The sequence below is a fragment of the Hypanus sabinus genome, chromosome 8 (assembly GCF_030144855.1).
Source record: "Hypanus sabinus isolate sHypSab1 chromosome 8, sHypSab1.hap1, whole genome shotgun sequence".
Taxonomy (NCBI): domain Eukaryota; kingdom Metazoa; phylum Chordata; class Chondrichthyes; order Myliobatiformes; family Dasyatidae; genus Hypanus; species Hypanus sabinus.
Genome location: NC_082713.1, coordinates 81,867,088 through 82,011,266, shown reverse-complemented (window position 1 = coordinate 82,011,266; position 144,179 = coordinate 81,867,088). Strand labels below are relative to the sequence as shown.

The 144,179-nt window shown below is 46.0% G+C and overlaps 1 protein-coding gene across 3 annotated transcripts; it reads right to left on the bottom strand.

The window, feature by feature from the left end:
* Positions 1–36,869: 36,869 nt before the first annotated feature.
* Positions 36,870–129,421, bottom strand: LOC132398268 (sodium- and chloride-dependent neutral and basic amino acid transporter B(0+)-like). Of its 3 annotated transcripts, XM_059977423.1 has the most exons (14): positions 129,274–129,421; positions 127,862–128,015; positions 124,880–125,011; positions 122,766–122,933; positions 117,362–117,500; positions 115,355–115,487; positions 114,607–114,747; positions 111,900–112,128; positions 51,866–51,991; positions 45,115–45,233; positions 44,075–44,174; positions 43,615–43,724; positions 43,341–43,511; positions 36,870–37,777 (listed from the first exon to the last, which is right to left on the bottom strand). In XM_059977423.1, the coding sequence occupies exons 1-14, from the start codon at positions 129,274–129,276 to the stop codon at positions 37,640–37,642; spliced, it is 1,863 nt and encodes a 620-aa protein (XP_059833406.1). In that variant the 5' UTR covers positions 129,277–129,421; the 3' UTR covers positions 36,870–37,639. The 3 variants fall into 3 exon arrangements, with proteins under 3 accessions (XP_059833406.1, XP_059833407.1, XP_059833410.1); XM_059977424.1 differs by lacking the exons at positions 127,862–128,015; positions 129,274–129,421 and adding an exon at positions 126,473–127,635; XM_059977427.1 differs by lacking the exons at positions 44,075–44,174; positions 45,115–45,233.
* Positions 129,422–144,179: the final 14,758 nt, after the last annotated feature.

Genomic DNA, 144,179 nt, shown 5'->3' with positions numbered 1-144,179 from the left:
AGATTGGGAGGCTGCTTCACCGAACACTACATTCCATCCACCAGAATAAGCAGATCTCCCATTTTAATTCCACTTCCCATTCCCATTCCGATATGTCCATTCATGGTCCCCTGCATTGTTGTGATAAGGATCAACACCTTGTATTCCATTTGTATATGAACATAGATCTCTCAAACTTCCAGTAAGGCCCCCCAGCCCCACCCCACCACTTCTCAATTTCCCATCCTCTTTTCCCTCTCTCACCTTCTCTCCTTGCCCACCCATCGGCTCCCTCTGGTGCTCCTCCCCCTCTTTCTTTCTTCCATGGCCTTCTGTCTCTTTCACCAATCAACTTCCCAGCTCTTTACTTCATCCCTCTCCTTCACCTATCACCTGATAGTTCCTTTCACCCAGTTACAACCTATATACATGGTTTACCACATTCACCCCTCCTTTTAAAAAAAGAGTCCCGTGGGGTGAAGTGACTGACAAGTATATTTACAGGTTAAGTCTATCAGGCGGTCGAGTCCGTTGCTGCGATCTACGTAGCACCGGTGGTGATTGCACTGACGACGGTGGTTGTGCTGGCTCCAGCCTGACTTGAGGTGCCAGCACATTAGGCGTCGGTAATACCTCGTGTGTTTGTGTCGTGCCTAGTATCCGACTTGCTATCCTTGGGTGTGTTGTGGAGAATGTGTCATTGGCCCTGACCCTGACCGTATGCGCTCCCTGTTGGAACTCCCTCTTCCCAACGCCCTCAGAACCCTCAAAAGGTTCCTGGGCTTCTTTTCATATTGTGCCCAATGGGTCCCTCACTACACAGACAAGGGCCGCCCCCTGATCAAGTTTACCACTTTTCCTCTCTCAGCCGAGGCCTGCGCGGCCTTCAGCTGCATTAAAGGGGACATTGCCAAAGCAACGATGCATGCGGTGGACGAGACCATTCCCTTCCAAGTGGAGTGTGACGCCTCCGACTTCGCGCTGGCTGCTACCCTCAATCGGGCAGGCAGGCCAGTAGCATTCTTTTCTCGTACCCTTCAAGGCCCTGAAATTCGGCACTCCACGGTGGAGAAAGAAGCCCAGGCCATAGTGGAAGCTATTAGGTACTGGAGGCACTATCTCACTGGCAAAAAGTTCACCCTGCTGACCGACCAGCACTCAGTCACATTCATGTTTAGCAACCAACAGCGGGGCAAAATCAAAAATGCTAAGATTTTGAGGTGGTAAATCGAACTCTCCACCTACAACTATGACATCATGTACAGGTCTGGGAAGCTCCATGAGCCCCCTGATGCCCTATCCTGGGGAATGTGTGCCAGCGCACAGATTGACTGGCTATACGCCCTCCATGCAGATCTTTGCCACCCAGGGGTCACCTGGCTTTTCCACTTCGTGAAAGCCTGGAACCTGCCTTACTCCCTTGAGGAGATCAGGACGATGACCAGGGACTGCCAGATCTGCGCAGAGTGCAAACCGCACTCCTACTGACCCGAAAAGGCACAACTAATCAAGGCCACCTGCCCTATGAGCGACTGAGTATCAACTTTAAGGGCCCCCTTCCCTCCACTGTGTACTTTCCTAACATAATCGACGAGTACTTGCGGTTCCCCTTTGCCATTCCCTGCCCTGATACCACTGCCACGTCCGTCATAAAAGACCTGTGCAAGCTCTTCACTTTGTTCGGATATCCCTGCTATATCCACAGTGACAGAGGGTCCTCGTTTATGAGTGATGAGCTGCGCAAATACCTGCTGGCTAGGGGTATTGTAACTAGTGGGACCACGAGCTATAATCCCCGGGGGAATGGACAGGTGGAGAAGGAGAATGACACGGTGCGGAAGGCCACACTCTTAGACCTTAGGTCAAGGGGACTGCTGGTCCTGCCCGAGGCGCTCCACTCCATCCGCTCCCTGTTATGCACATCCACCAATTCCACCCCTCATGATCGACTCTTCTTTTCCCAGGAAGTCTGCCAATGGGACTACCCTACCAACTTGGCTGACATCCCCGGGACCAGTGCTGCTCCAGAAACATATGAGGAGCAATAAATACTCCCCACTGGTTGAGAGGGTTCACCTTCTACATGCAAACTCCCAGTATGCCTACATGGTCTTACCTGATGGGCGGGAGGACATGGTCTCCATCAGTGACCTGGCACCAGCAGGAGCACCAGGCCCCTACCCAAAACACTCCATGGTGACTATGAACCCTGTACCCACCGATATATATATCCACGAGACACCGTGCACTCCAAGCCCTACACAGACACCTCACGACACTCCCAAGGATAGCAAGTTGGGTGGTTCTGAACACACACTTTTCCTTGTTATAGGTAAGATTGAAAGCTTTGGCCGCTTGGAAAAATTTTCGGAGGTTGTTATGATCCTGCAGGTCATAACCGCAGCTGGTGATGTGATCCAGATATGGGAACATGACCTTCGGTTGGCACTGGTCCACCATCCATTCCAGTTCCCTCTAGAAGACAGATACACCATTTGTGCCACCAAAGGGGACGCGCAGGAAGTGATAAAGCCTGCCACCCGCCTCAAAGGCGGTGTAGGGGTGGTCCTCCAGGCGGATGGGGAGCTGATGAGAAGCGGATTTTAGGTCTATGGTCGAGTACACCTTGTGCTGAGCTATCTGATTGACCATATCCGCGATGCGGGGTAGGGGGTACGCATCAAGCTGCATGAACCTATTGATGGTCTGGCTATAGTCCACAACCATCTTATTTTACTCCCCGTTCTGAACAACGACCACCTGGGCCCTCCAAGGACTCGTGCTTGGCTCGATGATCCCCTCCCTGAGCAGCCGCTGCACCTCCGACTGAATGAAGGCCCTGTCCCCCGCGCTGTACCTCCTGCTTTTAGTTGCCACAGGTTAACAGTCGGGGGTCAGGTTGGTGAACAGCAGTGGGGGAGGGATTTTGAGGGTGTAGAGGCTGCAAGTGGTGTCTGTAGTGCAGCTGTTGGCATGGTGTTGGGTGAAATGCATGGGTCGGTGTGTAGGGGTGGTCAGTAGTGGGGTATGTGACGTATTCCCACAGAACTGGGGATTTCTGACAATGATTGGTGGGAGGGGCCCGTCATATTCCATCGCCATGTTTTTCAGGTGGCTCTGGAAGTCAAGCCCTAATAGCACAGGGGCACACAGTTGAGGCACGACTAGTAATGTAATACTTCGCAGACTCGTGACTGGCAGCAGCCATGGTCGATTCGCCGGTGGGTTGCAGGGTCTGCGGCGTCCCTGAGGCCGTCAGGAGAACACATGCCTGGAGAGTTTCAGAGTTGTGCAGAGCGGCCTCCAGCGTATTGGCCAGCTCAGTTGCCGAACGTAAGGTAAGAACAGTGTTTTCCAGCAACTGCTGATGCACATACACTGACCTGGTCCCCGTGACGAAGGCGTCTCTTACCAGGAGCTCCGCATGCTGTTTGGCCATCAGACCCCAGCAATCATAGGCCCGCACGAGTGCCTGTAGGGCTCGGACAAACTCAGCGCTCGACACTCCGGCCCGCTGCTGCCGTATTGCTAAGCGATTTCGTGCATAGACGGTGTTTACCGGCCGCAGATATTGTCTTCTGAGGGTGCTCATCGTGCCGTCATGACTCAGCTGGTCTCTAATCATCCAGTAGATCTGTGGACTGACCCTGGAGAGGAGAACTCTACACTTCGCGGCGGACTCAGTCACTTCAATCTCCTCCAGGTATGATTCGAAGCAGGCTAGCCAGAGTTCGAAAGTGTTTCCGGCCTCTGGTGTTGGTGGGTCGAGGTCTAACTTGTCAGGTCTCAGGACGTGTTCCATGCCTTAAAATTACTGTTAATAAAATTGATGCACTATCAATTACTCCAAAAGACTGGAAGTAGAATAAATACTGAAAGGCTTTTATAACAGTAAAATGGATCCACGTTCATGCTGTATGTCTGTCCTGGACTGTGGGAGGAGCAGTGACACAATTGCTTTTATTCAGGGGTCTGTGGGAGGAGCCACAGGAGCAGTCAGCAGGGGGGTGTATCCAGGCATTTCCAGACAGATAGCCCAGTTACAACCTATATACATGTTTTGCCACACCAAAAAAAACTCATCTTGTATACCATCCATATAGATTATTTAATTACAATAATGTATTGAGGTAATTCAATTTAAAAGTAATAACAGAATGAAGAAGAAAATGATACAGCTACAGTGAAAACACAATGGAGTTAGACAAAAATGTGCAAGTCCATAACGAGGTAGATAGTGAAATCAAGAGTCCATCTTACCATAAACATAGATGCAGTTACAGCCGAACCTGTCCACACAGTTGTGAGTATGGGGAATAAAACAAGGGGCTGAGGACATAGCCTCACAGGGTACCAGTGTTCCAGTGTTGCTGCCTATTTTGGAAGTATATCTATCACCCTGAAGTCTTTATGAATGTATAAATTTGTAAAATATAATGTGACAAAATGGAACCTGTGTGATCTCAGAATGCTTTGCTGTTTTATTTATTTAATTTGGATGGAAGGCTTGCAAAAGGAAATGTCATTTATCGCAGATGTATTTTATGGCGGGTAGTGTTTTGTTAACAAATTAAAACAGGACATAGCTGTTGGTGGGAGGGGGTGGGAAGCCTCAAAAGACAAATAGACAAATTAAAGCCAAATGGGGCTCATTTAAGATGGATCAGATAAGGAAGGAATGCAATTAAGGATGAACTACAGGACTCTGTAAATGTATAAATATGTTCTGTTTTATGCTGCAAGTCTGAAACTACCTATCAACAACTTAACATATGTACTTTCCTCCACGTAATAAATGCACTTCTGATTTGATCCACTCTGTGTAGTCTGTTACTGTATATTAGAAGACATGGCTGAATGGTACATGACAGAATTTGAAGGTCCCGCTGAGATTTACTTGTCTAGGCATGACAGCGACACGAGGAATTCCAAGGATATTGCTGTCTAGGGCAAACTCCTCGTGAGCAGCAATTGTCAAAGAGTAAATTTATTTTTCCTCTTGGCAGTCAGACTTCAGATTCCATCATGCTTTCACCCTATGCACTATGGTCAATGCTATAGTATTAAGCGGATCAGTTTCTCTCGTCATAATGACAGAAACTTTGAGTAATAAAAAACTTATACAGGTCGACCTAGTGTCTGGGATGCATGAAAGAGGAGACCAAATGTATTAGATGGCTCAGTGTTGGGGACATTTATACAGATCAACCTAGGGCCTGGGACTTGTGAAATTTTGCTGAAGAAATAGAAAAATTAGTCAAACATCCAATGATGAAAAGGTGTTAGAGACACCAGGCACTGAAACTAAATACTGAAGCATTTACCATTTAGAAAAGTTGTAAGATGATAAAAGAGAGATCAACATTAGTAGAAGAGAAAAAAGAGATGAAGTAAAAAATGGGGCAATGTGCATTTTTTCCATTAACCAGAAAGAGAACTTATTGATTTACAGTTGCAGAGAAGTTTCCTACATTAGGGAACTGGAGCTGCAGCTCGATGACCTTCATCTGGTCAGGGAGAGCGAGGAGGTGATAGAGAGGAGTTACAGGCAGGTGGTCACACTGGGGCCACGGGAGGCAGACAGGTGGGTCACAGTCAGGAGGTGGAAGGGGAAGAGTCGGGTACTAGAGTGTACCCCTCTGGCTGTTGCCCTTGACAATAAGTACTCCTGTTTGAGTATTGTTAGGGGGGGATAGCCTACTTGGGGGAAGTGACAGTGGCCATGCCTCTGGCACAGAGTCTGGCCCTGTGGCTCAGAAGGGAAGGGAAGAGGAAGGCAGTAGTGATAGGGGACTCTATAGTTAGGGGGTCAGACAGGTGATTCTGTGGACGCAGGAAAGAAACTCAGATGGTAGTTTGCCTCCCAGGTGCCAGGGTCTGGGATGTTTCAGATCGCGTCCAAGATATCCTGCAGTGGGAGAGAGAACAGCCAGAGTTTGTGGTACATATTAGTACCAGTGACATTGGTAGGAAAAGGGAAGAGGTCCTGAAAAAAAGAGTACAGGAAGTTAGGAAGGAAGTTCAGAAGCAGGACCGCAAAGGTAGTAATCTCGGAATCTGTGCCACGTGACAGTGAATATAGGAATAAAATGAGGTGGAGGATAAATGCGTAGCTGAGGGATTGGAGCAGGGGGCAGGGATTCAGATTCCTGGATCATTGGGATCTCTTTTGGGACAGGTGTGACCTATACAAATAGGATGGGTTGCACTTCAATCAGAGGGGGATCAATATCCTGGTGGGAAGGTTTGCTAAGGCTACTGGGGAGAGTTAAACGAGAATTGTTGGGAGTGCGAACTGAACTGAAGAGACTGTGGAAGAGGAGGTTGGCTCACAAATAGAGAAAGCTTGTAGGCAGTGCGAGAGGGAGGATAACACAATAGAAAGGAAGGACATTAGCCTGGAGGTTGTGGAATCGATATGGCTAGAGCTGCATAACACTAAGGGACAGAAAACGCTGGTGGGAGTTGTGTACAGGCCACCTAACAGTAGTAGTGAGGTTGGGGATGGCATTAAACAGGAAATTAGAAATGCGTGCAATAAAGGAACAGTAGTTATAATGGATGACTTCAATCTACATATAGATTGGGTGAAGCAAATTGGTAAGGGTGCTGAGGAAGAGGATTTCTTGGAATGTATACGGGATGGTATTCTGAATCAACATGTCAAGGAACCAACTAGAGAGCAGGCCGTTCTAGATTGGGTATTGAACAATGAGGAAGGGTTAGTTAGCAATCTTGTTGAGTGAGGCCCCTTGGGTAAGAATGACCATAATATGGTGGAATTCTTCATTAAGATGGAGAGTGACATAGTTAATTCAGAAAAAAAGGTTCTGAACTTAAAGAAGGGTAACTTTGAAGGTATGAGATGTGAATTAGCTAAGATAGACTGGCAAATAATACTTAAAGGGTTGATGGTGGATATGCAATAGCAAGCATTTAAAGATCGTATGGATGAACTACAACAATTGTTCATCCCAGTTTGGCAAAAGAATAAACCAGGGAAGGTAGTGCACCCGTGGCTGACGAGGGAAATTAGGGATAGTATCAAGTCCAAAGAAGAAACGTATAACTTAGCAAAAAAAAGCGGCACACCTGAGGACTGGGAGAAATTCAGAGACCAGCAGAGGAGGACAAAGGGCTTAGTTAGGAAAGGGAAAAAAGATTATGAGAGAAAGCTGGCAGGGAACATAAAAACTGACTGTAAGAGCATTTATAGATACATGAAAAGAAAAAGATTGGTCAAGACAAATGTAGGTCCTTTACAGTCAGAAACAGGTGAATTGATCATAGGGAACAAAGACATGGCAGACCAATTGAATAACTACTTTGGTTCTGTCTTCACTAAGGAGGACATAAATAATCTTCCGGAAATAGTAAGGGACCGAGGGTCTAGTGAGATGGAGGAACTGAGGGAAATACATGTTAGTAGGGAAGTGGTGTTAGGTAAATTGAAGGGATTAAAGGCAGATAAATCCTCAGGGACAGATGGTCTGCATTCCAGAGTGCTTAAGGAAGTAGCCCAAGAAGTAGTGAATGCATTTGTGATAATTTTTCAAAACTCTTTAGATTCTGGATTAGTTCCTGAGGATTGGAGGGTGGCTAATGTAACCCCACTTTTTAAAAAAGGAGGGAGAGAAACCGGGGAGTTATAGACCGGTTAGCCTGACATCGGTGGTGGGGAAAATGCTAGAGTCCATTATCAAAGATGTGATAACAGCACATTTGGAAAGAGGTGAAATCATCGGACAAAGTCAACATGGATTTGTGGAAGGAAAATCATGTCTGATGAATCTTATAGAATTTTTTGAAGATGTAACTAGTAGAGTGGATAGGGGAGAGCCAGTGGATGTGGTATATTTAGATTTTCAAAAGGCTTTTGACAAGGTCCCACACAGGCCATTAGTGTGCAAACTTAAAGAACACGGTATTGGGAGTATGGTATTGATGTGGATAGAGAATTGGTTGGCAGACAGGAAGCAAATACCTTTTCAGAATGGCAGGCAGTGACTAGTGGGGTACCGCAAGGCTCAGTGCTGGGACCCCAGTTGTTTACAACATACATTAATTATTTAGAGGAGGGAATTCAATGCAGCATCTCCAAGTTTGCGGATGACACAAAGCTGGGCGGCGGTATTAGCTGTGAGGAGGATGCTAAGAGGATGCAGGGTGACTTGGATAGGTTAGGTGAGTGGGCAAATTCATGGCAGATGCAATTTAATGTGGATAAATGTGAGGTTATCCACTTTGGTTGCAAGAACAGGAAAACAGATTATTATCTGAATGGTGGCCAATTAGGAAAAGGGGGGATGCAACGAGACCTGGGTGTCATTGTACATCAGTCATTGAAGGTGGGCATGCAGGTACAGCAGGCGGTGAAAAAGGCAAATGGTATGTTGGCATTCATAACAAAAGGATTTGAGTACAGGAGCAGGGAGGTTCTACTGCAGTTATACAAGGCCTTGGTGAGACCGCACCTAGAATATTTTGTGCAGTTTTGGTCCCCTAATCTGAGGAAAGACATTCTTGCCATAGAGGAAGTACAGAGAAGGTTCACCAGATTGATTCCTGGGATGTTAGGACTTTCATATGAAGAAAGACTGGATCGACTAGGCTTATACTCACAGGAATTTAGAAGATTGAGGGGTATCTTATTGAAACGCATAAAATTCTAAAGGGATTGGACAGGCTAGATGCAGGTAGATTGTTTCCAATATTGGGGAAATCCAGAATGAGGGGTCACAGTTTAAGGATAAAGGGGAAGACTTTTAGGACCGAAATGAGGAAAAACTTCTTCACACAGAGAGTGGTGAATCTGTGGAATTCTCTGCCACAGGAAACAGTTGAGGCTGGTTCATTGGCTATATTTAAGAGGAAGTTAGATATGGCCCTTGTGGCTAAAGGGATCGGGGGTTTGGAGAGAAAGCAGGTACAGGGTTCTGAGTTGGATGATCAGCCATGATCATACTGAATGGCGGTGCAGGCTCGAAGGGCTGAATGGCCTACTCCTGCACCTATTTTCTATGTTTCTATAAGCCGATGATAGAGAAGGGATGCGCTCAGACCAAAGGTTTGAGATGCTTCTATATTAATGCAAGGAGTGTTGTGAACGAAGCGGATAAGCTTAGAGCGTGGATCAGTACTTGGAGATATGATGTGGTGGCCATTACAGAGACTTGGATGGCTCAGGGACAGGCATGGTTACTTCAAGTGCCAGGTTTTAGATGTTTCAGAAAGGACAGGGATGGAGGCAAAAGAGGTGGGGGCATGGCACTGTTGATCAGAGATAGTGTCCGGGCTGCAACAAAGGTGGACACCATGGAGGTATTGTCTATGGAGTCTCTGTGGGTGGTGGTTAGGAACAGGATGGGTTTTAACTTTACAGGGTATTTTTTATAGGCTGCCCAATAGTAACAGGGATATCAGGGAGCAGATAGGGAAACAGATACTGGAAAGGTGTAATAACAACAGAGTTGTCATGATGGGAGATTTTAATTTCCCATTAGGAAATAGTGATCATAACATGATAAGTTTTTATCTACAATTTGAGAGGGATAGGGGCAGATCAGAGGTGTCAGTGTTGCAATTAAATAAAGGAGACTACGGAGCCATGAGGGAAGAGCTGGCCAAAGTTAAATGGGCGGATGCCCTGGCAGGAAAGACAGTGGATCAGCAGTGGCAGATATTCTTGGGCATAATACAAAAGATGCAAATGCAGTTCATTCCAATGAGAAGGAAGGATTCAAAGAGAGGGAAGGGGCCACAGTGGTTGACAAAGGAAGTCAGAGATTGTATAGCATTAAAGAAAAAGAAGTATGACAGGGCTAAGATGAGTGGGAATACAGGTGATTGGGAAAGTTTTAAGGAACAGCAGATCTTAACTAAAAAAGCAATACGGAGAGAAAAAATCAGGTATGAGCTCAGTCTAGCCAGGAATATAAAAGGGGATAGCAAAAGCTTTTTTAGCTATGTGAAGAGAAAGAAGATAGTTAAGAACAATGTTGGCCCCTTGAAGAATGAATTGGGAGAAATTGTTATGGGAAACAGGGAAATGGCAACAGAATTTAATGCATACTTTAGATCTGTCTTCACCAGGGAGGACACAAGCAATCTCCCAGATGTATGGATGGGCCAGGGTCATAAGATATCAGAGGAATTGAGACAGATTGACATTAGGAAAGAAACTGTGATGAGTAGACTGGTAGGACTGAAGGCTAATAAATCCCCGGGTCCAGATGGTCTGCATCCGAGGGTTCTAAAAGAGGTGGCTCAGGAAATTGCAGATGCATTGGTAATCATTTTCCAATGTTCCTTAGATTCAGGATCAGTTCCTGAAGATTGGAGAGTGGCTAATGTTGTCCCACTTTTCAAGAAGGGAGGGAAGGAGAAAATGGAGAACTATCGCCCTGTTGGCCTAACGTCAGTCGTGGGGAAGATGCTTGAGTCCATTACTAAGGACGAAATAGTGGCACATCTAGATGGCAGAAATAGGATTAGGCCGAACCAGCATGGATTTACCAAGGGCAAATCATGCTTGACTAATCTGTTGGAGTTTTTTGAGGGTGTAACAAGGATGTTAGACGAGGGTAAGCCAGTAGATGTTGTGTACCTAGATTTTCAGAAGGCATTCGATAAGGTGCCACATAGGAGATTGGTGAGTAAAATCAGAGCTCATGGCATTGGGGGCAGGGTTTCAACATGGATAGAAAACTGGTTGGCAGATAGAAAGCAAAGGGTAGCAGTGAATGGGTGTTTCTCGGACTGGCTGGAGGTGACTAGTGGGGTACCACAGGGCTCTGTATTGGGACCACAGCTCTTTACAATTTATGTCAATGATTTAGATGAGGGCATTGAAAACTATATCAACAAGTTTGCTGACGATACTAAACTGGGTGGCAGTGTGACATGCGAAGAGGACGTTAGGAGAATACAGGGAGACTTGGATAGGCTGAGTGAGTGGGCAGATACTTGGCAGATGTCATTCAATGTAAATAAATGTGAAGTTATCCACTTTGGAAGCTGGAACATGAGGGCAGAGTATTGTCTGAATGGTGTCGAGTTAGGTAAGGGAGAAATGCAAAGAGACCTAGGAGTCCTAGTTCACCAGTCAATGAAGGTGAATGAGCAAGTGCAACAGGCAGTGAAGAGGGCAAATGGAATGTTGGCCTTTGTTACAAGGGGAATTGAATACAAGAGCAAGGATGTTCTTTTGCATTTGTACAGGGCCCTGGTGAGACCACACCTGGAATATTGTGTACAGTTTTGGTCTCCAGGTTTAAGGAAGGACATTCTGGCAATTGAGGAAGTGCAGCGTAGATTCACTAGGTTGATTCCTCGGATGGCAGGGCTGTCTTACGCAGAGAGATTGGAGAGATTGGGCTTGTACACGCTGGAATTGAGGAGATTGAGAGCGGATCTGATTGAAACGTTTAAGATAATTAAAGGATTTGATAGGATTGAGGCAGGTAATATGTTCCAGATGTTGGGAGAGTCCAGTACCAGAGGGCATGGATTGAGAATAAGAGGTCAGTTATTTAAAACAGAGTTGAGGAAGAGCTTCTTCTCCCAGAGAGTTGTGGAGGTGTGGAATGCACTGCCTCGGAAAACGGTGGAGGCCAATTCTCTGGATGCTTTCAAGAAGGAGCTGGATAGATATCTGATGGATAGGGGAATCAAGGGATATGGGGCAAGGCAGGGACTGGGTATTGATAGTGAATGATCAGCCATGATCTCAGAATGGCGGTGCAGACTTGAGGGGCCGAATGGTCTACTTCTGCACCTATTGTCTATTGTCTAAATATAGATTGGCATCTTCCTAGAGCAAGGGGTTTAGGTGGGGTGGAGTTTGTTAGGTGAGTTCAGGAAGGTTTCTTGACACAGTATGTAGATAAGTGTACCAGAGGAGAGACTGTACTTGATTTGGTATTGGGAAATGATCCTGGTCAGGTGTCAGTTCTCTCAGTGGAAGAGCGTTTTGGAGCTAGTGATCATAATTCTATCTCCTTTACAATATCATTGGAGAGAGATAGGAACAGATAACTTAGAAAAGCATTTAATTCAAGTAAGGGGAATTATGAGGCTATCAGGAAGGAAATTGGAAGCTCAAATTAGAAACAGATGTTTTCAGGGAAAATTACGGAAGACATGTAGCAAATGTTCAGGGGATATTTGTGTGGAGATTTGCACAGGTACATTCCAATGAGACAGGGAAGTTATGGTAGGGTACAGGAACCATGCTGTACAAAGGCTGTAATAAATCTAGACACGAAGAAAAGAAAAGCTTACAAAAGGTTCAGACAGCTAGGTAATGTTAGAGATCTAGAAGATTATAAGGCTAATAGAAAGGAGTTTAAGAAGGAAATTAGGAGAGCCAGAAGGGGCCATGAAAAGGCCTTGGTGGGCAGGATTAAGGAAAACACCAAAGCATTCTAAAAGTATGTAAAGAGCAAGAGGATAAGACGAGAAAGAATAGGACCTATCAAGTGTGACAGTGGGAAAGTATGTATGGAACCCAAGGAAATAGCAGAGGTACTTAATGAATACTTTACTTCAGTACTCACTATGGAAAAGGATCTTGGTGATTGTAGTAGCAAACACGAGGAAATCTGCAGATGCTGGAAATTCAAGCAACATACACAAAATGCTGGTGGAACACAGCAGGCCAGGCAACACCTATAGGGAGAAGCACTGTCAACATTTCAGGCTGAGACCCTTCGTCAGGACTAACTGAAAGGAAAGATAGTAAGAGATTTGAAAGCAGGATGGGGAGGGGGAAATGCAAAATGATAAGGGAAGACTGGAGGGGTTGAGGTGAAGCTGAGAGCCAGAAAGGTGATTAGCAAAAGGGATACAGAGCTGGAGAAGGGAGAGGATCATGGGACAGGAGGCCTAGGGAGAAAGAAAGGGAAGGGGGGCACCAGAGGGAGATGGAGAGCAGGCAGCGTGATGGGCAGAGACAGAAAAAAAACAACTAAATATATCAGGGATGGGGTAAGAAGGGGAGGAGGGATATTAATGGATGTTAGAGAAGTCAATGTTCATGCCATCAGGTTGGAGGCTACCCAGCCGGTATATAAGGTGTTGTTCCTCCAACCTGAGTGTGGCTTCATCTTGACAGTAGAGGAGGCCATGGATAGTCATATCAGAATGGGAATGGGACGTGGAATTAAAATGTGTGACCACTGGGAGATCCTGCTTTCTCTGGCATTCAGCGAAATGGTCTCCCAGTCTGTGTCGGGTCTCACCAATATATAAAAGGCCACACCGGGAGCACTGGACACAGTATACCACACCAGCCGACTCACGGGTGAAGAGTCACCTCACCTGGAAGGACTGTCTGGGGACTGTCCCCCCTGGTACTTATCCTTGTAAGCGGATCAAGTGCTACACCTGCCCTTACACTTCCTCCCTCACTACCATTCAGGGCCCCAGACAGTCTTTCCAGGTGAGGCAACACTTCACCTGTGAGTTGGCTGGTGTGGTATACTGTGTCCGGTGCTCCCGGTGTGGCCTTTTATATATTGGTGAGACCCGACGCAGACTGGGAGACCGTTTCGCTGAACGCCAGAGAAAGCAGGTTCTCCCAGTGGCCACACATTTTAATTCCACATCCCGTTCCCATTCTGATATGTCTATCCATGGCCTCCTCTACTGTCAAGATGAATCCACGCTCAGGTTGGAGGAACAACACCTTATATACCGGTTGGGTAGCTTCCAACCTGATGGCATGAACATTGACTTCTCTAGCTTCCGTTAATGTCCCTCCTCCCCTTCTTACCCCATCCCTCATACATTTAGTTGTTTTTTTTCTCTCTCTGCCCATCACGCTGCCTGCTCTCCATCTCCCACTGGTGCCCCCCTTCCCTTTCTTTCTCCCTAGGCCTCCCGTCCCATGATCCTTTCCCTGCTCCAGCTCTGTATCCCTTTTGTCAATCACCTTTCCGGCTCTCAGCTTCACCCCATCCCCTCCGGTCTTCTCCTATCATTTCACATTTCCCCATCCCCCTCCTACTTTCAAATCTCTTACTATCTTTCCTTTCAGTTAGTCCTGATGAAGATTTTTGGCCCGAAACGTCGACAGTGCTTCTCCCTATAGATGCTGCCTGACCTGCTGCGTTCCACCAGCATTTTGTGTGTGTTGGTGATTGTAGTGATGATTTGCAGCATACTGAAAAGATTGAGGATGTAGATATCAAGAAAGAGGATGTGTTGGAGCTTTTGGAAAGCATCAAGTTGGATAAGTCACCGGGACTAGATAAGATGTACCCCAGGCTACTGTGGGAGGTGAGGGGGGAGATTGCTGAGCCTCTGGTGATGATCTTTGCATCATCAATGGGGACGGGAGAGGTTCTGGAGGATTGGAGGGTTGTGGGTGTTGTTTCTTTATTCAAGAAAGGGAGTAGAGATAGCCCAGGAAATTATATAGACCAGTGAGTCTTAGCTCAGTGGTTGGTAAGTTGATGGAGAACATCCTGAGAGGCAGGGTTTATGAACATTTGGAGAGACATAATATGATTAGGAATAGTCAGCATGGCTTCGTCAAAGGCAGGTCGTGCCTAACAAGCCTGATTGAATTTTTTGAGGATGTGACTAAACACATTGATGAAGGAAGTGCAGTAGATGTAGCGTATATGGATTTCAGCAAAGCATTTGACAAGGTACCCCATGCAAGGCTTATTGAGAAAGTAAGGAAGCTTGGAATCCAAGGGAACATTGCTTTGTGGATCGAGAACTGGCTTGTCCACAGAAGGCAAAGAGTGGTTGTAGATGGGTCATATTCTGCATGGAGGTCAGTGACCAGTGGTGTGCCTCGCAGATCTGTTCTGGGACTCCTACACTTTGTGATTTTTATAAATGACCTGGATGAGGAAGTGGAGGAATGGGTTAGCAAGTCTGCTGGTGATACAAAGGTTGGAGGTATTGTGAGGACAGATAGAGTGGAGGGCTGTCAGAGGTTACAGTGGGACATTGATAGGATGCAAAACTGGGCTGAGAAGTGGCAGATGGAATTCAACCCAGATAAGTGTAAGGTGGTTTATTTTGGTAGGTTAAATATGATGGCAGAATATAGTATTAATGGCAAGACTCTTGGTGGTGTGGAGGATCAGAGGGATCTTGGGGTCCGAGTTCATAGGACACTCAAAGCTGCTGCGCAGGTTGACTCTGTGGTTAAGAAGGCAGATGGTGTATTGGCCTTCACTAATTGTGGAATTGAAGTTAGGAGCTGAGAGGTAATGTTGCAGCTATATAGGACCCTGGTCAGACCCCACTTGGAGTACTGTGCTCAGTTCTGGTTGCCTCACTGCAGGAAGGATGGGGAAACCACAGAAAGGGTGCAGAGGAGATTTACAAGGATATTGCCTGGATTGGGGATCATGCCTTATGAGAATAAACTGAGTGAACTCGGCCTTTTCTCCTTGGAGCGACGGAGGATGAGAGGGGACCTGATAGAGGCGTATAAGATGATGAGAGGCATTGATCGTGTAAATAGTCAGAGGCTTTTTCCCAGGGCTGAAACGGTTGCCACAGGAGGACACAGGTTTACGGTGCTGGGGAGTAGGTACAGAGGAGATGTCAGGGGTAAGTTTTTTTCTCAGAGAGTGGTGAGTGCGTGGAATGGGCTGCCGGCAACGGTGGTGGAGGTAGATATGATAGGGTCTTTTAATAGTCTTTTGGATAGGTACATGGAGCTCAGTAAAATAGAGGGCTATGGGTGAGCTTAGTAATTTCTAAGGTAGGGACATGTTCCGCAAAGCTCTGTGGGCTGAAGGGCCTGTATTGTGCTGTAGATTTTCTATGTTTCTATGTTTCTAAGTCTGGGTTTGATACATATGTACCAGTTTCAGTCCCAATGTGAACAGTTGATTAAAGAAAAGAGTAAAGAGAAGGAAGAGGCCCAAGTAGCTAATATCGAGGTGGGAGGAGTGAAGAAATATTGCGGTGATTTAAAGGCAACTCTAAATATGAAAGAGAAATCAGTACATAAAAAGAAATGCAGCACTGGAGATCATACAAAGATACAAAAGCTGCAGGGTCAATGCTGCACAGGGAGGAATAATATGTGCTTCTGGTTCTTGAAGAGGAGATATGGATTGGAATGATAAGGTGACCAGATATGTTTATATGTTTGTGATGAGGAGCTGCCTCCCAAGGATCCCAGCCAACATGCAGCCTGTGTCACCACTGACACTATCGTGCCCCTCCCCCAAGTTACTACCAGAGAGGGTAGAGCCAGGGTAGGAAATCAAAACCAAAACGAAACATACACTACCCTGTTCAGTGTACAGCAGCTGAAGGATATTGCAAACCATATCAGGACACATAAGCCCAGAGATGATCTTAGGGAGCTGTTCCAGGCATCTAGTCATCAGAGAGTAGATGACACCAAGAAAAAGAGCTTGATTATAATGTGCTTGCATCCAAATATACACTACAGTTTGCCAGAAGCACAGTAACATGCAAGGGGAACAAATGATGAACTACAGACTGTAATATTGATTGTGGTAGATGTTAACGGAGGGGACCTGGTAGACGTACTAGCCAAATATTACCAGAGGAAAGGAGAACATCCCACTGTATCTGAGTCCCCTTTGTGGATGGTGTTTCAAGAGTTATATGGATTAACATTAGATCAGAGATTGGAGGTTCATAAGGGTCAGAATATATTGGAATTATTATATGCATCTAGAGTCAGGAAGCGAGCAAGCAGCATTATTGTAAACCCATCACCTGTTCCAACTCCTTCCTTCTGGTAGGCGCTTTAGATCACTGTGTGCCAGGACAAATAAGTACAAGAACAGTTTCTTTCCGTATGCCATCAGTCTTATGAACACTTGAATTTTAGTCTATTATAAATCGTCCACCTGTACATTCAATGAGGTGGACCTCATTGTATATAGTTTATGATTATTTGCACTATTGTTTTTGTTTGCTTTTAATTCTGTACAGAGAGAGCTCAGGGAAACCGGCATCAAATTCCTTGTATGTGTCCTCCTGCTTGGCAATAATAAAGGATTCGGATTCTGATTCTGAATTTTGGTTAACGTGGGGATGTTGTGCTTTAAACTTGCTAAATGTTTACTTGTGCAAGATTAATAACTTCCAACTTTCTTTAACTCATAAGAAAGAAAGAGAGAGAGAGAGAGAGAAAGTATTAATGTGTCAGGGCCCCCATGCAGCTTTTCTCCCCCTCCTTGTTCCTTTGTAAAATGTGTGACAGCTTTTCATGATGATAATTAACTGCTTAAATTTTGCAGTTACTTGTGAAGATTCAGAAGGAAGAAAAGTACAAGCATAGATTCTTGTTCTGTCTTGTCTGTGTTTTTTGGTTTGTGTTTCTTTATTTGTTTTCCATGTCATTGATTTTAGAAAGACCTGGATTCCACACTGGCCATATGGAGTCCAGGTAAGGAAATGGAAATCTGTGCATCTGTACTCTGAATATGAGATGCCTACATTCCAGAGGAAAGTAAGCATTTGTCAAATTGGCTCATTGGTATACAGTTAAATTGGGAATTTGAAATTTACAAGTTTGGAAGGATTGGAATATTTTGGTAAAAATTTGGCCCCAGCTTTGGGCCTCCTAGATTATAGTAAGGAGTTTCATCTTTTCATCACCATAGTACTGGTTTTTCTCAGGCTGCTTTTCAGTGGAAACGTTACTGAGTCACTGGGCCACACACCTTATCCTCGCTAGGCAAACTAAATATGAAATCGTGATATTAACAGATGTTAGAATCTGGCCCCACTTCTCCCCACAGAGAAAGAGTGATCATACTGCTGTGAAATTGTTATACAAGATGTAATAAAACCCAGTGTGGACCTTGCTGCTACTCCTATTGTTAATGCTAATTTAATTTTCTTTGTTGACTTCTTGGCTTTATAGCAAAATCATGCATGAGATATACAATTGTTTCACTCCCTCATTCTATGGAAGCAGCGGTATTTCCCGTGCCTGCCTCGGCACAAGCGAGCTAGCTAGCTCTTTGTGCACACTAGGAGGCCAGTCTACCAAGATTTATATTGAATTACCTTATGCCTCTGGGGAAGCACATGATTATGGACAGATCTGGAAATTACAGGGATTCTTTACCTCAGGAGTTGGTGGGGGGGGGGGGCGGGGGGAGTGGTTCCTCTATTAAAAATTCAGTGCACTTTTAAAACTTACTGGCAGCATTACAGGAGCCTAAACAGGTAGCGGTTATTAAGTGCGCAGTACATACTGGACAAATGGATGAGGTCTCTGAGAGCAATAAAGTGGCAGATTGTACTGTAAAAGAGGCAACAATTAGGTTCACCCTTGCTATGCCAGAAATAAGCACCCCCAAGCAAAACTGGCCCTGATGACACCTCCCACTTTGGAGGACATATGAGCACACCACTGGACAAGAGGGCAAAGTGGGAAAAGCTGGGTTGGAGCAGCACGGTGGTATGTGCATCACCCCATTTTACGCAGGTAAGTTGGTACCGTGGGTTGCCCGATGTTCACACAGGTGGGCAAAAGGGGAATGATTGATCAAATAAACCAGACTCGGTGTGCACCTGGAGAATCTCAAGTTGTAGAACAAATCTGTAGAGAATGTGCCTTGCAGAATCCGGGAAAACTGGAACAAGTAACAGTGGCTCACACCCCACCTTCAAGTGGCCTTTCTGTGCAGGTACAAATGGACTTTATCAAATTGCATCAATGTGAAGGGTTTAAGTATGTATTAGTCATTATTGATGTGTTCTCATGAACCCTTTCCTTGTATAAACAATGATGCAGTTTCAATATAAAAATGTTTGTTAAAGGAAATAATCCCGCAATTTGGGATCTCCTGAAAACTACCTAGTGGCAACAATACCCATTTTTCACTAGTAAAGTAATTAAGGAAGTACTCAAAGTCTTACAGGTGGACCAACATTTTTATTCTTAGTCAGTGGGCCTAGTGGAAAGGATGAACAGAACAATTTAAGAATAAAGTTAATAAAATGTGTGAGGAAACTGGTCTAAAGTGGAAACAGGTGCTGTCTTTGGTTCTGATAACTATTCGAGCCACTGCTGATAGAACCATTGGCTTGACCCCACATGAAATCATAATGGGACAGCCCTTGTGCCCGCCATCGGATGCACGACTGAGAGATAAGCAGATGGATGTACCCGGACAAGGCTATGTTGAACCTTTGTATTGCTCCAACGAAAAACATTACCAAATGCCACAAAACAGGTAAAGGAATCCCAACAGGCAGCAGCAGACGCTAAGTGCCAAGACATTGAGCCAGAGATTATGGGCTGATGTGGACAAGAAAGAATCATTTGGAACGTTGATTTGAAGGACCATTTTAAGTATTGCTGGTCACTAATATGGCCACCAAGGTAAGAGAAAAGCCACTGTGAATTCACACCTCTCATTGTAAGAAGGTGCCTAGCAACATACAAAGATAAAACTACTGGGAATCCTAATGACAGTGGTTGGATTAGCCTTCGTCCTTCCTCTGACAGATGTAAATGTCATGGACACTTTCCTACAAATGACTTACGAATGTGCAAACAGAACCGATGTCTCTATGGCTGTCTTGGAATGTGCAGAAATGGCTGTACCCCTTTTACCTGTGCCCTTCAATGAAACAGAGACGAACTGTAACTTTAGTTGGTTCAGGCACAACATTTAGTTCTGGTTCAACAACTATGGAACTCAGAATCATAGAACCCCTTCTTTCCCTAATCATTATAGCCAGAATGTTATTGGGGGAGGATGGGAATATAAATTTGGAAACAATTCGCACCAGAGTCTCCTGATGTTGGTCAGGCCTTCAGTTATTAACCAAATATTTGGCACCCCTGTCCAACAAAGAATTAAGCTTTTGGCTGTTTACACTTACCCCTCACAAAATAGTATTTATGTAAGGTCTCGGGTCCCTTTGATGGAGAGCTTCATTATTCTGACTGCTTGGGAACAGTAGCCCCACCCCAAGCAAAAGGTTGGGGGGTAGGATCGGGCCAGTCTGAATCAACTCCCATGGTCCTGATGTTCATCATTCCCTCTCTCTCTCATTCCCTGTACATCAGCGTGTGTGACAGATTCTGTCACAGAACTATTCCTGTTATCACAATATTATTTCCATAAGACATGCTTGGCTCCCACAGCTACCATCAATCCTCGTTTTATCCACTGCTGTCTTTAATTGGGCTTCAAACATCTCACTGCAGGCTAGCAGGGGACACTCCCTGCATTATTTTTAACACTTCCACAGCCTTCCTTTGACCTCAAAAGCATAACTTTAATTTTCAGCTCATCAGTGTAATTTAGCGCCTCCATCCTTTTCTTTGCTGTTGCCATTAACACTTTGCACCTGTGAAAGCTCAGCCACTTTCACTTCAAAATATTGTTTATCTGAAATCTCCTGCACTGGCTTTAAGTTATGCCATATCCCACAGCTATGTGTCATTGCCCAGACCCAAGCACAGCCAGTCTTGGAGAGTATGTAGTCAGTCTTTGAGGGCTTGTTGCTTCTCTCCATATTCTCATTTTTAGCCATCATTGGTAGCCTGGAGAGAGGCAAATGAAATCTGACTTTGTTAGACATGAACTCAGGCAAAGAGGATAGTTTACACACAGTCACACATTGAACTACTCACTATTTGGAAGCAATGGAAGAGAAATATGAAAATACTCAGATCTCAAATCTTGGCACCTCAGGAGTTGAAAACAAATAAATGGCAATTATTGGTTCTGACAGAAACTTCAAATCTGTGTACAAGTTCATACTAAAGACAGCCTAATGAAAATAGGAAATAGGTTATAGGAAAGGAAAAACTTAAAACAACTACTTTTACTATAGAAAAAGTACTTGGCAAACTAAGGAGACCAAAGGCTGACAAGTTCCCTAGAATACCCTGCAACTGAAGATCTCAGAAGAGGTGGCTGCATTGTTTATGATTTTCGAAATTCCCTTAGATTATAGAATAGTCCCAACAAAATGGAAAACTTCAGATCTAGCTACCTATTCAAAAAAGAAAGCAGATATGTAGTAAAGGATTTGTGAAAATGCCAGAATCCATCTCGTGTCAATTCTTACTGAACACTTCCAAGGAGTTGCACTTTGTTTATATGTACAGACCTGCTGGAATTGCAAACTTGCAGAAGCTGTGCAGGACATGTAATAAACCATAATGCAATCAAGTCAGCACTGTTTGTAAGGTTTCTGTACCTTCTCCCCATGATCCTGTGGGTTTCCTCTGACTGGGCCAGTCTCCTCCCACATTCCAAAGATGTACAAATTAGTTGGTTAATTGGTCACATGGATGTAATTGGGTGCTGAGGGTTCATAGGCCCAGAAGGGCCTGTTACCATGCTGTATCTCTAAATAAATGAACAAACAAACAGACAAATAAGTAAATAAAATCCATGGTTTTGTGAAAAATAATCATGTTTGAGAATCTCTTGAAGATCTTTATGGGGATGCAGTGAAGTCATTTTCATTTCCAGCCCAATTTATGTCTCTGGACCCAGTCTCTTCAACTACAGGCATCCAGTTCTACAGCTACCATTATTGTTCCTCAACTCAAACTTTTCACAATTTTAAAGTCTCTGTTTTATTATTTCTCAGTTTTCTCTGGAAGTGCAAGTGTGTGTGACGATGCCTGCGAGCTACTCTCAGCACATCCCTGTGTTGGTCATGGATGCAAACGATGCATTTCACTGGATGTTTTGATGTGCATGTGATAAATAAATCTGAACCTGAAACTGATCTGGACAGTGCACACCAGAACTCAACCACTGACAAAGAATTCTTTTTCCTCATGTAAATTTCAGAGTTATTAAGCAGAAACCGGTAACAGAAAATTGGGAATAGCTTTTATTGAGTAATTGGAAGCTGTAAGAAGACCAGTTGATGAGAATTTAAGGCAGCCATGTTCTCATTAGAAGGAAAAACAGAGATGGTAAGGTAAGGAAAATGTTGGTTTACACGAGAGTTTGCAAATTTAGTCAAAAAGAACAAGTAAGAAGCTGAAACTGGCCAGGACCTTTGAAGAATGTAAAAATAGCCAGAAAGAACTCAAGCAAGGAATTAGGAGAGCCAGAAGAGGATATAGAATGTCATTTGCAAATAGAATTAAACAGGCATTTTGTATACTAAAAACAAGAGAATAAGCAGTGAGGGGGTAGGACTGCTCAAGCATGAAAGAGGGAATTTACGCTTGAGATCAGAGGATGGTGACAAATTTCTACTTATGCATAAAGGAGAAAGGCATAGGGGTAGGAAGATCAACAAGGGGGTTAGAATATACATTTTAGACGGAGATGGTGATAGGCCTCTTGAAGAGCATTGAGGTGGATAGCTCCACAGGACCAGATGCGATATGTTTCAGGTTATTTAGAAAGTCAACAGAGGAGATTGCTGAGGCTTTGATAAAGATCGTAGTAACCATTTTAAACACAGGTGATGTATTGGAGGACTGGGAGTAACCAATGTTTTCCTTTGTTAAAAAGGGAATTAGGGATAATCCAGGAATTTATAGGCCAGGGAGTGTCACATCAGTGATAGGGAAGCTATTGGAAAGGATTCTTAGAGATATGATTTATTCATGTTTGGAAGAAGATGGGCTAATTAGGGATGGTTACCATGGATTTATGCAAAGCAGGTAATGACTTACACCTTGATTAAGTTGCTTATGGAGATAAGGGTAAGGCAGTGAATATTGGTGATGTGGACTTTAGTAAGGGGTTTAACAAGGTCCCTCAATGTAGATTGTTCAATTTTTTTAAAACTTTGCTTCTAACTTCCATCTGCCTTTAAATTCACTTGGTCCATTTCTGACACTTCCCTTCCTTTTCTTGATCTCCCTGTCTCTATCTCTGGAGACAAACTGTCAAACAATAACTTTTATAAATTTACCGATTTCCAAGGGTATCTTGACTATACCTCTTCCCACCCTGTCCCTGTAAAAATGCTTTTCCCTGTTCTTAGTTCCTCCATCTCCACTGCATCTGTTCCCAGGATGCAGTTTTCCTTTCCAGGACATCGGAGAGCGGCATTTCCTTTCCTCCAGTATTGATGTTGCCCTCACCAACATCTCAAACAAGAGAAAATCGGCAAATGCTGGAAATCCAAACAACACACTACAAAATACTGGAGGAGTTCAGCAGGCGAGTTGAAGGGTCTTGGCCCAAAATGTCGACTGGACTTTTTCCCATAGATGCTGCCTGACCTGCTGAGTTCTTCTGGCATTTTGTGTGTATTGCTCACCCACATCTCCTCCATTTCACAAACATCCACGGTCATCCCATCTTCCTGCTGCCTTAATGGTGATAGAGTTCCTCTTGTCTTCACCTACCACCCCATCAGCCTCTGCATCCAGCGCATCATCCTCCACAATTTCCACCATCTCCAAAGACACCCTATCACTCAACATATCTTTACCTCCCCCCCCCCCACAGGAATTGCTACTTCTGTGATTCCCTTGCCCATTCATCCCCCTGCACTAATCTTCCTCCTCGCACTTATCCCTGCAGGCAGCCAAAGTGCTACACCTGACCAGTGAACTCCTCCCTCACCGCTATTCAGAGCTCCAAACAATCCTTCTGTCATGGTCTGGTCCGGAGCCCCACACTCCGGGTCTTGATCCGGTCCGCGGACTCCGGACTCTGGGTCTTGTAGCCATCCCTCCTTTTGCCCTTGAGCCACATTAGTCACACCTGTGGATCATCGTGGCTTGTTGGGGCTCAAGGAGGCGCACCTGATGCCCATCGGCTGGCGGTGTATATAGGGGGCTTTGGGACTGAGTGGCGTTGTCCTGCTTATCCTGTTACTCTGGTTGCCCTGGCTTGGAGTTCTCCTTGTTAAAGATGAGTTCTTCAAGTAAGTCTGGCAGTCACCCTGGACCTAGTTCCCATCCTATCCCTTGTCTCCATTGGGCAAGCATGGCTGGACTGCCATTGCCCGGCGGGGGACGCTGCCCCTTTCCATCCCTCGCTGCCAACGGGTTGTGCCCTGCAATCTACCCAGGTTCCCCGCGACCTGCTCAGGCCCCCGTGTTCCTACCTGGGAGGCCTGGGCCTTGCCTAGGAGTTATGTGGCCTGCCCAGAGGTCTCTGCCCCTACCTATCTCTCGTTGTCGATGGCTTGTGCCCTGCTACCTACCCAGGTGTTCTGCGATCTGCCTAGGCCCCCGAATCCTGCCTGGGAGGTCCAGGCCCTGTCCAGGAGTTATGCGGCCCACCCAGTTAACTCCTAAACCCTGCCTGAGCTCTGGGATCCTCCTTCCCTGAACTCTAAGACTCCCAGAACCCCAGAATCACCTTGAACGTCACGTCCTTCATGCACACCACAGTCACCACATCTTGTCTATCATTTAGTTGTTCCCAAACTGCCCCTACTTCTTCGGAGCCTGTGTCCTGCACTTGGATCCAGCCTCCTGTCCCCTTATGACACCTTCCAGGTGAGGCAACACTTCACTTGTGAATCTACTTGGGTTGTCTATTGTGTCTGGTGCTCTAGATGAGACCTCCTCTACATTGGTGAGACCCATTGTAAGCTGGGAGACAGCTTTGTCGAGCACCTTTCCCTAAGAGTACACACCTGAGGATCAGTAAGAAGTTCCACAACGTTATTGCATCAGCAGAATAAAGCTGGTTTCTGTATCTTTCTCCACTGTGCTCTTATGAGAAATGGACCCCAATCAGGAGCTGATGAGCAAGCAGCAATCATGATCTAGTTTCCTGTGGTTTGCTCCAACACATGGCAGCTTATGTTTATTACATTGACCAGTTGATTATAGCTAGCATTTTTTTACTGGAATCATAGGATGATTATAGGGAAGAAAAGTCCATTCTGCCTTGGATTTCATATCGTTTCCCTGCAGCAACAATGGAATTGGTCATACTAAACTCAGTACAATTTGTTTTTTTCTGTTATTAACTGAATCCCCTTTGGAAAGCCATGATGGCATTTGTCTCCACAACTCCTCAATAACATGTGTTGTGTTGAGAAGATAATCTTCATCAGTCATCTAAAATCTCTGTCTCCTGGTTCTTGGCACTGTCATCAATGATAATTTCCTGGTGAATCTGTTCACACCATTTTTATTCTGAACCTTCTGGCATATCTACACACTGTCATAGAGCCATAGAAAAATACAGTACAGAAACAAGCCCTTCAGCCCATCTAGTTTGTGCTGAGCCATTTAAACTGCCTACTTCCATCGACCAGCACTGGGACCAGAGCCCTCCATCTCCCTAACACCAAGAACCGATCCAAACTTCTCTTAAACGCTAAAATCAAGCTTGCATGCATCATTTATGCTGGCAGCTCACTACACACCCTCACAGCCCTCTGAGTGAAGAGATTTTCCCCTTAAACTTTTCTCCTTTCACCCTTCACCCCAGTTGTAGTCCCACTCAACCTCCATGGAAAAAGCCTGCTGGCATTTACTCTTATCTATACCCCTCATAATTTACCTCTATTAAATCTCCCCTTAGTCTTCTTTGCTCCAAAGAATAAAGTGACTATTCAGTCTATACCTCTTCCATCCCTGTTACTTGTACAAATGCCATCCCCTTCTCTCAATTCCTCTGGCCCCATCTCATCTGCTCTCAGGATGAGTCTTTTCATTCTACAAGAAATGAGATAAAATAAAAAGATGTCCTCCTTTTTCAAAGAAAGGGACTTTCCTTCCTCCACCATCAATACTGCCCTCAACTGCATCCATTCCATTTTGCACATATTTGGTCTTACCCCATCCCCCCCCCCAATGATCTACCCCAATAGGGTTCATCTTGTCTTCACCTACCAGTCTCTGCATCCAGCCCATAATTCTCCAAAACTTCCACCATCTTCAATGGGATCCCACCACCAAGCACATCTTTCCCTCCGCCCCCCCCCTTCACTTCCTGCTTTCTGTAGGGATCACTCCCTACGGAGCATACATCCCTCACCACTGATCTCCCTCCTGGCACTTATCCTTGCAAGCGGAACAAGTGCTACACCTGCCCCTACACCTCCTCCCTCACTAACATTCAGCACCCTAAACAGTCCTTCCAGGCGAGGCAACACTTCACCTGTGAGTCTGTTGGGGTCATATACTGTGTCTGGTGCTCCCAGCGTGACTTCCTGTATATCGGTGAGACCTGACATCGATTGGAACATCACTTCGCCAAGTGAATGGCAGGGAACTCAATTGAATAGGCATCCGTTAGTCCCGTGAGACCATGGATTTGTGCCTTGGAAGGTTTCCAGGGTGCAGGCCTGGGCAGGGTTGTGTGGGAGACTGACAGTTGCCCAAGCTGCAAGCCTTCTCCTCTCCACACCACCGATGTTGTCCAAGAAAAGGGCACTGGGACCTAAGCAGTTTGGCACCGGTGACATCGCAGAGCAATGTGTTGTTAAGTACCTTGCTCAAGGACACAACATGCTTCCTCAACTGAGGCTCAAACTAGTGACCTTCTGATCACTGGACCTGATGCCTTATCCACTAGACCACACACCAACACGAGGCAGGGCACTGAGGAGTGTGGTAAAACAAAAGGGTCTGGGAATATAGCTCTATAATTCATTGAAAGTGGTGGCACAGGTAGATATGGTCATAAAAAAGCTTTTAGCACATTGGCCTTCATATATCAAAGTATTGAGTCCAGGAGAACAGATGTTATATTGAAGGTGTACAAGACGATGGTGAGGCCTAATTTGGAGTACTGTGTGCAGTTTTGGTCACCTATCTACAATAGAGCAAATTTACAAGAATTTGCCAGGATTGGTGAACCTGAGTTATAAGGAAAGATTGAATAGGTTAGTGCTTTATTCCTTGGAACATAAAAGACTGAGTGGAGATTTGATAGAAATTTTTATCAAATTTGATAAAATTACAATGGGTGACAGGGTGGAGATATGTCTCTGCCAATGGGGGTGTATGGCGTTCCTTTATCCCTTAGCAAGCAGGATACACTTAGGCAAGGAGCAGCACCTGCTTTTCTCTCTGATCAGGGTCATGTGAAGCCATGGGAGCAGATGATAGATGGCTGTAGGAGTAGCTGATCCTGGTTACGTGACCACTGATGCTAGGGAGACAATCTTTTAAGAGTATTGATAATGGCTGGTGTCACCCATCTTGTTAAGACACCACCCAAAAGAAGGCATTAGCAAATCACTTTGTAGAAAAACAAAATCATGGTCATGGAAAGACTATAATCGCATATGTCATACATCCATGGCTCATTACGAACAAGTACAAAATTATGAGGGGTATAGATGAAGTGAGCGCAAGAAGGCTTTCTTCACTAAGGTTGGGTGGGAGTGCAACTTGAGGCCATGGTTAAGGGTGAAAGGAAAAATGTTTAAAGGAGTCATGAGAGGAAACTTCTTCACTCAAAGGGTATTGAGAGTGTAGAATGAGCCATCAGTGCAAGTGGTACCTGCAAGCTGGATTTCAATGTTTAAGAGAAGTTGAGATGGGTACATGGATAGAAGATAGGAATGAAGCAGCTTAAATAGTTCGGTATGGACTAGTACTTTTCCATGACTCTCTGACCCAAACTCACTTGTTGTTAATCCACAAGACAGGGCTAAATAAGAGTTTATTTTTCTCTCTGGCTCCTCTTGTACTCCTACCGATATAGGTGGTGAAGGAGAAAATTAACGGGAGACTGAAGGGCTTCATCTGTTTAATAGGTTTCAAAATGGCATAGAGAATTTTAATAAGTTTCAAAGTTTTATTTGAAATACAGTTTCTGGAATTAATTTTGTTGATCCATTTTTATACAAGGAAGCTAAAGTTACTGCTGCATCATTAGTCATAGAGTCAACGTAATACAGCACAGAATAAAATCCTTTGGCCAACTCATCAAAGCTAATCAAAATTAATCAATTTTGCCTAGATTAGCCCACCGTTCCTACCCATGTACTTCTGCAAATGTCCTTTCAATGTTGTTATTGCACACATCTCAACCATTTCCTCTGGGAGTTTGTTCAATATGTACATCACCCTCTGAGTGAAGAAGTTACCTCTTTTAAATCTTTTTCTTCTCACCTTAAACATATATAGTCTAATTGTTCATTCCTTTTCCTTGGCAAAAATACTCTGCACATTTATCCTATCCACATCATCCATGGCTTTATACACCTCTAAAAGTCACTACCTGATCTATAATGGTCCAAGGGATAAAGTCCTAGGCATTGGAGTTCACAAACCAAACTCTAATGCTGCTATCCAGCACACTTTCCACCACACATCTATAGAGGTTTGCCAAGGTTTTTGATGACATGTCGAATCTCCACAGACTCCTGAGGCATCAAAAAAAAAGTTTTAAAAAAGAATAATAAGGTAGTTTTAATCAGTTTATGGATCTTTCTAATGATGGAGGGGAAAAACAGTAAGATCAAGAATGGTAGGTCAGTGTCAGAAGTGGACCAGGTAAATTTGAGGGCAGGGTGGAAGTTGGAGGCAAAGTGGATGAAGTTGATGAGTTCAGCATGGTTGCAGGAAGTAGATGTTAATGTAGCATAGGAAAAGTGCAAGATAGTCACCAGTGTAGGCTTGGTACATAGACTGCTTCATGTTGTCAACAAACAGGCAGGCATAGCTGGGATCTATGCAAGTGACCATGGCTACACTTCTGTTGAAAGGAAGTGTGAGGAGCCAAAAGAGAAATTATTTAGATTGAGGACAAGTTCCATTAGGTGGAGGAGAGTGTTGATTGAGGGGAACTGGTTGGGTCTGGTGCCCAGAAAAAAAATAGAGAGCTTTGACGCCTTCCTGGTGGGCGATGGAGGTGTATCGGGACCGGACATAGTAAAAATAAGATTATGGGTTCCAGGGAACCAGAAATCACTGAAAAGATCCAGATAAACAAATTTTGATTAAAGATGATCATTAGTTTTCTACTTGGGAAATTGTGTCTAAGAAGAGGTAACTAAGAGGGTAGATGAGGGCAGGATGGTGGACGTTATCTATATGTACTTTTGCAAGTCCTTTGACAAGGTCCCACAGTGAGTTTAGATTGGCTGGGATCCAAAGAGAGCTAGCTAACTGGAATCATAATCTACTCGATATTAGGAAACAGAAATGGAAGGCTATTTCTCAGAATGTTGGCACAAGATTTCTGGTGTGCCATAAGAATTGATGCAGGGACTTTTGGTTATTTATAGAAACAATTTGGATGAGTTTGTGGAGTACAGGGTAGGGGATAAAAAAGGTGAACTCATAGAGAAAAAGGAACACAGGTAGTGAGTTATCAGCAGTCATAACCAGGTGGGGGTGCATGTTGAGTCTCGGGATGGGATGGGAAAGGTGAACAAAGAGAAAGAGGCCCTGAGTGGACTAGTGCGTTGGGGAAGAAACACAGGAGGTGTGGATAATCGGGACTTGGTAATTTCAATATTTATACTCTGATCAACTTACAAAAATTTCTGTCTGATATGATTGAAACTATCCTTAGAACTATCTTTCTCCAAAACTATTTTAATGCCAATAACGTTATGGTCACTGGTTCCAAAGTACACAACAACTAATACTGTCCTGTCTTATTTTCCAAGAGGCAGTCCAATTTTGCTCTTTCATCTACATGTTGATTGAGAATCTTTCCCTGAACACACTTAACAATTATTGCCCCAGCTAAGCCCTTAATACCATGCCACCCACAGTCAATATTTGGAAAGTTGAATTCCCCTACTAGTAAAACCATATTTTTCTTGTAGATATCTGCGAGCTCCCTCCATATCTACTTTTCTAATTTCCATTGACTACTAGAGTAGTTACTGTATAATCCCTTCAAGGTGATTACCCCTCTTTATAACAAGTACAGGCAGAATTGCAAAAAGGGTTTTCTTGACCTGATGGTGCAATATTTAAAGTATTAAATCAAGTTAAATGGTAAGAATTGAAACATGCTGAACCGAGTTACCTTTTTTAATGCTGTGGTGCTCTTTGACCCTACAATGACTACAAATGATAATAATGACCTGAATGTAAAAAAAAACATTTAAATGCACTTCTACAAACTAAGCCACTTCCAAAAACTTCTCGGCTGTTCCATTGGCTAAATCTGAACATAGTAGCAGTGAAATAGAATTTATTATCATAAATTTTATGTGTTCAAAGAAAACACAATACTAAATGATCAACTGTTTCTAGTTCTCCCAGAGAATTAGGATGGACACTGAGATCACGGGTTACTAAATAGAAATAAGTGTTTGAGTGAAAAGAACTAGGATTGTAGAAACTAACCAATGCAGAAACAATCCTTTGGTTCATCACATTTGTTAGGTTGTAAATGCTTTCAGATTAATCCTGCCTCTCAGCCCTATCACTAAAGCCTTCAGCTCACAGCTGTTCCAGGATACCACTAAATAATGTTTAAATGCATTGAGAGCCTTATACTCCACACCCTTTCAGATAGTCAATTTCAGGTGGCCAACACCCTTGGATGATAACATTGTTCTTCATTTCTCCTCAAATGTTACAAATAACATTAAATTTATGATCATTACATTAAGTCTTGATCCCACTATTGAGGGATATCAGCACTTCAACAATATTCACCTCAATTATGATTGCTCTCATCTCAATCTGTTCTTAAGAAAACAGTCTAAACCTGCCACCTCTTTCTTTGAGGGTCAAATTTCACTATAGCTCCAAAATCCTCAGACCTGCTTTGCTCCCTCGCCAGTCCAATAAAATTTTTCCAATGATAAGATGGCTGGAATTATACACAGTACAAAGGTTGAGGTCAAATATGTGTTGGATATAGTTGTAGTTCTGATATTGTATATCTCAGATCATTAAGGAAAAATATTCCATCTATCTTGTAAGTACTTTATTAACATTCTTCTGAGTCTCTCAATGTCCTTTTGTAAATTATATATTCAACGGCCTTATTCCACCTCCCAAATGTATTCATTTAAACTTCTTAGAAATGGTTAGGATGATGAAGTGGAAGTTTGGTTATTAAGTTTGCATATGGCACAAAGAATGGTGATGGTGTGATACTTATGTATTGCAACAAAAAACAATTCATGACATATGGGATGACAGAGATACTAACATACTTGAACAGCAAATACTTGGAGTTTGGAGGTGAAAAATAAAGGTGTCTTTGCCCAGGCCTAGAAGAGAGCTTTAACAATCAGTGCTTTGTAACTATTTTTTCAGAGTTTGAACAGTGGCCATTTGGATTTCAGAGGTGAGAGGAAAGATGCCTTTACCAAGATCTAGGAGAAAGTTTTAAAATCAGACTTTGTAGCCATTTTTTAAAAATTTTGAACTTGAACAGTGGCCAATCAGGGTTTAGAATTCATTAGCAAGGTCAAATAGAAATAAAGCAGAGGCAAGCTGAGCAGTCATTGTTGAAATAGATCAGCATTAGAGTGGGGAGCCTTTCGACTCAACAGGCATAGGTGAAAAAGCGTGGGCAATGTTAACATTGGTAAATATTTTTCTTGCTCATTCTTCATCTGGAATCATATAGTTAGGGGAGTAAGAATGGCTGTGTTTTGGTCATTGTGTGGGATGTGGGAATTCTGGGAGACCCAGATCACCACATCTGCGCCAGGTGCATTAGAGTTGCAGTTCCTCAGAAAATGCGTTAAAGAACTCTAGCTGCAACTTGCTGACCTGGAGGGAAACTGAGGAAATGGTAGAAATCACTTTTAGATTACAGGAGGCAGGTGAATGTGTAACTGTCAGGAAAGGGAAGGAAATAGGCAGCTGGTATAGGGTACTCCTGTGGCCATTCCCCTCAATAATGACTATGCTGTTCTGGATACTGTTGGGGGGCAGACCTATTGAGAGAGCCACAGCAGCAGGTCTCTGGTGCTGAATATGATAGTGGTTCAGAAGGGGCAGGCGCTGAGGAGGAGTGCAGTGGTGACAGGAGATCCCATAGTTAGAGGAGTAGATAGGAGAGTCTGTGAACACGATAGAGAGACCCAAATAGTATGTTGCATCCCAGGTGTCAGGGTCAGGGATGCCTTGGATTATGTTTGCTGGGTTTGCCATCTTCTCCATCCTTGGACACATGGCTCACGTACAGAACAAGTCTGTTTCGGAGGTTGCTCAGTCAGGTACCTACAGTGTCAGCTTGATTGTGCTGAAGGTTGATGAAGCACGGATCCACGTGAGATTATTATGCTTTTGATTCTGAATCAGAAATCTTACTTCCTGAGTAGAAAAACCTGAAATTCTGACTACTCCCATAATGGCAGCTTCAATAGTTAGACTTCTTTCTGCATCTTCAGCTCAGCTTTATTCTGTTTTCAATTTTCAGAGATGGAATCTAATCATGGAAAAGTGAGGAAATCGGGGAAGTTAGAAAGTGATGGGCCCAGCAGTGTTTCTCCTCAACCACCTCCGATGTGGTCTCCTCCAAACTGGAGATACCAAATGTAGATTGGGTGACCAGTTTGTAGAACATCTCCATTAAGTCTACAGAGGTGACCGTATGATTCATTTACAAGTTTTGTATCCCAATCCCATGGTGACCAATATCTGTAAGTTGCTTCCTGTACTGTTGGAATGATTTTTGAGAGTAAGTTTGACAGATACAGCAGTCCATCTTCCTTTGGGCATAGTGTAGCCTTAGATCACAATATATTGAACAGTTTCATGTGATGTGCTTTCATTATGTTTGCATCAGAAGTGGTCACTTCTGCTGTTGAATTGTCTGTATGTAGTGTGACCTATGGTTGTGTTTTATTTCTGCAGACACAGCATGACAGTACAGGCATCACCAGCATTCTCATACATACTAAACAGAAATAGACCCTTTGACCCACCAAGCCCATGGCAACCATTGAACACCTATCCTAGTTCACTCTGCCCACAGTGGTTGTTCACACTCAGTCCTTTCAAGCCATGAAGATCACATTACAAAATCATTGAGTCCACTGTGACACAATCACCAACTTCGCTGTTAAGCGGTCCACCAGTGTATGAGCATAATAACACACAAATTGGGCCCCTCAAACATACTTCATTGTTTAATATTAGTTATGATTTTATGCTTTTAATCTTACCTCCTTATTCCCATATACCTGTAATAATATTTTATCCTTTTACTCAACAAGATTCTACCTACTTGACTTAAGAATATTCACAGACCCTGCTTCCATTGTTCTGTGAGAAAGAGAGCACCAAGACTCTTAATCCTCTGATGTGAGTTGCCCTTAATTTTAGATTTAAGCAGCTTCTCCAGATCCTGTCAAGACCTGCAGTTTCTTTTATGCTTTCATTAAGATGCCTCCTACTCTTCTAAACTCTTTCAACTGCAAACCCAGCCTACTCATCTTTCCAGGAAACATTTTTTATTCTTGTGCTTTGAAGTTGAAGCGGAGAACCATAAAATGGCTGCTTGTATTTCAGATCTGGCTATGTCTGCTCTAATAGAAAAACAGAAACTGCCCGGTCTGAAACAGAACAATCCATGAACAGGAAACATGACTGTGGGTCTATTGATCATGGTGGATTTAAAATTTGGAAGAAAACATTGAACTTGAATGGGTCAAGGACAGTGGAAGCAGACAGATCAGTTGTCTTTATTTGTGCTTGGAGATGGAGGCTACCATTTTGTGGAACTGTTTTACACCCTCCCTTTTGTGAGATGAATTTGCCTTGCTTTCTGTGTTTTAAAGTAAACACTGAAGTTGCTTTAGGCAATCTGCTATTCTAGAGATAATTTCCAAATAAGAAGTGATTTGTGAGGTGTTCTTTGATATAACATAATAATAATATGCAGCTTTGTGAATGTAGGTGTCAGTCGGCCTGCCTAGAGTGATTCGATCTGGTTACTGAAGAGAACAAGGAGCCATAAATTATTAACTGTCACTTGCTGGGAAGAGGGCAATAAATGGATGCTGGCTTGGAGCAGAGCCAATAAAAAGGTGTTAAAGGCCAGACACATGACCTACAGCTAATGACACTTGAATGCAATATTTGAATTGGTAAAGAATGAATATTAAAGAGGACACTTCAAGTGTGCTATCAGTAATAACTCTCTTAAGAGACCCATCATCACAAGGAAGAACCCCTATGCCAGGGACTGGGAGAAGAAAAGATGATTATCTGCTTAACGGAGAACCTCTACTTCGGTATTATAAATTGGAACAAAGGGAAGAGTAGAATTCGTTGTTGGCCTGGGGTCATCAGAGTTCCGTTGTTGTTTGTGCAGAGACAATACAGTGCGAGCTTCCAATAATTATGAGTTGTGTAGTGAATTTCCTAACCTAGTTCCGTTGACCAATGGTCAACAGGTCAGTGTGATGCTTCTGTATGAAATTAATGTGACCCAGAACTCATTGAAGACTCAACAGGCCAAGAGCTCCACCTGCTGAAAATAAAGAGTCATGGGTGATTGGAAAGGTGAGGAGCAACTTCACAGTATCTCACAGCTGCTTACCTAGATTTTGTCCTACTCTGCTGTTTAACAGAGCCAGTCATGGCTGCTGCTTGCTGTCATTTCATCTCAGAAGCTATCAATTCTAACAGTATCTAAAATTATATACTTGTTTAAAAGAGAATGGCCACAGGGGAATCCTTCATTGCCTGCATCTCCCTCTTGCCATTCACTGTTTTATTTGGCTAAAACTGTGATGTGACCACCTTGCTGAAACTCCCACCTATATCACTTTCTGCCTCCTGTAAGCTCCGCAGAGCCCAGCTGCACTCTCTGACCCACGTGGTATGAGAGGAGCTGCAATGACCACCCTACCTGTAATTAGTTGTAAGGGATATGACCGCTCTAAAATTGAATGAGGGGTACGCCACTCCACTGTCTGACATTGCCACCCTTTTAATAAACTGGTAGATTTATGTGAAAAAAAACTCCTTACCTTATAGCTGATCTTTTTTTTCTCACTGAAGGCCACATTTTAAACTACTAATAGCACCTTCATATAAAAGCAGCTTTTCTTTACAACTTCTAGTATGGGAATTACGGTGAAAAGTAGGAATCCTAGCAGCCAGACTAGTGGCAATAGCTACATGTACATAGATTCCAGCTTTATGTTACACCTACATTGAACTTTTTTTTAAGATGTTTTTTATTTTAATTTTATTTTCATAATTAAAATAAAAATTTAAGTCGCTGTGTTCTAGTAAGAACACTTGATCTTAGCCAAAAGGCCTTAATGCTTATGGTTTCTCCCCTGCCAGGTACATTGAGCTTCGAGTTATATTACATCCTGTATTATGTCCATAGTTTAGGAATACATAGATAACTCACAAAAATATTTTCTGCTCCTTAGCTCCACCAAAACTGAATTAATTTCTTTATTTCCAAAGGAAGATATTTTCTTTCCACTATTTTTAGTATCAAGCTTCTTTTTCCACTTCGCCAAACTCTTTGAAAAAGTAAGTATCCTGGAATATTTAATTTCCAATCTTGGTACCTGTGCAGCTTTGTGTCCATAATGACTTTTAAATTATACCCATTTACTTCTGTTTAATCCATGTCTGGGGCTAGAATTGTAGAAACATTTGCTGTGCTCCCAAAATCTGCTGACCTGCCTCCTCCCTCCCTAACCCTATGCTGTTCTGTCTGCACTCCCCAGTGGAAATCAAGTTGTTTAAAGCTGGCATTTTGATTGGTTTCCTGTGATATACTTTGACCTCTAGTGGATAAAGATGACAAACCGAAGTGGCACAGTAAGAAGAAAGTTGTGTTATTGAGGAGATCTGGACTTTTCTTTACTTTTAAGTGTTAGGCTGAGTGAGAAACCCTCCTGGGGCATAACCTTTCTCTCCAATCCTTTCTACCCCCTCTCCTGCTGTGCTGGAAGCCCAGAGGATCAATCAAGAAACAGTCACCTTTGGGATCAAACAGTGATTTTTGTCTTTGCCTCAGCTGCAGCAGCTAAGAGGAGATCTGATCGAGGTTTGTAAGATTATGAGAGGCATAGATAGAGTGGACAGAGAGTGTCTGTTTTCCAGGCTAGAAATGTCTAATACCAGAGGGTGTGCAATGAAGGTGAGAGGGGGTAGGTTCAAAGGGGGTATGAGGGGTAAGCTTTTTAACTCTGAGAGTGTGGGATGCTTGGAATGTGTTGCCTGGTATAGTGGTAGAGGCAAATACATTGGAGGTTTTTAAGAGAAACTGGATAGGCACGTGGATGTAAGAAAGATGGAGGGACATGGACGTTGTGTAGGTAGGAGGGATTAGTTTTGGGGGGGGTTTAATTTACTTTTTAGCTGGTTCAGCACAACATTGTGTTCCTGTGCTGTGCTGTCCGGTTCCATGCTCTCTGTTCTATTCCTTGACAATCCCACTGTTTCATAGTTCGGATGCAGGGAGAGTAGAGTTCAGCTCCAGCACCATCCCCAACCACTCTGCAGTGATTTAACACTGGTTTTTAATGGTGCAGGTGTGGAGGTCGTCCCAACATTCCCATCTGACTGCCTGGGTGTAGTCAGCCTTGTTTAAAAGAACAACATGAAATCAAAGTTACATGAAGTATGATGTCATATCTGTGTACTTTGTAAAAAGAATGGCCAGCCTGAAACAGTCTGTTGTAACCTAGTTCCTTAAATGGACGTCCCCTCTCCTCTCTCTCTGCCCTCGCACTCTCATGTCTTTCCCTCTCTCTCATGCACACTGCATACCTCTCCAAGTTGCACAACTCCCATTTCTGTGAGAGCCATTTGTTGGAAGTCACAGAACAGAGTGGTACACGGGGCTGATAAACCAAAGTACATCCCGAAGGGACACATCTGGTTCATGCCAGAGGACAGTGAGCACTGAAGTTACCCGGGAAACTCCAAGCGCTGCTGTAAATTAACATTAACAAGCACGAAACAAAAACCCTGGTGGACCTCAGTGGCTGTGACAGAGATAGTCAATTCAGAATTGCACATGGACTGACACCACATCAGTATGTTCTACAAAATAAAGAAGCATACAGAAGTATTCTAATGAGCACAATATCGATGGAAGTGAGTATGTTTATTCATTATCAGTGCCTGAAGTTAAATGGAACTGAAAATAAAACAGCTTGGATACTGTTGCTTATCACTGCAGTGAGTTGAGATGGAACTGCACACCTGGGATGACCATCCTGCTGTTGGAAGGGTAGATATTGGCCAGGAGAGGGTTCAGCTGGTCCCAGTGCATTGCTGGAATTGGCTCAATCAGCCTTAGTATCAAACAACATGTTGAAAATTGTCTTTGAATATTTTTCGTTGTGTCCTGTTCAGCCCTGCTGCTTTTGAGGTCAGTTTCAGCTTGGTTCATGGTTGATTAAAGCACATTAATTCTAATATTGTGATACTAATAAAAATATCTGATCAACGGGAATGGAGATTCATACTAGTTGTGTAATTATCACATGAAAGCTAGAAAAAGGGAAGTAATTATCCAAGAAGAGTTACCCAGTTCACTGTCAGCAGCCTGTTTCATTTATAAAGTCAAATCCAGCATTGATTCAGGCCCTTTAGAGAAGTCAGGTTGGAGCCTATCAGCAAACTCTGACCATCAGCATTGTCTATGGACGGTCAATGTTTGCAAGTGTGTCGGCATCTGGTGACAAACGTGAACTGCATCAGGTCCCTTTGGTCATTGTGCAGGATCTTTACAGCTGAATAACCTCTCCTGGATTCAGCCCACCCCATAATGATGTTCACGTGTGTTCCAAGGAATTCCTGGCTCTTCCACTGAAATTACAATGAAAGCATCAGAAAAGCTGCAGATCTTCTCTTGACAGCTCACACTTCAGAGTCAGTAAGAAGTTTCACTTGGTTAGGGGCAACCACAGAATCAGGCTTGCTTTGGTATCTTTCTCCTCTGTGTTGTTGCAAGTATGGACCCCAATCAGGAGCTGGTGCACAAGCAGCAGAAATTTTCTGTGGAAAGTAAAGTGCAAAGTTTAACACTTTGATATTTATTGATCATTGACTTCCATCAGAAGTCATCCTGATTCAGATCAGATTTTCCTGTGGATTTTTCCAACACATTGGCAGCTTAAGAATAGTATAGCTCAGAAGAAACCCTTGGTTCACAATGTTATGGCTATCTTTTTGCCTACTCCTAGATTACACTCCCATACCTGAACTCTGAATCACTTGGGAGCAAACAAGCAGCAGATGAATGAAATGTACTGTATTTGTGCAACAGTATTGAAATTTCTTCCCAGCAAACATCTTCTAAACAATTTTGCAACATACGCTTACTAAAAAATTGAGACACCAATTCATAACTCTCCAGTGTAGACTCTTCACCAGCTGATTATAAACAGCTTTTGTCAGTGCCCTTTTCCTGTAAGTGAAGTCTGACTGAGGCTCTGATGTTAGCAGCCCAGGCTGATGTGATTTTAGCTGAGCAGAGGATGGAACAATAAATTGGAGAAGGGTTCAAGTGCATGCATTTCCTCTGCAACAATGATGCAGTTTGTCTCACTAACAGTACTTGATATATTAATATACTAATAGTCTAATGGTCTAATTTCTGTTGCTGATCAAATCCCCCTTGGAAAGCCACAATTGAATCTCCCACTACTGCCCCATCAAGCAACATTAACGCTTGTTGTGTTGAGAAGATTTTCTTCACTCCATTGAAGGCAATGATCTTAAAGCTTCGTTTTTTGACTCTAGCACCAGTTCTAGAATATTCACCCTTTCCTCATCCATGGAATTATTTTAGTAAAACTTTCTTGGTCCTTCTCTATAGTCTTCACAACTTTCATGAAGATTGCTGTCAGATTTTGGTGTGGCCATATCATGAGCTGCTCTGTATACAATGCCCAGGAATCAGTTTGCCTTTTAACTGGATTGTCAATCTGTTCCGTCACTTTCAGTGAATTACACATCCGGGTTTCTGTTCTCACAGCTGCACTGAGCCTGCAGAGCAAAGAATAGTCTAACTGCCTTTGTTACCATGACACCTGACAGCTGCAACACGCTCCTGGCTCATCTTCCTCATTCTGAGCCCTCACCAGGTGAGCAGCCTTGAGTTCTGCCCAGGGCCCACGTTTCTCCCAGTGGTGTCCACGGCCCACGTTTCTCCCAGTGGTGCCCACGGCCCACGTTTCTCCCAGTGGTGTCCAAGGCCCACGTTTCTCCCAGTGGTGCCCAGGGCCCACATTTCTCCCAGTGGTGCCCACGGCCCACGTTTCTCCCAGTGGTGTCCAAGGCCCACGTTTCTCCCAGTGGTGTCCAAGGCCCACGTTTCTCCCAGTGGTGCCCACGGCCCACGTTTCTCCCAGTGGTGTCCACGGCCCACGTTTCTCCCAGTGGTGCCCACAGCCCACGTTTCTCCCAGTGGTGCTCAGGGCCCACGTTTCTCCCAGTGGTGTCCACGGCCCACGTTTCTCCCAGTGGTGCCCAGGGCCCACCTCTCCCAGTGGTGCCCACGCTTAAAGCCAGCTTCCTCGTAAGGGCTGCATAGAGAAACTCAAACTGAAGCTGAAATGAAATCAAACTGGCATCATTACATAGGGTGAATTCTATACCAGATGTCTCTCAATAGGCACTCTGAGCAATAGAATTAGAGTGGAAGATCAGTTTCATAATAAAAGCAGGAAATGGTTGATAAAATTGATGGTTTACACCAGTGGTTGGGGTCCACTGGTTTACAGGAACACACTGGAAATGACATCTAGAAAAGACCCTTTGGTCTCTCCCCCACAATTTTCAACCTTCTACACCTTAATACATTATCACCTAAGACTAAGAGATCTAGATGTGTGGGATACAAGGTGACAGACCAGATAAAATGCAAACTGTTTTGGGTACAGAAAAAATTGGGAATTCTGCCTAGCTAGCTCAGGAAAATATGGGCTCCTGTAACTTTATGTTACCCCTGCTTGTTGGGTGGGATCACTACTGGAGATGCAAACAGCTCCTGTAACTTTATGTTACTCCTGCTTGTTGGATGGGATCACTACTAGAGATGCAAACAGCTCCTGTAACTTTGTTACCCCTGCTTGTTGGGTGGGATCACTACTAGAGATGCAAACAGCTCCTGTAACTTTATGTTACTCCTGCTTGTTGGATGGGATCACTACTAGAGATGCAAACAGCTGGTCAAGTCAAGTCAAGTCAAGTCACTTTTATTGTCATTTCGACCATAACTGCTGGTACAGTACATAGGAAAAATGAGACAACTTTTTTTCAGGACCATGGGGTTACATGACACAGTTCAAAAACTAGACTGAGCTACGTAAAAAAACAACGCAGAAAAAAACTACACTAGACTACAGACCTACACTGGACTGCATAAAGCGCACAAAACAGTGCAAATAATGAACAAGCCAATAGGGCACGAAGGTGTCAGTCCAGGCTCTGGGTATTGAGGAGTCTGATGGCTTGGGGAAAGAAACTGTTACATAGTCTGGTCATGAGAGCCTGAATGCTTCAGTGCCTTCTCTGTCAGCTATTTGCAATGACTTGACTATCAAATCCTCCACTTCTTCTATTACCCCTCTATGCCAGAAGCAATTTATAGTGGGCAACTGATTGAACAATCAGAGGACATTGGATTATTGGACCATATTGTTGAAAGCTCTTTATAGACAGGGTCTAAGGTCTGGATTGAATACATGTCACTGGAATTGTGGGACAGCTGCACCATCTGAAGAGGCACTGTACCATGTGAGTGTACTATAGCGGTGTTATCAGAATTAATGCCACTCTTACCCATTTCAGATGCTAATACCGGAAACTTGTCTGATGAAGGATTAGTTCTTATTTCAGTAAAAAGCACAATCAACCATGAATCAACTAAAATCATGGGATTAGAATTAAAATAGCGCATATGAGAGGCAGTGCCCCGATGTCCCAGAGGGGTTGTAGGATCAATAACTGTAACATATGAGATGGATCCATATCAAGAGTGCAGCTGCCAATGGAAGAATACCACTAGTCACAGGGTTTGTTAGCTGCTTCCACTGTGGTCAATTATATCACAGGTTGGCTGGATGTCTCCCACTCTGACCGCTTGGTCTTGCTGGAAATGTGTAACATTGCATTCTCTGTCCTGATTTCTTGCAGATTTTGTTGTCTGTGTTATAAAGGGGTTCCCAGGAATCCCAACACAATCTGGCAGTGCTGGGATACCAGCTGGTTTTCCATATTGACTGAGGTAATGATCTGAGTGACACTGTAGACCAAAATTACAGAGGACCAACCAAGGGTCACACCAGAATCAGGTCCCTGAAGATGTTCTGGGTACTTTGTAGGCTAGTACCCAAGATGGAGCTGACTAAATTCACAACCCTCTGCAGCTTCATTCGCTCCTGTGCAATAACCCCTCTATACCAGACAATGATGCAGCCTGTCAGAATGCTCTCCATGTTACAACTATAGAAAATTTTGAGTGCATTTGTCGATATGCTACATCTCTTCAAACTCCTATAACCACTGATTTGCCTTCTTTATAACTGCATTGATATGTTGGGACCAGATTAGATCCTCAGAGATCTTGACACCCAGGAACTTGAAGCTGCTCACTCTCTCCACTTCTGAACCCCCTATGAGGATTGCTATTTGCTCCTTCATCTTACCCTTCCTGAAGTCCACAATCAACTCTTTCATCTTAGTGACATTGAGTGCCAGGTTGTTGCTGTGGCACCATTCCACTAGTTGGCATATTTCACTCCTGTACGCCCTCTCATCACCACCTGAGATTCTACCCACAATGGTTGTATCATCAGCAAATTTATAAATGATATTTGAGCTATACCTAGCCACACAGTCATTGTTATAGAGAGAAAAGAGTAGTGGGCTAAGAACACATTGCTGAGGTGTGCTGGTGTTGATCATCAGCGAGGAGGATATGTTATCACCAATCCGCACAGATTGTAGTCTTCTGGTTAGGAAGTCGAGGATCCAATTACAGAGGGAGGTACAGAGACCTAGGTTCTGCAACTTCTCAATCAGGATTGTGGGGATGATGGTATTAAATGCTGAGCTATAGTTGATGAACAGCATCCTGATGTAGGTGTTTATGTTGTCCAGGTGGTCTAAAGCCATGTGGAGATCCATTGAAATGGCGTCTGCCATTGACCTATTGTGGCGATAGGCAAATTGCAATGGGTCCAGGTCCTTGCTGAGGCAGGAGTTCAATATAGTCATGACCAACCTCTCAAAGCATTTCATCACTGTCGATGTGAGTGCTACCAGATGAAAGTCATTAAGGCAGCTCACATTATTCTTCTTAGGCACTGGTAAAATTGTAGCCTTTTTGAAGCAGGTGAGAACTTCCACCTATAGCAGTGAGAGGTTGAAAATGTCCTTGAATACTCCCGCTAGTTGGTTAGCACAGGTTTTCAGAGCCTGACCAGATACTTCATTGGGACCTTCTGCCTTGCGAGGGTCCATTCTCTTTAAAGACGCCTAACCTCAGAGATCACAGGATCATCAGGTGCAGCTGTAGTTGTGTTCTCCCTTTCAAAGCGTGCATGGAAGGCGGTGAGCTCATCTGCCATTCATGCTTTTGAGTTTCACTTTGTAGGAAGTAATGTCTTGCCAGAGTTTCAAACCCATGAAAGTATTCCATGAGATGGGATAACTAATCTTTCCAGAGTTGCTGTGCATCTGATATCACCTCCAACCTCATTAAAAATTGTCTCTTCAACCTTGAAATAACCCTCCACAAATCATACCTGGTTTTCTGGTACAGGCCTGGGTCGCCAGACTTGAATTCCACAGATCTAGCCTTCAGCAGACGATGTACCTCCTGGTTCATCCACAGCTTTTGGTTTGGTAATGTACGGTAAGGCTTTGTGGGCACACACTCATCCACAGGGCGAGTAAATCAAAGTGTTCACTTTACACTCTTTGCTTGTCAATTGCCACTGTTGCACTCCCTCAGATATTGTTCATTGTAAAGGAGACATGAATAGGTCATGGAAGAGTCTTATCAATAATTTTAACAGACTCTAAAACTGATTAGAGAATTTTAATAGGTTTCAAAGATATTTATTTTAAAAGATTATTATATCTTAAGTAATTGTTTTTTTTTGTTGACTACTTTCTGGATCCATTGCTGGGATCTTACTGCACAATTGGCAGGGAAATGGAATGCACCCATGAGTGGGTTGGCTTTATATAGTGCAATATCATGCTTGAATATTTGGGGAAATTGCAAATTCTACCTAGGGATAGGCATTTCATGTACATGAAAAGCTATAAGGCTCATAAATAGGCTCCTCAAAAAGCCTCCCAACCATCCATCCAACCATCTACTCACCATCTTACATCCTTCCCCTTCAAAATTTATCTCATTTCTTTGAAGTGTAGGCTTACTTTATCCCTAATTTACCACAAGCAGTGAAATATTTCATAGTACATTGACCAGAACTCTAGCAGCTTCCTCCTCACTGTCCTCTCGTTTGCATGACCCAAGGTGTCAGATAAATAGCCAATTATCTGAATTTACTCTTAGGAAGATTTCAAGGTGTTTCTTTACCTGAGACAATGTGGAGCCCTTAGCTTGGACAACTTTCACAATGGCAATGATAGGGACCCACATAATACAAAAAGTGATCATACACCAGCCGACTGCTGTTGCCCAGAGAGGGTACTCAACAGGTCCGTATGTTGGTGGGGGAACTGTCCTTAAGGACCAGACTAAGATTACCTGTTTGAAATAAGAGGACAGAAAAGTGTCAAACATGAAATGGGATAGATAATCTGCACCATGATATTTTTAGTTTAAGTCAATACAGGATATGATCTCTTACCACCAACAAGCATGGGACAATGAAAAGCCAGCACACTCTCCACCACAGCCAGAAAAGCCAGCTCTTTTTTCCAATCATCATCTCAATGTCCTTGATGTATCTGTTTGTCCCTGTGAACAGCAGGAATATTTTTAATCACCTGACCTTTTTCTTTCAAGGTGTGTAGGTCCAGTGACTGAGGGGAGGATGTTTGGACAACATCCCCCCCAGCAAATCGGCTGCAGCGAAGTCCATCCAACAACCAGCTGCTGTAACTCAGCAAGAGTAGAGGATCAAGGATGAAGAATATGGAAAGATCTCCCTGCCTCAGATTTGCTTCTGGGACCATTTGTAGAAAGGACTTAGACAACTAAAGAGAGCTTGTCATTACTCAATCGATTAAGTTGTTATACTTTGGCTGAATTTAATGTTTTGATTTGATTCTGTGCTTCCCCTGAGCTTATCATAAATCTGCACTTACCATAAATCCAGGTTCGACCAACAAGTTCTAACAGGGTGTTAGTAATAAAAATCCATCCAGTACAGAAATAATCAGTTAAGTTTATCCAGTAAATCCCAGCCTAAAATTAAATGGAAAAGTAGAAAAAGTTGCATAGGAGAACACTGGCACTCAAATCTATAGTGAGCTTACTGGGATACAAGTTAATTCTGCTATAAACCACCCAGTTCAAACCTGCCTGCTCTATTTTCACTCATTGCTTTAAGTTCTAGAATTAACTATGTAGTTGATCACTTCTCTCCAGAATCCGAACAAAATTTTCAAAATAGATTAAGAACGTTGGCATAGAGGACACACTTTTCCTGATCCCTCCTGTGAATATTTGGGACAATCATAATTCAGAAGAAAACCATTTTTAATTTCTTTTGAGCTACCTTTCTGTTAGTTACATCACTGACTGCTTCACAGCTGTCTTAAAACTGAGGGAATGATTTTAGTTTTAGTGTTACCCCTCAGTACTGTTACTTTTTCCAGTGATTCATTGATCACCAGTTTTCAATCTGATCTTGAACATTTTCAAGTGACTCACAACCACCAGGTCAGGATGAGAATCCCTCTTGTGGGTTTAATGAATACACGCAAGAAGTATTCCTACATTCCAACAACCAGATATTTCAGTTTCCCGGCAAATGTCCTTTCAAAGTAACCTTCCTTTCTTCATGAATCCTTCCTATCTCTTCATGAAGATAACTGATAACTGTTCCCCTTCACACTCTAATCAGGGGGTACACTGCAAGCCACTAATGCTAGAAACAGCTTCATTAAACCTACTTAACCAGCTATCTACCTGCTAAACAATGAACTCCTTTTACTCACATGGAGATCCTGAAGTTTATGCTTCATCGGCTTCCTTTAGGCTCCAACACCTTCTCCTAATCTTCCAAACGTTATTTGGAACATTGCACTCTGTGTTTCTCCTCATTTCTACCATTCCCCCTGCATTGCAGCTCCCTACTGCTATCACGCCTGCACACATAGTGAGTTAAATCAGGGCAGCATACCTGTGTTACACACACAAGACCGAGGAGAAATAACAACAAGCAAACTCCACTTGTCAGCAAAAGGCGTTTTGATTGCAGATGCTTGGGGAACTGGTCCACTAGGCATGTTAAAACCGTTTCTATCAAAATATACATAATATTTGTGGTTAATTAACTTCCACAACAAACTAAGTCACAGAATGCTTCTGCAGCATTGCCTCAGAGAAGAGCATGTGCTCTTTCTCACTGTTTTCACCACCAGTGACAGCTTGGTTCCCCAAACCTCCTCCTAACCTTTCTGCTGAAAGAAGCAAGTTCCAGCTTCAGAAATGCTACGTTGAATGACTGACTCTACCAGCCATTAAATCAAAAGGTGTTGGTCACCTGAGACAAAGATGAGGCAAAACTTTTTCCCAACAACCATCAGGCTCCTGACTGAACTCAGCAGGTCGGGCAGCATCAGTTGAAATGAACAGTCAATGTTTCGGGCCGAGACCCTTTGTCAGGACTGAAGGAGGAGGGGGCAGGGCCCTATAAAGAAGGTAAGGGAGGGTGAAAAACCAATCAGAAGAAAGATCAAGGGGTGGGGGAGGGGATAGGCAGCAGAGGTGAAGAAGGAACGTAAGGGGAAAGCACTATGGGTAGTAGAGAAAAGCAGAATCATGAGAGAGGTGATAAGCAGCTGGAAGAGGAGGCAAAGTAAAAGTGGGATGGGGGAAGGGAGAGGGAGGGAATTACCGGAAGTTGCAGAATTCAATGTTCATACCAAGAGGCTGGAGACTACCCAGACAGTATATGAGGTGTTGCTCCTCCAACCTGAGTTTGGCCTCATCATGGCAGTAGAGGAAGCCATGTATGGACATATCTGAATGGGAATGTGAAGCAGAGTTGAAGTGGGTGGCAACTGGGAGATCCTGTCTGTTGTGGTGGACGGAGCGGAGGTGCTCGACGAAGAGGTCCCCCAATCTGTGTCAGGTCTTGCCGATGTACAGGCGGCTGCACCGGGAGCACCGGATACAATAGATGACCCCAACAGACTCACAAGTGAAGTGTTGCCTCACCTGGAAGAACTGTTTGGGGCCCTGAATGGTGGTAATAGATGAGGTGTAGGGACAGGTGTAGCACTTACGGTTGCAGGGGTAAATGCCAGGTGGGAGATCTGTGGGGTGGACGTGTGGACCAGGCAGTCGTGGAGGGAACGATCCCTGCGAAAAGCAGAGAGGAGTAGAGAAGGAAAGATCTCCTTAGTGGTGGGGTCCTTTTGAAGGTGGTGGAAGTTGCGGAGGATAATATGCTGGATCCGGAGGCTGGTGGGTGGTAGGTGAGGACAAGGGGAACACAGTCCCTGTTGTGGTGACGAGAGGATGGGGTGAGGACCGAAGTGCGGGAAATGGAGGAGATGCGGGTGAGGGCATCATTGATGACGGCAGAAGGGAAACCACGATTCTTAAAGAAAGAGGACATTTGAGACGTCCTGGAACAAAAGCCTCATCCTGGGAGCAGATGTGGTGGAGATGGAGGAACAGAGGAATAGGGAATAGCATTTTTACTTTTGGCAGGGTGGGAAGAGGTATAATCAAGGTAGTTATGGGAGTCAGTGGGTTTATAGACGATGTCAGTGAACAGTCTATCTCCAGAGATGGAGACCGAGAGATCGAAAAAGGGGAGAGAAGTGTCCGAGATGGACCGAGTGAATTTGAGGGCTGGGTGAAAGTTAGAGGCAAAATTGATGAAATTGATGAGCTCAGCATGGGTACAGGAAGCAGCACCAATGTAGTCGTCAACGTATCGAAGGAAAAGTTGGGGAGCAGTACCAGTATAGATTTACAGCATAGACTGTTCCACATAACCCACAAAGAGGCAGGCATAGCTGGGGCCCATGCGAGTGCCCATAGCTACACCCTTGGTATGGAGAAAGTGAGAAGAGCCGAAAAAGAAGTTATTAAGTGTGAGTCCCAGTTCCGCCAACCTGAGGAGTGTGGTGGTGTTGGGGAACTGGTGATGTCTATTGCCCAGAAAATAGCAGAGGGTTTTGAGGCCTTCTGGATGGGGAATTGAAGTGTATAAGGATTGGACATCCATGGTGAAAATGAAGTGGTTGGGACCGGGGAACTGGAGATTATTGAAGAGGTAGCGGGCAATGGATGTATCCTGGATGTAGGTGGGGAGGGACTGAACTATGGGTGACAAAATGGAGTCCAGATAGGCAGATACAAGTTTGGTGGGACAGGAGCAGGCTGAAACTATGGGCCTACCTGGACAATCAGGCTTCTGGATCTTGGAGAGGAGGTAAAAGCGAGCAGTGCGGGGTGTGGGAATTATGAGTTTTTTGGCTGAGGATGGAAGGTCTCCGGAGTTGGTAAGGGCAGTGATGGTACAGGAGACAATGGTTTGATGTTTTTTGGCTGAGGATGGAAGGTCTCCGGAGTTGATAAGAGCAGTGATGGTACGGGAGACAATGGTTTGATGTTTTTTGGCTAAGGATGGAAGGTCTCCGGAGTTGATAAGGGCAGTGATGGTACAGGAGACAATGGTTTGATGTTTTTTGGCTGAGGATGGAAGGTCTCCGGAGTTGATAAGGGCAGTGATGGTACGGGAGACAATGGTTTGATGTTTTTTGGTTGAGTCCTGTTCCAGGGGTAAGTAAGAGGAGGTGCCAGAGAGCTGCCATTTGGCCTCACTGAGGTAGAGGTCCGTCTGCACGACCACTACGGCACCACCTTGGTCTGCGTGTGTGATGGTGAGGTTAGGGTGTGAGTGGAGGGCAGTGCGTTCAGAGGGAGTGAGGTTAGAACAGGAGAGAGGAGAGGTGAAGTTGATGCCTTGGTGACAGTTGGAGATGAAAAGATCGAGTGCAGGTTGAAGGCCCGGAGGGGGTGTTCAGGAGGAGGAGGAGGATTGAAGATGGGAGAAGGGGTCATCAATAGGGGGAGGGGAATCCTTGTTAAAGTAGTAGGCTTGGAGACGTAAGCGACGGAAGAAGAGTTCAGCGTCATGCCGAGCACGGAACTCACTGAGGTGTGGACGGAGGGGGACAAAAATGAGGCCCTTGCTGAGCACAGAATGCTCTGCCTCAGAGAGGGGGAGGTCAGGGGATGGTGAAAACATGACAAGGGTTGGGGCTGGGGTCAGAGGAGGGTAAAGAGTGGGAGGTCTCAGGAGGGAGGCGGGGTTGGGATGTTCAGGGAGAGCGGGCTGAGGGATCAGAGGAATGGAGGGAGATGAGGGGTGGAGGGAGGGTTGGGAGTCGCAGGGAGAATAGGGGGAAGTAGAGGAATAAGACGAGCAGTAGGTCCCAGTGGCAGTAAGAGCGGTCCTGGTCTGGATAGGATCAGGATCTCGGTCCGAGCTGAATCTAGAGCTATGGGTGTCGGAGTCTGTGGCTGCAGGGTGCCAGAACTGAGGTCCAAGTCAGAAGTGAGTGAGTCCATGGTGCGCCAGGGGCTGATGCCCATGTCTGGGAGGCCGTGCTTCCAGTCGGGTTTAGAGTCCGAGGCGGATGGGTCTTCGGCCTGCCGAAGGCCTGAGAAGTCGAAGTCCAAGGGGTCGGGGTCCAGGCTGGAGGCGGACGAGCTTGTGATCCTTCTTGGATGCGAGGAAGGAGAAGAAATGGAGATTGGAGACGTGAATCTGGCGGAGAATGAAGTGTAGGAGAGGCCCATGGCAGACGGAGGTGGCAGGTGGAGAGAGAGACAGGATCTGTAGGTATCTCCGCATGGCGGTGAGCGTGGCTTGGAGAATCCAGCGGAAGCAATGGTCAATAAAATGTAGGTACCAGGGATCCTCGCTGGGCCTGAACTGGGAGGCCTGGAACCGGAGCTGGAATCCCCGCGGTATGAGATGGCGGTGGAGACACGTTTCCAAAAACGAGACGTGGTTGTGGTACCGTGTCTCGGTTAGGACATGATCAAAGAGTCGAAGACAGGCAGTGATCACAGAGGGTGAGCAGTGAGAAAAGGTTTCACTGAACTCCTGTCGAAGAGAAGATTTAAACTTCTTCAGGGTAGTCATACCTCGAAGAGACTTTGCAGCGGAGAAACAAATAGTAAACACAAAGTATACTGCAGATGCTGTGGTCAGATCAACACATACAAACAAGCTGGATGAACTCTGCAGGTCATGCATCTTCTATAAACCCACTGACTCCCATATCTACCTTGATTATACCTCTTCCCACCCTGCCAAATGTAAAAATGCTATTCCCTATTCCCAGTTCCTCCGTCTCCGCTGCACCTGCTCCCAGGAGGAGGCTTCTGTTCCAGGACATCTCAAATGTCCTCCTTCTTTAAGAATCGTGGTTTCCCTTCTGCCGTCATCAATGATGCCCTCACCCGCATCTCCTCCATTTCCCGCACTTAGGCCCTCACCCCATCCTCCCGTCACTACAACAGGGACTGTGTTCCCCTTGTCCTCACCTACCGCCCCACCAGCATGTTATCCTTCGCAACTTCCGCCACCTTCAACAGGACCCCACCACTATCCCTCTCTACCCCTCTCTGCTTTTCGCAGGAATCATTCCCTCCATTACTGCCTGGTTCACACGTCCCTCCCCACAGATCTCCCACCTGGTACTTATCCCTGCAAGCGTAAGTGCTACACCTGTCCCTACACCTCTTCTCTTACCACCATTCAGGGCCCCAAACAGTCCTTCCAGCTGAGGCAACAGTTCACTTGTGAGACTGTTGAGGTCATTTATTGCATCCAGTGGTCCCGGTGCGGCCTCCTCTACATCGGCGAAACCCGACACAGATTGGGGGATCGCTTCATCCAGTACCTCCGCTCTGTCCGCCACAACAGACAGGATCTCCCAGTTGCCACCCACTTCAACTCTGCTTCACATTCCCATTCGGATATGTCCATACATGGCCTCCTCTACTGCCATGATGAGGCCAAACTCAGGTTGGAGGAGCAACACCTCATATACCGTCTGGGTAGTCTCCAGCCCCTTGGTACGAACATCGAATTTTCCAGCTTCCAGTAATACCCTCCGTCTCCCTTCCCCCATTCCACTTTCACTCTGTCTCCTCTTCCAGCTGCCTATCACTTCTCTCATGACTCTGCCTTCTTCTACTACCCTTACGTTCCTTCTTCACCTCTCATGCCTATCCCCTCCCTGCTTCCCCTTCCCCATCTCCTGATCTTACCTCTGATTGGTTTTTCACCTGGAACCTTCCACTCTCCCCCCCACCTTCTTTATAGGCCCCTGTCCCCTCCTTCTTCAGTCCTGACGAAGGGCCTCAGCCCGAAACGTTGACAGCTCATTTCAACGGATGCTGCCCGACCTGCTAAGTTCATCCAGCTTGTTTGTACATGTTGATTTGACCCCAGCTTCTGCAGGGTACTTTGTGTTAGGCTCCTGGGTGACATGGATAAATTCACATCCCAACCCTGAACTGATCCCACAAACTGGAGACTCATTTTACAAATTATATTTTCAATTTAATTTTATTTGTGCAATTTGTCTTCTTTTGCACATTGGTTTTCTGTCAGGCTTTGTTTATGCAGTGTTTTCATAAATTTTAATGCTTCTCTTTATTTTCCTGTAAATGCCTTCAGGAAAATAAATCTCTGGGCAAATACAATTGTGGGCATTTCTAAAATGGCTCTCAAGCACAGAAAGGTAGTAAATGGAACCCTGCAAGGAGGAAGCTTGAATCTACACATCAGCAAGTCTAACATCAGCAGTGAAGGGCATATCAGAATCTATTATTAAGGAAAAGATGACAAGATACTTGGAAAATATTGGACTGAGTCTACATATAAGGGAAATTACACTTGGTGAATCTGTCAGAAAACTTTGCAGTTGCAACTAATAGAAGAGTGGATGTGATGTACTTGCTTTTTGGAAGGGTTTTAATACATTGCCAAACACGATGTTATCAAACAAAATTAGAGCCAAGGGATTGGGGATGATGCCCTAATGTGGGCTGAGGATCAGCTAATGAGCAGAAGACAGACAGTAGGAATAAATATTTCACCTTATGAGTGGTGGGCTGACTATGGGATGCCACAGAAATCATTTCTGGGACTGGGACCCCAGCTGTTCACAAGCTATAACAATGAAGTTAAGGAAGTGTGCTTATGATACTATGATAGTGGCAGAGTGAGCTGATAGGAGAATGCAGAGAGGCTTCAAGGGTATTGATGCACCATCAAGAACTCTCGGAGACTGGAAATGAACGATAGGCTTTTATTAACAGCAAAAGGGACCACGACATCTCAAAGACTGAGGGAGGAGCAGTGCCCCAATCGCCTTTATACAGGGGTCTGCGGGAGGAGCCACAGGTACAGCCAGCAGAGGGGCGTGTCCAAACAGGTATACATAGTTTACCACAGGTATATACACTGTAAGTAAATGGTCCAGATCACAAAAGATTGAATGTAATGCAGGGATATGCGAGGACACTCACTTAGGTAGTAAGTTAAAGTGTGGAGGTTTTTTTAAACACTGAGAACTTGTATGGTGTTGGATTTCAGAAGGATTTGCACTTCCTTCACATGAGACACTGAACATTAACAGTAGGCAAATAGAAACACTAGAGAGGAATTATAACCTGACGTGAGAGACCTGCAATTACTGGAATAACCAGATAGCGGAGGTTCCTTCTGCAGTCCCACTGGCACTTCCCTGAATTACCTTCACCCACTTAAATCAGTCAGCTGGATGTTCCAGGAAAACAGTGAGCTTGGAATTGGCACAAAGTGGTGAGCTATGTTCAGTCATTATCATAATCGTTCAGGAAACTTCATTGCAAAACAAGTCCACACTTACCTATAGCTGCAAACTGAGAGTCAATTCCCAGAGTAAACAACATGAGGAAAAACAAAGCGGACCAGACAGGTGCCCATGGTAATTGCGAAAGGGCCTCTGGGTAGGCGATGAAAACCAGACCGAAGCCTAAACAGAGAACACAATGGAAATGATGGAGTACAAAGACACAGTGAATCCAGCACCTGTAACATTGGTGGTGGCAGACGGGCAGGATTTCCGGCAATCAAATGTAGCTCTATTAATAGTCCTACTTAACATTCATTCATTTTTATTAAAGATGCACATAAATATTCCAAGGAAGCTGATGAGTTCACAGAGACTGTGAAAATCAATCCCCTGGTGGGTTCACAGAGACTGTGAAAATCAATCCCCTGGTGGGTTGTAGGGACTGTGAATATCAATCCCCTGGTGGGTTGTAGGGACTGTGAATATCAATCCCCTGGTGGGTTGTAGGGACTGTGAATATCAATCCCCTGGTGGGTTGTAGGGACTGTGAAAATCAATCCCCTGGTGGGTTGTAGGGACTGTGAAAATCAATCCCCTGGTGGGTTGTAGGGACTGAAAATCAATCCCCTGGTGGGTTGTAGGGACTGTGAAAATCAATCCCCTGGTGGGTTGTAGGGACTGTGAAAATCAATCCCCCGGTGTGAAAATCAATCCCCCGGTGGGTTCACAGGGACTGTGAAAATCAATCCCCTGGTGGGTTGTAGGGACTGTGAAAATCAATCCCCTGGTGGGTTCACAGGGACTGTGAAAATCAATCCCCCGGTGTGAAAATCAATCCCCCGGTGGGTTCACAAGGACTGTGAAAATCAATCCCCTGGTGGGTTGTAGGGACTGAAAATCAATCCCCTGGTGGGTTGTAGGGACTGTGAAAATCAATCCCCCGGTGTGTTCACAGGGACTGTGAAAATCAATCCCCTGGTGGGTTGTAGGGACTGTGAAAATCAATCCCCCGGTGGGTTCACAAGGACTGCGAAAATCAATCCCCTGGTGGGTTGTAGGGACTGTGAAAATCAATCCCCTGGTGGGTTGTAGGGACTGAAAATCAATCCCCTGATGAGTTCACAGGGACTGTGAAAATCAATCCCCCGGTGGGTTCACAAGGACTGTGAAAATCAATCCCCTGGTGGGTTGTAGGGACTGAAAATCAATCCCCTTGTGGGTTGTAGGGACTGTGAATATCAATCCCCTGGTGGGTTCACAGGGACTGAAAATCAATCCCCTTGTGGGTTGTAGGGACTGTGAAAATCAATCCCCTGGTGGGTTGTAGGGACTGTGAAAATCAATCCCCTGGTGGGTTGTAGGGACTGTGAAAATCAATCCCCCGGTGGGTTCACAGAGACTCTGAAAATCAATCACCCGGTGGGTTCACAGGGACTGTGAAAATCAATCCCCCGGTGGGTTGTAGGGACTGTGAAAATCAATCCCCTGGTGGGTTGTAGGGTCTGTGAAAATCAATCCCCTGGTGGGTTGTAGGGACTGTGAAAATCAATCCCCCGGTGGGTTCACAGAGACTGTGAAAATCAATCCCCTGGTGGATTCACAGGGACTGTGAAAATCAATCCCCTGGTGTGAAAATCTGTCCCCTGGTGGGTTGTAGGGACTGTGAAAATCAGTCCCCTGGTGGATTCAGAGAGACTGTGAAAATCAGTCCCCTGGTGGGTTCACAGAGACTGTGAAAATCAATCCCCCGGTGGGTTCACAGGGACTGTGAAAATCAATCCCCCGATGGGTTGTAGGGACTGTGAAAATCAATCCCCTGGTGGGTTGTAGGGTCTGTGAAAATCAATCCCCTGGTGGGTTGTAGGGACTGTGAAAATCAATCCCCTGGTGGGTAGTAGGGACTGTGAAAATCAATCCCCTGGTGGGTTGTAGGGACTGTGAAAATCAATCCCCTGGTGGGTTGTAGGGACTGTGAATATCAATCCCCTGGTGGGTTGTAGGGTCTATGAAAATCAATCCCCTGGTGGGTTGTAGGGACTGTGAAAATCAATCCACTGGTGGGTTCACAAGGACTGTGAAAATCGATCCCCCGGTGGGTTGTAGGGTCTGTGAAAATCAATCCCCTGGTGGGTTGTAGGGACTGTGAAAATCAATCCCCTGGTAGGTTCACAAGGACTGTGAAAATCAATCCCCCGGTGGGTTGTAGGGACTGTGAAAATCAATCCCCTGGTGGGTTGTAGCGTCTGTGAAAATCAATCCCCTGGTGGGTTGTAGGGACTGTGAAAATCAATCCCCTGGTGGGTTGTAGGGACTGTGAAAATCAATCCCCTGGTGGGTTGAAGGGACTGTGAAAATCAATCCCCCGGTGGGTTGTAGGGACTGTGAAAATCAATCCCCTGGTGGGTTGTAGGGACTGTGAAAATCAATCCCCTGGTGGGTTCACAAGGACTGTGAAAATCGATCCCCCGGTGGGTTGTAGGGACTGTGAAAATCAATCCCCTGGTGGGTTGTAGGGACCGTGAAAATCAATCCCCTGGTGGGTTCACAAGGACTGTGAAAATCGATCCCCCGGTGGGTTGTAGGGACTGTGAAAATCAATCCCCTGGTGGGTTCACAAGGACTGTGAAAATCGATCCCCTGGTGGGTTGTAGGGACTGTGAAAATCAATCCCCTGGTGGGTTGTAGGGACTGAAAATCAGTACCCTGGTGGGTTCACAGGGACTGTGAAAATCAATCCCCTGGTGGGTTGTAGGGACTGTGAAAATCAATCCCCTGGTGGGTTGTAGGGACTGAAAATCAATCCCCTGGTGGGTTCACAGGGACTGTGAAAATCAATCCCCTGGTGGGTTGTAGGGACTGTGAAAATCAATCCCCCGGTGGGTTCACAGGGACTGTGAAAATCAATCCCCTGGTGGGTTCACAGAGACTGTGAAAATCAATCCCCTGGTGGGTTCACAAGGACTGTGAAAATCAATCCCCTGGTGGGTTGTAGGGACTGTGAAAATCAATCCCCTGGTGGGTTGTAGGGACTGTGAAAATCAATCCCCTGGTGGGTTCACAAGGACTGTGAAAATCAATCCCCTGGTGGGTTGTAGGGACTGTGAAAATCAATCCCCTGGTGGGTTGTAGGGACTGTGAAAATCAATCCCCTGGTGGGTTGTAGGGACTGTGAAAATCAATCCCCTGGTGAGAAAATCAATCCCCTGGTGGGTTCACAGAGACTGAAAATCAATCACCCGGTGGGTTGTAGGGACTGTGAAAATCAATCCCCTGGTGGGTTGTAGGGACTGAAAATCAATCCCCTGTTGGGTTCACAGGGACTGTGAAAATCAATCCCCTGGTGGGTTGTAGGGACTGTGAAAATCAATCCCCTGGTGGGTTCACAGGGACTGTGAAAATCAATCCCCTGGTGGGTTGTAGGGACTGTGAAAATCAATCCTCCGGTGGGTTCACAAGGACTGTGAAAATCAATCCCCTGGTGGGTTCACAGGGACAGTGAAAATCAATCCCCTGGTGGGTTGTAGGGACTGTGAAAATCAATCCCCTGGTGGGTTCACAGGGACTGTGAAAATCAATCCCCTGGTGGGTTGTAGGGACTGTGAAAATCAATCCCCTGGTGGGTTCACAGGGACTGTGAAAATCAATCCCCTGGTGGGTTGTAGGGACTGAAAATCAATCCCCTGGTGGGTTCACAGGGACTGTGAAAATCAATCCCCTGGAGTGAAAATCAATCCCCTGGTGGGTTCACAGAGACTGAAAATCAATCCCCTGGTGGGTTCACAGAGACTGAAAATCAATCCCCCGGTGTGTTCACAGGGACTGTGAAAATCAATCCCCTGGTGTGAAAATCAGTCCCCTGGTGGGTTCACAGGGACTGTGAAAATCAATCCCCCGGTGGGTTCACAGAGACTGTGAAAATCAATTCCCCGGTGGGTTCACAGAGACTGTGAAAATCAATCCCCTGGTGGGTTCACAGGGACTGTGAAAATCAATCCCCTGGTGTAAAAATCAATCCCCCGGTGGGTTCACAGAGACTGTGAAAATCAATCCCTTGGTGGGTTCACAGGGACTGTGAAAATCAATCCCCTGGTGTGAAAATCAATCCCCCGGTGGGTTCACAGAGACGGTGAAAATCAATCCCCTGGTGGGTTCAGAGGGACTGTGAAAATCAATCCCCTGGTGTGAAAATCAATCCCCCGGTGGGTTCACAGGGACTGTGAAAATCAATCCCCTGGTGGGTTGTAGGGACTGTGAAAATCAATCCCCTGGTGGGTTCACAGAGACTGTGAAAATCAATCCCCTGTTGTGAAAATCAATCCCCCGGTGGGTTCACAGAGACTGTGAAAATCAATCCCCCGGTGGGTTCACAGGGACTGTGAAAATCAATCCCCTGGTGGGTTCACAAGGACTGTGAAAATCAATCCCCTGGTGGGTTGTAGGGACTGTGAAAATCAATCCCCTGGTGGGTTGTAGGGACTGTGAAAATCAATCCCCTGGTGGGTTGTAGGGACTGTGAAAATCAATCCCCTGGTGAGAAAATCAATCCCCTGGTGGGTTCACAGAGACTGAAAATCAATCACCCGGTGGGTTGTAGGGACTGTGAAAATCAATCCCCTGGTGGGTTGTAGGGACTGAAAATCAATCCCCTGTTGGGTTCACAGGGACTGTGAAAATCAATCCCCTGGTGGGTTGTAGGGACTGTGAAAATCAATCCCCTGGTGGGTTCACAGGGACTGTGAAAATCAATCCCCTGGTGGGTTGTAGGGACTGTGAAAATCAATCCTCCGGTGGGTTCACAAGGACTGTGAAAATCAATCCCCTGGTGGGTTCACAGGGACAGTGAAAATCAATCCCCTGGTGGGTTGTAGGGACTGTGAAAATCAATCCCCTGGTGGGTTCACAGGGACTGTGAAAATCAATCCCCTGGTGGGTTGTAGGGACTGTGAAAATCAATCCCCTGGTGGGTTCACAGGGACTGTGAAAATCAATCCCCTGGTGGGTTGTAGGGACTGAAAATCAATCCCCTGGTGGGTTCACAGGGACTGTGAAAATCAATCCCCTGGAGTGAAAATCAATCCCCTGGTGGGTTCACAGAGACTGAAAATCAATCCCCTGGTGGGTTCACAGAGACTGAAAATCAATCCCCCGGTGTGTTCACAGGGACTGTGAAAATCAATCCCCTGGTGTGAAAATCAGTCCCCTGGTGGGTTCACAGGGACTGTGAAAATCAATCCCCCGGTGGGTTCACAGGGACTGTGAAAATCAATCCCCTGGTGTGAAATTCAATCCGCCAGTGGGTTCACAGAGACTGTGAAAATCAATCCCCCGGTGGGTTCACAGAGACTGTGAAAATCAATTCCCCGGTGGGTTCACAGAGACTGTGAAAATCAATCCCCTGGTGGGTTCACAGGGACTGTGAAAATCAATCCCCTGGTGTAAAAATCAATCCCCCGGTGGGTTCACAGAGACTGTGAAAATCAATCCCCCGGTGGGTTCACAGGGACTGTGAAAATCAATCCCCTTGTGTGAAAATCAATCCCCCGGTGGGTTCACAGAGACTGTGAAAATCAATCCCCCGGTGGGTTCACAGGGACTGTGAAAATCAATCCCCTGGTGGGTTGTAGGGACTGTGAAAATCAACCCCCGGTGGGTTCACAGGGACTGTGAAAATCAATCCCCTGGTGTGAAAATCAATCCCCCGGTGGGTTCACAGGGACTGTGAAAATCAATCCCCTGGTGGGTTGTAGGGACTGTGAACATCAATCCCCCGGTGGGTTCACAGGGACTGTGAAAATCAATCCCCTGGTGTGAAAATCAATCCCCCGGTGGGTTCACAGGGACTGTGAAAATCAATCCCCTGGTGGGTTGTAGGGTCTGTGAAAATCAATCCCCTGGTGGGTGGTAGGGACTGTGAAAATCAATCCCCTGGTGGGTTCAGAGGGACTGAATATCAGTCCCTGGTGGGTTGTAGGGACTGTGAAAATCAATCCCTTGGTGGGTTGTAGGGACTGTGAAAATCAATCCCCTGGTGGGTTGTAGGGACTGTGAAAATCAATCCCCTGGTGTGAAAATCAATCCCCTGCTGGGTTGTAGGGACTGTGAAAATCAATCCCCTGGTGGGTTGTAGGGACTGTGAAAATCAATCCCCTGGTGGGTTCACAAGGACTGTGAAAATCAATCCCCTGGTGTGTTGTAGGGACTGTGAAAATCAATCCCCTGGTGGGTTGTAGGGACTGTGAAAATCAATCCCCTGGTGGGTTCACAAGGACTGTGAAAATCAATCCCCCGGTGGGTTCACAAGGACTGTGAAAATCAATCCCCTGGTGGGTTCACAAGGACTGTGAAAATCAATCCCCTGGTGGGTTGTAGGGACTGTGAAAATCAATCCCCTGGTGGGTTGTAGGGACTGTGAAAATCAATCCCCCGGTGGGTTCACAAGGACTGTGAAAATCAATCCCCTGGTGGGTTCACAGAGACTGTGAAAATCAATCCCCCGGTGGGTTCACAGGGACTGTGAAAATCAATCCCCTGGTGTGAAAATCAATCCCCCGGTGGGTTCACAGGGACTGTGAAAATCAACCCCCGGTGGGTTCACAGGGACTGTGAAAATCAATCCCCTGGTGTGAAAATCAATCCCCCGGTGGGTTCACAGGGACTGTGAAAATCAATCCCCTGGTGGGTTGTAGGGACTGTGAAAATCAATCCCCTGGTGGGTTGTAGGGACTGTGAAAATCAATCCCCTGGTGGGTTGTAGGGACTGTGAAAATCAATCCCCTGGTGGGTTCACAGAGACTGAAAATCAATCCCCTGGTGGGTTCACAGAGACTGAAAATCAATCCCCCGGTGGGTTCACAAGGACTGTGAAAATCAATGCCCTGGTGGGTTCACAGAGACTGAAAATCAATCCCCTGGTGGGTTCACAGAGACAGAAAATCAATCCCCTGGTGTGAAAATCAATCCCCTGGTGGGTGGTAGGGACTGTGAAAATCAATCCCCTGGTGGGTTCACAGGGACTGAATATCAGTCCCTGGTGGGTTGTAGGGACTGTGAAAATCAATCCCTTTGTGGGTTGTAGGGACTGTGAAAATCAATCCCCTGGTGGGTTGTAGGGACTGTGAAAATCAATCCCCTGGTGTGAAAATCAATCCCCTGCTGGGTTGTAGGGACTGTGAAAATCAATCCCCTGGTGGGTTGTAGGGACTGTGAAAATCAATCCCCTGGTGGGTTCACAAGGACTGTGAAAATCAATCCCCTGGTGGGTTGTAGGGACTGTGAAAATCAATCCCCTGGTGGGTTGTAGGGACTGTGAAAATCAATCCCCTGGTGGGTTCACAAGGACTGTGAAAATCAATCCCCCGGTGGGTTCACAAGGACTGTGAAAATCAATCCCCTGGTGGGTTCACAAGGACTGTGAAAATCAATCCCATGGTGGGTTGTAGGGACTGTGAAAATCAATCCCCTGGTGGGTTGTAGGGACTGTGAAAATCAATCCCCCGGTGGGTTCACAAGGACTGTGAAAATCAATCCCCTGGTGGGTTCACAGAGACTGTGAAAATCAATCCCCCGGTGGGTTCACAGGGACTGTGAAAATCAATCCCCTGGTGTGAAAATCAATCCCCCGGTGGGTTCACAGGGACTGTGAAAATCAACCCCCGGTGGGTTCACAGGGACTGTGAAAATCAATCCCCTGGTGTGAAAATCAATCCCCCGGTGGGTTCACAGGGACTGTGAAAATCAATCCCCTGGTGGGTTGTAGGGACTGAAAATCAATCCCCTGGTGGGTTGTAGGGACTGTGAAAATCAATCCCCTGGTGGGTTGTAGGGATTCTGATAATCAATCCCCTGGTGGGTTGTAGGGACTGAAAATCAATCCCCTGGTGTGAAAATCAATCCCCTGGTGGGTTGTAGGGACTGAAAATGATTCCCCTGGTGGGTTGTAGGGACTGTGAAAATCAATCCCCTGGTGGGTTCACAGAGACTGTGAAAATCAATCCCCTGGTGGGTTGTAGGGACTGAAAATCAATCCCCTGGTGGGTTGTAGGGACTGTGAAAATCAATCCCCCGGTGGGTTCACAGGGACTGTGAAAATCAATCCCCTGGTGGGTTCACAGAGACTGTGAAAATCAATCCCCTGGTGTGAAAATCAATCCCCTCGTGGGTTCACTGAGACTGAAAATCAATCCCCTGGTGTGTTCACAGAGACTGAAAATCAATCCCCTGGTGGGTTCACAGGGACTGTGAAAATCAATCCCCTGGTGGGTTCACAGAGACTGAAAATCAATCCCCTGGTGGGTTCACAGGGACTGTGAAAATCAATCCCCTGGTGTGAAAATCAATCCCCTGGTGGGTTCACAGAGACTGAAAATCAATCCCCTGGTGGGTTCACTGAGACTGAAAATCAATCCCCCGGTGGGTTCACAGGGACTGTGAAAATCAATCCCCTGGTGTGAAAATCAATCCCCTGGTGGGTTCACAGAGACTGAAAATCAATCCCCTGGTGGGTTCACAGAGACTGAAAATCAATCCCCCGGTGGGTTCACAGGGACTGTGAAAATCAATCCCCCGGTGGGTTCACAGAGACTGTGAAAATCAATCCCCTGGTGAGAAAATCAATCCCCCGGTGGGTTCACAGGGACTGTGAAAATCAATCCCCTGGTGTGAAAATCAATCCCCTGGTGGGTTGTAGGGACTGTGAAAATCAATCCCCTGGTGGGTTCACAGAGACTTAAAATCAATCCCCTGGTGGGTTCACAGATAATGAAAATCAATCCCCTGGTGGGTTCACAGAGACTGAAAATCAATCCCCTGGTGGGTTCACAGGGACTGAAAATCAATCCCCTGGTGGGTTCACAGAGACTGAAAATCAATCCCCTGGTGGTTTGTAGGGACTGTGAAAATCAATCCCCTGGTGGGTTCACAGAGACTGAAAATCAATCCCCTGGTGGGTTCACAGAGACTGAAAATCAATCCCCTGGTGGGTTCACAGAGACTGAAAATCAATCCCCTGGTGGGTTCACTGAGACTGAAAATCAATCCCCTGGTGGGTTCACAGAGACTGAAAATCAGTCCCCTGGTGGGTTCACAGGGACTGTGAAAATCAATCCCCTGGTGGGTTCACAGAGACTGAGAAAATCAATCCCCCGGTGGGTTGTAGGGACTGTGAAAATCAGTCCCCTGGTGTGAAAATCAGTCCCCTGGTGGGTTGTAGGGACTGTGAAAATCAATCCCCTGGTGGGTTGTACGGACTGTGAATATCAATCCCCTGGTGGGTTCACAGAGACTGTGAAAATCAATCCCCTGGTGGGTTGTAGGGACTGTGAAAATCAATCCCCTGGTGGGTTAACAGAGACTGTGAAAATCAATCCCCAGGTGGGTTCACAGGGACTGTGAAAATCAGTCCCCTGGTGTGAAAATCAATCCCCTGGTGGGTTGTAGGGACTGTGAAAATCAATCCCCTGGTGGGTTGTAGGGACTGTGAAAATCAATCACCTGGTGGGTTCACAAGGACTGTGAAAATCAATCCCCTGGTGGGTTGTAGGGACTGTGAAAATCAATCCCCTGGTGGGTTGTAGGGACTGTGAAAATCAATCCCCTGGTGGGTTCACAAGGACTGTGAAAATCAATCCCCCGGTGTGTTCACAAGGACTGTGAAAATCAATCCCCTGGTGGGTTGTAGGGACTGTGAAAATCAATCCCCTGGTGGGTTCACAAGGACTGTGAAAATCAATCCCCCGGTGGGTTCACAATCACTGTGAAAATCAATCCCCTGGTGGGTTCACAAGGACTGTGAAAATCAATCCCCTGGTGGGTTGTAGGGACTGAAAATCAATCCCCTGGTGGGTTCACAGAGACTGTGAAAATCAATCACCCGGTGGGTTCACAGGGACTGTGAATATCAATCCCCTGGTGTGAAAATCAATCCCCCGGTGGGTTCACAGGGACTGTGAAAATCAATCCCCTGGTGTGAAAATCAATCCCCCGGTGGGTTCACAGGGACTGTGAAAATCGATCCCCTGGTGTGAAAATCAATCCCCCGGTGGGTTCACAGGGACTGTGAAAATCGATCCCCTGGTGGGTTGTAGGGACTGAAAATCAATCCCCTGGTGGGTTGTAGGGACTGTGAAAATCAATCCCCTGGTGGGTTGTAGGGACTGTGAAAATCAATCCCCTGGTGGGTTGTAGGGACTGAAAATCAATCCCCTGGTGGGTTCACAGAGACTGTGAAAATCAATCACCCGGTGGGTTCACAGGGACTGTGAATATCAATCCCCTGGTGTGAAAATCAATCCCCCGGTGGGTTCACAGGGACTGTGAAAATCAATCCCCTGGTGTGAAAATCAATCCCCCGGTGGGTTCACAGAGACTGTGAAAATCAATCCCTGGTGGGTTGTAGGGACTGTGAAAATCAATCCCCTGGTGGGTTGTAGGGACTGTGAAAATCAATACCCTGTTGGGTTGTAGGGACTGTGAAAATCAATCCCCTTGTGGGTTCACAGAGACTGTGAAAATCAATCCCCCGGTGGGTTGTAGGGACTCTGAAAATCAGTCCCCTGGTGTGAAAATCAATCCCCTGGTGGGTTGTAGGGACTGTGAAAATCAATCCCCTGGTGGGTTGTAGGGACTGTGAAAATCAATCCCCTGGTGGGTTCACAGAGACTGTGAAAATCAATCCCCTGGTGGGTTGTAGGGACTGTGAACATCAATCCCCTGGTAGGTTGTAGGGACTGTGAATATCAATCCCCTGGTGTGAAAATCAGTCCCCTGGTGTGAAAATCAGTCCCCTGGTGGGTTGTAGGGACTGTGAAAATCAATCCCCTGGTGTGAAAATCAATCCCCTGGTGTGAAAATCAGTCCCCTGGTGGGTTGTAGGGACTGTGAAAATCAATCCCTTGGTGTGAAAATCAGTCCCCTGGTGGGTTCACAGGGACTGTGAAAATCAATCCCCTGGTGTGAAAATTTGTCCCCAGGTGGGTTCACAGAGACTGTGAAAATCAATCCCCTGGTGTGTTGTAGGGACTGTGAAAATCAGTCCCCTGGTGGGTTGTAGGGACTGTGAAAATCAATCCCCTGGTGGGTTGTAGGGACTGTGAAAATCAGTCCCCTGGTGGGTTCACAAGGACTGTGAAAATCAATGCCCTGGTGGGTTGTAGGGACTGTGAAAATCAATCCGCCGGTGGGTTCACAGAGACTGTGAAAATCAATCCCCTGGTGGGTTCACAGGGACTGTGAAAATCAATCCCCTGGTGGGTTGTAGGGTCTGTGAAAATCAATCCCCTGGTGGGTTGTAGGGACTGTGAAAATCAATACCCTGTTGGGCTGTAGGGACTGTGAAAATCAATCCCCTGGTGGGTTCACAGAGACTGTGAAAATCAATCCCCCGGTGGGTTGTAGGGACTGTGAAAATCAGTCCCCTGGTGTGAAAATCAATCCCCTGGTGGGTTGTAGGGACTGTGAAAATCAATCCCCTGGTGGGTTGTAGGGACTGTGAAAATCAATCCCCTGGTGGGTTCACAGAGACTGTGAAAATCAATCCCCTGGTGGGTTGTAGGGACTGTGAACATCAATCCCCTGGTAGGTTGTAAGGACTGTGAATATCAATCCCCTGGTGTGAAAATCAGTCCCCTGGTGTGAAAATCAGTCCCCTGGTGGGTTGTAGGGACTGTGAAAATCAATCCCCTGGTGTGAAAATCAATCCCCTGGTGTGAAAATCAGTCCCCTGGTGGGTTGTAGGGACTGTGAAAATCAATCCCCTGGTGTGAAAATCAGTCCCCTGGTGGGTTCACAGGGACTGTGAAAATCAATCCCCTGGTGTGAAAATTTGTCCCCAGGTGGGTTCACAGAGACTGTGAATATCAATCCCCTGGTGTGAAAATCAGTCCCTTGGTGTGAAAATCAGTCCCCTGGTGGGTTCACAGGGACTGTGAAAATCAATCCCCTGTTGTGAAAATCAATCCCCTGGTGGGTTCACAGAGACTGTGAATATCAATCCCCTGGTGTGAAAATCAGTCCCTTGGTGTGAAAATCAGTCCCCTGGTGGGTTCACAGGGACTGTGAAAATCAATCCCCTGGTGTGAAAATCAGTCCCCTGGTGGGTTGTAGGGACTGTGAAAATCAATCCCCTGGTGGTTCACAGAGACTGTGAAAATCAATCCCCTGGTGGGTTGTAGGGACTGTTAATATCAATCCCCTGGTAGGTTGTAGGGACTGTGAATATCAATCCCCTGGTGTGAAAATCAATCCCCTGGTGGGTTGTAGGGACTGTGAAAATCAATCCCCTGGTGGGTTGTAGGGACTGTGAATATCAATCCCCTGGTGGGTTGTAGGGACTGTGGAAATCAATCCCCTGGTGGGTTCACAGAGACTGTGAAAATCAATCCCCTGGTGGGTTGTAGGGACTGTGAATATCAATCCCCTGGTAGGTTGTAGGGACTGTGAATATCAATCCCCTGGTGTGAAAATCAGTCCCCTGGTGTGAAAATCAGTCCCCTGGTGGGTTGTAGGGACTGTGAAAATCAATCCCCTGGTGTGAAAATCAGTCCCCTGTTGTGAAAATCAGTCCCCTGGTGGGTTCACAGGGACTGTGAAAATCAATCCCCTGGTGTGAAAATCAGTCCCCTGGTGGGTTGTAGGGACTGTGAAAATCAATCCCCTGGTGTGAAAATCAGTCCCCTGGTGTGAAAATCAGTCCCCTGGTGGGTTCACAGGGACTGTGAAAATCAATCCCCTGCTGTGAAAATCAGTCCCCTGGTGGGTTCACAGGGACTGTGAATATCAATCCACTGGTGTGAAAATCAGTCCCCTGGTGTGAAAATCAGTCCCCTGGTGGGTTCACAGGGACTGTGAAAATCAATCCCCTGCTGTGAAAATCAGTCCCCTGGTGGGTTCACAGGGACTGTGAATATCAATCCACTGGTGCGAAAATCAATCCCCTGGTGTGAAAATCAATCCCCTGGTGGGTTCACAGAGACTGTGAATATCAATCCCCTGGTGTGAAAATCAGTCCCCTGGTGGGTTCACAGAGACTGAAAATCAATCCCCTGGTGGCTTCACAGGGACTGTGAAAATCAATCCCCTGGTGTGAAAATCAATCCCCTGGTGGGTTCACAGAGACTGTGAATATCAATCCCCTGGTGGGTTCACAGAGACTGAAAATCAATCCCCCGGTGGGTTCACAGGGACTGTGAAAATCAATCCCCTGGTGTGAAAATCAGTCCCCTGGTGTGTTCACAGGGAGTGTGAAAATCAATCCCCTGGTGTGAAAATCAATCTCCCGGTGGGTTCACAGGGACTGTGAAAATCAATCCGCCGGTGGGTTCACAGAGACTGTGAAAATCAATCCACCGGTGGGTTCACAGGGACTGTGAAAATCAATCCCCTGATGTGAAAATCAATCCGCCGGTGGGTTCACAGAGACTGTGAAAATCAATCCCCCGGTGGGTTCACAGAGACTGTGAAAATCAATCCCCTGGTGGGTTGTAGGGACTGTGAAAATCAGTCCCCTGGTGGGTTGTTGGGACTGTGAAAATCAATCCCCTGGTGGGTTGTAGGGACTGTGAAAATCAATCCCCTGGTGGGTTCACAGGGACTGTGAAAATCAATCCCCCGGTGGGTTCACAGAGACTGTGAAAATCAATCCCCTGGTGGGTTCACAGGGACTGTGAAAATCAATCCCCTGGTGTGAAAATCAATCCCCCGGTGGGTTCACAGAGACTGTGAAAATCAATCCCCTGGTGGGTTCACAGGGAATGTGAAAATCAATCCCCTGGTGTGAAAATCAATCCCCCGGTGGGTTCACAGAGACTGTGAAAATCAATCCCCTGGTGGGTTCACAGGGACTGTGAAAATCAATCCCCTGGTGTGAAAATCAATCCCCCGGTGGGTTCACAGGGACTGTGAAAATCAATCCCCTGGTGGGTTGTAGGGACTGTGAAAATCAATCCCCTGGTGGGTTCACAGAGACTGTGAAAATCAATCCCCTGGTGTGAAAATCAGTCCCCTGGTGGGTTCACAGGGACTGTGAAAATCAATCCCCTGGTGTGAAAATCAATCCCCCGGTGGGTTCACAGGGACTGTGAAAATCAATCCCCTGGTGGGTTGTAGGGACTGTGAAAATCAATCCCCCGGTGGGTTCACAGAGACTGTGAAAATCAATCCCCCGGTGGGTTCTCAGGGACTGTGAAAATCAATCCCCTGGTGTGAAAATCAATCTCCCGGTGGGTTCACAGAGACTGTGAAAATCAATCCCCCGGTGGGTGCACAGGGACTGTGAAAATCAATCCCCTGGTGGGTTCACAGAGACTGAAAATCAATCCCCTGGTGGGTTCACAGAGACTGAAAATCAATCCCCCGGTGGGTTCACAAGGACTGTGAAAATCAATCCCCTGGTGGGTTCACAGAGACTGAAAATCAATCCCCTGGTGGGTTCACAGAGACTGAAAATCAATCCCCTGGTGTGAAAATCAATCCCCTGGTGGGTTCACAGAGACTGAAAATCAATCCCCTGGTGGGTTCACAGAGACTGAAAATCAATCCCCTGGTGTGAAAATCAATCCCCTGGTGGGTTCACAGAGACTGAAAATCAATCCCCTGGTGTGAAAATCAATCCCCTGGTGTGTTCACAGAGACTGTGAAAATCAATCCCCTGGTGGGTTGTAGGGACTGTGAATATCAATCCCCTGGTAGGTTGTAGGGACTGTGAATATCAATCCCCTGGTGTGAAAATCAGTCCCCTGGTGTGAAAATCAGTCCCCTGGTGGGTTGTAGGGACTGTGAAAATCAATCCCCTGGTGTGAAAATCAGTCCCCTGGTGGGTTCACAGAGACTGTGAATATCAATCCCCTGGTGTGAAAATCAGTCCCCTGGTGTGAAAATCAGTCCCCTGGTGGGTTCACAGGGACTGTGAAAATCAATCCCCTGGTGTGTAAATCAATCCCCTGGTGGGTTCACAGAGACTTTGAATATCAATCCCCTGGTGTGAAAATCAGTCACCTGGTGGGTTCACAGAGACTGTGAATATCAATCCCCTGGTGTGAATATCAATCCCCTGGTGTGAAAATCAGTCCCCTGGTGTGAAAATCAGTCCCCTGGTGGGTTCACAGGGACTGTGAAAATCAATCCCCTGGTGGGTTGTAGGGACTGTGAAAATCAGTCCCCTGGTGGGTTGTAGGGACTGTGAAAATAAATCCCCTGGTGGGTTGTAGGGACTGTGAAAATCAATCCCCTGATGAGTTCACAGGGACTGTGAAAATCAATCCCCTGGTGGGTTGTAGGGACTGAAAATCAATCCCCTGGTGGGTTCACAGGGACTGTGAAAATCAATCCGCCGCTGGGTTGTAGGGACTGTGAAAATCAATCCCCCGGTGGGTTGTAGGGACTGTGAAAATCAATCCCCCGGTGGGTTCACAGGGACTGTGAAAATCAATCCCCTGGTGGGTTCACAGAGACTGTGAAAATCAATCCCCTGGTGGGTTCACAAGGACTGTGAAAATCAATCCCCTGGTGGGTTGTAGGGACTGTGAAAATCAATCCCCTGGTGGGTTGTAGGGACTGTGAAAATCAATCCCCTGGTGGGTTCACAAGGACTGTGAAAATCAATCCCCTGGTGGGTTGTAGGGACTGTGAAAATCAATCCCCTGGTGGGTTGTAGGGACTTTGAAAATCAATCCCCTGGTGTGTTGTAGGGACTGTGAAAATCAATCCCCTGGTGGGTTGTAGGGACTGTGAAAATCAATCCCCTGGTGTGAAAATCAATCCCCTGGTGGGTTCACAAGGACTGTGAAAATCAATCCCACGGTGGGTTGTAGGGACTGTGAAAATCAATCCCCTGGTGGGTTGTACGGACTGAAAATCAATCCCCTGTTGGGTTCACAGGGACTGTGAAAATCAATCCTCTCGTGGGTTGCAGGGACTGTGAAAATCAATCCCCTGGTGGGTTCACAGGGACTGTGAAAATCAATCCCCTGGTGGGTTGTAGGGACTGTGAAAATCAATCCCCTTGTGGGTTCACAGGGACTGTGAAAATCAATCCCCTGGTGTGAAAATCAATCCGCCAGTGGGTTCACAGAGACTGTGAAAATCAATCCCCCGGTGGGTTCACAGAGACTGTGAAAATCAATCCCCCGGTGGGTTCACAGAGACTGTGAAAATCAATCCCCTGGTGGGTTCACAGGGACTGTGAAAATCAATCCCCTGGTGGGATCACAGGGACTGTGAAAATCAATCCCCTGGTGTGAAAATCAATCCCCCGGTGGGTTCACAGAGACTGTGAAAATCAATCCCCTGGTGGGTTCACAGGGACTGTGAAAATCAATCCCCTGGTGGGTTGTAGGGACTGTGAAAATCAATCCCATGGTGGGTTGTAGGGACTGTGAAAATCAATCCCCTGGTGGGTTCACAGAGACTGTGAAAATCAATCCCCTGGTGTGAAAATCAATCCCCTGGTGGGTTCACAGGGACTGTGAAAATCAATCCCCTGGTGTGAAAATCAATCCCCCGGTGGGTTCACAGGGACTGTGAAAATCAATCCCCTGGTGGGTTGTAGGGACTGTGAAAATCAATCCCCTGGTGGGTTCACAGAGACTGTGAAAATCAATCCCCCGGTGGGTTCACAGGGACTGTGAAAATCAATCCCCTGGTGTGAAAATCAATCCCCCGGTGGGTTCACAGAGACTGTGAAAATCAATCCCCCGGTGGGTTCACAGGGACTGTGAAAATCAATCCCCTGGTGGGTTGTAGGGACTGTGAAAATCAATCCCCTGGTGGGTTCACAGGGACTGAAAATCAATCCCCTGGTGGGTTGTAGGGACTGTGAAAATCAATCCCCTGGTGGGTTGTAGGGACTGTGAAAATCAATCCCCTGGTGGGTTCGCAGAGACTGAAAATCAATCCCCTGGTGGGTTCACAGAGACTGAAAATCAATCCCCCGGTGGGTTCACAAGGTCTGTGAAAATCAATCCCCTGGTGGGTTCACAGAGACTGAAAATCAATCCCCTGGTGGGTTCACAGAGACTGAAAATCAATCCCCTGGTGTGAAAATCAATCCCCTGGTGGGTGGTAGGGACTGTGAAAATCAATCCCCTGGTGGGTTCACAGGGACTGTGAAAATCAATCCCCTTGTGTGTTCACAGAGACTGAATATCAGTCCCCTGGTGGGTTGTAGGGACTGTGAAAATCAATCCCCTGGTGGGTTGTAGGGACTGTGAAAATCAATCCCCTGGTGGGTTGTAGGGACTGTAAATATCAATCCCCTGGTGGGTTGTAGGGACTGTGAATATCAATCCCCTGGTGGGTTGTAGGGACTGTGAAAATCAATCCCCTGGTGGGTTGTAGGGACTGTGAAAATCAATCCCCTGGTGGGTTGTACGGACTGTGAATATCAATCCCCTGGTGGGTTCACAGAGACTGTGAAAATCAGTCCCCTGGTGGGTTGTAGGGACTGTGAAAATCAATCCCCTGGTGGGTTAACAGAGACTGTGAAAATCAATCCCCTGGTGGGTTGTAGGGACTGAAAATCAATCCCCAGGTGGGTTCACAGGGACTGTGAAAATCAATCCCCTGGTGTGAAAATCAATCCCCTGGTGGGTTGTAGGGACTGTGAAAATCAATCCCCTGGTGTGTTGTAGGGACTGTGAAAATCAATCCCCTGGTAGGTTCACAAGGACTGTGAAAATCAATCCCCTGGTGGGTTGTAGGGACTGTGAAAATCAATCCCCTGGTGGGTTGTAGGGACTGTGAAAATCAATCCCCTGGTGGGTTCACAAGGACTGTGAAAATCAATCCCCCGGTGGGTTCACAAGGACTGTGAAAATCAATACCCTGGTGGGTTCACAAGGACTGTGAAAATCAATCCCCTGGTGGGTTGTAGGGACTGTGAAAATCAATCCCCTGGTGGGTTCACAAGGACTGTGAAAATCAATCCCCCGGTGGGTTCACAATCACTGTGAAAATCAATCCCCTGGTGGGTTCACAAGGACTGTGAAAATCAATCCCCTGGTGGGTTGTAGGGACTGAAAATCAATCCCCTGGTGGGTTCACAGAGACTGTGAAAATCAATCCCCCGGTGGGTTCACAGGGACTGTGAATATCAATCCCCTGGTGTGAAAATCAATCCCCCGGTGGGTTCACAGGGACTGTGAAAATCAATCCCCTGGTGTGAAAATCAATCCCCCGGTGGGTTCACAGGGACTGTGAAAATCGATCCCCTGGTGTGAAAATCAATCCCCCGGTGGGTTCACAGGGACTGTGAAAATCAATCCCCTGGTGGGTTGTAGGGACTGAAAATCAATCCCCTGGTGGGTTGTAGGGACTGTGAAAATCAATCCCCTGGTGGGTTGTAGGGACTGTGAAAATCAATCCCCTGGTGGGTTGTAGGGACTGAAAATCAATCCCCTGGTGTGAAAATCAATCCCCTGGTGTGTTGTAGGGACTGAAAATGAATTCCCTGGTGGGTTGTAGGACTGTGAAAATCAATCCCCTGGTGGGTTCACAGAGACTGTGAAAATCAATCCCCTGGTGGGTTGTAGGGACTGAAAATCAATCCCCTGGTGGGTTGTAGGGACCGTGAAAATCAATCCCCCGGTGGCTTCACAGGGACTGTGAAAATCAATCCCCTGGTGGGTTCACAGAGACTGTGAAAATCAATCCCCTGGTGTGAAAATAATCCCCTGGTGGGTTCACAGAGACTGAAAATCAATCCCCTTGTGGGTTCACAGACACTGAAAATCAATCCCCTGGTGGGTTCACAGGGACTGTGAAAATCAATCCCCTAGTGTGAAAATCAATCCCCTGGTGGGTTCACAGAGACTGAAAATCAATCCCCTGGTGGGTTCACAGGGACTGTGAAAATCAATCCCCTGGTGTGAAAATCAATCCCCTGGTGTGTTCACAGAGACTGAAAATCAATCCCCTGGTGGGTTCACAGAGACTGAAAATCAATCCCCCGGTGGGTTCACAGGGACTGTGAAAATCAATCCCCTGATGGGTTCACAGGGACTGTGAAAATCAATCCCCTGGTGTGAAAATCAATCCCCTGGTGGGTTCACAGAGACTGAAAATCAATCCCCTGGTGGCTTCACTGAGACTGAAAATCAATCCCCCGGTGGTTTCACAGGGACTGTGAAAATCAATCTCCTGGTGTGAAACTCAATCCCCTAGTGGGTTCACAGAGACTGAAAATCAATCCCCTGGTGGGTTCACAGAGACTGAAAATCAATCCCCCGGTGGGTTCACAGGGACTGTGAAAATCAATCCCCTGGTGTGAAAATCAATCCCCCGGTGGGTTCACAGGGACTGTGAAAATCAATCCCCTGGTGTGAAAATCAATCCCCCGGTGGGTTCACAGGGACTGTGGAAATCAATCCCCTAGTGTGAAAATCAATCCCCCGGTGGGTTCACAGGGACTGTGAAAATCAATCCCCTGGTGGGTTGTAGGGACTGTGAAAATCAATCCCCTGGTGGGTTCACAGAGATTGAAAATCAATCCCCTGGTGGGTTCACAGAGACTGAAAATCAATCCCCTGGTGGGTTCACAGGGACTGAAAATCAATCCCCTGGTGGGTTCACAGAGACTGAAAATCAATCCCCTGGTGGGTTGTAGGGACTGTGAAAATCAATCGCCTGGTGGGTTCACAGAGACTGTGAAAATCAATCCCCTGGTGTGAAAATCAATCCCCTGGTGGGTTCACAGGGACTGTGATAATCAATCCCCTGGTGGGTTCACAGAGACTGAAAATCAATCCCCTGGTGGGTTCACAGGGACTGTGAAAATCAATCCCCTGGTGGGTTGTAGGGACTGTGAAAATCAATTCCCTGCTGCGTTGTAGGGACTGTAAAAATCAATCCGCCGGTGGGTTCACAGAGACTGTGAAAATCAATCCCCTGGTGGGTTCACAGGGACTGTGAATATCAATCCCCTGGTGGGTTGTACGGACTGTGAAAATCAATCCCCTGGTGGATTGTACGGATTGTGAAAATCAATCCCCTGGTGGGTTGTAGGGACTGTGAAAATCAATCCCCTGGTGGGTTGTAGGGACTGTGAAAATCAATCCCCTGGTGGGTTGTAGGGACTGTGAAAATCAATCCCCTGGTGGGTTGTAGGGACTGTGAAAATCAATCCCCTGGTGGGTTCAGAGAGACTGTGAAAATCAATCCCCTGGAGGGTTGTAGGGACTGTGAAAATCAATCCCCTGGTGGGTTCACAGAGACTGTGAAAATCAATCCCCTGGTGGGTTCACAGAGACTGTGAAAATCAATCCCCTGGTGGGTTCACAGAGACTGTGAAAATCAATCCCCCGGTGGGTTGTAGGGACTGTGAAAATCAATCCCCCGGTGGGTTGTAGGGACTGTGAAAATCAGTCCCCTGGTGGGTTCACAGAGACTGTGAAAATCAATCCCCTGGTGGGTTCACAGAGACTGTGAAAATCAATCCCCCGGTGGGTTGTAGGGACTGTGAAAATCAATCCCCCGGTGGGTTGTAGGGACTGTGAAAATCAGTCCCCTGGTGTGAAATCAGTCCCCTGGTGGGTTGTAGGGACTGTGAAAATCAATCCCCTGGTGGGTTATAGGGACTGTGAAAATCAATCCCCTGGTGGGTTGTAGGGACTGTGAAAATCAATCCCCTGGTGGGTTCACAGGGACTGTGAAAATCAATCCCCTGGTGGGTTCACAGAGAATGAAAATCAATCCCCTGGTGGGTTCACAGGGACTGTGAAAATCAATCCCCTGGTGGGTTGTAGGGACTGTGAAAATCAATCCCCTGGTGGGTTGTAGGGACTGTGAAAATCAATCCCCTGGTGGGTTGTAGGGACTGTGAAAATCAATCCCCTGGTGGGTTCACAGAGACTGTGAAAATCAATCCCCTGGTGGGTTGTAGGGACTGTGAAAATCAATCCCCTGGTGGGTTCACAGAGACTGTGAAAATCAATCCCCCGGTGGGTTGTAGGTACTGTGAAAATCAGTACCCTGGTGTGAAAATCAGTCCCCTGGTGGGTTGTAGGGACTGTGAAAATCAATCCCCTGGTGGGTTCACAGGGACTGTGAAAATCAGTCCCCTGGTGGGTTGTAGGGACTGTGAAAATCAATCCCCTGGTGGGTTGTAGGGACTGTGAAAATCAATCCCCTGGTGGGTTGTAGGGACTGTGAAAATCAATCCCCTGGTGGGTTCACAGAGACTGTGAAAATCAATCCCCTGGTGGGTTGTAGGGACTGTGAATATCAATCCCCTGGTAGGTTGCAGGGACTGTGAATATCAATCCCCTGGTGTGAAAATCAATCCCCTGGTGGGTTGTAGGGACTGTGAAAATCAATCCCCCGGTGGGTTGTAGGGACTGTGAAAATCAATCCCCTGGTGGGTTCACAGAGACTGTGAAAATCAATCCCCTGGTGGGTTGTAGGGACTGTGAATATCAATCCCCTGGTAGGTTGTAGGGACTGTGAATATCAATCCCCTGGTGTGAAAATCAGTCCCCTGGTGGGTTCACAGGGACTGTGAAAATCAATCCCCTGGTGTGAAAATCAATCCCCCGGTGGGTTCACAGGGACTGTGAAAATCAATCCCCTGGTGGGTTGTAGGGACTGTGAAAATCAATCCCCTGGTGGGTTCACAGAGACTGTGAAAATCAATCCCCCGGTGGGTTCACAGGGACAGTGAAAATCAATCCCCTGGTGTGAAAATCAATCCCCCGGTGGGTTCACAGAGACTGTGAAAATCAATCCCCCGGTGTGTTCACAGGGACTGTGAAAATCAATCCCCTGGTGGGTTGTAGGGACTGTGAAAAGCAATCCCCTGGTGGGTTCACAGGGACTGAAAATCAATCCCCTGGTGGGTTGTAGGGACTGTGAAAATCAATCCCCTGGTGGGTTGTAGGGACTGTGAAAATCAATCCCCTGGTGGGTTCACAGAGACTGAAAATCAATCCCCTGGTGGGTTCACCGAGACTGAAAATCAATCCCCCGGTGGGTTCACAAGGTCTGTGAAAATCAATCCCCTGGTGGGTTCACAGAGACTGAAAATCAATCCCCTGGTTGGTTCACAGAGACTGAAAATCAATCCCCTGGTGTGAAAATCAATCCCCTGGTGGGTGGTAGGGACTGTGAAAATCAATCCCCTGGTGGGTTCACAGGGACTGTGAAAATCAATCCCCTTGTGGGTTCACAGAGACTGAATATCAGTCCCCTGGTGGGTTGTAGGGACTGTGAAAATCAATCCCCTGGTGGGTTGTAGGGACTGTGAAAATCAATCCCCTGGTGGGTTGTAGGGACTGTAAATATCAATCCCCTGGTGGGTTGCTGGGACTGTGAAAATCAATCCCCTGGTGGGTTGTAGGGACTGTGAATATCAATCCCCTGGTGGGTTGTAGGGACTGTGAAAATCAATCCCCTGGTGGGTTGCTGGGACTGTGAAAATCAATCCCCTGGTGGGTTGTAGGGACTGTGAATATCAATCCCCTGGTGGGTTCACAGAGACTGTGAAAATCATTCCCCTGGTGGGTTGTAGGGACTGTGAAAATCAATCCCCTGGTGGGTTCACAGAGACTGTGAAAATCAATCCCCTGGTGGGTTGTAGGGACTGAAAATCAATCCCCTGGTGGGTTCACAGGGACTGTGAAAATCAATCCCCTGGTGTGAAAATCAATCCCCTGGTGGGTTGTAGGGACTGTGAAAATCAATCCCCTGGTGGGTTGTAGGGACTGTGAAAATCAATCCCCTGGTGGTTTCACAAGGACTCTGAAAATCAATCCCCCGGTGGGTTCACAAGGACTGTGAAAATCATTCCCCTGGTGGGTTGTAGGGACTGTGAAAATCAATCCCCTGGTGGGTTCACAAGGACTGTGAAAATCAATCCCCTGGTGTGAAAATCAATCCCCTGGTGTGTTCACAGAGACTGAAAATCAATCCCCTGGTGGGTTCACAGAGACTGAAAATCAATCCCCCGGTGGGTTCACAGGGACTGTGAAAATCAATCCCCTGATGGGTTCACAGGGACTGTGAAAATCAATCCCCTGGTGTGAAAATCAATCCCCTGGTGGGTTCACAGAGACTGAAAATCAATCCCCTGTTGGGTTCACTGAGACTGAAAATCAATCCCCCGGTGGTTTCACAGGGACTGTGAAAATCAATCCCCTGGTGTGAAACTCAATCCCCTGGTGGGTTCACAGAGACTGAAAATCAATCCCCTGGTGGGTTCACAGAGACTGAAAATCAATCCCCCGGTGGGGTTCACAGGGACTGTGAAAAACCATCCCCCGGTGTGAAAATCAATCCCCCGGTGGGTTCACAGGGACTGTGAAAATCAATCCCCTGGTGTGAAAATCAATCCCCCGGTGGGTTCACAGGGACTGTGAAAATCAATCCCCTGGTGTGAAAATCAATCCCCCGGTGGGTTCACAGGGACTGTGAAAATCAATCCCCTGGTGGGTTGTAGGGACTGTGAAAATCAATCCCCTGGTGGGTTCACAGAGACTGAAAATCAATCCCCTGGTGGGTTCACAGAGACTGAAAATCAATCCCCTGGTGGGTTCACAGGGACTGAAAATCAAACCCCTGGTGGGTTCACAGAGACTGAAAATCAATCCCCTGGTGGGTTGTAGGGACTGTGAAAATCAATCGCCTGGTGGGTTCACAGAGACTGTGAAAATCAATCCCCTGGTGTGAAAATCAATCCCCTGGTGGGTTCACAGGGACTGTGATAATCAATCCCCTGGTGGGTTCACAGAGACTGAAAATCAATCCCCTGGTGGGTTCACAGGGACTGTGAAAATCAATCCCCTGTATGGTTGTAGGGACTGTGAAAATCAATCCCCTGGTGGGTTGTAGGGACTGTGAAAATCAATCCCCTGGTGGGTTGTAGGGACTGTAAAAATCAATCCGCCGGTGGGTTCACAGAGACTGTGAAAATCAATCCCCTGGTGGGTTCACAGGGACTGTGAATATCAATCCCCTGGTGGGTTGTACGGACTGTGAAAATCAATCCCCTGGTGGGTTGTACGGACTGTGAAAATCAATCCTCTGGTGGGTTGTAGGGACTGTGAAAATCAATCCCCTGGTGGGTTGTAGGGACTGTGAAAATCAATCCCCTGTATGGTTGTAGGGACTGTGAAAATCAATCCCCTGGTGGGTTGTAGGGACTGTGAAAATCAATCCCCTGGTGGGTTCACAGAGACTGTGAAAATCAATCCCCCGGTGGGTTGTAGGGACTGTGAAAATCAGTCCCCTGGTGTGAAATCAGTCCCCTGGTGGGTTGTAGGGACTGTGAAAATCAATCCCCTGGTGGGTTATAGGGACTGTGAAAATCAATCCCCTGGTGGGTTGTAGGGACTGTGAAAATCAATCCCCTGGTGGGTTCACAGGGACTGTGAAAATCAATCCCCTGGTGGGTTGTAGGGACTGTGAAAATCAATCCCCTGGTGGGTTGTAGGGACTGTGAAAATCAATCCCCTGGTGGGTTCACAGGGACTGTGAAAATCAATCCCCTGGTGGGTTGTAGGGACTGTGAAAATCAATCCCCTGGTGGGTTGTAGGGACTGTGAAAATCAATCCCCTGGTGGGTTGTAGGGACTGTGAAAATCAATCCCCTGGTGGGTTCACAGAGACTGTGAAAATCAATCCCCTGGTGGGTTGTAGGGACTGTGAAAATCAATCCCCTGGTGGGTTCACAGAGACTGTGAAAATCAATCCCCCGGTGGGTTGTAGGTACTGTGAAAATCAGTACCCTGGTGTGAAAATCAGTCCCCTGGTGGGTTGTAGGGTCTGTGAAAATCAATCCCCTGGTGGGTTCACAGGGACTGTGAAAATCAGTCCCCTGGTGGGTTGTAGGGACTGTGAAAATCAATCCCCTGGTGGGTTGTAGGGACTGTGAAAATCAATCCCCTGGTGGGTTGTAGGGACTGTGAAAATCAATCCCCTGATGGGTTCACAGAGACTGTGTAAATCAATCCCCTGGTGGGTTGTAGGGACTGTGAATATCAATCCCCTGGTAGGTTGTAGGGACTGTGAATATCAATCCCCTGGTGTGAAAATCAATCCCCTGGTGGGTTGTAGGGACTGTGAAAATCAATCTCCCGGTGGGTTGTAGGGACTGTGAAAATCAATCCCCTGGTGGGTTCACAGAGACTGTGAAAATCAATCCCCTGGTGGGTTGTAGGGACTGTGAATATCAATCCCCTGGTGTGAAAATCAATCCCCTGGTGGGTTCACAGGGACTGTGAAAATCAATCCCCTGGTGTGAAAATCAATCCCCCGGTGGGTTCACAGGGACTGTGAAAATCAATCCCCTGGTGGGTTGTAGGGACTGTGAAAATCAATCCCCTGGTGGGTTCACAGAGACTGAAAATCAATCCCCTGGTGGGTTCACAGAGACTGAAAATCAATCCCCTGGTGGGTTCACAGGGACTGAAAATCAAACCCCTGGTGGGTTCACAGAGACTGAAAATCAATCCCCTGGTGGGTTGTAGGGACTGTGAAAATCAATCGCCTGGTGGGTTCACAGAGACTGTGAAAATCAATCCCCTGGTGTGAAAATCAATCCCCTGGTGGGTTCACAGGGACTGTGATAATCAATCCCCTGGTGGGTTCACAGAGACTGAAAATCAATCCCCTGGTGGGTTCACAGGGACTGTGAAAATCAATCTCCTGGTGGGTTGTAGGGACTGTGAAAATCAATCCCCTGGTGGGTTGTAGGGACTGTAAAAATCAATCCGCCGGTGGGTTCACAGAGACTGTGAAAATCAATCCCCTGGTGGGTTCACAGGGACTGTGAATATCAATCCCCTGGTGGGTTGTACGGACTGTGAAAATCAATCCCCTGGTGGGTTTTACGGACTGTGAAAATCAATCCCCTGGTGGGTTGTAGGGACTGTGAAAATCAATCCCCTGGTGGGTTGTAGGGACTGTGAAAATCAATCCCCTGTATGGTTGTAGGGACTGTGAAAATCAATCCCCTGGTGGGTTGTAGGGACTGTGAAAATCAATCCCCTGGTGGGTTCACAGAGACTGTGAAAATCAATCCCCCGGTGGGTTGTAGGGACTGTGAAAATCAGTCCCCTGGTGTGAAATCAGTCCCCTGGTGGGTTGTAGGGACTGTGAAAATCAATCCCCTGGTGGGTTATAGGGACTGTGAAAATCAATCCCCTGGTGGGTTGTAGGGACTGTGAAAATCAATCCCCTGGTGGGTTCACAGGGACTGTGAAAATCAATCCCCTGGTGGGTTGTAGGGACTGTGAAAATCAATCCCCTGCTGGGTTGTAGGGACTGTGAAAATCAATCCCCTGGTGGGTTCACAGGGACTGTGAAAATCAATCCCCTGGTGGGTTGTAGGGACTGTGAAAATCAATCCCCTGGTGGGTTGTAGGGACTGTGAAAATCAATCCCCTGGTGGGTTGTAGGGACTGTGAAAATCAATCCCCTGGTGGGTTCACAGAGACTGTGAAAATCAATCCCCTGGTGGTTTGTAGGGACTGTGAAAATCAATCCCCTGGTGGGTTCACAGAGACTGTGAAAATCAATCCCCCGGTGGGTTGTAGGTACTGTGAAAATCAGTACCCTGGTGTGAAAATCAGTCCCCTGGTGGGTTGTAGGGACTGTGAAAATCAATCCCCTGGTGGGTTCACAGGGACTGTGAAAATCAGTCCCCTGGTGGGTTGTAGGGACTGTGAAAATCAATCCCCTGGTGGGTTGTAGGGACTGTGAAAATCAATCCCCTGGTGGGTTGTAGGGACTGTGAAAATCAATCCCCTGATGGGTTCACAGAGACTGTGTAAATCAATCCCCTGGTGGGTTGTAGGGACTGTGAATATCAATCCCCTGGTAGGTTGTAGGGACTGTGAATATCAATCCCCTGGTGTGAAAATCAATCCCCTGGTGGGTTGTAGGGACTGTGAAAATCAATCCCCCGGTGGGTTGTAGGGACTGTGAAAATCAATCCCCTGGTGGGTTCACAGAGACTGTGAAAATCAATCCCCTGGTGGGTTGTAGGGACTGTGAATATCAATCCCCTGGTGTGAAAATCAATCCCCTGGTGGGTTCACAGGGACTGTGAAAATCAATCCCCTGGTGTGAAAATCAATCCCCCGGTGGGTTCACAGGGACTGTGAAAATCAATCCCCTGGTGGGTTGTAGGGACTGTGAAAATCAATCCCCTGGTGGGTTCACAGAGACTGTGAAAATCAATCCCCTGGTGGGTTCACAGGGACTGTGAAAATCAATCCCCTGGTGTGAAAATCAATCCCCCGGTGGGTTCACAGAGACTGTGAAAATCAATCCCCCGGTGGGTTCACAGAGACTGAAAATCAATCCCCTGGTGGGTTGTAGGGACTGTGAAAATCAATCGCCTGGTGGGTTCACAGAGACTGTGAAAATCAATCCCCTGGTGTGAAAATCAATCCCCTGGTGGGTTCACAGGGACTGTGATAATCAATCCCCTGGTGGGTTCACAGAGACTGAAAATCAATCCCCTGGTGGGTTCACAGGGACTGTGAAAATCAATCCCCTGGTGGGTTGTAGGGACTGTGAAAATCAATCCCCTGGTGGGTTGTAGGGACTGTAAAAATCAATCCGCCGGTGGGTTCACAGAGACTGTGAAAATCAATCCCCTGGTGGGTTCACAGGGACTGTGAATATCAATCCCCTGGTGGGTTGTACGGACTGTGAAAATCAATCCCCTGGTGGGTTGTACGGACTGTGAAAATCAATCCCCTGGTGGGTTGTAGGGACTGTGAAAATCAATCCCCTGGTGGGTTGTAGGGACTGTGAAAATCAATCCCCTGTATGGTTGTAGGGACTGTGAAAATCAATCCCCTGGTGGGTTGTAGGGACTGTGAAAATCAATCCCCTGGTGGGTTCACAGAGACTGTGAAAATCAATCCCCCGGTGGGTTGTAGGGACTGTGAAAATCAGTCCCCTGGTGTGAAATCAGACCCCTGGTGGGTTGTAGGGACAGTGAAAATCAATCCCCTGGTGGGTTATAGGGACTGTGAAAATCAATCCCCTGGTGGGTTGTAGGGACTGTGAAATTCAATCCCCTGGTGGGTTCACAGGGACTGTGAAAATCAATCCCCTGGTGGGTTGTAGGGACTGTGAAAATCAATCCCCTGGTGGGTTGTAGGGACTGTGAAAATCAATCCCCTGGTGGGTTCACAGGGACTGTGAAAATCAATCCCCTGGTGGGTTGTAGGGACTGTGAAAATCAATCCCCTGGTGGGTTGTAGGGACTGTGAAAATCAATCCCCTGGTGGGTTCACAGAGACTGTGAAAATCAATCCCCTGGTGGGTTGTAGGGACTGTGAAAATCAATCCCCTGGTGGGTTCACAGAGACTGTGAAAATCAATCCCCCGGTGGGTTGTAGGTACTGTGAAAATCAGTACCCTGGTGTGAAAATCAGTCCCCTGGTGGGTTGTAGGGACTGTGAAAATCAATCCCCTGGTGGGTTCACAGGGACTGTGAAAATCAGTCCCCTGGTGGGTTGTAGGGACTGTGAAAATCAATCCCCTGGTGGGTTGTAGGGACTGTGAAAATCAATCCCCTGGTGGGTTGTAGGGACTGTGAAAATCAATCCCCTGATGGGTTCACAGAGACTGTGTAAATCAATCCCCTGGTGGGTTGTAGGGACTGTGAATATCAATCCCCTGGTAGGTTGTAGGGACTGTGAATATCAATCCCCTGGTGTGAAAATCAATCCCCTGGTGGGTTGTAGGGACTGTGAAAATCAATCCCCCGGTGGGTTGTAGGGACTGTGAAAATCAATCCCCTGGTGGGTTCACAGAGACTGTGAAAATCAATCCCCTGGTGGGTTGTAGGGACTGTGAATATCAATCCCCTGGTGTGAAAATCAATCCCCTGGTGGGTTCACAGGGACTGTGAAAATCAATCCCCTGGTGTGAAAATCAATCCCCCGGTGGGTTCACAGGGACTGTGAAAATCAATCCCCTGGTGGGTTGTAGGGACTGTGAAAATCAATCCCCTGGTGGGTTCACAGAGACTGTGAAAATCAATCCCCTGGTGGGTTCACAGGGACTGTGAAAATCAATCCCCTGGTGTGAAAATCAATCCCCCGGTGGGTTCACAGAGACTGTGAAAATCAATCCACCGGTGGGTTCACAGGGACTGTGAAAATCAATCCTCTGGTGGGTTGTAGGGACTGTGAAAATCAATCCCCTGGTGGGTTCACAGGGACTGAAAATCAATCCCCTGGTGGGTTGTAGGGACTGTGAAAATCAATCCCCTGGTGGGTTGTAGGGATTGTGAAAATCAATCCCCTGGTGGGTTCACAGAGACTGAAAATCAATCCCCTGGTGGGTTCACAGAGACTGAAAATCAATCCCCCGGTGGGTTCACAAGGTCTGTGAAAATCAATCCCCCGGTGGGTTCACAGGGACTGTGAAAATCAATCCCCTGGTGGGTTGTAGGGACTGTGAAAATCAATCCCCTGGTGGGTTCACAGGGACTGAAAATCAATCCCCTGGTGGGTTGTAGGGACTGTGAAAATCAATCCCCTGGTGGGTTGTAGGGACTGTGAAAATCAATCCCCCGGTGGGTTCACAGAGACTGTGAAAATCAATCCCCCGGTGGGTTCACAGGGACTGTGAAAATCAATCCCCTGGTGGGTTGTAGGGACTGTGAAAATCAATCCCCTGGTGGGTTCACAGGGACTGAAAATCAATCCCCTGGTGGGTTGTAGGGACTGTGAAAATCAATCCCCTGGTGGGTTGTAGGGACTGTGAAAATCAATCCCCTGGTGGGTTCACAGAGACTGAAAATCAATCCCCTGGTGGGTTCACAGAGACTGAAAATCAATCCCCCGGTGGGTTCACAAGGTCTGTGAAAATCAATCCCCTGGTGGGTTCACAGAGACTGAAAATCAATCCCCTGGTGGGTTCACAGAGACTGAAAATCAATCCCCTGGTGTGAAAATCAATCCCCTGGTGGGTTGTAGGGACTGTGAAAATCAATCCCCTGGTGGGTTCACAGGGACTGTGAAAATCAATCCCCTTGTGGGTTCACAGAGACTGAATATCAGTCCCCTGGTGGGTTGTAGGGACTGTGAAAATCAATCCCCTGGTGGGTTGTAGGGACTGTGAAAATCAATCCCCTGGTGGGTTGTAGGGACTGTAAATATCAATCCCCTGGTGGGTTGTAGGGACTGTGAATATCAATCCCCTGGTGGGTTGTAGGGACTGTGAAAATCAATCCCCTGGTGGGTTGTAGGGACTGTGAAAATCAATCCCCTGGTGGGTTGTAGGGACTGTGAATATCAATCCCCTGGTGGGTTCACAGAGACTGTGAAAATCATTCCCCTGGTGGGTTGTAGGGACTGTGAAAATCAATCCCCTGGTGGGTTCACAGAGACTGTGAAAATCAATCCCCTGGTGGGTTGTAGGGAGTGAAAATCAATCACCTGGTGGGTTCACAGGGACTGTGAAAATGAATCCCCTGGTGTGAAAATCAATCCCCTGGTGGGTTGTAGGGACTGTGAAAATCAATCCCCTGGTGGGTTGTAGGGACTGTGAAAATCAATCCCCTGGTGGGTTCACAAGGACTGTGAAAATCAATCCCCCGGTGGGTTCACAAGGACTGTGAAAATCAATACCCTGGTGGGTTCACAAGGACTGTGAAAATCAATCCCCTGGTGGGTTGTAGGGACTGTGAAAATCAATCCCCTGGTGGGTTCACAAGGACTGTGAAAATCAATCCCCCGGTGGGTTCACAAACACTGTGAAAATCAATCCCCTGGTGGGTTCACAAGGACTGTGAAAATCAATCCCCTGGTGGGTTGTAGGGACTGAAAATCAATCCCCTGGTGGGTTCACAGGGACTGTGAATATCAATCCCCTGGTGTGAAAATCAATCCCCCGGTGGGTTCACAGGGACTGTGAAAATCAATCCCCGGGTGTGAAAATCAATCCCCCGGTGGGTTCACAGGGAATGTGAAAATCAATCCCCTGGTGTGAAAATCAATCCCCCGGTGGGTTCACAGGGACTGTGAAAATCAATCCCCTGGTGGGTTGTACGGACTGAAAATCAATCCCCTGGTGGGTTGTAGGGACTGTGAAAATCAATCCCCTGGTGGGTTGTAGGGACTGTGAAAATCAATCCCCTGGTGGGTTGTAGGGACTGAAAATCAATCCCCTGGTGTGAAAATCAATCCCCTGGTGGGTTGTAGGGACTGTGAAAATCAATCCCCTGGTGGGTTCACAGAGACTGTGAAAATCAATCCCCCGGTGGGTTCACAGGGACTGTGAAAATCAATCCCCTGGTGGGTTCACAGAGTCTGTGAAAATCAATCCCCTGGTGTGAAAATCAATCCCCTGGTGGGTTCACAGAGACTGAAAATCAATCCCCTTGTGGGTTCACAGACACTGAAAATCAATCCCCTGGTGGGTTCACAGGGCCTGTGAAAATCAATCCCCTGGTGTGAAAATCAATCCCCTGGTGGGTTCACAGGGACTGAAAATCAATCCCCTGGTGGGTTCACAGAGACTGAAAATCAATCCCCTGGTGGGTTCACTGAGACTGAAAATCAATCCCCCGGTGGGTTCACAGGGACTGTGAAAATCAATCCCCTGGTGTGAAAATCAATCCCCTGGTGGGTTCACAGAGACTGAAAATCAATCCCCTGGTGGGTTCACAGAGACTGAAAATCAATCCCCCGGTGGGTTCACAGGGACTGTGAAAATCAATCCCCTGGTGTGAAAATCAATCCCCCGGTGGGTTGTAGGGACTGTGAAAATCAATCCCCTGGTGGGTTCACAGAGACTGTGAAAATCAATCCCCCGGTGGGTTCACAGGGACTGTGAAAATCAATCCCCTGGTGGGTTCACAGAGTCTGTGAAAATCAATCCCCTGGTGTGAAAATCAATCCCCTGGTGGGTTCACAGAGACTGAAAATCAATCCCCTTGTGGGTTCACAGACACTGAAAATCAATCCCCTGGTGGGTTCACAGGGCCTGTGAAAATCAATCCCCTGGTGTGAAAATCAATCCCCTGGTGGGTTCACAGGGACTGAAAATCAATCCCCTGGTGGGTTCACAGAGACTGAAAATCAATCCCCTGGTGGGTTCACTGAGACTGAAAATCAATCCCCCGGTGGGTTCACAGGGACTGTGAAAATCAATCCCCTGGTGTGAAAATCAATCCCCTGGTGGGTTCACAGAGACTGAAAATCAATCCCCTGGTGGGTTCACAGAGACTGAAAATCAATCCCCCGGTGGGTTCACAGGGACTGTGAAAATCAATCCCCTGGTGTGAAAATCAATCCCCCGGTGGGTTCACAGGGACTGTGAAAATCAATCCCCTGGTGTGAAAATCAATCCCCCGGTGGGTTCACAGGGACTGTGAAAATCAATCCCCTGGTGGGTTGTAGGGACTGTGAAAATCAATCCCCTGGTGGGTTCACAGAGACTGAAAATCAATCCCCTGGTGGGTTCACAGAGACTGAAAATCAATCCCCTGGTGGTTTCACAGGGACTGAAAATCAATCCCCTGGTGGGTTCACAGAGACTGAAAATCAATCCCCTGGTGGGTTGTAGGGACTGTGAAAATCAGTCCCCTGGTGGGTTGTAGGGACTGTGAAAATCAATCCCCTGGTGGGTTGTAGGGACTGTGAAAATCAATCCCCTGGTGGGTTCACAGAGACTGTGAAAATCAATCCCCTGGTGGGTTGTAGGGACTGTGAAAATCAGTCCCCTGGTGGGTTGTTGGGACTGTGAAAATCAATCCCCTGGTGGGTTGTAGGGACTGTGAAAATCAATCCCCTGGTGGGTTCACAGGGACTGTGAAAATAAATCCCCTGGTGGGTTCACAGAGAGTGAAAATCAATCCCCTGGTGGGTTCACAGGGACTGTGAAAATCAATCCCCTGGTGGGTTGTAGGGACTGTGAAAATCAATCCCCTGGTGGGTTGTAGGGACTGTCAAAATCAATCCCCTGGTGGGTTGTAGGGACTGTGAATATCAATCCCCTGGTGGGTTCACAGAGACTGTGAAAATCAATCCCCCGGTGGGTTGTAGGGACTGTGAAAATCAGTCCCCTGGTGTGAAATCAGTCCCCTGGTGGGTTGTAGGGACTGTGAAAATCAATCCCCTGGTGGGTTGTAGGGACTGTGAAAATCAATCCCCTGGGGGGTTGTAGGGACTGTGAAAATCAATCCCCTGGTGGGTTCACAGGGACTGTGAAAATCAATCCCCTGGTGGGTTCACAGAGACTGAAAATCAATCCCCTGGTGGGTTCACAGGGACTGTGAAAATCAATCCCCTGGTGGGTTGTAGGGACTGTGAAAATCAATCCCCTGGTGGGTTGTAGGGACTGTGAAAATCAATCCCCTGGTGGGTTGTAGGGACTGTGAAAATCATTCCCCTGGTGGGTTCACAGAGACTGTGAAAATCAATCCCCTGGTGGGTTGTAGGGACTGTGAAAATCAATCCCCTGGTGGGTTCACAGAGACTGTGAAAATCAATCCCCCGGTGGGTTGTAGGGACTGTGAAAATCAGTCCCCTGGTGTGAAAATCAGTCCCCTGGTGGGTTGTAGGGACTGTGAAAATCAATCCCCTGGTGGGTTCACAGGGACTGTGAAAATCAGTCCCCTGGTGGGTTGTAGGGACTGTGAAAATCAATCCCCTGGTGGGTTGTAGAGACTGTGAAAATCAATCCCCTGGTGGGTTGTAGGGACTGTGAAAATCAATCCCCTGGTGGGTTCACAGAGACTGTGAAAATCAATCCCCCGGTGGGTTCACAGGGACTGTGAAAATCAATCCCCTGGTGGGTTGTAGGGACTGTGAAAATCAATCCCCTGGTGGGTTCACAGGGACTGAAAATCAATCCCCTGGTGGGTTGTAGGGACTGTGAAAATCAATCCCCTGGTGGGTTGTAGGGACTGTGAAAATCAATCCCCTGGTGGGTTCACAGAGACTGAAAATCAATCCCCTGGTGGGTTCACAGAGACTGAAAATCAATCCCCCGGTGGGTTCACAAGGTCTGTGAAAATCAATCCCCTGGTGGGTTCACAGAGACTGAAAATCAATCCCCTGGTGGGTTCACAGAGACTGAAAATCAATCCCCTGGTGTGAAAATCAATCCCCTGGTGGGTTGTAGGGACTGTGAAAATCAATCCCCTGGTGGGTTCACAGGGACTGTGAAAATCAATCCCCTTGTGGGTTCACAGAGACTGAATATCAGTCCCCTGGTGGGTTGTAGGGACTGTGAAAATCAATCCCCTGGGGGGTTGTAGGGACTGTGAAAATCAATCCCCTGGTGGGTTCACAGGGACTGTGAAAATCAATCCCCTGGTGGGTTCACAGAGACTGAAAATCAATCCCCTGGTGGGTTCACAGGGACTGTGAAAATCAATCCCCTGGTGGGTTGTAGGGACTGTGAAAATCAATCCCCTGGTGGGTTGTAGGGACTGTGAAAATCAATCCCCTGGTGGGTTGTAGGGACTGTGAAAATCATTCCCCTGGTGGGTTCACAGAGACTGTGAAAATCAATCCCCTGGTGGGTTGTAGGGACTGTGAAAATCAATCCCCTGGTGGGTTCACAGAGACTGTGAAAATCAATCCCCCGGTGGGTTGTAGGGACTGTGAAAATCAGTCCCCTGGTGTGAAAATCAGTCCCCTGGTGGGTTGTAGGGACTGTGAAAATCAATCCCCTGGTGGGTTCACAGGGACTGTGAAAATCAGTCCCCTGGTGGGTTGTAGGGACTGTGAAAATCAATCCCCTGGTGGGTTGTAGAGACTGTGAAAATCAATCCCCTGGTGGGTTGTAGGGACTGTGAAAATCAATCCCCTGGTGGGTTCACAGAGACTGTGAAAATCAGTCCCCTGGTGGGTTGTAGGGACTGTGAAAATCAGTCCCCTGGTGTGAAATCAGACCCCTGGTGGGTTGTAGGGACAGTGAAAATCAATCCCCTGGTGGGTTATAGGGACTGTGAAAATCAATCCCCTGGTGGGTTGTAGGGACTGTGAAAATCAATCCCCTGGTGGGTTCACAGGGACTGTGAAAATCAATCCCCTGGTGGGTTGTAGGGACTGTGAAAATCAATCCCCTGGTGGGTTGTAGGGACTGTGAAAATCAATCCCCTGGTGGGTTCACAGGGACTGTGAAAATCAATCCCCTGGTGGGTTGTAGGGACTGTGAAAATCAATCCCCTGGTGGGTTGTAGGGACTGTGAAAATCAATCCCCTGGTGGGTTGTAGGGACTGTGAAAATCAATCCCCTGGTGGGTTCACAGAGACTGTGAAAATCAATCCCCTGGTGGGTTGTAGGGACTGTGAAAATCAATCCCCTGGTGGGTTCACAGAGACTGTGAAAATCAATCCCCTGGTGGGTTGTAGGTACTGTGAAAATCAGTACCCTGGTGTGAAAATCAGTCCCCTGGTGGGTTGTAGGGACTGTGAAAATCAATCCCCTGGTGGGTTCACAGGGACTGTGAAAATCAGTCCCCTGGTGGGTTGTAGGGACTGTGAAAATCAATCCCCTGGTGGGTTGTAGGGACTGTGAAAATCAATCCCGTGGTGGGTTGTAGGGACTGTGAAAATCAATCCCCTGATGGGTTCACAGAGACTGTGTAAATCAATCCCCTGGTGGGTTGTAGGGACTGTGAATATCAATCCCCTGGTAGGTTGTAGGGACTGTGAATATAGATCCCCTGGTGTGAAAATCAATCCCCTGGTGGGTTGTAGGGACTGTGAAAATCAATCCCCCGGTGGGTTGTAGGGACTGTGAAAATCAATCCCCTGGTGTGAAAATCAATCCCCCGGTGGGTTCACAGAGACTGTGAAAATCAATCCCCCGGTGGGTTCACAGGGACTGTGAAAATCAATCCTCTGGTGGGTTGTAGGGACTGTGAAAATCAATCCCCTGGTGGGTTCACAGGGACTGAAAATCAATCCCCTGGTGGGTTGTAGGGACTGTGAAAATCAATCCCCTGGTGGGTTGTAGGGATTGTGAAAATCAATCCCCTGGTGGGTTCACAGAGACTGAAAATCAATCCCCTTGTGGGTTCACAGAGACTGAAAATCAATCCCCCGGTGGGTTCACAAGGTCTGTGAAAATCAATCCCCCGGTGGGTTCACAGGGACTGTGAAAATCAATCCCCTGGTGGGTTGTAGGGACTGTGAAAATCAATCCCCTGGTGGGTTCACAGGGACTGAAAATCAATCCCCTGGTGGGTTGTAGGGACTGTGAAAATCAATCCCCTGGTGGGTTGTAGGGACTGTGAAAATCAATCCCCCGGTGGGTTCACAGAGACTGTGAAAATCAATCCCCCGGTGGGTTCACAGGGACTGTGAAAATCAATCCCCTGGTGGGTTGTAGGGACTGTGAAAATCAATCCCCTGGTGGGTTCACAGGGACTGAAAATCAATCCCCTGGTGGGTTGTAGGGACTGTGAAAATCAATCCCCTGGTGGGTTGTAGGGACTGTGAAAATCAATCCCCTGGTGGGTTCACAGAGACTGAAAATCAATCCCCTGGTGGGTTCACAGAGACTGAAAATCAATCCCCCGGTGGGTTCACAAGGTCTGTGAAAATCAATCCCCTGGTGGGTTCACAGAGACTGAAAATCAATCCCCTGGTGGGTTCACAGAGACTGAAAATCAATCCCCTGGTGTGAAAATCAATCCCCTGGTGGGTTGTAGGGACTGTGAAAATCAATCCCCTGGTGGGTTCACAGGGACTGTGAAAATCAATCCCCTTGTGGGTTCACAGAGACTGAATATCAGTCCCCTGGTGGGTTGTAGGGACTGTGAAAATCAATCCCCTGGTGGGTTGTAGGGACTGTGAAAATCAATCCCCTGGTGGGTTGTAGGGACTGTAAATATCAATCCCCTGGTGGGTTGTAGGGACTGTGAATATCAATCCCCTGGTGGGTTGTAGGGACTGTGAAAATCAATCCCCTGGTGGGTTGTAGGGACTGTGAAAATCAATCCCCTGGTGGGTTGTAGGGACTGTGAATATCAATCCCCTGGTGGGTTCACAGAGACTGTGAAAATCATTCCCCTGGTGGGTTGTAGGGACTGTGAAAATCAATCCCCTGGTGGGTTCACAGAGACTGTGAAAATCAATCCCCTGGTGGGTTGTAGGGAGTGAAAATCAATCACCTGGTGGGTTCACAGGGACTGTGAAAATGAATCCCCTGGTGTGAAAATCAATCCCCTGGTGGGTTGTAGGGACTGTGAAAATCAATCCCCTGGTGGGTTGTAGGGACTGTGAAAATCAATCCCCTGGTGGGTTCACAAGGACTGTGAAAATCAATCCCCCGGTGGGTTCACAAGGACTGTGAAAATCAATACCCTGGTGGGTTCACAAGGACTGTGAAAATCAATCCCCTGGTGGGTTGTAGGGACTGTGAAAATCAATCCCCTGGTGGGTTCACAAGGACTGTGAAAATCAATCCCCCGGTGGGTTCACAACACTGTGAAAATCAATCCCCTGGTGGGTTCACAAGGACTGTGAAAATCAATCCCCTGGTGGGTTGTAGGGACTGAAAATCAATCCCCTGGTGGGTTCACAGGGACTGTGAATATCAATCCACTGGTGTGAAAATCAATCCCCCGGTGGGTTCACAGGGACTGTGAAAATCAATCCCCGGGTGTGAAAATCAATCCCCCGGTGGGTTCACAGGGAATGTGAAAATCAATCCCCTGGTGTGAAAATCAATCCCCCGGTGGGTTCACAGGGACTGTGAAAATCAATCCCCTGGTGGGTTGTACGGACTGAAAATCAATCCCCTGGTGGGTTGTAGGGACTGTGAAAATCAATCCCCTGGTGGGTTGTAGGGACTGTGAAAATCAATCCCCTGGTGGGTTGTAGGGACTGAAAATCAATCCCCTGGTGTGAAAATCAATCCCCTGGTGGGTTGTAGGGACTGTGAAAATCAATCCCCTGGTGGGTTCACAGAGACTGTGAAAATCAATCCCCCAGTGGGTTCACAGGGACTGTGAAAATCAATCCCCTGGTGGGTTCACAGAGTCTGTGAAAATCAATCCCCTGGTGTGAAAATCAATCCCCTGGTGGGTTCACAGAGACTGAAAATCAATCCCCTTGTGGGTTCACAGACACTGAAAATCAATCCCCTGGTGGGTTCACAGGGCCTGTGAAAATCAATCCCCTGGTGTGAAAATCAATCCCCTGGTGGGTTCACAGGGACTGAAAATCAATCCCCTGGTGGGTTCACAGAGACTGAAAATCAATCCCCTGGTGGGTTCACTGAGACTGAAAATCAATCCCCCGGTGGGTTCACAGGGACTGTGAAAATCAATCCCCTGGTGTGAAAATCAATCCCCTGGTGGGTTCACAGAGACTGAAAATCAATCCCCTGGTGGGTTCACAGAGACTGAAAATCAATCCCCCGGTGGGTTCACAGGGACTGTGAAAATCAATCCCCTGGTGTGAAAATCAATCCCCCGGTGGGTTGTAGGGACTGTGAAAATCAATCCCCTGGTGGGTTCACAGAGACTGTGAAAATCAATCCCCCGGTGGGTTCACAGGGACTGTGAAAATCAATCCCCTGGTGGGTTCACAGAGTCTGTGAAAATCAATCCCCTGGTGTGAAAATCAATCCCCTGGTGGGTTCACAGAGACTGAAAATCAATCCCCTTGTGGGTTCACAGACACTGAAAATCAATCCCCTGGTGGGTTGTAGGGACTGTGAAAATCAATCCCCTGGTGGGTTCACAAGGACTGTGAAAATCAATCCCCCGGTGGGTTCACAACACTGTGAAAATCAATCCCCTGGTGGGTTCACAAGGACTGTGAAAATCAATCCCCTGGTGGGTTGTAGGGACTGAAAATCAATCCCCTGGTGGGTTCACAGGGACTGTGAATATCAATCCCCTGGTGTGAAAATCAATCCCCCGGTGGGTTCACAGGGACTGTGAAAATCAATCCCCGGGTGTGAAAATCAATCCCCCGGTGGGTTCACAGGGAATGTGAAAATCAATCCCCTGGTGTGAAAATCAATCCCCCGGTGGGTTCACAGGGACTGTGAAAATCAATCCCCTGGTGGGTTGTACGGACTGAAAATCAATCCCCTGGTGGGTTGTAGGGACTGTGAAAATCAATCCCCTGGTGGGTTGTAGGGACTGTGAAAATCAATCCCCTGGTGGGTTGTAGGGACTGAAAATCAATCCCCTGGTGTGAAAATCAATCCCCTGGTGGGTTGTAGGGACTGTGAAAATCAATCCCCTGGTGGGTTCACAGAGACTGTGAAAATCAATCCCCCAGTGGGTTCACAGGGACTGTGAAAATCAATCCCCTGGTGGGTTCACAGAGTCTGTGAAAATCAATCCCCTGGTGTGAAAATCAATCCCCTGGTGGGTTCACAGAGACTGAAAATCAATCCCCTTGTGGGTTCACAGACACTGAAAATCAATCCCCTGGTGGGTTCACAGGGCCTGTGAAAATCAATCCCCTGGTGTGAAAATCAATCCCCTGGTGGGTTCACAGGGACTGAAAATCAATCCCCTGGTGGGTTCACAGAGACTGAAAATCAATCCCCTGGTGGGTTCACTGAGACTGAAAATCAATCCCCCGGTGGGTTCACAGGGACTGTGAAAATCAATCCCCTGGTGTGAAAATCAATCCCCTGGTGGGTTCACAGAGACTGAAAATCAATCCCCTGGTGGGTTCACAGAGACTGAAAATCAATCCCCCGGTGGGTTCACAGGGACTGTGAAAATCAATCCCCTGGTGTGAAAATCAATCCCCCGGTGGGTTGTAGGGACTGTGAAAATCAATCCCCTGGTGGGTTCACAGAGACTGTGAAAATCAATCCCCCGGTGGGTTCACAGGGACTGTGAAAATCAATCCCCTGGTGGGTTCACAGAGTCTGTGAAAATCAATCCCCTGGTGTGAAAATCAATCCCCTGGTGGGTTCACAGAGACTGAAAATCAATCCCCTTGTGGGTTCACAGACACTGAAAATCAATCCCCTGGTGGGTTCACAGGGCCTGTGAAAATCAATCCCCTGGTGTGAAAATCAATCCCCTGGTGGGTTCACAGGGACTGAAAATCAATCCCCTGGTGGGTTCACAGAGACTGAAAATCAATCCCCTGGTGGGTTCACTGAGACTGAAAATCAATCCCCCGGTGGGTTCACAGGGACTGTGAAAATCAATCCCCTGGTGTGAAAATCAATCCCCTGGTGGGTTCACAGAGACTGAAAATCAATCCCCTGGTGGGTTCACAGAGACTGAAAATCAATCCCCCGGTGGGTTCACAGGGACTGTGAAAATCAATCCCCTGGTGTGAAAATCAATCCCCCGGTGGGTTCACAGGGACTGTGAAAATCAATCCCCTGGTGTGAAAATCAATCCCCCGGTGGGTTCACAGGGACTGTGAAAATCAATCCCCTGGTGGGTTGTAGGGACTGTGAAAATCAATCCCCTGGTGGGTTCACAGAGACTGAAAATCAATCCCCTGGTGGGTTCACAGAGACTGAAAATCAATCCCCTGGTGGTTTCACAGGGACTGAAAATCAATCCCCTGGTGGGTTCACAGAGACTGAAAATCAATCCCCTGGTGGGTTGTAGGGACTGTGAAAATCAGTCCCCTGGTGGGTTGTAGGGACTGTGAAAATCAATCCCCTGGTGGGTTGTAGGGACTGTGAAAATCAATCCCCTGGTGGGTTCACAGAGACTGTGAAAATCAATCCCCTGGTGGGTTGTAGGGACTGTGAAAATCAGTCCCCTGGTGGGTTGTTGGGACTGTGAAAATCAATCCCCTGGTGGGTTGTAGGGACTGTGAAAATCAATCCCCTGGTGGGTTCACAGGGACTGTGAAAATAAATCCCCTGGTGGGTTCACAGAGAGTGAAAATCAATCCCCTGGTGGGTTCACAGGGACTGTGAAAATCAATCCCCTGGTGGGTTGTAGGGACTGTGAAAATCAATCCCCTGGTGGGTTGTAGGGACTGTCAAAATCAATCCCCTGGTGGGTTGTAGGGACTGTGAATATCAATCCCCTGGTGGGTTCACAGAGACTGTGAAAATCAATCCCCCGGTGGGTTGTAGGGACTGTGAAAATCAGTCCCCTGGTGTGAAATCAGTCCCCTGGTGGGTTGTAGGGACTGTGAAAATCAATCCCCTGGTGGGTTGTAGGGACTGTGAAAATCAATCCCCTGGGGGGTTGTAGGGACTGTGAAAATCAATCCCCTGGTGGGTTCACAGGGACTGTGAAAATCAATCCCCTGGTGGGTTCACAGAGACTGAAAATCAATCCCCTGGTGGGTTCACAGGGACTGTGAAAATCAATCCCCTGGTGGGTTGTAGGGACTGTGAAAATCAATCCCCTGGTGGGTTGTAGGGACTGTGAAAATCAATCCCCTGGTGGGTTGTAGGGACTGTGAAAATCATTCCCCTGGTGGGTTCACAGAGACTGTGAAAATCAATCCCCTGGTGGGTTGTAGGGACTGTGAAAATCAATCCCCTGGTGGGTTCACAGAGACTGTGAAAATCAATCCCCCGGTGGGTTGTAGGGACTGTGAAAATCAGTCCCCTGGTGTGAAAATCAGTCCCCTGGTGGGTTGTAGGGACTGTGAAAATCAATCCCCTGGTGGGTTCACAGGGACTGTGAAAATCAGTCCCCTGGTGGGTTGTAGGGACTGTGAAAATCAATCCCCTGGTGGGTTGTAGAGACTGTGAAAATCAATCCCCTGGTGGGTTGTAGGGACTGTGAAAATCAATCCCCTGGTGGGTTGTACGGACTGTGAAAATCAATCCCCTGGTGGGTTGTAGGGACTGTGAAAATCAATCCCCTGGTGGGTTCACAGAGACTGTGAAAATCAATCCCCTGGTGGGTTGTAGGGACTGTGAATATCAATCCCCTGGTAGGTTGTAGGGACTGTGAATATCAATCCCCTGGTGTGAAAATCAATCCACTGGTGGGTTGTAGGGACTGTGAAAATCAATCCCCTGGTGGGTTGTAGGGACTGTGAAAATCAATCCCCTGGTGGGTTCACAGAGACTGTGAAAATCAATCCCCTGGTGGGTTGTAGGGACTGTGAATATCAATCCCCTGGTAGTTTGTAGGGACTGTGAATATCAATCCCCTGGTAGGTTGTAGGGACTGTGAATATCAATCCCCTGGTGTGAAAATCAGTCCCCTCGTGTGAAAATCAGTCCCCTGGTGGGTTGTAGGGACTGTGAAAATCAATCCCCTGGTGAGAAAATCAGTCCCCTGGTGTGAGAATCAGTCCCCTGGTGGGTTCACAGGGACTGTGAAAATCAATCCCCTGGTGTGAAAATCAGTCCCCTGGTGGGTTGTAGGGACTGTGAAAATCAATCCCCTGGTGTGAAAATCAGTCCCCTGGTGGGTTCACAGAGACTGTGAATATCAATTCCCTGGTGTGAAAATCAATCCCCTGGTGGGTTCACAGAGACTGTGAATATCAATCCCCTGGTGTGAAAATCAGTCCCCTGGTGGGTTCACAGAGACTGTGAATATCAATCCCCTGGTGTGAAAATCAGTCCCCTGGTGTGAAAATCAGTCCCCTGGTGGGTTCACAGGGACTGTGAAAATCAATCCCCTGGTGTGAAAATCAATCCCCTGGTGGATTCACAGAGACTGTGAATATCAATCCCCTGGTGTGAAAATCAGTCCCCTGGTGGGTTCACAGAGACTGTGAATATCAATCCCCTGGTGGGTTCACAGGGACTGTGAAAATCAGTCCCCTGGTGGGTTCACAGAGACTGTGAATATCAATCCCCTGGTGTGAATATCAATCCCCTGGTGTGAAAATCAGTCCCCTGGTGTGAAAATCAGTCCCCTGGTGGGTTCACAGGGACTGTGAAAATCAATCCCCTGGTGTGAAAATCAATCCCCTGGTGGGTTCACAGAGACTGTGAATATCAATCCCCTGGTGGGTTGTAGGGACTGTGAAAATCAATCCCCTGGTGTGAAAATCAATCCCCCGGTGGGTTCACAGGGACTGTGAAAATCAATCCCCTGGTGGGTTGTAGGGACAGAAAATCAATCCCCTGGTGGGTTGTAGGGACTGTGAAAATCAATCCCCTGGTGGGTTGTAGGGACTGTGAAAATCAATCCCCTGGTGGGTTGTAGGGACTGAAAATCAATCCCCTGGTGTGAAAATCAATCCCCTGGTGGGTTGTAGGGACTGAAAATGAATTCCCTGGTGGGTTGTAGGGACTGTGAAAATCAATCCCCTGGTGGGTTCACAGAGACTGTGAAAATCAATCCCCTGGTGGGTTGTAGGGACTGAAAATCAATCCCCTGGTGGGTTGTAGAGACTGTGAAAATCAATCCCCTGGTGGGTTGTAGGGACTGTGAAAATCAATCCCCCGGTGGGTTCACAGGGACTGTGAAAATCAATCCCCTGGTGGGTTCACAGAGACTGTGAAAATCCATGCCCTGGTGTGAAAATCAATCCCCTGGTGGGTTCACAGAGACTGAAAATCAATCCCCCTGTGGGTTCACAGAGACTGAAAGTCAATCCCCTGGTGGGTTCACAGGGACTGTGAAAATCAATCCCCTGGTGTGAAAATCAATCCCCTGGTGGGTTCACAGAGACTGAAAATCAATCCCCTGGTGGGTTCACAGGGACTGTGAAAATCAATCCCCTGGTGTGAAAATCAATCCCCTGGTGGGTTCACAGAGACTGAAAATCAATCCCCTGGTGGGTTCACAGAGACTGAAAATCAATCCCCCGGTGGGTTCACAGGGACTGTGAAAATCAATCCCCTGATGGGTTCACAGGGACTGAGAAAATCAATCCCCTGGTGTGAAAATCAATCCCCTGGTGGGTTCACAGAGACTGAAAATCAATCCCCTGTTGGGTTCACTGAGACTGAAAATCAATCCCCCGGTGGGTTCACAGGGACTGTGAAAATCAATCCACTGGTGTGAAAATCAATCCCCTGGTGGTTTCACAGAGACTGAAAATCAATCCCCTGGTGGGTTCACAGAGACTGAAATTCAATCCCCCGGTGGGTTCACAGGGACTGTGAAAATCAATCCCCTGGTGTGAAAATCAATCCCCCGGTGGGTTCACAGGGACTGTGAAAATCAATCCCCTGGTGTGAAAATCAATCCCCCGGTGGGTTCACAGGGACTGTGAAAATCAATACCCTGGTGTGAAAATCAATCCCCCGGTGGGTTCACAGGGACTGTGAAAATCAATCCCCTGGTGGGTTGTAGGGACTGTGAAAATCAATCCCCTGGTGGGTTCACAGAGACTGAAAATCAATCCCCTGGTGGGTTCACAGAGACTGAAAATCAATCCCCTGGTGGGTTCACAGGGACTGAAAATCAATCCCCTGGTGGGTTCACAGAGACTGAAAATCAATCCCCTGGTGGGTTGTAGGGACTGTGAAAATCAATCCCCTGGTGGGTTCACAGAGACTGTGAAAATCAATCCCCTGGTGTGAAAATCAATCCCCTGGTGGGTTCACAGGGACTGTGATAATCAATCCCCTGGTGGGTTCACAGAGACTGAAAATCAATCCCCTGGTGGGTTCACAGGGACTGTGAAAATCAATCCCCTGGTGGGTTGTAGGGACTGTGAAAATCAATCCCCTGGTGGGTTGTAGGGACTGTAAAAATCAATCCGCCGATGGGTTCACAGAGACTGTGAAAATCAATCCCCTGGTGGGTTCACAGGGACTGTGAATATCAATCCCCTGGTGGGTTGTACGGACTGTGAAAATCAATCCCCTGGTGGGTTGTAGGGACTGTGAAAATCAATCCCCTGGTGGGTTGTAGGGACTGTGAAAATCAATCCCCTGGTGGGTTGTAGGGACTGTGAAAATCAATCCCCTGGTGGGTTGTAGGGACTGTGAAAATCAATCCCCTGGTGGGTTCACAGAGACTGTGAAAATCAATCCCCTGGTGGGTTGTAGGGACTGTGAAAATCAATCCCCTGGTGGGTTCACAGAGCCTGTGAAAATCAATCCCCCGGTGGATTGTAGGGACTGTGAAAATCAGTTCCCTGGTGTGAAATCAGTCCCCTGGTGGGTTGTAGGGACTGTGAAAATCAATCCCCTGGTGGGTTGTAGGGACTGTGAAAATCAATCCCCTGGTGGGTTGTAGGGACTGTGAAAATCAATCCCCTGGTGGGTTCACAGGGACTGTGAAAATCAATCCCCTGGTGGGTACACAGAGACTGAAAATCAATCCCCTGGTGGGTTCACAGGGACTGTGAAAATCAATCCCCTGGTGGGTTGTAGGGACTGTGAAAATCAATCCCCTGGTGGGTTGTAGGGACTGTCAAAATCAATCCCCTGGTGGGTTGTAGGGACTGTGAAAATCAATCCCCTGGTGGGTTCACAGAGACTGAAAATCAATCCCCTGGTGGGTTGTAGGGACTGCGAAAATCAATCCCCTGGTGGGTTCACAGAGACTGTGAAAATCAATCCCCCGGTGGGTTGTAGGGACTGCGAAAATCAGTCCCCTGGTGTGAAAATCAGTCCCCTGGTGGGTTGTAGGGACTGTGAAAATCAATCCCCTGGTGGGTTCACAGGGACTGTGAAAATCAGTCCCCTGGTGGGTTGTAGGGACTGTGAAAATCAATCCCCTGGTGGGTTGTAGGGACTGTGAAAATCAATCCCCTGGTGGGTTGTAGGGACTGTGAAAATCAATCCCCTGGTGGGTTGTAGGGACTGTGAAAATCAATCCCCTGGTGGGTTCACAGAGTCTGTGAAAATCAATCCCCTGGTGGGTTGTAGGGACTGTGAATATCAATCCCCTGGTAGGTTGTAGGGACTGTGAATATCAATCCCCTGGTGTGAAAAACAATCCCCTGGTGGGTTGTAGGGACTGTGCAAATCAATCCCCTGGTGGGTTGTAGGGACTGTGAAAATCAATCCCCTGGTGGGTTTACAGAGAATGTGAAAATCAATCCCCTGGTGGGTTGTAGGGACTGTGAATATCAATCCCCTGGTAGGTTGTAGGGACTGTGAATATCAATCCCCTGGTGTGAAAATCAGTCCCCTGGTGTGAAAATCAGTCCCCTGGTGGGTTGTAGGGACTGTGAAAATCAATCCACTGGTGTGAAAATCAGTCCCCTGGTGTGAAAATCAGTCCCCTGGTGGGTTCACAGGGACTGTGAAAATCAATCCCCTGGTGTGAAAATCAGTCCCCTGGTGGGTTCACAGGGACTGTGAAAATCAATCCCCTGGTGTGAAAATCAATCCCCTGGTGGGTTCACAGAGACTGTGAATATCAATCCCCTGGTGGGTTGTAGGGACTGTGAAAATCAATCCCCTGGTGTGAAAATCAATCCCCCGGTGGGTTCACAGGGACTGTGAAAATCAATCCCCTGGTGGGTTGTAGGGACAGAAAATCAATCCCCTGGTGGGTTGTAGGGACTGTGAAAATCAATCCCCTGGTGGGTTGTAGGGACTGTGAAAATCAATCCCCTGGTGGGTTGTAGGGACTGAAAATCAATCCCCTGGTGTGAAAATCAATCCCCTGGTGGGTTGTAGGGACTGAAAATGAATTCCCTGGTGGGTTGTAGGGACTGTGAAAATCAATCCCCTGGTGGGTTCACAGAGACTGTGAAAATCAATCCCCTGGTGGGTTGTAGGGACTGAAAATCAATCCCCTGGTGGGTTGTAGAGACTGTGAAAATCAATCCCCTGGTGGGTTGTAGGGACTGTGAAAATCAATCCCCCGGTGGGTTCACAGGGACTGTGAAAATCAATCCCCTGGTGGGTTCACAGAGACTGTGAAAATCCATGCCCTGGTGTGAAAATCAATCCCCTGGTGGGTTCACAGAGACTGAAAATCAATCCCCTTGTGGGTTCACAGAGACTGAAAGTCAATCCCCTGGTGGGTTCACAGGGACTGTGAAAATCAATCCCCTGGTGTGAAAATCAATCCCCTGGTGGGTTCACAGAGACTGAAAATCAATCCCCTGGTGGGTTCACAGGGACTGTGAAAATCAATCCCCTGGTGTGAAAATCAATCCCCTGGTGGGTTCACAGAGACTGAAAATCAATCCCCTGGTGGGTTCACAGAGACTGAAAATCAATCCCCCGGTGGGTTCACAGGGACTGTGAAAATCAATCCCCTGATGGGTTCACAGGGACTGAGAAAATCAATCCCCTGGTGTGAAAATCAATCCCCTGGTGGGTTCACAGAGACTGAAAATCAATCCCCTGTTGGGTTCACTGAGACTGAAAATCAATCCCCCGGTGGGTTCACAGGGACTGTGAAAATCAATCCACTGGTGTGAAAATCAATCCCCTGGTGGTTTCACAGAGACTGAAAATCAATCCCCTGGTGGGTTCACAGAGACTGAAATTCAATCCCCCGGTGGGTTCACAGGGACTGTGAAAATCAATCCCCTGGTGTGAAAATCAATCCCCCGGTGGGTTCACAGGGACTGTGAAAATCAATCCCCTGGTGTGAAAATCAATCCCCCGGTGGGTTCACAGGGACTGTGAAAATCAATACCCTGGTGTGAAAATCAATCCCCCGGTGGGTTCACAGGGACTGTGAAAATCAATCCCCTGGTGGGTTGTAGGGACTGTGAAAATCAATCCCCTGGTGGGTTCACAGAGACTGAAAATCAATCCCCTGGTGGGTTCACAGAGACTGAAAATCAATCCCCTGGTGGGTTCACAGGGACTGAAAATCAATCCCCTGGTGGGTTCACAGAGACTGAAAATCAATCCCCTGGTGGGTTGTAGGGACTGTGAAAATCAATCCCCTGGTGGGTTCACAGAGACTGTGAAAATCAATCCCCTGGTGTGAAAATCAATCCCCTGGTGGGTTCACAGGGACTGTGATAATCAATCCCCTGGTGGGTTCACAGAGACTGAAAATCAATCCCCTGGTGGGTTCACAGGGACTGTGAAAATCAATCCCCTGGTGGGTTGTAGGGACTGTGAAAATCAATCCCCTGGTGGGTTGTAGGGACTGTAAAAATCAATCCGCCGATGGGTTCACAGAGACTGTGAAAATCAATCCCCTGGTGGGTTCACAGGGACTGTGAATATCAATCCCCTGGTGGGTTGTACGGACTGTGAAAATCAATCCCCTGGTGGGTTGTAGGGACTGTGAAAATCAATCCCCTGGTGGGTTGTAGGGACTGTGAAAATCAATCCCCTGGTGGGTTGTAGGGACTGTGAAAATCAATCCCCTGGTGGGTTGTAGGGACTGTGAAAATCAATCCCCTGGTGGGTTCACAGAGACTGTGAAAATCAATCCCCTGGTGGGTTGTAGGGACTGTGAAAATCAATCCCCTGGTGGGTTCACAGAGCCTGTGAAAATCAATCCCCCGGTGGGTTGTAGGGACTGTGAAAATCAGTTCCCTGGTGTGAAATCAGTCCCCTGGTGGGTTGTAGGGACTGTGAAAATCAATCCCCTGGTGGGTTGTAGGGACTGTGAAAATCAATCCCCTGGTGGGTTGTAGGGACTGTGAAAATCAATCCCCTGGTGGGTTCACAGGGACTGTGAAAATCAATCCCCTGGTGGGTACACAGAGACTGAAAATCAATCCCCTGGTGGGTTCACAGGGACTGTGAAAATCAATCCCCTGGTGGGTTGTAGGGACTGTGAAAATCAATCCCCTGGTGGGTTGTAGGGACTGTCAAAATCAATCCCCTGGTGGGTTGTAGGGACTGTGAAAATCAATCCCCTGGTGGGTTCACAGAGACTGAAAATCAATCCCCTGGTGGGTTGTAGGGACTGCGAAAATCAATCCCCTGGTGGGTTCACAGAGACTGTGAAAATCAATCCCCCGGTGGGTTGTAGGGACTGCGAAAATCAGTCCCCTGGTGTGAAAATCAGTCCCCTGGTGGGTTGTAGGGACTGTGAAAATCAATCCCCTGGTGGGTTCACAGGGACTGTGAAAATCAGTCCCCTGGTGGGTTGTAGGGACTGTGAAAATCAATCCCCTGGTGGGTTGTAGGGACTGTGAAAATCAATCCCCTGGTGGGTTGTAGGGACTGTGAAAATCAATCCCCTGGTGGGTTGTAGGGACTGTGAAAATCAATCCCCTGGTGGGTTCACAGAGTCTGTGAAAATCAATCCCCTGGTGGGTTGTAGGGACTGTGAATATCAATCCCCTGGTAGGTTGTAGGGACTGTGAATATCAATCCCCTGTTGTGAAAAACAATCCCCTGGTGGGTTGTAGGGACTGTGCAAATCAATCCCCTGGTGGGTTGTAGGGACTGTGAAAATCAATCCCCTGGTGGGTTTACAGAGAATGTGAAAATCAATCCCCTGGTGGGTTGTAGGGACTGTGAATATCAATCCCCTGGTAGGTTGTAGGGACTGTGAATATCAATCCCCTGGTGTGAAAATCAGTCCCCTGGTGTGAAAATCAGTCCCCTGGTGGGTTGTAGGGACTGTGAAAATCAATCCACTGGTGTGAAAATCAGTCCCCTGGTGTGAAAATCAGTCCCCTGGTGGGTTCACAGGGACTGTGAAAATCAATCCCCTGGTGTGAAAATCAGTCCCCTGGTGGGTTCACAGGGACTGTGAAAATTAATCCCCTGGTGGGTTGTAGGGACTGAAAATCAATCCCCTGGTGGGTTGTAGGGACTGTGAAAATCAATCCCCTGGTGGGTTGTAGGGACTGTGAAAATCAATCCCCTGGTGGGTTGTAGGGACTGAAAATCAATCCCCTGGTGTGAAAATCAATCCCCTGGTGGGTTGTAGGGACTGAAAATGAATTCCCTGGTGGGTTGTAGGGACTGTGAAAATCAATCCCCTGGTGGGTTCACAGAGACTGTGAAAATCAATCCCCTGGTGGGTTGTAGGGACTGTGAAAATCAATCCCCCGGTGGGTTCACAGGGACTGTGAAAATCAATCCCCTGGTGGGTTCACAGAGACTGTGAAAATCAATCCCCTGGTGTGATAATCAATCCCCTGGTGGGTTCACAGAGACTGAAAATCAATCCCCTTGTGGGTTCACAGAGACTGAAAGTCAATCCCCTGGTGGGTTCACAGGGACTGTGAAAATCAATCCCCTGGTGTGAAAATCAATCCCCTGGTGGGTTCACAGAGACTGAAAATCAATCCCCTGGTGGGTTCACAGGGACTGTGAAAATCAATCCCCTGGTGTGAAAATCAATCCCCTGGTGGGTTCACAGAGACTGAAAATCAATCCCCTGGTGGGTTCACAGAGACTGAAAATCAATCCCCCGGTGGGTTCACAGGGACTGTGAAAATCAATCCCCTGATGGGTTCACAGGGACTGAGAAAATCAATCCCCTGGTGTGAAAATCAATCCCCTGGTGGGTTCACAGAGACTGAAAATCAATCCCCTGTTGGGTTCACTGAGACTGAAAATCAATCCCCCCGTGGGTTCACAGGGACTGTGAAAATCAATCCCCTGGTGTGAAAATCAATCCCCTGGTGGTTTCACAGAGACTGAAAATCAATCCCCTGGTGGGTTCACAGAGACTGAAATTCAATCCCCCGGTGGGTTCACAGGGACTGTGAAAATCAATCCCCTGGTGTGAAAATCAATCCCCCGGTGGGTTCCCAAGGACTGTGAAAATCAATCCCCTGGTGTGAAAATCAATCCCCCGGTGGGTTCACAGGGACTGTGAAAATCAATACCCTGGTGTGAAAATCAATCCCCCGGTGGGTTCACAGGGACTGTGAAAATCAATCCCCTGGTGGGTTCACAGAGACTGAAAATCAATCCCCTGGTGGGTTCACAGAGACTGAAAATCAATCCCCTGGTGGGTTCACAGGGACTGAAAATCAATCCCCTGGTGGGTTCACAGAGACTGAAAATCAATCCCCTGGTGGGTTGTAGGGACTATGATAATCAATCCCCTGGTGGGTTCACAGTGACTGAAAATCAATCCCCTGGTGGGTTCACAGGGACTGTGAAAATCAATCCCCTGGTGGGTTGTAGGGACTGTGAAAATCAATCCCCTGGTGGGTTGTAGGGACTGTGAAAATCAATCCCCTGGTGGGTTCACAGAGCCTGGGAAAATCAATCCCCCGGTGGGTTGTAGGGACTGTGAATATCAGTTCCCTGGTGTGAAATCAGTCCCCTGGTGGGTTGTAGGGACTGTGAAAATCAATCCCCTGGTGGGTTGTAGGGACTGTGAAAATCAATCCCCTGGTGGGTTGTAGGGACTGTGAAAATCAATCCCCTGGTGGGTTCACAGGGACTGTGAAAATCAATCCCCTGCTGGGTTCACAGAGACTGAAAATCAATCCCCTGGTGGGTTCACAGGGACTGTGAAAATCAATCCCCTGGTGGGTTGTAGGGACTGTGAAAATCAATCCCCTGGTGGGTTGTAGGGACTGTCAAAATCAATCCCCTGGTGGGTTGTAGGGACAGTGAAAATCAATCCCCTGGTGGGTTCACAGAGACTGAAAATCAATCCCCTGGTGGGTTGTAGGGACTGTGAAAATCAATCCCCTGGTGGGTTCACAGAGACTGTGAAAATCAATCCCCCGGTGGGTTGTAGGGACTGTGAAAATCAGTCCCCTGGTGTGAAAATCAATCCCCTGGTGGGTTCACAGAGACTGTGAAAATCAATCCCCCGGTGGGTTGTAGGGACTGTGAAAATCAGTCCCCTGGTGTGAAAATCATTCCCCTGGTGGGTTGTAGGGACTGTGAAAATCAATCCCCTGGTGGGTTCACAGGGACTGTGAAAATCAGTCCCCTGGTGGGTTGTAGGGACTGTGAAAATCAATCCCCTGGTGGGTTGTAGGGACTGTGAAAATCAATCCCCTGGTGGGTTGTAGGGACTGTGAAAATCAATCCCCTGGTGGGTTCACAGAGACTGTGAAAATCAATCCCCTGGTGGGTTGTAGGGACTGTGAATATCAATCCCCTGGTAGGTTGTAGGGACTGTGAATATCAATCCCCTGGTGTGAAAAACAATCCCCTGGTGGGTTGTAGGGACTGTGAAAATCAATCCCCTGGTGGGTTGTAGGGACTGTGAAAATCAATCCCCTGGTGGGTTTACAGAGAATGTGAAAATCAATCCCCTGGTGGGTTGTAGGGACTGTGAATATCAATCCCCTGGTAGGTTGTAGGGACTGTGAATATCAATCCCCTGGTGTGAAAATCAGTCCCCTGGTGTGAAAATCAGTCCCCTGGTGGGTTGTAGGGACTGTGAAAATCAATCCCCTGGTGTGAAAATCAGTCCCCTGGTGTGAAAATCAGTCCACTGGTGGGTTCACAGGGACTGTGAAAATCAATCCCCTGGTGTGAAAATCAGTCCCCTGGTGGGTTGTAGGGACTGTGAAAATCAATCCCCTGGTGTGAAAATCAGTCCCCTGGTGGGTTCACAGAGACTGTGAATATCAATCCCCTGGTGTGAAAATCAGTCCCCTGGTGTGAAAATCAGTCCCCTGGTGTGAAAATCAATCCCCTGGTGGGTTCACAGAGACTGTGAATATCAATCCCCTGGTGTGAAAATCAGTCCCCTGGTGGGTTCACAGAGACTGTGAATATCAATCCTCTGGTGTGAAAATCAGTCCCCTGGTGTGAAAATCAGTCCCCTGGTGGGTTCACAGGGACTGTGAAAATCAATCCCCTGGTGTGAAAATCAATCCCCTGGTGGATTCACAGAGACTGTGAATATCAATCCCCTGGTGTGAAAATCAGTCCCCTGGTGGGTTCACAGAGACTGTGAATATCAATCCCGTGGTGGGTTCACAGGGACTGTGAAAATCAGTCCCCTGGTGGGTTCACAGAGACTGTGAATATCAATCCCCTGGTGGGTTGTAGGGACTGTGAAAATCAGTCCCCTGGTTGGTTGTAGGGACTGTGAAAATCAATCCCCTGGTGGGTTGTAGGGACTGTGAAAATCAATCCCCCGGTGGGTTCACAGAGACTGTGAAAATCAATCCCCTGGTGGGTTGTAGGGACTGTGAAAATCAGTCCCCTGGTGGGTTGTAGGGACTGTGAAAATCAATCCCCTGGTGGGTTCACAGAGACTGTGAAAATCAATCCCATGGTGGGTTGTAGGGACTGTGAAAATCAGTCCCCTGGTGGGTTGTAGGGACTGTGAAAATCAATCCCCTGGTGGGTTGTAGGGACTGTGAAAATCAGTCCCTTGGTGGGTTGTAGTGACTGTGAAAATCAATCCCCTGGTGGGTTGTAGGGACTGTGAAAATCAATCCCCTGGTGGGTTCACAGAGACTGTGAAAATCAATCCCCTGGTGGGTTGTAGGGACTGTGAAAATCATTCCCCTGGTGGGTTGTTGGGACTGTGAAAATCAATCCCCTGGTGGGTTGTAGGGACTGTGAATATCAATCCCCTGGTGTGAAAATCAGTCCCCTGGTGTGAAAATCAGTCCCCTGGTGGGTTGTAGGGACTGTGAAAATCAATCCCCCGGTGTGAAAATCAGTCCCCTGGTGTGAAAATCAGTCCCCTGGTGGGTTCACAGGGACTGTGAAAATCAATCCCCTGGTGTGAAAATCAGTCCCCTGGTGGGTTGTAGGGACTGTGAAAATCAATCCCCTGGTGTGAAAATCAGTCCCCTGGTGGGTTCACAGAGACTGTGAATATCAATCCCCTGGTGTGAAAATCAGTCCCCTGGTGTGAAAATCAGTCCCCTGGTGTGAAAATCAATCCCCTGGTGGGTTCACAGAGACTGTGAATATCAATCCCCTGGTGTGAAAATCAGTCCCCTGGTGGGTTCACAGAGACTGTGAATATCAATCCTCTGGTGTGAAAATCAGTCCCCTGGTGTGAAAATCAGTCCCCTGGTGGGTTCACAGGGACTGTGAAAATCAATCCCCTGCTGTGAAAATCAATCCCCTGGTGGATTCACAGAGACTGTGAATATCAATCCCCTGGTGTGAAAATCAGTCCCCTGGTGGGTTCACAGAGACTGTGAATATCAATCCCGTGGTGGGTTCACAGGGACTGTGAAAATCAGTCCCCTGGTGGGTTCACAGAGACTGTGAATATCAATCCCCTGGTGGGTTGTAGGGACTGTGAAAATCAGTCCCCTGGTTGGTTGTAGGGACTGTGAAAATCAATCCCCTGGTGGGTTGTAGGGACTGTGAAAATCAATCCCCCGGTGGGTTCACAGAGACTGTGAAAATCAATCCCCTGGTGGGTTGTAGGGACTGTGAAAATCAGTCCCCTGGTGGGTTGTAGGGACTGTGAAAATCAATCCCCTGGTGGGTTCACAGAGACTGTGAAAATCAATCCCATGGTGGGTTGTAGGGACTGTGAAAATCAGTCCCCTGGTGGGTTGTAGGGACTGTGAAAATCAATCCCCTGGTGGGTTGTAGGGACTGTGAAAATCAGTCCCTTGGTGGGTTGTAGTGACTGTGAAAATCAATCCCCTGGTGGGTTGTAGGGACTGTGAAAATCAATCCCCTGGTGGGTTCACAGAGACTGTGAAAATCAATCCCCTGGTGGGTTGTAGGGACTGTGAAAATCAGTCCCCTGGTGGGTTGTTGGGACTGTGAAAATCAATCCCCTGGTGGGTTGTAGGGACTGTGAAAATCAATCCCCTGGTGGGTTCACAGAGACTGTGAAAATCAATCCCCTGGTGGGTTGTAGGGACTGTGAAAATCAATCCCCTGGTGGGTTGTAGGGACTGTGAAAATCAATCCTCTGGTGGGTTCACAGAGACTGTGAAAATCAATCCCCTGGTGGGTTGTAGGGACTGTGAAAATCAATCCCCTGGTGGGTTGTAGGGACTGTGAAAATCAATCCCCTGGTGGGTTCACAGGGACTGTGAAAATCAATCCCCTGGTGTGAAAATCAGTCCCCTGGTGGGTTCACAGAGACTGTGAAAATCAATCCCTGGTGGGTTGTAGGGACTGTGAAAATCAATCCCCTGGTGGGTTCACAGAGACTGTGAAAATCAATCCCCTGGTGGTTTCACAGAGACTGTGAAAATCAATCCCCTGGTGGGTTCACAGAGACTGTGAAAATCAATCCCCCGATGGGTTGTAGGGACTGTGAAAATCAGTCCCCTGGTGTGAAAATCAATCCCCTGGTGGGTTCACAGAGACTGTGAATATCAATCCCCTGGTGTGAAAATCAGTCCCCTGGTGGGTTCACAGAGACTGTGAATATCAATCCCCTGGTGGGTTCACAGGGACTGTGAAAATCAGTCCCCTGGTGGGTTCACAGAGACTGTGAATATCAATCCCCTGGTGTGAATATCAATCCCCTGGTGTGAAAATCAGTCCCCTGGTGTTAAAATCAGTCCCCTGGTGGGTTCACAGGGACTGTGAAAATCAATCCCCTGGTGTGAAAATCAATCCCCTGGTGGGTTCACAGAGACTGTGAATATCAATCCCCTGGTGGGTTGTAGGGACTGTGAAAATCAGTCCCCTGGTGGGTTGTAGGGACTGTGAAAATCAATCCCCTGGTGGGTTGTAGGGACTGTGAAAATCAATCCCCCGGTGGGTTCACAGAGACTGTGAAAATCAATCCCCTGGTGGGTTGTAGGGACTGTGAAAATCAGTCCCCTGGTGGGTTGTAGGGACTGTGAAAATCAATCCCCTGGTGGGTTCACAGAGACTGTGAAAATCAATCCCCTGGTGGGTTGTAGGGACTGTGAAAATCAGTCCCCTGGTGGGTTGTAGGGACTGTGAAAATCAATCCCCTGGTGGGTTGTAGGGACTGTGAAAATCAGTCCCCTGGTGGGTTGTAGGGACTGTGAAAATCAATCCCCTGGTGGGTTGTAGGGACTGTGAAAATCAATCCCCTGGTGGGTTCACAGAGACTGTGAAAATCAATCCCCTGGTGGGTTGTAGGGACTGTGAAAATCAGTCCCCTGGTGGGTTGTTGGGACTGTGAAAATCAATCCCCTGGTGGGTTGTAGGGACTGTGAAAATCAATCCCCTGGTGGGTTCACAGGGACTGTGAAAATCAATCCCCTGGTGGGTTGTAGGGACTGTGAAAATCAATCCCCTGGTGGGTTCACAGGGACTGTGAAAATCAATCCCCTGGTGGGTTGTAGGGACTGTGAAAATCAATCCCCTGGTGGGTTGTAGGGACTGTGAAAATCAATCCCCTGGTGGGTTCACAGAGACTGTGAAAATCAATCCCCTGGTGGGTTGTAGGGACTGTGAAAATCAATCCCCTGGTGGGTTGTAGGGACTGTGAAAATCAATCCCCTGGTGGGTTGTAGGGACTGTGAAAATCAATCCCCTGGTGGGTTGTAGGGACTGTGAAAATCAATCCCCTGGTGGTTTCACAGAGACTGTGAAAATCAATCCCCTGGTGGGTTGTAGGGACTGTGAAAATCAATCCCCTGGTGGGTTCACAGGGACTGTGAAAATCAATCCCCTGGTGTGAAAATCAGTCCCCTGGTGGGTTCACAGAGACTGTGAAAATCAATCCCCTGGTGGGTTGTAGGGACTGTGAAAATCAATCCCCTGGTGGGTTCACAGAGACTGTGAAAATCAATCCCCTTGTGGTTTTACAGAGACTGTGAAAATCAATCCCCTGGTGGGTTCACAGAGACTGTGAAAATCAATCCCCCGATGGGTTGTAGGGACTGTGAAAATCAGTCCCCTGGTGTGAAAATCAATCCCCTGGTGGGTTCACAGGGACTGTGAAAATCAATCCCCCGATGGGTTGTAGGGACTGTGAAAATCAGTCCCCTGGTGGGTTGTAGGGACTGTGAAAATCAATCCCCTGGTGTGAAAATCAATCCCCCGGTGGGTTCACAGGGACTGTGAAAATCAATCCCCCGGTGGGTTCACAGGGACTGTGAAAATCAGTCCCCTGGTGTGAAAATCAATCCCCCGGTGGGTTCACAGGGACTGTGAAAATCAGTCCCCTGGTGTGAAAATCAGTCCCCTGGTGGGTTCACAGGGCAGCTTTAGGGAACACATCACTGTATTACCCACTATCCTGGGAGTTTCCATTGACTGGATTGAACTGCATCTGCCTTGTACATAGCATAGCTACATGAGGTGTGAAATCCTGCTGCGAGGGACCCACCTCCCGATTTCACAAATCCTAACCAGCGTCAATAATGCTCAAGTCAGGAGTGCAATAGATTTACTGGGATGAATGCAGCTTCAACAACACTGAGAAAGCTCAGCCACATACGGGGCAGAGCTGTCTATTTGATAGACACACCATCCACTAACTCCACCACTGACACAGTACCAACTTCAGGAAGCACTGCAGCACAGGTAAGGGCAGAGAAAACAAGGAGCACCAGCCCTAGAAATCGTTCTCCAAACCACATACTGTCCTGACTGTTTCTAAACCGACACTGGAACTCTCTCCTTAACAACATTGTCGGTTTATCCACACCTACTCAACTGTGCCTCACTATCTTCCCAGGGACACCTTGGAATGGGTAAGTAAATGCTGCCTCAGACTGTAAAGCTCACATCCCTTCAGTAGATATTATTTTTAAATTGGAGTGTTAATGATATCTTGACAAACTGTTCCAGCAAGTCTCCTGCTGTGTCTCAAATCTGCACTGAGCCACTCAAATTAACGTGAAAATCCTGAACTTTCAGACAAATTTTGGCCTCTTCCATTCTCACTGCATGCTGACGTGGGCCCCTCCACAGAGTTAGGCAGCAGAGCACTCACTTCCCACACTTTCTCTTCAGTGAACTCATGATTCCGTCATTATCAATGGAGAGGGGTCAATTTCAAAACAGGTAATTATATTTTGTGGAATTTAACCTTTCCTTGAATTTTGAAAATACATCACACTAGGGTATAGAGACTTCTAAAAGGGAAAAACATTAAACTTTAATTCAGCCTAAAACTAAAGACACAGAGAAGGAACGAGCTGACATCCTACATTCGGACTTGCAGAAACTAACGTTGAAGTTAAAAGATAGAAATCCGAAGGTATGCAAAATTACTGAAAAGAAGATTCAGCAGATTAGTGAATGGCTGAAAACATGACTCAGGAGGAAGAACAATGGCCCAGTATTGTTACCTGTCCTGTGCAGGGCTCACCTGTTCAGAATAGGTTGGTTGAACTTTAACAGGGCTCAGCTCAGTGTCCTAGTGGAGAGATTCACTCCTTTGGTGAGGGAATATTTAAACTAAATTGACAATTGTATGAACTCCAACATAAGGTAGTAGATAGGAGAAATAAGAAGAATGTTGAAATAGAGATGGTAAATATCACCAGAACAGGAAGAGGTACACTGTCACTGTCAATAAGACCAAGGAACTGATAGTAGACTGTAGGAGATGGACACCAGAGATCCACGAGCCAGTAGTCAACAGCGGATCAGAGGTGGAAAGGATCAGTAACTTTAAATTCCTGAGTGTTATTATCTCAGAGGACCTGTCCTGGACCTATCATGTAAATATAATTGCAAAGAAAGCACGACAGCGCCTCTACTTCCTCAGGAGTCTGGAGAGGTTTGGCGTGTCATCAGAAACCTTGGCCAACTTCTATAGATGTGTGGTGGAAAGTGTGCTGATTGGCTGCATTATGGTTTGGTATTAGAATACCAATGCCTTTGAGTGGAAAATCCTACAAAAGGTGGTGGATTCAGCCCAGCACATCATGGGTAGAACCTAACCAACCATTGAGCATATCGACATGAAACATTGTCATTGTAAGGGATTAAGGAGGAAATGTAACATCTATCATCCAAAAGATCCTCATCACACAGGCCATGCTCTTTTCTCACTGCTGCCATCAATAAGGTATAGGAGCCTCAGGACTCACATAATCAGGTTCAATAACAGTTACTAACCCCCAACCATCAGGCTGTTGAACAAAAGGGGATAACTACACTCATTTAAGGACTCTTTTATCTTGTTAGTTCATGCTCGGTATTTATTGCTATTTATTTATCATCTGCACCAGTTTGTTTACAGTTTACAGTTCTTGATGTTTACAATCTGCAGATCCTGTTTACAGTTACATAGATTTGCTAAGTATGCCTGCAGAAAAAGAATCTCGGGGTTGTATGTGGTCTGATAATAAATTTTACTTTGAACTTAGTAGAAGCAGATGAAGCGGGACTGCAAAGGAAAAGAAAATGGCTTTTGCAAACAAGAGAAAATCTGCAGCTACTGGAAATCCAAGCCACATACAGTATGTAAAATGCTGGAGAACCTCAGCAGGCCAGGCAGCATCTGTGGAAAAGGTTGTCGACGTTGGGCCAAATCCCTGCAACAGGACTGAAGTAAAAAAGCTGAGGAGTATATTTAAAAATGGCTTTTAAATAATTTAATGTAACCACTGAATATAGTTGAGTGTCACCTGTGATTATGATTCAGTTGCAATAACTGAAACATGGTTAATTTAAGGGCAAGACCAGGCAACCAGTATTCCAATATACAAGATGCTCAGAGGTAGGATGAGTGGGACTGAGTCAGGGTAAAACGGATCCAAATATTGGTGCATAAGATTTAAATAGACCAAAGGATGACCTTTCAGTCCAGTGCATGTACATTTCCATGAAAGGGTGTTGTAAGGAATCAAAGAAGGTTCCCCGGATAAACATAAAGGGTGAGAAAATGACCAGAGCAGAAAATACATTGTACAACAACCCTGATCAGAAACAGAATTAATGTAGTAAATTGACAGAGTAAGTGAAAACATAAGACTAATCAAAAGAAAAATTGAGAAGTACGAGGCACTCACAATAATAAGAAATTCAATACTTCCCTGCAAATTTAGTAAGGGATTAAGGAGGAAATGTTAAGGCTCATAAAAGATATGAACATTGATCTATGCATAGAGGTAGGGATCCCAAACAAAACTAGGACATTGACGAAATATTAGATGCTTTTGGAATTCTTTTCCCCTTCACCTCTGCCTCCTTCACCTTAACCGTAACTTCTCCTCTACCTCTTCCTTCGTGGCCTCCATCTCCACAACCAAAGATTTTAAAAAGGCTATTGAAAGATTTTAAACTGTTTTCCAACTTTGAATTATTAATCATTTCTTTCTTCTGCACTCTCTAGTCCTCTTCAACAGATGATTTGAGTTCTACCTCTCCCTCTAATAGACACACTTCAATGCTACTGTTCCACTTTCTTTCTTAATCATTTTTGGTGCTCTGGGGAGACATTGTTGGTCCTGCTGCTCTCCTGTCCTTGGTTCTCCACTACCAGATGGCACTGTGAACATCTCATAGCATGAACTCAACTGAACTGAGGTATTGAAATAAGTCTCACCAGTGAGCTAGACCGTGAGGTTTCCTGCTCCATGAACATTCAGCACAATAAATCCAACAATTCAGGTACCTGACTGAACAATTTCTGAAACAGGCTTGTCTTGCACGTGAGCCATGTGTCCAAGGACGGAGAAGATGGAAAATCCAGCAAACACACTTGTGGCACAATTCACAACACAGACAGTGATGGTGTCTCTGTAACAGTTGTTGTGGAACTTGTTGTAGGATGAGAGGGTTATTAAGGTGCCAGAACCCACTGCTAGTGAATAGAATATTTGTGTTGAGGCATCTTTCCAGACCTGGGGAACATAAGGTAGAATTATTTATTTTATTTTTCAATACAGTGCAATGTAGGCCACAGCATCCAGCAACCATGTGATCTCTGTTCCACAGGCCAATAGCAGAACATCCTTCAGGAAGGTGAACCATTGCAAAGAGTCAGGTCACGATAATGTACCTGGTTGCATACTGAAAACCCATGCTGACCAACTGTCTGGAGTGATCAAAGCCATCAATATTATCATCCAAGTCATCGACATAACATAAAAAGAATCGGTCCCATCACAGACCCCTAGTCACTGGCATCTAGCCAGAAAAGGCTCCCTTTATTCCCATTCTTTACCTCCCACCAAGCAGAGACTGTTCTATCCATGCCAGAATCTTTCCTGTAATACCAGGGGCTCCTAGCTTGTTAAACAGCCTCATGTGTGGCTCCTTGTCAAAGACCTTCTGAAAACCCAAGTACACACCATCCACTAATTCTCCTTTGTCTATCCTGCTTGTTATTTCTTCAAAGAATTCCAACAGATTTGTCTGGCAAGATTTTCCCTTGAGGAAACCATGCTGACTACAGCCTATTTTATCATGTGCATCCAAGTACCCTGAACACACACCCTTAAAAATCAACTCTAACATCTTCCCAACTGCTATAGGTCACACTAACTGGCCTATAATTTTTTTTTTCATCTCCTATCTCCCTTCTTGAAGAGTGGAGTGACATTTGCAGTTTTCTCTGTCTTCCGCACCCATTCTAAAATCTAATGATTCTTGAAAGATCATTACTAATGCCTCTAGTCTCTTCAGCCACCTCTTTCAGAACTCTGGGGTGTACACCATCTGGTCCAGGTGACTTATCCACCTTCAGACTTTTCAGTTTCCAAAGAACGTTCCTCTAGTAATGGTAAATTCACATACTTTATGACCCTTGATATGAAGAATTCAGAGAACCTTTAATTTGTCAGCCTGTTATCAGTAAAAGGGAAAATTGTTGGAATCCATTTGATAAGATGTAAAATGGAATACCTTGTAAACAAACAGACTGAGCAGAGTTAACATGAATTCATGAAGGAAAATAATGTTTGACTTATCAATTGGAGTTATTTGAATATGTGGCCCATGGAAATATACGAGGTATTATCATGCGTTTAGATTTTTAGAAGGCTTTCAATAAGTCCCACAAAGGAGGATTGTTTTCAAGATTAGAGCTCATGGAATTGGTTTAATTCATAAACATATATAGGGGGAATTGGTTATTAGTCAGAAAGCAAAGAGAGGTACTAAACTCAAGCTATTCTGCAGATGCGGGGAACCCAAAGTATCACACACAAAATGTTGGAGGAACTCAGCAAGTCAGGCAGTGTCTATGGAAATGAATAAGCCGTCGATGTTTTGGACTGAGATTCTTCATCAGGCTGACAGGTTGTGAAGAGTGAGGTACCATGAAGATCAGTGCTTGGATCTCAGCTATTCACATTCTGTATTAACAATCTGGCCTGAGGAATCAAGTCTGAATGTAGTGGGATTGTGAATATGAAGAATAATGTAAAATGGAAATGGATCAGCTGAGTTAGTGAATGAGAACAACACTGGTGGAGTGTAATGTGAGGACATCCATGTTCGTGCACAGAATGTAAAACAGAGTGTCTGGTAAATGATACACACAAAATGCTGGTGGAACACAGCAGGCCAGGCAGCATCTATAAGGAGAAGCACTGTCAGGATGAAGGGTCTCGGTCCAAAACGTCAGCAGTGCTTCTCCTTATAGATGCTGCCTGTCCTGCTGTGTTCCACCAGCATTTTGTGAGTTTTGTTTGAATTTCCAGCATCTGCAGATTTCCTCGTGTTTGGTCTGGTAAATGATAATAGATTTGGTAGTACTGATGTTCAAAGGGCCCTGGGTTTCCTTGTATAAGTTACTAAATGTCAACATGAAGATGTGGCAAGCAGTTAGGAAAACAAAATTTTTACCTTTATTATAAGCAGGATTAATCACTGATTCACTGTGAAGAGCACTACACAATTTCCATCTCCCTTTGACTGTACCTTGCAGAACAAAATAACAAGCAATGGAACTGACAGTGAGGTCCTGTTCACAACTCTACACCTGTGGGTGTTGATCCAGTACTCAGTGTTCCATTCTGTTCCAATGTTACAAAATGAAGTGATCCATATGAGAAATGTCATTGTTTCTTGCCCCACTTCCCTCTATCCCATCTAACTCTATCTTATCTCTTCCAACACGTCTTTCCTCTCACGTTCTGCCTACTAACACTGTTAGTAAAGACTATTAACTAATCCAACAGACATCACCAAAAGGTCCCTATTATAATTGCATTTTGTTTTACAGATACAAATTACTTTGATTTGAACCAAAATGTTAAAGCTGCAACTGGATTTTAAATTTTGTTTTCAATTACTTCTAAAAGGGTAAAATGAAACATAAATAATTGAATTGAAAAACAGATCTTTAGTTCTGTGTATTAGCCTAGTAGGTTTACCTCAGCATCTGCCAGCTTTGAGAAGTCTGATTGGCTTCCAATGTAGAATTCAATCCCTTTCTGGGCTCCCTCCAGGGTCAGTCCTCGGATCAGAAGTACGGTCAGAACCACATACGGGAATGTTGCAGTGAAATAAACCACCTGAGTGTGCAGAGGGGAGGTTAGCTTGTCTGGTGTTGCTGGTTCAACACCATTGAATTCAATCAAAGAGCTTAATAAAAGGATTGTAATCAAAGCAGAGAATGAAGCAAAAAAATAATTGGATGACAATTAACCACATGGAATGAATATTTAGCAACAGTCTGCAGAATCAGTTAAATTTATATGGCAGTGTTTTATTCTAACTTTCGTATCTTGTCTACAATTAAGTGACATTGATAAAGTGGAAAGTAGATCATAATGTAATAAATATATTGCTCACAGGTTTCTGTTCTATTTTTGTTATTCAGACTAATCATATGTCCTTATAATGAAACCTTGACCTGAATCTATTCAATCACTTGACCGGCCCTGACCAGCCTTCTAGTATCTGAAGGTCTTAGAGTGAGAAGCTTTTTCCAAAGGTTTGGGAAGTTCTTGCTGTTCTTTCAGTCAGAAGATCTTCAGATGGCACCTGTAGCTCATGTATTAGGATTTTACTTTCTCAACTCACAAAGTAATGTTAACATCTCCAGGCCACCTCATAAATTGTTCTAGAAATCTGTACTGATCACTAAGCTTTGGCTCCACTCACCACTGGTCATTTTACCTTTCCAGAAGATTTGATTCCTTTGGACAAGGTAGCTCCAACGATCAGCCAGGCCAGAATCAGGCAAAGGGCCACATGCCAGACTATTCCCCCTGTCTCATCTATTGACTTTGACCGTTGTAAAACATTTTTACTGAATAAGATGACAAGAGGGAGAATGTTACATCTAAGGTAAGTTACAAATTGTAATTTTTTGAAAAAACTATAAAAACATTCAATCAATCAATTAGATTTGTTTAAAATTCAATTTAAAATGCATCAAGTGTAAAAGCCTTGAAAGATAGCCAAAGAGAGTAGCAAGATTTAAACAAATGAAGATGAAGACAGTGAAGAGGAAAGGAAAAGCAGAACATAGGAGTTGGGGCAGCAAGAATCATAAAAATTATAATGGGAGCTTCAGGGGATATTAAAAAGGAAAATAATAGCAGGTTGTAATCTGGCTCCTTGACTGAGACAAGAAATTATATTGAGAAATTATTAAAACACAGAAAAATTAACTAAATATTTTGCATCTGTTTTCACAGAAGATATGGAAACACTGCTGCAAATAGTGGGGACAACGTGTCTGGAGTAAATGAGGAATTAATGAAAATAGCATTAATAAAATAAATAGTATGGGAGATAATAATGGAGTGGAAAACTGACAAATCGCCAAACCTGATCAGATGCATCCATGGAATTTGTAAGAGCCAGTTAAACTGTGTGGAATTTCTGAGAGTTAAACCCCTCCCAATGTCTATTCCTAACGGAGATGAAGCGAAACTAGATTTAGAGATGAAGAAGCAGCCCCATTTTAGTGGAGACCTTTACTTCCCACAACTTCACCTCCTGTGGTTGCCACATAATTTCAGGTGAACCCTTGCTGCTGTGACTTACACCAAGCTCCTGTGACCCACAGACTGGATCATAATCCAATAGCTCTTCTCCTTTCACGGTTGTGGGCAGGATTCTAATTAATGCCAGCTGTTCTCAGCTGGTAAAATTCGGGCCTGAGGTTGCTGAGATAAAAGTCATGATGGTGACTGCTGGCTGGACACAGAACGTCATGTTAATGAAGAGCTGCAGCATAAACTTTAGCAAACACTTGCACTGGACCAATGTGTAGGTGTAGTCCTATTTTCTAACACTCACTGATTAAACAAACACAAACTGCTGTAAGAATAACCATGGTACCTTTTCCCCATAGATACAGCCTGGCCTGCTGAGTTCCTCCAGCATTTTGTGTACATTGCTCGGATTTCTAGCATCTGCAAGTTTCCCTTGTTTGTGATAACAATAGCCACTCTTGTTTCCAGTAAGTTCCTCAGATCAAGACGTTGAGCAAAACAGTATTCATTACAAGAACAAATCTAAATTGACATTAACATATGAGCATTGTAACATTTGCAAACTCTAATGATGAATCTTTTACTAAAGGAGAACTAAAGTCAAAACATTTCAAATTTTCTTTACATAAGTGCAATTGAATTTAGAAGTGGCAGATGGAGTTCAACCCAGAGAGGTGTGAAGATTCACTTTGGAAGGAAGAATTTGAAAAAGGAATGCAGGATTCATGAAAGGATTCCTTGTAGTCTGGAGGAACAGAGGGACATTGGGGTCCACATCTGCTAATTCCTCAAAGTTGCTGTGCAACTTCATAAGGTTCTTAAGAAGGCGTGTGGTATATTGGTTTTCATTGGTCGGGTGATCGATCAAGGGCCATGAGGTCATGTTACAGCTCTATAACACCCTGGCTAGACCATACATGGAATATTGTGTGCAGCTCTGGTCACCTCATTACAGGAAGGACATGGAAGCTTTAAAGAGGGTGCTGAGGAATTTCAGCAGGATGCTGCTTGGAATGGAGACCATTTCTTATGAAAACTGGGCTTTCTTTCTTTGGACCAAAGGAGAATGAAAGGTGACTTGATTGAGATGCACAAGATGATAAGAGATGTAAATTGAATGGACAGCCAGAGAATTTACAGTACAGCAAAATGGTGCTGGTTTCTGCAGCAATTTACTTACTCCCAGTATTGCTCCATGGGACCCTGATGAGGAATGTGGATTTCGTATCCACTGGAACAAGTTTTGTTGTTTGTGTACAACCATGTTGTATTAACAATTTCAAAATATCCGTTTTCCAGAGTGAAGTTGCAGAGCGCATCTAGAAAATGTGGATTGTGATTTAGAAGAAAATTTCTTGGGGAATACAGATGCATTTCTAGTTTAATGATCTGGAACATTGTGCAGTCTCAATGAATCCAGTCTTTTGTATCAGGTGACTGAGACATAAGGGATGATGAGGTCCAATGTAATACAGAGGAGCAGCATCTCATCTTCCATCTCGGCACACTGCTTCTAATTAAATGCAACCAAGATTTCAACAGATTCATGTAACTCATTCTTACTGTCTTATCACAAATGGCCACTTCTCCTTAGGTCTCTAATCTATAATGTTGGCTCGTTATGTTTTTTTTTACTTAGCGTGATTGGACCAACTCAACATTCCTGCAGGCTTTGCACTTCAAAGCATTTCCATAACTTTGTCTTGATTTTTCCAATTGCTTTCATTTCATAGATTTAAGTTTCTTCCCTCATGTAATTTCTCCCTTCATAAACTCATCAACAGCTAAACTCCATGCCAACCTGGCCTCATCTATCAGAAATCTTCTCTTTGTCCTTTCTATTCCCTTCTGCAACTTGTTTACTCTCCTTCCTAGTTCTGAAGAAAATCTTTGACATGAAAGTTTAAATCTGACTCATTTTCCATAGATGCTGCCTGAACCGAGGGGTGCTTCTAACATTCTGTTTTTGATGAATAAACTTTTCTCAAGCTTCCAGCCAAGTACAGGTACTGATTATACCTTAAGTTTCTATGACAAACTCTGCCATCTTCTTCAGGGATGATGCCTGGGCATGTCTAGTCCAGTGCTATTTATACCCATTAATCTGGCCCTCCTGATTGGTTAGTCCTCATCCAATCAGGTTTCTGCTCCCCACCTTGTTTACAAACAAATTCCAACTCTTCTTGGAGCATGACCTTCATCTTTGTTAAAACATGGAGTGATTCTTTCTACTTTGATTAACCATGTAAAAACTATTTTGGACCAGGAGAGTCTCCCCAAGGAAATAAGATAATTACATATGACCATAAGACCATAACACATAGGAGCAGAATTAGGCTATTTGGCCCATTCAGTCTGTAAGGAGTTTCTCCGTACTCCCTGTGACCAAGTGGGCTTCGTCTAGGTGCTCTGGTTTCCTCTCACAGCCGAAAGGTGTACTGTTTGGTAGGTTAATTGGTCATCGTTAATTGTCCCATGATTAGACCATAACACATTTGAGCAGAATTAGGCCATCTGGCCCATTGAGGCTGCTCCGCCTTTTAATCATGGCTGATTCTTTTATTCTCCTCCTGAACCCCATTTCCTGGCCTTCTCCCTGTAAACTTTGATGCTATGTCCAATCAAGAACCTATCAATCTTTGCCTTAAATACACCTAATGACCTGGCCTCCACAGCTGTATGTGGCAACAAATTCCACAAATTCACCCTGCTCTGGCTAAAGAAATTTCTTCACATCTCTGTTTTGAAAGGGTGGCTCCCTATCCTGAGGCTGTGCCCTTTTGTTCTAGACTCTCCCACCATGGGAAACATCCTTTCCACATCTACTCTGTCTAGGCCTTTCAACATTTCAAAGGTTTCAATGAGATCACCCCTCATCCTTCTGAATTACGGAGTATAGACCCAGAGCCATCAAACATTCCTCGTATGATAACCCTTTCATTTTTGGAATCATCCTTGTGAACCTCCTCAGGACCATCTCTAATGCCAGCACATCTTTTCTAAGATGAGGGGCCAAAAACTGTTCGCAATATTCAAGGTGAGACCTCAGCAGTGCCTGAAAAAGCCTCAGCATCACATCCTTGCTCTTGTATTCTTGACCTTTTGAAATGAATGCTAACACCGCATTTCCCTTCCTCACCACCGACTCAACCTGCAAATTAAACTTCAGGGTATTCTGCACAAGGAGCTCTGCATCTTCGATTCCTGGATTTCCTCCCCATTTAGAAAATAGTGTGCACATCTATTTCTACAACTACAGTGCATCTCCAGGCATTTTCCAACATTGAATTTCATTTGTCACTTTATTGCCGATTCTCCTAATCTAAGTTCTTCTGCATCCTACCTGTTTCCTCAACACTACCTGCCCCTCCACCAATCTTCATATCATCTGCAAACTTGGCAACAAGGCCATCTATTCCATCATATAAATTATTTATATACAGCACAAAAAGAAGTGGTCCCAACACCGACCCTGCTGAACACCACTAGTCATTGGCAGCCAACCAGAAAAGGATCCTTTTATTCCCACTCACTGTCTCCTACCAATCAGCCAATGCTCTAACCATGTTAGTAACTTTCCTGCAATACCATGGGCCCTTAACTTGGTAAGCAACCTCATGTGTGGCACCTTGTCAAAGGCCTTCTGAAAGTCCAAATATACAACATCCACTGCATCCCCTTTATCTATCTTACTTGTAATCCCCTCAAAGAATTCCAACAGGTTCCTGAAGGAAACCATGCTGACTTTGTACTGTCTTGTCCTGTGTCACCAAGTACTCCATCACCTCATCCTTAACAATTGACTCTAACATCTTCCCAACCACTGAGGTCAGGCTAACTGGTCTATAATTTACTTTCTGCTGCCTTCCTCCTTTCTTAAAGAGTGGAGTAACATTTGCAGTTTTCCAGTCCTCTGGCACCATGCCAGAGTCCAATGATTTTTGAAAGATTATTTCTAATGCCACCACACTCTCTAATGCTACCTCTTTCAGACCCCTAGGGTGAAGTTCATCTGGACCAGGTGACTTATGTACCTTTAGGCCTTTCAGCTTTTTGAGCATCTTCTCCTTTGTGACAGTAACTGTGCCTACTTCTCTTCCTTCATACACTACACCATCAGGCACACTGCTAGTGTCTTCCACAGTGAAAACTGATGCAAAATACTCATTTAGTTCATCAGCCATCTCCTTGTCCTGTTACTGTTTCTCCTGCCTGCCTCATTTTCTAGTGGTCCTATATCAGCTCTGATTTCTCTTTTATTTTTAACATACTTGAAAAAAACTTTTGCTGTCCACTTTGATATTATTTGCTAGCTTGCTTTCATATTTAATGATTTTTTTAGTTGTTCTCTGTAGGTTTTTAAAAACTTCCTAATCCTCTCTCTTCCCACTAATTTTTGCCCTTTCTTTAGCTTTTACAATAGCTTTGACTTCCCTTGTCAGCCAAGGTTTTAGCTATTTTACTATTTGAGTATTTCTTCATCTTTGGAATACACGTGTCCTGTACCTTCCTCTTTTTTTTCCCCAGAAATGCGCACCATTGCTGCTCTGCTGACATCCCCATCAGCAACATGTTCCAATTTACTTTGGCCAACTCCTCTTTCATACCACTGTAATTTCCCTTACTCCACTGAAATGCTGTTACACCAGACTTTACTATCAAATTTCAAGGTGAACACAATCATATCGTGATTACTGGTTCCTAAGGATTCCTTTACCTCAAGCTCCCTAATCGCCTCCAGTTCATTACATAACACCCAATCCAGTATAGCTGATCCCCTAGTAGGCTCAATGACAAACTGCTCTAAAAAGCTATCTCTTAGGCATTCAACAAACCCACTCTCTTGAGATCCACTACCAACATGATTTTAGCAATTGACCTGCATGTTAAAATCTCCCATGACTTACATAAGTTTGTCCTTTTGACACACCTTTTCTGTCTCCTGTTGTAACCTGTGGTCCTCCTCCCAGCCACTGTTGGGAAGCCTGCATATAATTGCCATATAACTGCCCTTGCAGTTTCTTGACTCAACCCACAAGGATTCACCATCTTCCGATCCCATGTCACATCTTTCTACTGATTTGATGCCATTCTTTACCAGTAGAGTCACACCACCCCCTCTGCCTACCTTCCTATCTCTCCGATATAACGTGTAACCTTGGACATTCTGCTCCCACAGAATGGCTAGAAGGTGAAGGACATCAACCGAGCCCTTAAAAGGGCTGACGGAAAAACCAGGAAACCTAACAATGAGGAGAAACCTGTTACTACTGTCTTTTTTCTCTATAGTTCCATGGCTTTTGAAAAGATTGCCTTTGATTGGAAGGAATACCATCCACAATCCTGTAAGGAAGTTCAAGTCACAGCTTCTGTCGGTCAAAGATGACCTGGAACTCAAGTTGGCTGGCATTTACAGGATTCCCTGTGAGCGCGGAGCTGCGTATATCTCCCTATGGGATGATTAGTGGAAACCCATAACAAGGAGCATAGGAAGTGTATCTGTTTGGGTTACCCAGAGAAATGGGTGGTGGCAGAACACTGCATTTGCAATGGATGTAGGATTGACCTCAACAGCACAAATCCACTGTATCGTGCCAATGGTTTTGGGACCGCCTGGTGAAGGAAGCCATTGAAATAAAGCTAGAGAAAAAGAATTTTAACATAGACGAAAGCCTCGTTCTAAGGAAGAACTTGAATTTGATTGTACACATGGTAGGTGAGTGGAAACCTGATTGGACAAGGACTATCAGGAGGAACAGACTACAGGGGTATAAATAGCACCAGACCTGACAAGCCCAGTAATCAGCCCTGAAGAAGATGTGAGAGTTTGTCATTGAAACATCGGTTATAATTGATACCTCCTGTACCTGGCTGGAAGCCCAAGAAGAGTTTATTTGTCATATACACCAGGAAAGTATTAGATCCTTTTTCATTCTGTGTTTTTATTGCAAACTTTCAGCATTTGAGGGTCTTTTTATTTTTCAGGAGCTGTGGATGATGCCTGACTCCTTTTCTCTTATTGTATCACAGCACACATTTAGTAATTTGTCAGAAACTTCATTACATGAAGATGGAAATGTTCAGAAGCAGGGGCCAACTGCTGATGCACAGAGGCAAATCATAAACTGCAAATTGTCTCTTCTAATACTAGAGTGAGATTCGAGGGAGCACTGTCCCCTTGACTGTTCTCCAAGTGGGAAACTCCAGGGAAATTGGTGGAAACCTCCAAACCCAGGCTGGGCAGTGTCTATAAAACCCTCCTGACACAGAACTAATGGCCTTATCAGCTGCAGTAAAAGAAGAATGAGGTCACAATTTGTCATTTGATGGAAAACACCATACATTCTGAAGGCAATATTGTAAAGAAATGCAACTTGAATTCTTAGATTATGATCACATTTGTGATAATTCTTTAAGCACCACTGAGTATCGGCCATCACCCACACACTCAGTCAGCAAAACAAGGTCAGACATTGAACCAGTGTCAGAATGTTTCAGCCTTCATTTTCTCAATTATTCAGACAGACAGATTGAAAGATTAATATTTGCTTTAAACCATTACACAGTGGATGTTAACACAGTACCTCTGGGTGTCCTGCTGCAGATTTCATCTGCTCCCCACCAGCTGAAGCAGTCTGCCCACGGCAGAGGGGATTGGAAGGAGACAAACAGATAATACAGGCTGTAGGCAATGATGCAGTTGTAGGTAATGTGTACTAATGTGAGCAGAAGGACCATAGCAATCCCCACACCTTCAGACAGAGCAAAAAACAGGTATTTTCTTTAGACACGATCTGAAAGAAATCTTACAAGTTCAGCTAGTTTCACAGTTTGTTTTAACAAGAGCCCCATTTTAATTGAGCTGTGTTCAGTACGAATGCCTCAGATGCCCTTTAACTGCACAAAATCACACTGCTTGGAAACACTTGAGGTCAGTGTCTTTGAGTCTTTGATACTCTATGTGGGATATATGTACATTGTTATAGTTGATGTTAATTTTGAGTAATATGCAGGATTTGCACAAAAGCTCTAAATTTGAGGAAGAACTTTGAAGGGAAAAGATAAGGCTGAACAAAATGAATGGGCTGAGCTGTTTGCAGGAAAACCCATGGAAATTTTCATAGATGCTAAGGGCTATGTGTAAGCAAACCAGTCAAGAGGGAAAGTAAAAAACAACCTGCTGGAGAACTCAGCAGATCAAGCACCATCTGTGTGGGAGAAGCAATGCTAGCAGCTCAGGTTGAGACCCTTCACCAAACTGGAGGTCATGGATAAATAATCTTCTGATAGATTTTATAAAGTTACCAATTCCCATGGTTATCTTGACTTTACCTCCTCCCACCCTATCTGCTGTAAAAGCCCCTTTCTCAGTTCCTTCACCTCCACCGCATCTGTTCCCTGGATAAGGCTTTCCTTGCCAGGACATTAGAGATGTCCTCCTTCTCCAATGAATGGTGTTGCTCTTCCTCCAGCATTGATGCTACTCTGTATCTCCTCAATTTCCTGGACATCTGCACTAACCACACCTTCCCGTTGCCTTAACAGTGATAAAGGTACTCTTGTCCTCACCTGCCACCTCATAAGCTTCCACATCCAATACATAATTCTCCGCAACTTCTGCCATTTTCTTTTGCCCTCCCCTTTCCCTCATCCTCCATTCCGCACTCTGGTGCCCTTCTTACCTCTTCTCTTCCCCTCAGCTGCTTACCACCTCCCACAGTGACCCCGCCCCCTTTCCTTTCTCCTCTTCTATTAGGTTCCTTCTTCTTCAGCCCTTTACCTTTACCACCTATCACTTCCCAGCTTCTTCATTCTTCAGGCCTTTAAACAGAAGCCAAAGGTCTTTCCCCACTTGGGCTGGCGCTGGGAAGTTCAGCAGTAGAGAGCCCTTGGAAAGGGCTGTTCTTTATTAAGTAAGATCAAGCTTTCCTTTTACACCCTTCAATCCCTCGGAATCCAATTACCCATCCCTCATTGCCTTTCCCCACCCAAAGACAAGTAACCACTGATACTTGAAGACAAATCTCTCTCAAGGCAATGCTAGTGATCCACTTTGAGAGATTTTGGAGGAAATTCTCAGTTTGTCCACAACCCTGGACCTGCCAAGCAGTTTTTGTGCGCAATATCTGAAATCCCCAATTCAAATATAAACATCTGTTTGAGGGTCACTTACATTGTTCATTTCCCAATATACAGTATATCTAGGCCCTTTGTTCTCCTCCAGCAGTCTGACTAAACCCCAGCTAAAGCTTCTGATTTAAACCACTGTATTGGCATTCTTCCTTTTAGCAATGAGTCCTATCCCAATCTAGAGGATTAAAATATGCAATGCAGGTTGTCTGTTCATCACAGTTCTGTGGGAGGGCCACGCTGTTGGCGGTAGCATTTTTCAAATGGGATCAAAGGAAATGATGTAAAAAACAGAATAATAAAGTAAACAGTTCACTTTCCACACAATCTTTAAACAACACCACCTGAAGAAAAACAAAAATGCTACAAATTGAATAAGAAGTAGGAAGATTACCTGATGTTGCACTTAACATCTGACTAATTTTAGAACAATGAATGTCCGTACTGTCTGTATCTGTCTTTGTAATAGTCTACAATAAATGTCAACTGGATTCAAGAGAAAGAAAACCGGATTGCTATTGACCATTTACATTGACATCAAAATTACTGTTACTGAATAAACAAAAACCTTGCAGCACTGGCACAGCTTTCCACACAGCTACAGGTCCAAGGCTGGCAAACTGACCAAAGGATGATTCAAAGAAAGACATTGGCATCCCAGCAAATGCCAGAATGAGTGTGTAGGGAATTAGAAATGCACCTGAAAAAAAAGAACAAAGTCTTTGTTTGAGAAAGGAAATGACCAAGGAAAACATTTGACCTGAACTTCTTGCTCCCATCAAGGGAACCCAGTTAAAATAACCCCTTAGAAATGTTTTCTTTCCTGACAAGTTCATCAGTTATACTTATCCGTCACTGAGGGCATTAATCCTGAGAAAGAAAATCAATTTATCTTCATTTTCTGAGATTTGATTGGCTGTTTCATGATTATACAAAATGCTTCTGGGTTAACTTGTCATTAATAGTGCTCGAAATTTGAGTATTGAGTAATTGAATTAAGTTAATGGAGAAATTCCCACCTGGGAAAATTCCCTAATTATATGGAAACAGCCAGATCCCTATATCTCAATAAGTTATTTTCATAAAACATTTTTTCAACCATTTCTGTTAGTCAAGGTTTATAGGGTGTAAAAGGTTTCTGATTTAAACCACCATGAATGAGTATAACTTATAAATCAGACACCAGAGGAGCCTCAGCAGACCTATACCAAGCTTCAATTTGAAAAATAAAAACTGAAAAATATTCTGTAGCATTGAATAAATGATCAGATCAAGATTATTTGACCTAGCCTGATTCCTTCACAGGAAGCTGCTAAACTGTCACAGAAGCCAATCGTCAGATATTAGAGTTCCTTCAAGTGAAATCTGAATGCAGAGAAGCCTTAAGTCTCAGCAATACCCTAGATCCAGTGTTAAAATTGAGATCTCCAGAGGTAGCTGAGACAAACTGTTAGAGAACAGGTAAAATGGTTACATTGAGAGTTGCTCAAATCCACCTTGTCAACAAAATTTAGGGCAATTCCAATCCCATGAATTACTGCTTCACTGATAATGCCATGGGAGATATAATCTGAAATGAAACAATGTTCTTTGCTCATCAATAAGTTTGGTATTGATGCTCAGCTTGGGCTCTGAGGACAAAAGAGCTGAAATCCAGCAACAAGGTGGTATTGACTGCCCTCAACATCAAGTTAGCATCAACAAACCTTGTTCAGGTCACTCAACAGGAAGGGGGCAGGATTTTTCACCTACAGGGATCACATCCAGAGCAAGGACTGCATTTGAATGGCTATGAAATTCAAACTCAGTCCTTGGCTTAAGAATCTTGCTGTAGGATTATCTCATTGCCATGAACTCAACCCTATGAAATTCAGCTTCTTCATCAATACTCCCACATCCAATGTAGTTTCACAGATGACTGTGATGTGTTTATTGATTACATGAATTCCTCAACTCATGGAAAGCCCATGACCCATGCTGTGACTATAAAGTTATTTCCACCTATCTAGACTTTGCAATTTTCATTTTAAAATATCATCTAAATGAAATATCAAACTCTGACTATAAATCATTGTCATATGCTAGGAAAAGATCTACAGTTTAAAGACATGAGACTCAAGTACTTGCATTTTATAATTGACATGTAAAACCACATTATTACCACATATAATTGACATGCTTTTGCAATAGCATCCGGAGTGAAGGCTCCTGAGTTCGGATCCAAGTCAGGCCACCCCCGAGCACGTTTTCCATTTGTGCTGGTTTATGCGTCGAGCTAGCCACTCAGCCTCATAAAAAAACAAGGGGCAAGTCCACATGGAAGGTTAGTTAGGAAGGTTCAATCGTTAAGTATTAATATTGAAGTAGTAAAATGGATTCAACAGTGGCTGGATGGGAGATGCCACAGAGTAGAGGTGGATAACTGTTTGTCAGGTTGGAGGCCAGTGACTAGTGGTGTGCCTCAGGGATCTGTACTGGGTCCAATGTTGTTTATCAAACACATTAATGATCTGGATGGTAGATGGAGTTTAATGCAGATATGTGTGAGGTGCTACAATTTGGTAGGACTAATCAAAATAGGATATACATGGTAAATGGTAGGGCATTGTGGAATGCAGTAGAACAGAGTGATCTAGAAATAATGGTGCACAGTTTCCTGAAGGTGGAATTTCATGTGGATAGGGTGGTGAAGAAAGCTTTGGTATGCTAGCCTTTATAAATCAGAGCATTGAGTGTAGGAGTTGGGATGTAATGTTAAAATTGTACAAGGCATTGGTGAGGCTAAATTTGGAGTATTCTGTACAGTTCTGGTCACCGAATTTTAGGAAAGTTGTGTCAACAAAATAGAGAGAGTACAGAGAAGATTTACTGGAATGTTACCTGAGTTTCAGCACCTAAGTTACAGAGAAAGATTGAATAAGTTAGGTCTTTATTCTTTGGAGCGTAGAAAGTTGAGGGGGGACTTGATAAAGGTATTTAAAATTATGAGGGGGATAGATAGATAGAGTTGACGTGGATAGGCTTTTTCCATTGAGAGTAGGGGAGATTCAAACAAGAGGACATGAGTTGAGAGTTAAGAGGCAAAAGTTTAGGGGTAACACGAGGGGGAACTTCTTTACTCAGAGAATGGTAGCTGTGTGGAACAAGCTTCCAGTAGAAGTGGTAGTGGCAGGTTCAGTATTGTCATTTAAAGTAAAATTGGATAGGTATATGGACAGGAAAGTAATGGAGGGTTATGGGCTGAGTACAGGTAGGTGGGACTAGGTGGGAATAAGCATTCGTCACGGACTAGAAGGGCCGAGATGGCCTGTTTCCGTGCTGTAATTGTTATATGGTTATATGGCTATAAGTCAGGAACGTTCATACCGTGACCCGGTTAATCCGAAAGGAGACCAATCCTGACACCACGCAGCAAACAAGAATGGCCGACTGTCTGGTACGACACGCAAAAATAAAATAAATAAATAAATTTAATATGATTTATAAATCAATTAATTATTCCCCTTATGTCTGTATTTGTCTTCTGTATATGGTGGATTCTCTACAGTACCTCCTCCATTCTTGTAAGCCAGGTAAGGGAATCTCCAAACATTGCCCAGACCCACAGCACAGCCGATCATTGAGAGCAGGTAGTCTGTCTTTGAAGACCAGTTGCCTCGCTCCACGTTCTCATCTCTTTTACCCACGTGTCCATCGGTGACTGCCTAGGAGAGATGAAACGGCTGACATGGTTGACTTTGTCCTACACAAGTACAAGCATATGATATAAACAAATCTCTCAGTCTACTTCCTCAATGCAATTTATTTGTCTATCAAAACTCGCGATGTAATTCTAACACGACATTCTGCATCTTGTTTTGTTCTTCCTTTGTGCTATAGTCTATATAGTACATATATATATATAGACTATATAGTACTATAGTCTATATATTGTACCTTATCCGTGGGGGATTGGTTCCGGGACCCGCCGTGGATACCCAAAAATTTGCGGATGCTCAAGTCCCTTATTTAACATGTATCTGTGTGGTGGTCTTTAGGACCCAACAGAACCCTGGTCTTTATTTAACATGTCTCCGTGCAGTGAACGTTAGGACCTGGCAGTGCAGCTCTGAATCTGCAGTGTTTCTGTTCACGAAAATAATCACAGTCACATTTGAAAATAAGGTGGAAGTAATAAAGTGATCAGAAAGAGGTGAAATGCCATCAGTCATTGGAAAGTGTTAGGCTACATTCGGTCAACGATTGGAACAATTTTAATGGAGCATGTGAAAGGCCCTGCCCCGATGAAAGCTACAATTATTACGAAGCAACGCAGTGGTTTAATTATTGAAATATGTATGTTTCTTAAGTGTTTTAAATGCATAGAAAGGTAAAATATGTACTATATACTAAGAAAAACATTTGACTAACTGACGCTAAATAATACTGGATGTACCTGTTCCGACTTCAAATCTGACTTAAAGATGGACTCAGGAATGGAACTCATTCATAACCCGGGGACTGCCTGTACTTTTAAGTCATCTCTAGATTACTTATAATACCCAATACAATGTAAATGCTATGTAAATAGTTGTTATACTATATTGTATAGGGAATAATGACAAGAAAAAATAGTCCGTATATGCTCAAACAACAGGTGCTGGAGAGCGAACTTCCGGGTTTTCCCAATCTGCGGATGGTTGAATCAGCGGATCAGGAGGGCCAACTGTACCTAGATGTACTTATAAATGAAATGATCTGTCTGCATGGCATGCAAATAAAGCTTTTCTCTGAATATCAGTTCATCTAACAATAACAATCCATTTACCAAAGAGAACAGTTTCTACCCATAACCCTCCCACTTCACCACTGTTGATCCACAAGATCAATTGGCAATCCACAAACTCTCTGAACCCCACAAAGAACCTTCAAATCGTCAATCTTCAAATAACCGGCCTCTTCGCATATCAAGGAAATATTCACCATATTCTCTGGAGTGCGTATTTGATGATCATTCAGACAGCGTCAATCTTTCTTGTCCATTTATCACAATGATGAATGATCCTTCCACTTGTTCAGGGTTGAATGTAATTGCAGGAGGACTCTTCCTCTGAAGTTCTGTGGAGTTACTGCCACATTCAACTGATGAAAATTCATCTTAGGTGATGACTCTTCCACAGTTAGATGCAGGGGTTAGAAATTCATTTCTGTGGTTCATTAACTTATGGATTAAACATTATTTTATTTTGGATACTTATTTTGGATTTAGAACCTTCAGTAGCAAAGTACAGATACTCTACAATTACATCTCTTCCAACTCCAATGAAGAGCTTGGAGAATATACCTGATCAAAAATGAGTTAGCATTATTCCGTATGTGTTCTTTGTGAAAAAAAAAAGTCCGTAAATCCTTTGGTTCTACTTTTGCTCCTCCACAATTCTCTCTGCATAAGGTTTAGCCTTGTTCTATAGTATTTTACAAGCTGGGGTAGCAAGTGGAGTGGCTGCAGAGGAAGCCTACATGCAAAGACAGAAACCAAAGGATGGAGCCTGGTGAGCTTAATGTTATGAGCTGTTTATATTTCAATGCAAGGAATATTGGAGATAAAGCAGATGAACCTAGAGCATGGATAATGACATGAAATTATGATATTGTAGCCATTGGTCAGGTATTTTGTGGAAGGGGCAGCTCAATGTTATGAAGTTTCATTGCTTTAGACATTATGGCGATGGGGTACTAAAGGAGGATGGATGGCATTACTCATCAGGGAAAATACCATGGCAGTGCCCAGAGAGGACATACTACAGTGCTCATCCACTGAGACAATATGGTTGGAATTGAGGAATAAAAATGGGATGCTCATGTTAATACAGGTATATGACAGTCTTCCCAATAGTGAGTGGAATTTAGAGGAGCAAATTTATAGTGAGATTTCAAACAGCTTAAAAAAAATAAGGTTGTGATGGTAGGTGATTTTTTAACTATCTACACTTTGTTTGAGGCTTGCATACTGTAAAAGGATTGGATGGGATAGATAAAAAACACAAAATGCTGGCAGAACTCAGCAGGCCGGACAGCATCTATGGGAGGAGGTAATAACGACGTTTCGGGCCGAAACCCTTCATCAGGAGTGAAGTAACATGGGATGGTCAAGTGGGGATAAGAAGTGGGGGGAGGGATAAAGTAGAGAGCTGGGAAGTGATAGGCTGGAGGGAAATGGGCTAGGGGGAAAGTAGAGATATATGGAAAATAAAAGAGAAAGAAAGGTGGGGCTGGGGGGAGAGATTATAGTGAGGGGGGAAAAGAAAGAAAAAGAGAACCAGACTAAAATAATAGATAGGGATGGGGGTAAGGGTAGGGGGCAGGGGTATCAATGGAGGTCTGTGAGTTGAATGTTCATGCTGGCAGGAAGGAGCCTACCTAGGCGGGAGATAAGGTATTGCTCCATCGACCTGCGTGTGGCCTCATCTTGATGGTAGAGGAGGCCACGGACAGACATGTCGAAGTGGGAGTGGTCTGTGGAATTGAAGTGTGTGGCCACAGGGAGATCCCGCCACTGCTGGAGGACCGAGTGCCGGTGTTCGGCGAAACGGTCTCCCAGTCTGTGGTGGCTCTCCCCAATGTATAAATGGCCACATCGGGAGCACCGGATACAATATATCACCCCAGCTGACTTGCAGGTGAAGTGGTGCCTCACCCGATGGGATAGAGTTTGTCAAATGTGCTCAGAAGATTTTCCTGATTAATATGTAGAGGTCTCAACTAGAGAGAGTGTGATACAGGATTTCCTATTACAGAATGAGACAGGGCAGAGGACAGAAGTACGTGTAGGGGACACTTTGGATCTACTGATCACGATTCCAGTAGTTTCAAGATAATTATGGAGGAGATAGGACTGGTCATTGACTGACATTCTAAATTAGAGAAAGGACAACTTTGATGGTATCAAAGGAGACCTGTGGATTGGGACAGGTTGTTAACTGCCAGGATGCTTATTAAGTGGGAGGCCTTCAAAAATGAAATATTGAGAGTACAGAATGTGTATGTTCCTATCAGAACAAAAGGCAATGTAACATTTTTAGGGACCTTGGTTTTTGGGGGATGTTAAGAAGAAGGAGCTGCATATCAGATATAGATAGTTAAGATCAAATGAGGTGTGTCAGGAGAGTACGAAATGCAAGAGACTACTTAAAAGAAAAATCAGGAGGTCTAAAATAGAACACAATGTTGCTCTGATAGACAAGTTGCTAAAGAATTCCACAGGATGTTATAGATATATTAAGTACAAAAGTTTAGCAAAAGACGATTTGGCCCTCTTGAAGATCAGTGTGGTCATTAATGTATGGAGCTGAAGGAGATGGGGGAGATCTTGAATGAACCAGGACATGGATACAGTGTGTATGGAACTGAGGCAAAGCAGTAGTGAGATCATGGTCCATACCCAGATTACGGAAGAGGAGGTGTTTGCTGTCATCCATCTTAGGGTAGATAAATCCCCAGGGAGTGAAATTTGCTGGAGGTTAGTGCAGAAATTGCAGGAGCCTTGATAGAGGTATTTAAAATGTTCTTAGCCACAGGTTTCTGATTTTGTCACAGAGAGTAGCTGAGAAATAAACAGCAAGATCATTCAAAACATTTTTGCTCACTGCAGCTTTATGTACTTGTGCTTGGTAATGCAAAAAGTGGCCAGGAGTGAAAATGAAATGATTTCACTACTTATACAAGTCAGGAGCTACAAAGAACTTGAAGGTATCAACAATCATCTTGAATCTTACAATGAAAATTAAGATTTGGAAGATGCAATCAGTTAAAACATTGTATGAAGGCAGTGCATTATTTGCACCAGTTAAAATGCTCTCCATTGCATATCTGTAGAAATCTGCAAGAGTCTTGAGAGATTGAGGAAGCTTTGTGTGTTATCAAAGTCTCTCAGAAATTCCTACAGATGTACTGTAGAGAGCATTGTCTCTGGTTGTATCACCATCTAGTACAGAGGTGACACCACACAGAGTCGGTAAAAGCTGCTGAAAGTTGCAAGCTCAGCCAGCTCCATCATGGGCATCAGCCACCCCAGCATGAGGATACTTCCAAATAGCAATGCTTCAATAAGTGGCATCCATCATTAAGGGCTCCCATCACCCAAAACATGCCCTCTTCTCATTGTTACCAGCAAGGAGGATGTACAGGAGCACAATTCAGGTACACACTCAACAATTCAGGCACAGCTTCTTCCCCTCCATTAATTTTCTGAATGGACAATGAACCTACCAATTTTGCACCAATCTTTTTGGTGATTGCTCATCGTTTGCTTGGGCATCTGAAACCATCCCTCTCCCTCTCCAGTATTTTTTTCCCAGAAGGTCAAGTTGCTAGCTCAACACTCAACCCAGGCATAGATGGAGAGTGTGCAAAGGAGCCGGCTGGATTCGAACTCTGGACCTCTCACCCCAGAGTCCAGCACTGATGCCACTATGCCACAAACCAGCAATTTATATATACTTACTGGAATTTATCATTTTTATTCTGCATTGCATTTAACTACTGCCACAAAGCAACAAATTTCACAATATATGCCAGTGATATTAAACCTGATTCTGATTCTGCACTGTGTCTGTACTGATATTGTTCACAGTCAATCCAAAGAACACAGCAGCGTACACTGGATGAATTCCTCTGTCCATAACTATTAGGAACTGCTATTTATAGTATTGTAGTAGTATTGTTAGTATTCTAATTTGCTCTGTTAAATACTTAATTTGTTACTCAAATGAATGGTAGGTTGTGTTTTTTTTTTAAATACAGTTTTAACTATTTCCATGAAACTTTGGCGAATTCGGGCATTCAATTAATTGGGTCAAAATGTACTGGCCCCAATTAACCAAAATCACACTATCAGTGCTTGGATAGACAGAGCCTGATTAGGGATAAGCAACATGGCTTTTGTGTGGTAGATCAAGTGTAACCAATCTAATAGAGTGTTTCAAGGATGTCATCACTAAAGCGGCTAAATGGGACTTAGCAAGGCTTTTGGTAACGTCCTCCATATGAGGCTATTCCAGAAGACTAAATCATTCAGTGGTCAGGATGCAGTATTAAATTGGGAAATTCCGGTTCAGGATGGCTCTACGGAAGATGTGCTTCAGTTTACTGGTAGTTCAAAAGCATAGCAATTCGATTAAAATCTTTATTAATAACAATTTTGAGGTAAACTGCTATCACCAAAAACAATGAAGAAGTGAGCGAAGGCAAAGCAAATTCACAGGACATGCCCTGCTGGAGTGCTGCAAAATCTTAGAGTTAGGGCCAGGGCCGCCCTGATTGGAGTGAACGATTCGGAGGGGAGCAGGCGGCTCAGAGCAGTTTTGCTGTCCACCCAACTAACCTGGCTATGAAGGTGGATGCTGCTAAGAGGTCGAGAATGGCTTCTTCGGCGGTGAAATCCAGGTCTGAAGCGAATCATTGGGTGGTGTGTTCAAGGTCCAGAGCGATTCACTGTTTGAACAATCTAAACACCAGCCCATACAGACTGGAAAAACAGGGTGTCAAGAGTCAGACAAGTTGGGATCATTCTGGATGCCGAGCCAATTTGGAGACATCAAGAATGGCTCCTTCGGCAGTGAAACCTAGGCCCGAAGCGATTCGCCGGTGGCGGGGCAGGGTTCCGGTGCAAGGTTCGGACAATTTAAACGCTGACCCAGATAGTCTGGGGTCTTCTTTCTCCACAGTGCTAAAGCTGTGAGACTGCCTCCAGCTGCCGTGCTCCGTGTCTGCTAATTTAGTGCTTTTCCCCCCAGTAATATAATGACAAGCAGCCCGATTTGTCACAAATACATATGAGAGAGAAGCGAGTGTTATCCAACTTTTGAATTCATTAAAGTGGAACTCTCTTCAAGAAAGACGTGAAACACACTGTCTGACCTGTTTTTACAAAATGTTAAATGGTCAGCTTGACATAGACTATCAATGCTACACCAAACCCAAACCTATTAGGAGCAGACAAGGGCACTCATTTCAATTGTAAATACTACCAAGTCAGATGTGTACTGCAATTCATTCTTCCCCCACACAATTAAAGCATAGAATAATCTTCATCCTACCATAGTCACACAATCAAACCCAAGTAAATTTATTTTCATTTTTAGAATCTTTTTATTAGTACATAATCTTCTACAACTATAGAATAATACAAAACTTCAACAAATTGATATGTATACAAATAATAAAGCTGAAGAAAAAAACTAATCGTTAAATATAAAAATGAAAATAAAATTATATAGAAAAAAGAAGGAAAAAAAAGAACCCCATCTAACTAAGAAAAAAAAACCCATTAACTGCAAAAAAAACCCATTAGGAATCAACCTCTGGAAGCAATACGTTTAACCATCATCTAGATATATTAAAAAAAAGTCATCAACAACCAATTCACATTTTTAAAAAAAGGTAATAAAATTGGAAGGAAACCATATAGAATAATTCAAATTAAATGGTAATAATTGGCAAAAGAACCCCATCTTCTCTCAAAATCAAATAGAGGTTCAAAAGTTCTACTTCTAATTTTTTCCAAGCTGAGACATAACATCACTTGAGAAAACCATTGAATTAATGTAGGGGAAGAGATATCTTTCCATTTTAATAAAATAGCCCTTCTTGCCAACAATGTAACAAATGCAATTACATGTTGATCTGAAGATGAAATACCCTGAATATAATGCAGAACTATTCTAAATAGAACAGTTAGTCTATTAGGTTGTAAATTAATTTTCAAAGCTTTAGAGATTGTAGAAAATAAAGATTTCCAGACAGTTTTAATGAAGAACATGACCAGAACATATGTGACTAAGTAGCTACTTCAGTTTTGCATCTATCACAGTAATTATCTACACTAGGAAATATTTTAGGTAGTCTCTCCTTTGTTAAATAATAATGATGGATGATTTTAAATTGAATTAAACAGTGATTGGCACATATAGAAGAAGAATTTACATTTTTCAAAATTCAAACCCAATCTTCATTCACAAAGGTCACAATTTAAATTGTCTAGTTTTATGTATTGACTCTTTTCATTTAAACCTTCAATAATCGACCCCATTTTTCTCCTATGGAAAAATAAAGGGATCCATTTTTTTTTACAGATTTATTCTGTGATGATCGATTGATGACTTTTGAAGAGTTAATTAACAAATACTCTCTCGCTCATACACATTTTTCACAATATTTTCAGGTTAGACATTTTTTACAACAACATTTACCTAAGTTTCCACATTTACAAGAATCTGATTTGTTGGATACCATTTTGAAATTGAATCCCTTAGTGAAAGCTTCCATTAGCAGAATTTATAATTTACTTTTGTTACAAAAAGAGAACGTATCACTAAAGATTAAACAAGATTGGGAGAGAGAAACCCAATTAAATTTAAGACAGCTCTTCTTCAAAAATCTCCTTCTTAAGTCCATCCTCCGCCACCTCTGGTTTAAATTCCATGCGGAATATTTTGGAAGACCAAGAGCCAAGAACTGATTACTGAGCCTTTGGGCTTATGCTGGGCTACTCCAGGCATTTGGATCTTAGGAGTCAATTTGGTTCAGAATGCTGTTGTTATTGGTGCTTCTATTGTTTTTTTTTATTTCTCTTTCTCTTTGGGTATTGGGGATTGCCCTTATTTTATTTTAATTGGGTTCTTTTGGGTTCCTTGCTTTGTGACTGCCCGAGTAAGCAAACAAATCTCATGGTTGTGTAATTTATACATTCTTAGATAAACATTCTTTGAAACTTTTGAATTGGATTCAGCATTAGCTTAGTGAGAGTAAACAGAAACTGGTACTAGATGGCTGTCTCTCTGGCTGGAGGTCTGTGACTAGTGGTGTGCTGCACAGATAGTTGCTGATTATGAGCTTGTCATCTATACTAACGATTTAGATGATAATGTGGCAAAGAGCACAACAGCATCTCTTTCACCTCAGATGGTTGAGGAAGTTTGGTATGGGCCCCCAAATCCTAAGAACTTTCAACAGGGACACAATTGAGAGCAACCTGACTGGCTGCTTCACTGCCTGGAATGGGAACTGTACTTCACTCAATCACAGGACTCTGCAGAGAGTGATGTGGACAGCCCAGCACATTTGTAGATGTGAACTTCCCACTATTCAGGATATTTATAAAGACAGGTGAGTAAAAAGGGCCTGAAGGATCATTGGGGACCCAAGTCACCCCAACCACAAACTGTTCCAGCGGCTACCATCCAGGAAACAGTACCGCAGCATAAAAACCAGGACCAACAGGCTCTGGGACAGCTTCTTCCATCAGGCTATCAGACAAATTAATTTACACTGATACAATTTTATTTCTATGTTATATTGACTGTCCTGTTAAACATACTATTTATTATAAGTTACTATAAGTTGCACATTGTGCATTTAGACAGAGACGTAACATAAAGATATTAACTCCTCACGTATATGAAGGAGCAATGTTGCCCTATTTAAGAATGTTGTGTAAGCCAATCAAGATTGTCTTGGTGCACTTTGTAACTCTCTGCCCAGTGGAATGTCATGGAACAATTCAGAGGGATGGGTAGGATCAGATTTCTGGAGGACAGTAGTCTGGTTTGGAGTCTTTTGGGGGGCAATGTGGAGAGAAGAGCAGCGGGGAAAGCACCTGGATGATCACATCCGAAGGGGAGTCCATAATGCAAGGAGCACTTTGCAAGATGAAGAATTCCAAGTAGGGAAATACTACCTGTGGTTGCTGATGGGAATTCAGCATCGTGAGTAATGTGTTACACCCAGCTACTGTAGAAACGAGCTCCAACGTTTATGTGCATATTTAGAGTGGTTTAACTGCAATGAGCCATTTTCGCTTTCTTTTCATCTCCTGTTAACTATTCGAAAAAGTTGAAAATTGGTAAATATACTTTACAATTTTATGTTGGTGTATAATCTGTCATTTCTTGGAGATCAATAATTATGTGTAAACATACTTACAGAACATTCACTACAATCAATGTTCCTTAATTGGAACATTCCAACTTCCCTAGTTTGGTTGAATTTGGTTGGGGTTAGGACTGAGCTTAAGTTACCACTCAATGCACTTTAGTAAACTATTTAAGAACTTTTTAAAAAGCTATTTATTAATGCTTTTTGGGAGGGTGATTTTAGATGCATATCATATTTATACTGAGTTAAATACTGTATGTAATTAGTTTTGCTACAATAAGTATATGGGACACTGGAAAATGTTGAATTTCCCCTTGGGGATGAATAAAGTATCTATCTATCTATCTATCTATCTATCTATCCCAAATCATACCAACTCTGAACATATATTGCTTAAGAAAGGTGATGTTCTCATCGCTGGGTCTCATGGCTGTTAGCAGAGCTATGCAGTTAAGTTTGTATAAGAACCCTAGTGATAGGTTTGCATTTGTGGGGACTCATCTGGGATTCAGATGCTCTGTGAATGCTGTTTAAGGATTGATTAAGTGGTTTATTTGTGTGCTTAAGTAGTGTTTAATCTAGTGTTTGTGGAAAGTGAGGTGTGTCATAATTAAGGTACTGTGGCGGCTCATTTCCTAGCGTATGCGAACCGACTCACAATTAGATAGCCTACGGGGGTTTGCGAGCACAGAGCTTTGGAGCCTCTTCGCCATGGGGGGCCGGTTGAAAGAGGCTTAAAAGTGAGGCTGAAGTTTTCGAATAAAGTTTTTCCTTCGACTGCAGTTACCGACTCCGTGTCGTAATTTTAGCGCTGTTTGTAGCACACCGCTACAATTGGTGACCCCGACGGTCCAAACGATTTTTGGACCAGAAATGACCGACGCCGCCTCTGTTCATGCGGTTTCGTTGACACTGCCGGGTTTCTGGACACAGCGCCCGGACCTATGGTTCCAGCAAGCCGAAGCCCAATTCCACGTTCGCCGGATCACCTCAGAAGACACCCGCTACTACTACGTGGTGGGCTCCCTCGACCAGGACACAGCTGCCCAGGTCGCGGAGTTCGTACAGTCGCCCCCGGCAGACGGCAAGTACACGGAATTCAAAGCCCTGCTCCTCAGGACTTTCGGACTCTCACGGCGCGAGCGGGCTGCCCGTTTACTGCACCTGGATGGCTTGGGCGACAGACCTCCATCGGCTTTAATGAACGAGATGTTGTCTCTGGCCGAGGGACACACAGGCCTCATGTTTGAGCAGGCATTCCTGGAGCAGCTGCCCGAGGACATACGCCTGCTGCTGTCCGACGCGGATTTCAGTGACCCCCGGAAGGTGGCAGCCCGGGCGGACTTGCTGTGGAACGCCAAAAAGGTGAGCGGGGCGTCCATCGCACAGATCACCCAGCCACGCTCCCGGCAGCAAACCAGTCCAGGCCCGGCCGCAGAGCCCACTAACCCCCGGCCCAATGACCACTGGTGCTTCTACCACCAGCGGTGGGGCGCAGAAGCCCGCCGTTGCCGCCCGCCCTGCAAGTTCCCGGGAAACGCCAGGGCCAGCCGCCGCTGATGGCTACGGCGGCTGGCCATCGGGATAGCCTCCTGTATGTGTGGGATAGCAGGTCGGGACGCCGCTTTTTGGTCGATACTGGGGCTGAGGTCAGCGTTTTACCTCCGACAAGTTACGACACTCGCAGCAGGGCACCGGGTCCCCCCCTGAGGGCCGTGAATGGCAGCACAGTAAGGACCTATGGCACCCGTCAGGTGCAGCTACAGTTCGGCCCCAGCCAGTTCACGTGGGACTTCACACTGGCCGCCGTAGCCCAACCGCTTCTGGGTGCGGATTTTTTGCGAGCTCACAGCCTGCTGGTTGACCTGCCCAGGAAGAGACTGGTACACGCCGAGACCTTTCAGACGTTCTCCCTGGGCGCGGCCCAGTTGCCAGCCCCTCACCTCGGCTCCATCACGCTGTCCGACAACGACTTCACCAGGGTCCTGGCGGAGTTCCCATCGGTTCTGGCACCGCAGTTCACAGCAGCCATGCCCAGGCACGGCGTACAGCACCACATCCCGACACAGGGACCACCCCTCCATGCCCGTGCTCGGCGGCTTCCCCCGGACAAGCTCCGACTGGCGAAGGAGGAGTTCCAGAGAATGGAGGAATTGGGGATCATCCGGCGGTCCGACAGCCCCTGGGCTTCCCCCCTGCACATGGTGCCCAAAGCGACGGGGGGCTGGAGACCGTGCGGCGACTACCGCAGGCTGAACGAGGCTACCACACCGGACCGCTACCCTGTGCCGCACATTCAGGACTTTGCGGCAAACCTACACGGCGCCCGGATCTTCTCCAAGGTCGACCTTGTCCGAGGGTACCATCAAATCCCGATGCATCCTGACGACGTCCCCAAGACGGCTCTCATCACCCCGTTTGGCCTCTTCGAGTTCCTCCGCATGCCGTTCGGCCTGAAGAATGCCGCACAGACGTTCCAGCGGTTAATGGACGCGGTGGGACGGGACCTGGACTTCGCGTTCATCTATTTGGATGACATCCTCATAGCCAGCGGCAGTCGTCAGGAGCATCTGTCCCACCTCCGTCAACTCTGCGCCCGACTGAGTGAGTACGGTCTTACAATTAACCCTGCCAAATGCCAGTTCGGACTTGATACCATTGACTTCCTGGGCCACAGGATTACTAAAGACGGGGCAACCCCTCTGCCCGCTAAGGTAGATGCGGTCCGCCACTTCCCCCGACCCACCACGGTCAAAGGCCTTCAGGAATTCGTAGGTATGGTCAATTTCTACCGCCGTTTCCTCCCTTCAGCTGCCCGGATCATGCGCCCCCTGTTCGCCCTGATGTCGGGTCCGAGCAAGGACATTACCTGGGACGAGGAGTCCGCCGCCACTTTCGTTCAAACGAAGGAAGCTTTGGCTGACGCCGCAATGCTAGTACATCCCAGAATGGACACCCCTACCGCCCTCACAGTGGACGCATCAAACACGGCAGTCGGTGGGGTGCTGGAGCAGCTCATCGCAGGTCGCTGGCAACCCCTGGCGTTTTTCAGCAAACACCTGCGGCCACCCGAGCTCAAGTACAGTGCTTTTGACCGGGAACTGTTGGCGCTCTACCTGGCAATCCGGCATTTCAGGTACTTCCTAGAAGGTCGGCCCTTCACCGCGTTCACGGACCACAAACCGCTTACCTTTGCGTTTACGAAAGCATCCGACCCCTGGTCATCCCGCCAGCAACGCCACCTGTCCTACATCTCTGAATACACAACGGATGTCCGGCACGTCTCGGGTAAGGACAATGTCGTGGCGGATGCGCTCTCTCGCCCTACCGTTCATGCCCTTTCCCAAGGGGTAGACTTTGAGGCACTGGCAGAGGCACAGCAGGTAGATGAGGAGATTCCGAGTTACAGGACTGCAGTCTCTGGTTTGCAGCTCCAGGACTTCCCCGTGGGCCCAGGTGAGAGGACCCTACTCTGTGACGTCGCCACCAACCAGCCCCGTCCGGTCGTCCCCGCAGCCTGGCGGCGACGTGTTTTCGACTCCATTCATAACTTGGCGCATCCCTCCATCCGGACAACTGTCCGGATGGTTTCCAGCAGGTTCGTTTGGCACGGACTCCGCAAACAGGTCAGTGAATGGGCCAGGACGTGCATGCACTGCCAGACGGCCAAGGTTCAGCGGCACACCAAAGCCCCACCGCAGCAGTTCCATCCCGCCCACCGGCGTTTCGACCACATTCATGTGGATATCGTGGGCCCCCTGCCAGTGTCGCGCGGAGCGCGTTACCTCCTGACTATCGTGGACCGGTTCACAAGATGGCCAGAGGCGGTCCCGCTCACCGACACCACCTCCGAATCTTGCGCCCGAGCCCTGATCGCCACCTGGATATCCCGCTTTGGTGTACCAGCCCACATTACCTCCGACAGAGGCGCCCAGTTCACCTCCAGCCTGTGGTCAGCTATGGCCAGCCTTTTGGGGACTCAGCTGCACCACACCACTGCCTACCACCCACAGTCGAACGGGCTAGTGGAGCGTTTCCACCGTCACCTGAAGTCGGCCCTCATGGCCCGCCTGCGAGGAGCCAACTGGGCGGACGAGCTTCCCTGGGTCCTTCTCGGCATCCGCACAGCGCCCAAGGACGACCTGCACGCCTCGTCGGCCGAGTTGGTATACGGCGCGCCCCTGGCCGTCCCCGGGGAGTTCCTACCAGCCCCGAGGGGGCAAGAGGAAGAACCCGCTGCAGTCCTGGGCAGACTTCGCGAGAAGCTCGGTAACCTGGCCCCCATACCCACTTCACAGCATGGGCGGCACCCGACCTGCGTACCCAAAGACCTACGGAACTGTAAGTTTGTGTTTGTACGAAGGGGCGGGCATCGGCCACCGCTGCAGCGGCCATACGAGGGGCCGTTTACGGTGCTCCGGAACAACGGGTCCACGTTCGTGCTGGACGTTGGGGGGAAGGAGGAGGTTTTCACGGTGGACCGCCTCAAGCCGGCCCATGTGGACCTGGCGCAACCGGCCGAGTTTCCGGCGCCTCGGCGCAGAGGCCGACCTCCCAAGCAGGTTCTGGCCCAGGCTGTGGACATTGGGGGGTGTATCGCCGGTTCTGGGGGGGGGTTATGTGGCGGCTCATTTCCTAGCGTATGCGAACCGACTCACAATTAGATAGCCTACGGGGGTTTGCGAGCACAGAGCTTTGGAGCCTCTTCGCCATGGGGGGCCGGTTGAAAGAGGCTTAAAAGTGAGGCTGAAGTTTTCGAATAAAGTTTTTCCTTCGACTGCAGTTACCGACTCCGTGTCGTAATTTTAGCGCTGTTTGTAGCACACCGCTACAGTACTTCATTACAGATGCCACAGGGATTAAAGTTTATTGATGCGATTTGAAGATGAGATCCATAAGTAATCCTTGTGCTCTGAGTGTGGGTATTTGGGTTCCTGATTAACTGCTACTTAGAGAGCTGAGTTCTGTAAGAGTATTGGGGAAAGTTATGCTGATTGAATCACATTTTGACCATGACTGAATTTGCCCTGTGTAATAAGATAGGGTGCCTGGAGAGGCAGAGTCGTGGACAGTCCGTATTTTTAGAGAAGAGGGGAACGTGGCTGAGGGTGAAGACTTTGAAGACAAGTTGTTCTCTTTCTGAGAAGTGAGAGAAAGAAGTTGTCTGACGTGGAAGGTCTGAGGCCGGTGGTTGATTTAAATTCTGAGCTGGTTTCGACCATTACGTCACTGGTTGATAAATACCCAAAGTATACCTGCAAAGAGCCAATGTTATCATAGGCTGAGTGTGTTCTTTAGCATCAAGCCCACACCCATTGGGGAAGAAGAGTGAGATGGGTGGAGCAGACATCTCAGGTACTGGATGAATGGCAGTGCACAGATAATATGAAAAAACAGCAACTGGTAGAGAATTTTAAAAGGTTCAGCTGCAGATGCACTGAGGTCCTTAAAGGCAGAAACCTATTGGTCACATCTGTGAATTACAGGCAAGTGTTAGAAAGCGGTATTGTCATGATAGATGGCCCAGCTGATCTTATGATGATGTTTAGGCACATATTGCATGAGGAGAGAAACTTTTTGCCTACCTTGTCAGGTCATTTTACAGCAGCTGTATGGTGCAATACATAAAATTATTGTAGTACTGTGTAAAAGTCTTAGGCAACCTGGCTATAGATACATGTCTAAGACTTTTGCACAGTACTGTATTCCAAATGGAGGAAGGTGTGGTGGAGGGGAACTGTAAAGGTTGTGTTCTAGAAGGAAACAGAGAGCATGTGGGGATCCTCCGATATCCAGGCAATTCTTCTTTCTTTCTTCTTTCTTTCTTTTTTTTTCTTTTTTCTTTTTTTTCCAACAAGGATGTTAAGGGGGGAAGGGTTAAGGGGAGGGGGGGAAGGCTAATATTAATTTTCATTACTCTATTATTCTATTCATTGTATGTAATTCTCTTAAAAATTTAATAAAAAATATATTTAAAAAAAGGAATTTGTGCTGCTAACTCTCCAGACAGCTAATGGTCAAATGTGAACTGGCATGTGGTCTCCCAACTTCTTTCTGAAGTCAATGATTAGCTTCCTAATTTTGTTGATGTTGAGAGAAAGGTCATTGTTGCTGTTAACCTACCTGATGGACCTTCAATGGTGCAAATATATACAAATTCAGCATTTATCTCAATGAGGGATGTTTGGATGGTGAAGGACGGGATACTTTGTGTGGTCTGGATTATCTGAATGACCACCAAGCCAAGGGCCCTTTCCCTGATTTCCAAAGAATGGAAGGTTTCCTAATCTAGCTTCTGTTCATTTACGTTAAAACCTGGATAAGAAACAGGTGTTAAAACAGAAGGCTAAGAAAGGCAGCATCCATTATTAAGGACCTCCAGCACCCAGGGCATGCCCTTTTCTCACTGTTACCATCAGGTAGGAGGTACAGAAGCCTGAAGGCACACACTCAGCGATTCAGGAACAGCTTCTTCCCCTCTGTCATCCGACTCCTATATAGACTTTGAAGCTTTGGACACTACCTCACTTTTTTAATGCACAGTATTTCTGTTTTTACACACTTTTAATAATATATTCAATATACATAATTGATTTACTTGTTTATTATGTTTTTTTCTCTCTTTCTGCTAGATTATGTATTGCATTGAACTCTTGATACTAAGTTAACAAATTTCACGTCACAGGCCATTGATAATAAATCTGATTCTGATTCTGTTACTTCAAAATGTTACAGTGATGTCCCCATCTCACTGGGGAGCAGAGGGCAGGGAGGGGGTACGGTAAGGGCATGCTCACATTCTTTATCTATTTTGTTCTCAAAGCTCAGCAACACTCAACACTTAAAGCCGTGATTGGCTCTGCAGAGCGTGATGTGTTGGGTGGAGCTCTGGATAGGTTGTGTGTTGTGGAATGTTGGTAAGCACATTGTGTTGTCTTTATGGCAGTTATTTAGTT

What these genes read in the sequence shown, in the direction of transcription:
- LOC132398268 (XM_059977423.1), bottom strand. An exon ending in CAAAGCTGGCAGATGCTGAG is followed by an intron (nt 112,129 to 114,606) that starts GTAAACCTACTA and finishes TATGTTCCCCAG; the next exon opens with GTCTGGAAAGATGCCTCAAC. An exon ending in TTGTCCCATGCTTGTTGGTG is followed by an intron (nt 43,512 to 43,614) that starts GTAAGAGATCAT and finishes TATTTCAAACAG; the next exon opens with GTAATCTTAGTCTGGTCCTT.